The following is a 140,675-nucleotide window of genomic DNA, read 5'->3' on the forward strand; positions in this document are numbered from 1 at the left end:
CAGTTTGTATTAAAAACACACAAACCCCATGAAGTAAAATATGCATATTTTTATCAGTCTCTTTCAAATAAGCAGGACACATGCGTCAAGGATTTAGAAGGCATTAAAATGTTTTTAGGAGGGGAAAAGACAAGGCTGCCTTCTGTAGACTAAGTTTTAGCCTCAGCGGAGAAAACATCATTAACTTTAAAGAGCATTTAAATTTTCACACAATGTTTTAAACATTAATGATATACTGTATGTATGTCCTCTATATACTATTTTATGTACAACTTTTCCATCTTAGATCTCTTTAAATCCCTTATCAGACTCATAAACTGCATCAATCATACTCATATCCAGTGTAGATGTGTGAACTATCCATGTTTTTCAGTTAGAGGAACAGTCTTTTGCTTTGAGTCTCTTTAAAGGTTAAAATGGGAAAAATCCTCACTGGTGGGGGCTAAACAGCAGAAAGCCTTTCTAAAGTCATTATTGATTAAAGACAAATTCATTCCAGAACCTATTAAAGACTCTAGCATTGCTCTTGAATTGAGGCGGTTTTCATTACTGGTGAGTCTGCTGAAAACAACATGAAGCGTCAGGAGTGAGGTGGGGGGGGGGTCAGTGCAACACGCTGCCCCTCTTGTTTCTTATTTGTCGACAGTTTGGAGATTCAAGGTTTTTTCCTGACAGCAGCAGCGAGGGACAGGGCAGCTTGAAGCGGCCATGAAAACCACCCGTAGTGTGCATGTGCATGCAGGAAAGCGAGAGAGCGTGTGAGTGTCTGTTGTCTTTGATGATAATGAGGCAGACAGAAACAGGCTCTCAAGTGAGCTCTCAGTGCCACCTCAAACACGCTGCTGCCGCCGCCGCGTGTTCACGACGTTGACATGTGTGTGTGTGCGTGTGTGCTTATTCGCGTTGGGGTTGGTGTGTGCATTCGAGGCAGATAGCAGCTCAAACAATCCAGAGTCAATACTGTTTAAAAGAAATTAATCAAACGGGGAGGAAATGGAAACATTTTATTATTATTGTTCTAATTATTATTATTATTATTATTATTATTATTACTGTGTGATAACAAAATGTCATTTTGCTTCCTGGCTACAATCTACTGCGTTTTAGTGAGGGTTCAGGGGTGTCGCTTTGTGAAAAGTGGAGTTTTGGTTTAGTTGATGCTCCGATGGAATTGATGGACTGAGCGAAACATCTGATTTATTTGCAAAATAAATCGGGATGATTAGTGTTCCTGATGAGGAATTAAGGTATTATCACTTTTAGGCTTTGAAATACTGAGCTTTTGGAGTCAAGCTGAAACAATCAATCAGATTAATCTTGGTGAATTGATTATGACTTTAACTGAAGAATAGAGACCCTAAAAGAGGCAATTTGCTTCATCTATTGCATCTCACAGTATTTTTGTGGTCATTTTAGGAACTCATAAAACATAGATTGTGGATAATGGGACTCTTGATAAATTGTGTAAATCTCACTTAAGGTAGCAAATGCATGTGTGAATGAAGGCTTTATAAGTGTAAATACATTTCCCTATAGCTTTTTTCACATCTCGACATAGTGCAGCTACAAAGTTCAACATATTTTACTGAGATTTTATATTAGAAATCGACGCTGCATGTGGAAGCAGGGGCTCCGTGGCTTACGAGCAGAAAATGTGGTGGAAACATCACAGTGTCCTTCGTCAGCAACAGAAAAACGTAAGTTTTGGAATTGATGGAATGATTGAAAAGCCATCCAGAAAATGCATAAAACAAGCAACTGAATCTATTCCTAACATCTCTTTGCTCAGTTTAAATTGATCTGGTTGACTTTATCTGCGGGGCGATGAATCTACGAGTGCGGCCGAGGACATGGTGTGAAATTTGTTTTTTACCAAAATATATGCAGGGGCCTTCTGATCTCACTAAGACAGAAACTTATGAGCTTATATTAGAAAAGGTGAAACAAAATGCCCTGAAGTAATAAAGTATCTCAAGACAGACATATAAGATATACGATGTCGAAAGATTTTAATAAAAAAAAACAAAAAAAAACCGCAATCGAGATTCTCCATCATGTGAAAGCTGCAGGTTTTCCACAGCTCCCCCACCCCTTCCTCACTAATTAAACACAGTGCTGCTCTTTAGAGTGCACTTCATTTATATTACATTTACATATGCAAATTTTAATCACATCCACCTAATTACAGTATTTGCTGGTTCACCTGTCATTTAGAAGAGGCCAGGCGTTGCAGTGTGGGTGTGAGGGATGAGTGTTCCTGCCTGTCAAGCTGCCAATCTGTCTCTGTGATAGTGGAGGGGCTTATTGGTGCCTTCAGACCACTGGAGCTTCTCTCTCTCTGCGTCTCCGTCTGCAGGCCTTGGATCTGCAACAAGGGGGGCAGCGGTGGCCCCAAGGAAATTTGTAGTTTCGATTAAAAATATGTTTCTTCGGCGTATTTTGTTTGCAAACAAAAGCAACCCGAGTCGCGCCGTGCTCTGGAGGCTCGACACACTTGCACGAGAATTTCGTCTCACACTGCACCGATCTGGAGATACGACACAAATTATGCGCATGGATCCAGCTCTTCCTGTTGCATTTTATGTCTTCCAAGGTGTGGGCTCAGATTTAAAACAAATTATAAACAAACGGGCCAATTTGGGTAATTAAGAAGGGCTGTAAGCCAGCATGATGCTTGGTTTCTATTTCTGGATATCAAGTTGTAGTGAAGCAGCTAAATGCAGTCTGCTGGGCCCACTCCACATGATTACTATTTAAAGGAGACAGATACACAATGGGATGGGAGTGGTAGCATTAGGGAGCTCAATTAAAACCCATTTTACTGCAGTAGCTGCGTCCCTATTGGCTTTTATTACACCTACTTGACAAAAAAATATGTTTTACCTTTACAAGAAACTGACATTATCATCTCCTTTATGGGGCTGCATTTAATTAAATGTCTGAGCCTTGTTAGTTCAACAGCCTAACAGTCGCTTCACATTGTCTGAGGCAACAGCGGCTTATAGTACAAACTAGCTATTTACAATAACTCTAATTAAATCCAACTAGTAAATAGAGGTTTAATAAGGTTTTTAAAACGAGTTTTTTTTAACTCAGACAAAATCAAATTTATGCTGTTTTCAAATACACACAAACTACCAGATATTACTCAGCTAACATTTGTCAAAGGTAACTAGAGTTGGCTTCCAATTGTGTAATAAGTAAACAAACATAGCTAATTTGGTGTATCTGCACAAGAAAGAAAGCAGATAAAAGAATGAAAGCAAAAAAGGAAAAAGTAAGGTCATAAGGGAGGGATGGAAAGAGGGAGAAAGGACACATGGAAAAAATAAATCAGCTCACAGGTTTTAGACAACAGCGCAGAAGTACACATGTTCTTCCCTACTTTTATTTCCTTTCTCCACACTTATTGAATACTGACATCAGATTCCACACTTTTCATCACTTTTCCAGGCTGGAACACTGCTTATCTGTTAAAAAAAAATTATTATGCAAAAATGTAAGTTAAATCCTCTTGCGACAATCTTACACCAGGAACACAATACCTCAGGAAATAAACCACTCCAAACTCACCTTCTTTTTATAAAGCCTTTATTCAATATTGTTTTTTGTGTATTCAATAGGTTGGACACAAACTGTACAGTGCAGACAAACTGTTTGCATAATATGTAAAGTTAACTGTACATTTACAGACACACAAGGTAATCTCCTTTAAACGTTGACACCAGTCACTTTAGCTTTTGGCTGATAGCTGGTGGGGGTTTGCACAGGGAGGATAAGACACGCCACTGCTCTGACATTAGATGTTCTTCGAGCCGGCTTAATATTCAACGCACAGGCACCCTGTATCACAGAGGGAAAACTGGATATTATAGTATTTCATGCATTGCAAAAATGTGTCTAATTTATCCAAGTGTGTGCATCTTGTAGAAGCAAACCTAAAAGAAAACAGAATTCTGCTCAAGTGAGACAAGTGGATTTTTAAGAAATGTGTTGTATAATTTGCAAGAAATTTTTAAGTTGATTTTAATCCATCACAGTTAAAGGGACACAAAGAATGTCAAAGCTTCGTAATCATGCGCTTATTTTTAATAATTGTGACATTTTGAACCATCGGAGTAAAATTTAGGCATGCATTAGAGTACCTCCGGATTCCTCCTGTTGGTTTCTTTTATTGCGGTTGTGAATTTCCAGTCATGTTCGACAGTAAAACACCTATAATGTTCTCCGACTGTGCAAACTAGCAGCAAGATATGAGCCAAAAACACCCAAGTATCACTGGTGTTTCTTTTGATTTCATAAAATTACCACATGCATAAGCCCCGCCCACCCCCACAAACACCACCTCTGCTATCTTTCCTCTTTTCAAATCCATGCAACAAGTGGGAATCGTTCCAAATGGAAGGGAGGACGAGACAGAGGAGGAGGTGACGAAGGTGGGAGTAAAGATCTCCGGATGCTTGATTACACAACAAGCAGAGAGCGACGGCAAGCGCGGTTCCAGTGAACAGAAGATTGCTGGGGGAGTGGGATCAAAGGATAATTGAAAAGTAAAATAAGCTGAAGTTGTATCTGCTGCATGTGTTTCTATGAGAGTGAGGGATCTAAGTGCCCGGAGAGAATGGGATGAGAGAGCTGTCTTTAGATTCAGATGTAATAAGGCAGACTTTTGAAAAAGGACTAAAGAAGAAGAAGAAGAAGAAAAAAAAAAAAACCTGAGGGAGGCCAGCTACATCATAAGCGCTAACCATTACATGTTCCCGTGGCTCTAAAGTGCTCCTGCACTGCAGTGGTCAGGTCACAAAGGCATTTTTTTTTTTGTCTACCTCTTTCTTCTCGTGTCCATTTTGTGCCTCCTGACTTGCAGGCGAACTAAGATGGGTACATGCATGCTGCCACGAGAGCATGAGTGGGTACCTGTATGTGGAAATTAAAAGTCACCCTGGTTGCTGCGATTGCTCACTTCTAATTAAATCAGCTGCTCTCTTCCTGTGTGGAGCAGAGTCGCTCATAATTGTAGCCCTGGCACCTGGCTAACCACCAGCGGAAAGTAAATCTCTCAGGAGATGCTGACAGTAATTGCGCCAGTGGTTCTTTGAACTCTGATTAGCAGCATGGAAAAAGAAGAAAATATTGGAGAAGCGTCTTTGGTCAGTATCCAGGAAACCGGGCCTTTTTCTTCATTTTTCCCTTTTTTTCCTTCTGCCTTTAAACCGTATTAATTTGTGAGCGTATCCCCACAGATCTTCACAAACCACTTTGGCTTGATGGGAACCCTGGGGTTGCCCTAACAAGCAGAGCCGCTCTGACTGGAGACGTAAAGCTGCTTCGCTAAGCTGGCCAGCAGTAAAAAGGACAAGCTATCAGCTGCAAAAATAAAATCTCACCAAGTATTTTTGGTCCAGTTTCTAGTGCAAATATTCTGGTCCACTTGAAATAAGACAAAGCTAACTCACAAGTAGCTTTTCAGCAAGACATACACTGTGAACAACATAATAAGTTGAGTTTACACTTTTAGTGAGCATAACTTAAGTTAACTTAATAAATCTGAATATGTAGTATTTTCTTGAAGATAAAATCTCTCTATTTCTATCTGCTCAAACTTTGACAAAAAAAAAAACAAACTACTTTTTATGACAAATAAAAAAGTGGTTTAATTAATTGCTACTGCTCATGGGACATTGCATTTTGGGATAGCTTGTTGGCCAGTCAAATACTATACTTTTTTACATGGACTCAACTTAATCTATTTATCCAAGAGTTCATGCCACTTGTTTAAGACGAGCACAAACAACAAGTTGAAAAGAATTAAGTCATGTTTACTTTAAATCTTTCATTAAACAGAATGTTTTATTTTTGTTTTAAACCAATAATTCCCTAATGCTGATTAAAAACAGTACTAGTTCCAGTAGCAAATTATTTCCTGTCAGACTTTCCTCCCCCCCATGTTACATATGAAATAATCTGCAAGTAGAACTAGAAATTTTTTTTAATCAATGTTAAGGAATTATTGACTTAAAACAAGCACCTATATCTTGCTTAAAAGTTACTTGTAAGTTAGTTTTGTCTTATTTCAAGTGTACTAAGATGTTTGTGTTAGAAACTACAGCAAAAAATACTTGGTAAGATTTGAGGGTTTTGCGAGTGTCGCGTAATATTTGAGCAAAAACGGTCAAATCACCTCAAATCATGTCTGACAGATAAGGTTCTGCTTAAAGACAGAGAGCTGAGACAATACAAGACAAAAAAATAAATAGGAGTATACCGACTTGAAAATTATTTGTACCTCTGAAACTTTTTCACATTCTGTCACCACAAATTAGTTCATTTTTATAGTTTTTTTTTTGTTTGTTTTTTTGCAAAAACCCAATAAAGCTACGCTGAATGAACTCACTTTAACTGATAAAATGTTTTGAAATCTTTGCTTGACAAGATGTGAAAACGTTTAAGGGGTATAAATAGTTTTTCCAAGCCACTGTATGTGATTGTCAGGGATTGTTTTATCTTTTTTTTTGCCCCCAACAGTGACACAACAGTTAATAAATAAATGTCACATCCACATTTCTTTGACATGAGACGAGCACAGCACCAGACTTGTTCCTCATTAACATTATTCCATATAACATTAGACAGAACGAAGCTAAAGTCAAACTTTGAGGGTAGAGAAATTAAGGAGCCACAGCTGGATCTTACAGCTTGACCCAAGCTGGGTTAATGAGAGGCACTCGCTTTGCCATTTCTTTTCATTTTCCTCTCCTTTTTTATTGTCTTTACACATTAGCACTGGTTTATTTTTCCTTAATACCCCCATTTAAAGGCAAAAAGACAACACCTCGGTGACCATATCAGTCCCAATGATGGCTCATGTAATAAGATGTGCTGCTCGACCACATATTTGTGCATGAATGCGAGAAGCAGCTAATGAGTTCGGCGAAGGAGAGAAATTACGTGGTGTACGTGAGAACCGAATCTTTGAAATGTCAATTGGAAACACTGCGAGGTCTGTAGCACCCGGCTATGTCCGACTAGGATAAACAACATCCGTGCGCGCCGCTTCACCTGCTGAACAGATGCAGACCTGTTGCCAAGGCTTGAGACGCCGCTGCTCGTTTGATGTGCGAATGAATCACAGCAGCCTTGATTTCTGCAGGGAGGCTGCTTTGTCACGTTGCCGCTTTGTAGTTGTGGCAACGTCGACGAAGGTCATTAATCTTCCGCAAACAGGACAGTGTTTCAATCATCTGATTAAAATGCAAAAGGGGTTATTTTGGTCCAAAATTGGGATTCAAAGTGAGAAGGGATACACAGTGTCTGTTTTAATTGCTTTAATAAGCAGATCCTGAATGCATTAATATGCGCCTGCCATTAATCTCAAAGTGGGATCACAGTATGACAGTATCTCCTCCTGGGATATCTGGAGGAGGAAGCGACTGGCGTCTAGTCTTGCGGTCAAAGAAATATGAGGAAACAGAAAAGTCCCAGAACAAACTGGTTTTCACAGTGAGAGGGTGGCTTTAGGATTTTTTGTCACAAACTCAAGTGTTACTTTGGGGATTTCAGGACAATTCATTAATTACTGGTGTCAGTGAGAAAGGGCCGGTTTCAAAAAAATTAAGGTAAACGATTCAAAGTCCTTTTAGAGCAGTGGTTCTTAACCTGGGTTCGATCGAACCCCAGGGGTTCGATGAGTCGGTCTCAGGGGTTCGGCAGGGCCTCTGCCGCGGAGGTAAAGACACACTTGTGTAAAGTGGTGATGACGCCCCGCTTTGCCATCACTTGCTGCAGAGGATCACGTTACATTGCTTAGCCAATCAACGCTGCGGAGGAGCACTGATTGAAGGAGTTCCACTCAGCATGGATTTGAACTTGTGTCTTTAATTACTTCAGCAAAGCTCACAGTTTTTACCAAATTCTATAGTCTAAATCTGCTCCTTAGTCGCATCTTTTCGGGGTTGCTACTGGTGTGGGGGTGGTTACACAGCTAATATAATTACATTACTAAATCAGAATACCACAAACTATTTTGTGAGTAGGGAGGGGGGGGTTAGAATAAGAAGGGTCCGGTGAATGTGCATATGTAACTGGGGGGTTCGGTACCTCAAAAAAGGTTAAGAACCACTGTTTTAGAGAGATGCCAGAGAAAGTGCAAGAATTATCAGAGTTTTTTTTCCAGCTTTATGAAAAAACTGAAAGAAGGCTTCTACACTTTTACTTCACTTACATTTTATTCCCTTAAAAATATCTATATTATTATGATAACTGGCTGTTAGGAAGGACTTAATGTCTCATAGATAGTTATTTTTAGGAATTATGAGGCATTGCTGGATCACAAAATAAATGAACCTCCATTTATTTATGACCAGTTCTGGTCACCAGGCACGTTCTCAGTGCGTCTCAAGTGAAATTCACTGCAGTTCTGCATCATTGCAGCAATACAAATACTTGTTATAAATACACATAAGACTATGTTTTACACTTCAAATTTACTTGTGAATCCTGATATGGCGGTATTTTGAGTCAAAAAAAAGCCACCACTAGATCTCACATTGGCCTATGCCTATGTAACGGTAATCAGTAAATACATTTAAGTCACTTTTAAGTTTGAGTTTTCATCAATAAATGTGCAGGCTGATTTATAACCAATTTGTAATGGAGGCAGAAAGATTAGAGTTGGAGAAAAACCTTGGATTGTACATTCATGCGAGGCCTAAAACTACATGCGGGAACTGATCTGCTTTTCTTTAAGCCACTGTGGATCAAAATTATACATATGACGAAAAAGAAGTACTAATAAACTGTTTCAATTGGTCGAGTTCAGAAATAAATCATTTTTGTCTGCTTTTACAGTTGTGTGGATCGGTGTCGGCCAGACTGCAGCCGAAAAAGGCACCTACTGTTTTAAGTGTTAGGAGGAGTTATCAGTAATTGAGGAAAGGAGGGTTGCAGTAATTCAGGAACAGACATAATTATTTGACATCAAAGCAAGTGAAACATGAAAAATGGAGTTGAGTAAAACTGAGTAAATGGGCAAGAGTTTGCGCTGTTGAAGCCCCTCATTTTGGCAGAGAATTCGGAAATTCAGATGTATTTTTTAATGTGGCACTTCTGCTCCATGTCTTTTTTTTTTTTTTTTTGCTTTTCAAAATAAAATATAAATAGTGTAATCAAACTACTTCAACCGCATCAGAAACACTAAGTCCTCAGTCTTGTAGACGGAGTTTGTCTCCAACCTTCTTGAAAGAATTCAACTTAAAACGAAATGAGGGAAAATCCAAAAAAAGTGTCTTGTGCTCCACAGCTGTTTTCTTTTTCATTCACAGTCTCATATAAAGGCTGTAGGTCAGCTCGTCCCTTCACCATTTCCTACCATGTTTCACACGTGACAACCAACATTTTTACCATGCTTTACACATTTTGCATCTCGTCTTCTGGGCATTTTGGTGAGATAATATTTGTAAGAATGGGAAAACCATTTTTTAAGCAAGATTTTTTTTTCTGCTATAAATATGATAGGAAAAATCTGAAAAGGCTTTTGACTTAAGAACCTCTAATTTAAAAGATGAATATGGGGACATAGCTGAAGAATAATTTTTTTTTTCTTCAAATTTTCTTAATTTTAAATGAGGTTATAATTGTAAATAGCAAACTAAATGTGAGGATTAAAGCAGGTCAAAATGATTCATAACATGACAACTATTTTGATACGGAAAGAGGTCGGTATGAAACGGAGGTACAAAATGGCAAAGGGGCGACAGAACAAACAAGCCAAAACAATCTGAAAACTGCACTAAAAGCAGAACATAAGCTCAGTTTTAAGAGTCCACAAGCGAAAACTGAATCAGCAGTAACAGTCTGAGAACGTCTTATAAATGCTACTTTATGGGTATCAGCTGATAACACTTTAGGACCTTTAAATTCATTTCAACGTCATATAGTTAAACTCTAAAAATCCTGGACTATCAACCTGGATTATAGTGGTCCCAGTAACACAGGCTCTTTCCACGTTCAAATACCCTGTTTCTTCTTTTGTTTTCAAGTACTTGGGAAGGCAACGAGTAAAGGAAAAAGTCTACAAAAGTCCTCCTGGCCGAGGACACCGTTTGATCATATTAATCTAAATCTGCTACCCTATGTAAACACAGACTGCTACCAAGGTGCTGCAGCACCTGCAAACTTCGGATACACACCTTGCTGCTACAAATTGGGAATTTGTTATAAATCATCTTCACATGAAGACTCGTTTTGTCTTCTCTGAACTAGTTTCGTGTCTTCTCGATGAGACGTGTAGTGAGGGAGACGGCGAATGGCGAGTTTACCGTAGGAAACGCGTCGTTTCCTGATGTGTTTTGATGTAGTTTAAGTACAGAACATCGTGTTCCAAATCCTAAGTGATTGATGACTAAGCTTTCCCCTGAATCATCACTGTTTGGTATTTAAAACGGTCTTTCTCCTGTGTTTGCTGATGCTTTTAATGTATTTAAAGATCGAATCCAAGCGGTCGATTTGGAGTGGAGCGGAGTTTGTGTGGATGTGTGTCTGCAGCCTGGAGCAAGCAAGCAACAGAAAACTTTCAGCAGAGGAAAGCAGGAGCCTTAATAAATGAATGAGTAAATAAATAAATAAGTGAACACGGACTTTTTTTTTTTTGATGTCCTTTAACTGAGAACGTACGCCACTGTCCCAGTTCACCCAGTTCAGCAGCCTTCTTAACAGGAGCGCCGTCCCCCTGGCGCTGCCCCACACCAGTGTCCAGTTGGCTGAGGTGAGGCAGGACGTCCAGCCCCTGTCACTGTCCAGTCAGAGCTTATAGCTGTTTTGTTACCTTTTCTTGCATTTTTTCATTTTTTTATCTGTTTTTTTCGAGAGCGCAGCAGCAGGGCAAGTCTGTGGTGCTTCCTGGCGTCCAGTCAGTCGGCCAGCCAGGCAGGCAGGGAGGCTAAAAATGAGAGGTGGGGTTATGTCTCCTCCTTACTGGGTTTGCTGACTGGTTTGCCGCCATTCATGACCACGGGCTCACAGGTTGTGCTTTTAGAAGGCGGGCCCCCTGCGAGTTTAGGCACCGCCTCTCCTACATCGTGCAATGACGGCTCACGGTACATCGCAACTATAAAAGACAGGAAGAAGAAGGAAAAGTTTGATTTAGGACATAAGAAAACGAGCAAAAACAAACACAAGTTGATTTCTTTTACCTTCTATGGGCTTAGGCAGGAAGTGTGCAGCTGGTTTAGTCTTCTTCACCCTGTTGCCTTTCATGATCTGTCCCTCTTTGTTGAGGCCCAGAAACCACGCCCGGCCCGACTCCTTCTGTCTGTACAGCATGGAGCTGTAGATCACGTAGTAGTTCTCAAACACTGACTCTTTAAACTTGCATTCAGGTGTAAACAGTTCCTGAGGAGACAGAGATCGGATTATTTAATTGCTTTTCCTATAAGACTTCATTCTCCTATTATGTGAACTTTATTGTCATATGACTTTATTTTCATATTACTATGACTGTATTCTTGTAACATTATGACTATTTTAGCAAAAAAAAATTAGCCTAATCATATTTTTGAGAATTAAACGGATTTTTGTTCATGGTATTCATATGGACAAAAAGCACCACCTTGTTTTTTCCTTCAACATCTACAAACCAGACGAATAAAAAACAAAAAAACCAGCAAGCAGACTGATTCCTGTGACACAGAGCTCAAAACAGCTCATCCTACCCACCCACATCTGTTCGGCTGCTAGGTGTCAAAACTCTCTTCCGTGGAGCGTGTTTCAGTGCTGGGACATGGTGTTATTCTAACTAGGGGAAAAAATCCTGTCTGCCAGTGCTACCGACTGTCCCTGCAGCCCCGAGCAGGCTGTCTGAGATAGCATCGTCTTCCTTTGAGAAGGTCAGAGATGAAGCAGCTGTGAGTATCTGGATCTCAGATTTTCAGAATGCAGATCAGCACGAGTTTGTTTCTCAACGTAGTCCGTATCAAAAATATACTGTTGCCTATTTTTTTAATTTCTAGATCAGCAGAAGAAAGGTAAAAAAAGTAATTTTGGTACCAAAATTATTTTTGTAATGCATGTCCTTCTTTTGCATCTCTGTTTTGGGATATCGCTTACTTCTTCATACTTCTGCAAATACTTTCAAATTTCTAGTTATGAGTAAAACAAGCTTTTTTGGTCGAAGTAGCAAAATACATAGTAATCACAACAATATCAGCTTAATTTTCTCAAAATAGTGAGCAAACTAAACCTTTTCAGAAACAAAAAACAAAGGAAAGAAAGAAAAGAATAGGTACGAGTTACAGACTGAGCCATACAAACTAAATAAAGGTGGAAATTGTATGGCGAAAACACATATGAAACACTTTGACGATTGAAGGAGTTACAGGAGCTAACTTTTACAAGTGTTTAATTTGGTTACATTGCTTAATTATGTATTTCAGGATGAAACTCAATCACACTGATCTCTATGCTAAACTTCATTTAACCCTGGCAAATTTATTGACATTAAGGTTTTTGGTTTGTTTTGTCAAAATATCTTAAGCAACACTTTGATTTGATTTAGAATTTGTAGTAATTATTTAATGCTGCGACAAAAGAACTAACACGACGAGACGGCTCCTGCCAACCCAAACAATCACTCCCGCGGTCCCAGACTGGGAAGTGTTCGTCTCTGCGCCGTCTCTTATTGGTTCCTGTAGGCCTCTTGCCAGATCCACAGATGCATTGTCATTCAGCTCAGGTCTGTCGGTCCGAGTCTCATAGCAACATGAGGAAGAGAGGCGACACTGTAGCTGTGGCAACCAACCAGCGCCGAGAGGGAGGGGTCAGCGGGTGTGCGTCTACGGGGAGGCCTCCGAGATAAACACAAACGCAAAAACACTCGCATTGGTAATCTAACAGAGCAATAATGTGCCACATCTCATGCTCTACCACATCCACTCACGCTAACAGAGGAGTGACACGGTTATTAAAGGTATAGGCGGCTCCAGGCGGATCAGACATACACTTGTGGCTCTGGGGAATGAGCGGAGGGGTATGAAATGTGACTAAACCACTGCTTGGCAGCAAAACACAAGACAGGTGATAATGAATGAATAAAACCTCAATTTCTTTTCCCCCCCGTCATGAAAACAAATGATTTTGATTCATATCAACAGAGCGGTTGCTCCCTGAACTGCTTGCTATTTTTCATTCGCAGATTGAATAACCTAATTATAAATGTATTTAGTCCTGACCTGCAACCCCGGATTCATTATTCATTTGCTTAAGAAGAATGGTCTTTGCTGGTGGGCACGAAGCAGTGCCAGAAACTTATTAATGCTGGTCAGTTAGGTCATGCATCATTTAACAGCGCTTTTAGAATAAAAGAAATGTGATGTCGGAGGCAGTGACAACTCCTCCAAAGTGTACTCGGAAAAAAGGATAAGTGAACTGTAAGAATGAGCCGGGATGAAAACCTCCCGGCGTTACAGGTGAGTCATTCTCACAGAAGCGCCTGCCCGAATGCGTTTCTGTCGTCGTTTCTAAATAGCTATGTTCACAAGCTGCCCACAGAAAAGAGACAGGCAGAAATGAATGAAAGAAATGGAGGGCGGGTGCGTGTGTGTGGAGGGAGAAGGAGGTGGGGAAAGGGTGGAAATTGGGACATGAAGGAGAGGGGGAGAGAGAATAAATCACCAAGTGAGGAGGACGACGCCTCCTGATTGGAAAAACAGCAGGGGATTCTCTCCCTCCCTCCCTGCCTGCCTGCTCTTATCTTTGTATTTCTCTCATTACTCTTTTTTTTTTCTCTACAGCAATGCGGTGCGCACACGCGTGGACGTCATTATCTTTTGAATTGCAGTCTCTAACATGCATGCACACCAGCCATGATCACCAAGGAGATCCCATTAGCATGTTAGATAACGCGCCAAAACCCTCTAAATAAAGGCAGACGGCGCTTCGTCCCTCGTCAATTAAGGGCCTAAAAATAACGAATTCATACACAAGAAGGAAAAAGCAATCTCAAGTTTTGGCACAGTTCATGGAGGTACTAATAACACAACTTCATTTTAGCGTGTATAGTTAAACCACAATGTTTTATATCTATGAATATGTTACATAAAGATGCAAAATTGGACAGGTAATCAATATTCTAGGATGTCTTTATGCATATTTCAGATTTATGCAGTGAAGACATAAAGAGAATCAACAAGTCCAAAGTTCCTTCATGTATTCCAAGCAATGAACTCCAGACTTTCCCAAACGTAAGGACTGAGAACTCTAGGAAGTTAAGTATTTATATTTTAAAATTAATTTGTTAATGAAAGTAGTAAATGGGCCCTGATTTCCTTAATTTTGGGTGATTGGATGATACTTACATACAAAACCAATCTTTTCCACAGAAACTTTTCACACAGACAAACAAAAAAATAATCTGTATCGGCCAAATTTGGAATCAGCCGGTGAAGCTTTTTAAAAATCGATGATCGACTAGAAAACTGCAATCGGTGCAGCCCTAAATCAAATTATGGCAGATATTGATGAAGAGAAAATTCAAAACTAGGAAGAAAGTAAATACAGAAAGGAAAACTATCAAGGATGAAAGAAAAGAAAGGAAGACAGTTGAAGGACAGAAAGAAGAAATGACAACTACGTCAATGAGATATGAAATAAAGTCGAGAAACTTCGAGCTGCGACAAAACCCCCCAAAAAGAATCTCCAGACGACGTAGGAAGCCTGTAATTCTCACCATAAAATGACATTGACTGCTTTGTAAATGGCATCTGTGTGCAAACATCTATTTGAGAATTATTGACCAGTGCGGAGAAATTTGGTTTGACTTCAGGTGAAAAATGTTGTTTATTTTCTTCCAGGGTCAGAATTCACACAAGGGAGATTGCTGAGCAAACACCTGTTTTTCACCAACGTTTGAGTTTTTTTTAAAAGCCTCAGTATCAAAGCTAATTTAGTTCAAAATGCATTTATACCTCCTGTTCTGTGGTGCTGTTTGTGTAATGATACTTTATGCAACTGAGCCCATGAAAGGACGTATGTTCGTCTGTGTGCGTCTGTTTGTATGCACTGTTCAGCAAGTGGGTGTGTTTGTTTCCAACACCAGTTATTATCACAGCACTAATTACCCAGGGGGATTCTGGGTAAAAAAAAATCATTCTCCAGAACAGAATCCCAGAGAGAAAAGTGGAAGTAGAGGACTGGAGAGAAGAGAGTTTGCTCAAGAAAAGAAGAGGAGTAAAGAGTTCTTAAGAAAGGAATGACTTATTCTGATCTGCACTGATTCAGCTACTCTAATGAAGATCTGGCTCTTATTTTGGGTCAGCAGCAATGCAGCTAGCATCACAGGTGCCTCTTAAGAACCTGTTTAAAACTAGCCGGCATTCAGAGGGATCCGAGGTAAACTACAGTATCAGTGGACAAACTGAGGCGGAAATGCTGAGGCTGCAAGTGAGCAAAGCTGTAACTGAAACTATGGAAAACTGCAAGGTGTAAAAAAAAATATTTCCCTGGCAACAAATTAAAAGTTGAGATGGTTTTTAGTTCATTCCGTACCAAAATTAAGCGTTTTCCCGACAACCTGTGGGGATAAAAATACAAATTTTCAAACCAAAAGTAAAAATAGTTGGGTAAAAGTTATCACTGGACTTCCATACATCAATAAATTTCCATGACAATTTCAGGTTGGTCAGTTCTTTCCTCAGTTTAACCTAGAATAAAATGAAGAAAATGCTCCTGTTTCATCCCATTTGTTCTATGAAGTATTAGCCTTCACGACATCGTCCTGCAGATTCAAAAGAGTTCAAAGTAAAGTTGAGAAAAATCAAAGCCAAAGCCATTGGTCCCACTAAAAACTGACTTCTTATTAAGCGGTAGCACAGACCACTCTTGTGCAATAATGTCCTTTAACTCTGTAATGCTCAAGTATTGTGTACGCATGGTATTCTAACAATTTGCAACTTGTGAAAGGGTTTGAAATACAAGGAGAGAGCACAGGACAAGCCTGGCAGATTTAGGAAATAAGACCTCAACTGGGAAGAAACTACCAAATGACTGCAAAGTCATTTATTGCAACCTGAAAGAGGAGAAACTCTCTTTCAGGCTGTGCACAGGAATGGACTGTAAGGTTGCAAACCGAGAAATAACTCCACTTGTCCAGAAGAAATGCCAAAGAACAGGTTGGGATTCTTCAGGAGATGTATTGAAAACCACAGCAAACAACTGGAGGCTGTTATTCAGCAAAAAGACACATTAATATCTAACACAATCAAAGGAGTCAATCAGTTTGATCTGGTAGTTTTTGTGGAATAATTTCATTTTTGAATGCAGAATAAAATAATGTAAACAAGGATATCTATGAAAAATTTGAAAAGAAAAATAAATAAATCTGGTCTTTCGGTAGTTGACCTGCTGATTACCAATCAGAGTAAATTCAAATACCTAATTGATTGATTAATTTTTTAATTAATCAGCTAAATTCATTTTTCAATATTTTTTTTTTACAATTTATATCCTTTTATATTGTGTTCAGATTCAAGGCTGATGTCATTTTTATGCCTTTTAAATTACGTTTTACTAGGGAAGATAAATCTCTGGTATCTCAAATGACAAAAAATTAAATTTTTTCCCCTTTCTCTGTCCAATACCAGCTGGGAACAAGCTGCTTATTCATTTCAATTTAGACTTCTTTCCAACAGACACAGCGATCGGGACAACATATCTCAAGGAAAAGGGATTTTTTAGGTTATTTTTATCCAGGTATTATTGGGCCAGTTTTCATTTCATTAAATTATACACAAAATCTTACCATTTTGTTAGTGTTTATGTCCATAATTTATTGTAAAATACCAGAAATTAGTTGATATGCATCAGTTAAGTACATGGCAATGAAATAATGTGTCTACAGGTATAACCTGGATGTACATGTGAACAAAATGACAACCAACTCTGCATCCCCATGTACTAAATAAAAATAAATAGCATGCTCAGAAATGTCCAAAATGAAAATATTGCATTATTTATGATTCCAAAAACTGAACATCAGGTACTTTAATAATCTATTTCCTCTATGTAAATTATTTTTTAAGTTTGAAGGGGGTGGGAGGTTTGCAATAAAGAAATTATTTAATTTATTTAACTATAGAAAATTACTGAATGATACATCCAGATGATACATAGTTACTATAGTAATAGTAATAACCTCTATTTGAACTTGTTTTTTTTGTAAAATTGTCTTGTTTCAAGGAGAATCTCCACAGGTTTTTAATTCTTTGAACTTGTGAAGAAGATTTTCAAGTCAATCAAAAAAGCTGCTATTCCACCAAATAAAAGCAGGCTAAAAGCAAGGTGTAATTATATATTAACATGGTCATATTTTCAAGGTTCACTTGTAACTGCGACGTCTGTCCTGCTGTACTTCCATGTTGCAATTTATTGAGTGGCATCCTTGAAGAGCCTCAACAGTTTCCAAGTAACTCATTTATTCTCTAGTTACTAGAAAATATACGTGTTTGTCACGACTCGCATGTTCTACCATCTATTCTCTGTGCCACTTCTCCCTCCTTTCATCTGCTCGGATGTAGACGGGTCTCGATCTGTCTGAGCGCCGCACGGTTCTGTGTTATGAATGGAGATGCACACCTACGTACACAGACATGCGACTGACACACACCGCTTGATTTGTACAGAGCACACACCTCCGTGTTTGCCGAAAACATCCTGTTCTGAGGAAACATGCGGCGGTCCAGACAGATTGGAGCTGTGTGAAGAAATGAAATGACAGGACTACAGTGTTCAAAAGGGTGTAAGGCCTCTATCTGTGCCACAGCACTGAAACAAAACCCTGCATACTAGAGAAAACTTGTGAGATGAACCCTGGACTCTAAAGACAACCCATCAAAATCCCTCTCAATAATACTAATACTACCAACTCAATGCTGTTCCTAATCTGACTAAAAATACAGTTATGCATAAAAGTTAGTCAAGGTGAATATTGACTGTATGGGTAACTAAAGGTACCTTAGTAAATCACAGTAACATACAAACGTAACCAGAATCAAATATAGCATCAGGATTATTCAATTTGAACTGAAAGGTTAATTTCTGGAGTTTTATTTACAGTTTGCCTCTAAACACTAATTATTCACAACCATTAATGGTGACCGAGTTGGCTTTTAGTAGAGAAAAATTGTTTATTTTCTCTAAGATGCAGGCTACAAAATTATTTGAAATGAATCAGATTTGAGTAAAATTCATGTTAAAATTCATGTAAAAAGAAAACAGCTCTTAACAGAGTCAAGGTCTTGAGTGTAAGATGGCTTTTCACAAAAGGTGACTTTGTGTCCTTCAGCAACAAAGAAGAAGAAGAAGCTGAGCTGGTCATACTTAAAGAGCAGCAACATGAAGATGAAGTGGATTCATTTAAATAGCCTCCCTATCCAGGACCTAATGTAGGAATCCATTTCCATTTCTAATGCTGGCGTGTAGGTGGTCAGCAAAACTTCTGTTTTAAATAAACATAAGGGTAACAGCAGTAATTGAACCTCAGTAATTATGCAGACAGTTCACAACACACATGTATAATTTGCATAGTGTAGGCTACAAAACAAATTTAACACAATATGTGTGAAAATAAAACAATTTTATTGACGTCTCTTTTAAAAAACATCTTTAATTCACTTGCATGTGTGGGAGTTGATATGCTTTCTGAATATATATTGATTCATAGAAATTATCAGAAAAATTCAATAAATTCTTTATTTTAGAGATATTTTGATGAGACATTTATCACAAATTTATTTATCTTTTTCATTACAATTACAACTTATTGAGAATTATATTAGCTACATTTCCATTCTAGTCTGTCTTTCTATGTGACTCAAACTGATTTACATTCAAGGTTTGCACAATTTTTAATAAATGTATGTAATATTATTAGAATATTAATTAAAATGTGACCACATTTTTTTGTCTAAACTTATTCATTAGAATTTTTTATTCGTTAGAATTTAGTTAGCTTTATTGTGTTTTCTATACAACGTTCAGGTATACTACTGTGCTCTACTGATTTTATTTGCATATTTATTACATCCTACATGAATGAATACTTCAGGGTCATTAACACACTGATTCTTAAGGATAAAGATTGGCTAAATGTACAAATATAAGCTAAGGCATCTGAATTTACTCTATTAATATTGATCTTCTCTCGTAACTTTCTCCAACTCTGGATGTGAACGAAGCAGCAGTAGGTGCATGACCAACAGGGGTGTGTTGCAAGAGATGCGCACCAACTTTGTTAAACTCAATTTCCTCTTTCACCTTTCTTCTCACATGCTCCCACCTAACACCTAGGGACACACAGTCGTCTCCTTTCGTCTCATTCACACACGATCCCAGACTCATCAGCACTTCTTTTCCCCCCACTTTCCCCAGCATGCTTCATAATTATCACATAGCAGCTCATTGCACACAGCGCCATCTGTTACTCTGACGCATGCGCACCCCAACGCAGCAACAAGGCGGTGCCAGATGCCGTGGATTTTGAGTTAATAAAACCTAGCATGCGTGGCCAAATCTGCAGCAACTGTTTTAAATAAAGGGGATAAGGAATTAGCCCTAAAGGAGTATTAATCTATTATCACGAAGCAACATTCTCATGCAAAAACATTATATGAATATAAATACTCTGCGTTTAAGCTGGAAAAGATTTGACTTCTTTTTATGCCAAAATGAGAAATCATCTGTAGCCCAAAACATATTTTACATTATTCTGTGGCTCTGAGGATGATGCTAAAATGTATTTATGAAAAGGTTGGATGGGGCTGAATTAACTGGAAAGTGGGGATGTGAATCACAGCTGCACAATACATTGTGAAAAGATCTCCATCGCAATATCGCTGTTTATCCCAAAAAGACCGTTTGGAGTGCAAGAACTGTTGGAGAATATATTCCAAGTGTTATGAACTTGCATTTTTAATGCTAAAGTATTATTCAGCCAGCTGGACAGAGTCCCTTACACTGGACTGCATGCTTGTTGCAGAAAAATAAATTTTTGTTTAAAGTGTCTTGTAAAGTTGTCCTGCTGGGTACCTTCTGCTGCTGCAACAATTTTCAGATCTATTTCCGAAAAATTCAGGGAACAATGCATTCGTTTACCTTCACTTCACAATTCAAATGTATTGAGGTTTAAGGATGCAACGTGAAAAAACGTTGAGAAAGCTTCAAGAGGAATGAATGCTTTATCAAGGCACTGAATACGTCCGTCCCATTGTATCTTATTTTTATGCCTACATTGTGTACCTGTCCGTGGGATTAGTTGCTTTTGCTCATGTTTCTCTCCTTTAAATTCAGACGAAATGGATAAAATGAATGATCACTGAAAGCATAAAACACGAATCAGCTGCTGGGACATGAAGCAGAAAGAAAATGTGCTGACTTCTGCTAGCCGACACCCTGCTTTGTAATATTTTTCCTTCCAGTTGGAAAATGTTGTGCCCTATCCCGAACATTTTACAGAAAAGACCACTGACAAGTGATCCTTGTTTCTCTGAAGTTAAAGGCACTGCGGCCTGATCCATATCGACATCCTGTCACCTCCACCATACCTCGATCGGGCGAAGGAAAAACTAACCCCATTTGTGTCCAGTAAACAAGCAGTTCACTTCATATGAAGTATAAAAAGTCAACAGCAGAGCTGCAGTGTGGAGGCGCCCTTGTAACGTTTAATGAGCATCTCTCCAGCCCGGCCACGCCATCCTTACCTGCCAGGACCAACGGAGCAACCAATTAAACATAAAGCCGCGCTGACATCAGGATGAATTAGACCTGCCGTTGATGATTTATACATTCGTTATCATGGAGCTGCCAGGACACCAGTCCTCAAGCTGGAACGCGATCAAACGTTCTCACTTTTCCTCTCCGTGTGCAGCTTTGGAGGGGACTTCTGCTGTGTGCGAATGGAGGGACTCCCCCTCTTCAATTATTTACAGGAAGCCCTCATGCATCTGTGACTTTCAGCGACAGGCTGAGAAAGCCCAGCAGAGCGGCGCAGAGCGCCGTTAGTCCTCTTCCCAATTACTATTTTCTCTTCCTCTCATCCCTTTACAAACAATGTTTCCTCCTCTCAATCCTTCCTGGTTCTTTTCCAACTCCCTCATCTGTTTACACGTTTTTCTTTTCCTCTTTCAAATCTTTTCTAAAGCAGTTTTTACCCTGCTTTTTCTTTTCCTTTCTCATATCTGCTCCCTCTTCGTACCTTTGTTCCTCTCAGCTGTCACGTTCGTTTCCCTCATTTGACCTCTTCCCCTCCTGCCCGCTTCTATTCCCCCGTCCCCTCAATCACCTATCCTCTCATCTCATCACCTCTTGTCCCCTCTTGTCATCTTCCCCCCAAAAAAGAAAAGAAGGGGGAGGAAGGAGGGATGAAGCAGGAAGTAAGGGACATCGGTGGATGAGTGTGAACTCCTTCTGAAGAGTCAGCATGGAAATAATTCATATTCTGCTCCATCTTACCCACATCGCAGCTCCTGTACCTCACCTTCCCTCTGTTCTTCGCTGCTCTGCTTGCTCTTCACCTCCTCCTCCTCCATTTCTCTGTCAAACCTCGTCTTTCATACTGTTCTCCCCGTCTCCTCAGAGTAATTTTGCTTTTGATTTTACCATTTTCACATCTGCTGGTCTTTGCCGCAATGCTTCTGGCAAGGACACCGAAACACATCACTGTCAAATTCACTCAAACTGAAGGAATATTTGTCATTTAGGCAGATTGACAGCCTTAGTGATATTTTTTGTTGTTGCCGTTTTCCTAATTATTAACGTCAAATGAGGTCTTGACTGTTCTTTGCTACATTTAGTGGCACCACACAGCAAATTCAAAAGTGTTAGATTTCCAGTGCAAGTGTTGTATGTTAAAAATACAGAGGTAATTCAACAACATGATTGTTAGTGAGTGTTAGTTTCCCTAACACTAAAGAGTTCCAAAGAGTAAAACAAAAAGCAATCCAGTCCAGTGTTGATTTCTAAATTAACACCAACAGTAACTCAATCCGCTGCTGATTTAGAAATCAACATCAGACAGTTCCTCCCACAATTGTAACATATTTGTGACATCGCTTCAGGGAAGGAGCTACGGGTGGGGGGAGTTGCAGCAGGGGGGACCTAGAGGGGGCCCACATGGGAGGCAGAGCATGCCTTTAGAGATCCATTTTTTTTTTATCACATCTGAACTGTAAAGAAGAGCCCTCTCCTGATGAAAACTGTATACAATACCCCAGTAGATTATATAGTAGGGTGCCCCATTGTTGACTCATGGTTGCTAAAAACATTTCCAGACTGACTGATTTTAGTGACATAGTGGATGTAAATTATTGAATAAAATGTTGTGCTACATGACTGGTTTTATTTTCACTCTTATAGTTAACTTTATGACACACAAAACTACAAATGAATTGTCCTTATTGTCTCCAGGTGCATTCTGGGTAAAGCTTGTCACCAGTGGTGGGAAGTAACAAAGTACAAGTACTTCGTTGCTGTACTTAAGTACAATTTTCGTGTATCTGTACTTTACTTAAGTAGATTTAATAATGGGTACTTTCTACTTTTACTCCACTACATTTTACAGTAAGTTATCTGTACTTTCTACTTCACTACATTTCTACAAAAGTGTTGCGTTACTCGTTACATCCAAGTCGCATTGCTCTTTATTTCCGTTAAAATGTGAAGTTCAGGGACTTAAGGTGGCGCCGTAAAATCCAAGCAATAAGGGACTTACGTGTCTGTTGTCACCCATCGCCTCTACCTTTACTCGCACGTGGCTCTGAGACATGTGCAGTGGTTTCCTCTGAGCAGGAGGTGATGTCTGTCTAATCATCAGTAATATAATAGCGCTACATAAATTGATATGGCGACATGTAAAATCAGCAGCGCTTCGCTTTCACAGACGGTGGGACTTCGTCCAACTTTTAGCGTCACTTGGAAGGAAAGCTTAAAGAAAGGTCAGCTCCGTAGACCTGATGCTAGCAAAGCTAGCTGTACAGACACACATGTTGCATCTGCGATGAAAAAAAGTTTGTCACTCATGCACTGAATTATTGTGTGGAGGTGTTGACTGAGGTGTCGCATATATGGGACAACGCTGTGACCAAAGTGCAATATAGTGATATGACATTCAGGAACAATCCGATGCTTCTGGACGGACGGATATTTACTGATTAAATTTATTTTAGCTCTAAGTATTTAATATCTAGTTTTTTTATGGGAATGTGGATCTTTCAGATCAATTTGAGAAGTAATTTTGATAGGTAAAAGTTAATTTTTTGTGTCACGTAGACCGCGGGGTGCTGGTCTTGACTTGGTCTTGGGTTGGTGGTCTTGACTACAACACTGCTACTGGCTCCTTGGTTGCCTGTCCTCTCCCATCCACCTTCTTTCCATCCCCTTTCTGTTGGATTTCTTTAAAAATAGTTTCTTTAAAAAAGTGAAGTTCATGTCATGTTAGGACAGGAGACGAGATGTTTCCATCCCTGAATTATGATGCATAGAATCACATATCTAAGTCTAAACTATGTTACAGAGTAAACTCAATAAAAACATGCTTCATGTGGCATTGTTCATTAAAATGGCACATTTCTAATGTATTAAAATTAAATACGATCGGTACCCTTAATGATATTAGCAATTAGGTAATCCATTCAGCAAGTACTTTTACTTTTAATACTTAAGTATTTTTAAAAGCCAGTACTTTTTTACTTTTACTTAAGTACAAATGTTAATGTGGTAGTTTTACTTTTACTTTGGTACATTTTTGTCTGTGTATTTGTACTTTTACTTAAATAAATTTTTTGAGTACTTTCTCCACCACTGCTTGTCACCAATGTCATCATCAGTCACTTCATAGACATAATATAAAACTAGACCCTGCATTGGCTGCTCCGGCGCAGGAAATACGGCGGCCATCTTGGAGCGGTATACCCTCCTACTTTGCTCAATCAAAACAGCATAAGATGGCTGAGCACTGAGGGATATTGTTGTTCGGATCTATGGATTATTGATGTGAGGGCTCCACAGACAACATTTCACAAGTAAGATGGACATATTATTGTGTATATATTGTGATTAGAATATTACTTTACTGTATTTATGTCCACCGGCAAGATACCAGCTAATATTAGCTACAGTGCTTGGTGTAATACGGGTTCAGCCCCGCTATGAAGGCTAACTGAGATTCCGTAAATCTAAAAAAAATTATTTTTCTCGAACATTGACTTGGATTATCTGACACAAGAGCCTATGTTAGAAATGAAACAATATAACACATATTATCAAACTTATGTGTTATAACATTCACCAGCAAAGTTTACACAGGTGGTAAATTTATAAGTAATTCTTTCACTAGTAAGATACATCCCAAATCTTCCGTTTTGAAAGTTTCCTAAAGACACGATGTGAGGAAGAAGTGGGAGATATCTTTAAAGAGAGACGGATTCACTGCAGCATGGATGAATCACACATAGGATCTCAGCTGCTGAATCACTCTGAAGCTAGAACTCGTCGGCTGGAAACCAAAAAAATAAAAATTACATACAGACAGACAGACTCAGTATTAATCATTATTTATTTGTGTTTGTATAGTTATATAAATATGTATTGATATTACTAAATAATTTATTAAATTATGAACGGCTGTGTGCTTTTTATTATGCTCATCATATATCAATATCAGAATATTCCATTCCTATTCTATTGTTATAGCCACTAAGCATATTTAAATATGCTGAACTATAATACAATTGTTTATAAATGTAGCTTTGATAGATGTTTGAATATGGTTTCTAGTAACAAAAAAGCGGGTTATGATACGTCATTGTTCCTGCTAAACACATAAGCTGAGCTCCAAGATGGCCGCCCTAAATCTCGTCAGCGACAATAGGCGAGAGCGGTCCATGAGGCGTCTATCCTTATATTATGTCTATGAGTCACTTGGCAACAAATGTCAAACTAGCTAGAGCATTTCTACGGATTACGTTAACATGTTTTGAATTTGTGTCGTTTCATCATTAGTGACCAGTAGACTGATGTTTCTGTTCTTCTCTTGGTTTGTTGTACTTCATGTCAGATGGACTTCAAAATAACATAGTCGGTCTTTCTGGTGATGAAACTTGTTAGCTCCGCTGTTGCGGACATGCTGTGATGACTTACAGCATGTCCATGTTGTAAAGTTAAATTATTATGAGCTTTATTATTTGGGCCTGGTCATTAGCCCCGCCCCCTGGCAGACGCCGTCTTGTTCCGCTACTGTAGCAGTTCTCAACGTGGGCAGTACCGCCCCCCAGGGGGCGTTCAGAGGACGGTAGAGGGCGCTGGCGGAAAATTTTACAAAAGGCGGGCGCTGGGATTCCTTTGGGGGGCATTTGGTCGAAGGTAAACTTTACACCTTATATTTATGTGCATATGTTTTGGCAGTTCTGTGATCATGTCAAAGCAGCAACTTATATTAAAAAGTGTTTTATTTCCGTTTGAAAGCTGCACACTACCATGGAAGGAGAACAGAAAATCGCTCTTATAAACATGTAATTACTAAAATCACGATACCCTGACTTTGTGTCCCTCTGAAAAATGAACCCATTTAAATAAAGAAATCCCTCCATGGGTGATACCTCGATAGAGAGCGTTCATTTTATAGCGTTAACACCAGTGCTGGCTATGCTGGACCGTTGGCTTGATCTGTCCCATAGGTGTCAGACTCCAGTCCTGGAGGGCCACTGTCCTGCAACATTTAGATGTGCCGCTGCTGCACCACACCTGAATACAATAATTAGGTGATTAGCAGGACTCTGGAGAACATACAAAATGAGGAGGCAATTGAGCCATTTGACTCTGGTATTTTGTACCTGTGGCATATCTAAAAATTGCCAAAATGTTTTTTCTTTGTTAGTGTGTCATGTTGGTGACTGAAGCCTGTTATGATGACTTCAACACATTTCTTCAGACAGGTTGGCACGACTTTTAATGCTGTCCAAAAATTTTTCTATAAGCTGACTAATTTCTTTAGTAATTATTTCTGACTTTTTATGCTTTATCTTGTAAACCTGGTGGGCAGAGTAATTTGAATGAAGATCATGGTGACACACACAAGTGAGTCTGATTAGTTTTGCTCATAATTCTTTTTAAAATATGTATTTATTATCCTAATATTTCTGCTATATTTCCTGTTTTTCCTTCCAGGCAGGAAGTCTTCCTCCTTCATGTTGGTGAAAACAAGAGCAGCACCAAAGACACTTCACCATCAGTGATCACAAAACCATCCATGGCTGCTTCCAATGAACTTTCAAAGCACACTTCACCTTCAGTGCAAAGTACTATGAATGTATGACCTTTGTTGTATATTGCTGTCAGTGCTGTTTGATGTTTTGAAATAAAAGTAGATTATATTCTGCAAATGGTGCTGGTGCTTTTGTAGATTCAAGTGGCTTCTAATGTCTTTTAAAATGAATTTGGGGATTATTGATGGCCAATAGTTTCTGAAAAAAAAGGTTTTAATTGCTCTAGTGGCTTTTATTTGGTAGTAAATTGACAAAATGTGGGTAATGAGAGAAGGGGAAGACTGGGAAGCGAACCCACAACAGCCGCATTGAAAACTAGAGCCTCCATATGTGGGTTGTGCTTAACACCTGTGCCACCACAGCACACCCTGCCAGTAGTATTTCAAAACTCAGATTTCTATGTTAATATATACTTTACACTTCTGTGTGACATTAACACGTTCATAGTGTTAACTTTTGACAAAATACACTAGTGTTGAGTAAGTCAACACTGTTTAATTTCAACTACTGAGTGTTGATTCAACTATATCACAAATGACACTTTCAAAAGTGTAATTTCTACACCATCCAGAGTGGACCAATATAGACACTTTCAAAATGTTGAATTTAACGCTGTATTAGTTGACTGAACACTTCCAAATTTGCTGTGCAGGGATGCCACTAAATGTGGAAGGTGCTGCATATACATTTGGAATAATGTAATTTTAACTGCTTACATTTTTTCAGATATTTGGATACAACATCTTGTAAACTAATCAATTTGTTACAACCTTTGTAAACCCTTATTTGGTGAACTAAATAAGTTCTAGTTTTCGTTTGAATTCAAAAAACAAGAATATAAAACACTTTCTGACATTCAATAAGCCACATCTCTCCTTTGGAAGCTCAGGTAATTTCCAAATGTCGTCTCCCACCTCTGATCACAGCTTAAGTCAACAGATGCATCATCTTCAAGCCCCACTGGCCAACAACTCACCCTGGTGGATAAAGCTGGGCCGATATTTCCGTTTGTGTCTAATTAAAGTCCCCGAGGGGACCGCAGCGCATCTAAAACCAAGAGGAACCAAACGCGGTTCTCGGCAGAGCTGAAGACAGCAGCTGTGATGGCGGACGGTGTCCGTTAGCAGCCTCTGATAAACCTGTCTGAGCGCGTGTCGCCGGTGCACTCACCGAGGAGTAAAGGTGACCCTCTCCGTTCATGGCGATGTAGAGACCCGTCTTGACTGATTGGATGGCCACGACTCTCAGACCCACAGGAATTAGGTTGAACAGAGCTGAGGACAAAAAACACAAGAGGAATTAAAATGGAAACTTGTTTTCTAGATGCATTAATGAATGTTGTTGCATTTTATATAGTGCTGTCGATCGATTAAAAAATTTAATCAGATTAATCACACTCTCGCACTGTGATTAATTAATATAGTTAACTTTGTAACCTTGAAATGTAAAAATGCACGTTTTCATTTAAGAAAATGTTTTACCGTCTCAAACCAAACATTTCAGTTTTCCATGATTTCATATTCAGGGTGAAGTCATTTTGTTTCAAATGTAATTTAGAAACTTTAAATTGGTTGTGCTTCGGTGGAAGACTACCTTGGTTTTACCCAGTAGTCCATTGTGGTATTTTTTTTTTTTTAAGAATTGCTTTGGTGCTACAGGCCTTTATTTGGCAGCAATCAGACAGGAAGCGGACAGAGAAAACGATGGTGAGAGACTTGCGGCTAAGGAACCGAGGACAGGAGTCGAACTTGTATTGAGGTCTATATCCATATCCTCTGCATAGGGCATTCATTCTAATCACGGTGTTTTTTAAACTAAAACTTTTTGTCGAGCACATCAGTCTGACTCTCCTCACTCGTCTTTTCACTCGCATTTCCCAGTCTGTATTGTTCAGCACAGTACAAGACCGTGTAATGCCCTGCTTTGAAGATACCCTCTGCGGTAGAGAGACTTTAAGGTCAAAATAGAATAGGTAATGCTATTAATCTGCATTATGCAATATTAACACATTAAACTTTTTAGATTAATCGCATGCAGCCCTAATTTTAAAAGAACAGGAAAAAAAATCTGACGGTTTAAGACTTCACTAAACAATCTCAACTAAAACGGGACTGAGGTTTTCTGATTGGTAGAAAGCATCCAATCATGAAAACATTCAGTTTTCAACAAAAAATGACTTTTTAAACTTGACAATAGAAACAAATGTGCGTCCCAGGAGATGAAAAAGTCAGGACTAGTTGTACCGCCATTAGTTAAAATTATTTCTCTTTTCTTTTATGTCTAGCCCATTTTAAGTCCAGTTCTGGGTGGATTTAATGGTCTGTGTTGGGTCATTGTCATGTTTCAGGGTGCAGGTCTGTTGATCAGAGGTGGGAGACGACATTTATTCTTTATTTATTTATTTTTAACATTTTAACCCTCTGATATCCAGTAAAACTCATGTTGGATTCTGATGAGCTGGAATAAAAACATAACCACACCAAAACCAAACATTCTGTACTTTTTTTTCCACAGAATTTTTGTTTTATGCTTCCATGCTCATCTCACATGAAAGTTAAACTCATGCAGTCTTTTTCAAGATGTGCAGGCATGTATGTTCGTATCAAGAAAGAAAGAGTCTGTTATGCATCTAGCAATGACATTTTAGGGGTTTTGGACTCTTCATATAGCCTGTTCAAGTCTTCTTTCAGGGTGAAATTGATTGAACAGCCACAGGTGGCCATGTTGGAAGTTGTTTTCAGCACTTTAAGTCCCTCATCAGACCCCTAAGCTGCTTTAATCTCCTCTCTGAAGGCCTCGGAGAGCTCTCTGGGTCTGTTCGCTCTCACTTCAACAGTTGGAAGAACCAAACTAAATATCTCAGGTTAAAACTGAGCAATCTTACTTTCAAATGTGGTGTACTAATGTTCTCCATGTTTCTGTTAGGATTTGCTACTTAAGAGGGAAGAAATGTGTGGCTTTCTAATTTTTTCCACATGAAAAAAGTATACAGTTTTACTATATTTTACTTCAAATTATTTATTTTTTTAGTTGTATTTCTTATTTATAATACCTTAATGCCTTGGGATTGTCAGAAGTGACCCTATTTTTCTGTCCCACATGATACTTTGACAAAGCTAATTTAGACTTTATGACATTTTAATATCACTCACAATTCATGTAATTTAGAAAGAGGCTCAGTAGCTCATAACCCCTGCAGGTCAAGTCTAAAGAGCAGCACTCTGTGATGGTACAGGAACAGACAGATCTTTGAACTGCAACCATAATGTCTTGAATTATCTTGTGTCAGTACAAAAACTTCATCTTTTTTTTTTAACCCTCTTGACAATCGCAGAAGTAATTCTCATAAAAAATCTAGAAGAGGTCATGAGTTGTTGAGTGATTTTCATGGTTCAAAAGAAGAAAATCATAGAATCTTTCTTTTTAAATAGAGATGTTTGAAGCGTTACAGCAGCAGCTTTGAAAATAAAAAAGAGAAACTCATGTAAGAGAAACCAACTGGTAAGAATGTTTAAACTCTCAAGTTTTTTTTTATCATTGAAAGCATCGTGGTAAGCTACTAGGTCACCCTAAGAGCAATAGCCATTAGTGTGGAACTTGTAAATGTGTGAAAAAGACTCAAAGTGTGAAAATATTAATATAAAGCTGTTAAAAACAAAGTCAGGGGGAGAATGCAATAAGGTATCTTAGATAAAACTATGTTGAACTCAACACCAGTAGTTTGTTCAAGATGCAACTTAAAGAGAGTCACAGTTTAGAAGACAACAGGAAGGCTACTCTGGTATAAAAGAAAGGTTGAACTGTTTCTATGTTTGAGCTTTCAACCTCTGTGATAGAACATGCTGGATTCAGAAACGCTGGTAAACTTTTGAAAGAGTCTATGCAAAATGCATACAGAGACACAGTAATGCTAATTGCTCTAATTACTAAAATGAGATGCAAGAGACGGTTTAAAACTTGGATAAGTGCATCTCGTCATTCACGGAGGCGGTTTCTTCATCTGTTCCTGGTCAGTTTTAGCATCTGAGTGCAGTATTTCAGTGCATTGATGGAGCATCGTCCCACATGAAAACCATTGTCTTCTTCAAAGATTTTTCCACTTCCACTGGGTTTGGAAGTTGATTTATAGTCCATCTTGAGTCTGAAAAGGTCCAACTTGCTCATCTTTAATAACATCAGCACATACCAGTAAGCCTTACTGATGTCTCAGTCAAAGTGGAGCTGGGTGTCCAGACACACTTATATCATCAGTCTGTAACACCTTTAAAAAAAAAATCTGTTTTCAGGTATTTCTTGGTCCAGTTTTGACGTTTCATCTCATGATTCTTGTTCAGTAATGGCCGGGTTTCAGTCTTCCTCGTCTTGGCAACGTCTCTGAGCTCTGAACATCTTGTTCTTCTGGGCTCTCCAGGGAGGTTGCGGCTCCTATTTTTTTCCATCAATACATTTCTTGCATCCCTGTTGACTATTTTTCAATAAAATGCTCGACAGTTCTGTGCGCACGGCAGAACAATTTGACACAAGAGGGCAAAATCCCTTTGAAAAAAGTTGGTTAAAATTTTTTTTTTTTTTTTTTTTCAACCATTCCCTCTACAGAGTACAAGCTGCCTGGAAATTATGCACAACACATTTCACCTGATGAGCTTAAATCCAATAAGGATTCACATTTCCACAGATTGGAGTTGGAAAATATGATCAAAATGTTCACTTGCCAAGTAACTGCACTCACAGTGTACTTCAGCTTATGTGGAAACCCTTATATCCTCTCTAAAAATGAGACTGCACATCAGATGAGGTGCTAAAATTAGGGTAAAATGTCGCGGGACATTTTCAAATAAAATTGTGGGGACAGTTTAACTCTTCTGCTTTGTTTGCACACAGCGATCCAGAGAGGGATGCTTAGCGACGAGGTCTTTCTTTATCCTCCACCGCATTTCTTGTACATTGTGTACTTTGTTCAAAAGAGGTATTCATTTTCAGAGATTTTCCACATCATTCTGACTAGATGAGGTGCTGAGACCCCTTTTAGTAGAAAAGCTTTGAGACACAACATTAAAACTGACATTAAAACGCTGTAATTTAGCTGTCTGTTCATCTGACAGACTGAAAGAAGAGAAACGTTCAGCTTTTAAGACACACACAAAAAATATAAAACGATGACGGGCAACTGGAGGGAGCAATTTTTATTGTAAAGTGCCAAAACAACAGGATCTTTCTTCTGTTCTAGTCGACTGCTGTTAGCTGCTGTAAGCAGCTTTTAGTGCCGAAATCTTCTTATTTTGCTGAAATTTTTGGAAAAATAAAGAAGCACAATTGATATATAATTTATAGAAACTAAATACAAGCTTCTCTTCATCATTTCTTTACAAGTCAAGTCTCCAACAACTGAAATAAACATTTCCTAACTCTGCATTGCTGTATGTTAGGAATCAAACCCTTTCTGTTTGTTCTTTGGCCTAAATTACCGCATGAATATTAAATAATTATCTTCCTATCTTTTTTATTAAAGGGCATGTTTTAACACTTAATGCACTACACAAAAAACTAAATAGCTAAATATTATTTTTGACATTTTCAAATGTAATATTTACCCAATTAGAAATATGCATCTATGCATAATTGAGTAAAAAGAGAGTAAAAGCTGGTAATGTTGAATTTTATAAATTGGAGGGTTTTCTTCTCTTCACTTTGAGCTGGAGAATTTTTTATAATATTTGGAAATCATAAAGCTGCATTTAAGACACTTAAAAATATATATATTAATTAATCTATGGCTTTCTGCACATTTTCCATCAGCTGTGCCAATACATTTTGGTTAATTTCATGCAAAAAACCAAGACTATAAAATATCCAAATTAGACACAGTGACTGTGAAAACAGAGAATGTGTTTGTTTTTCTTTGCAATCAAGAAATGATTACTACTGCTGCTCTCAGTCAAGGTTCTAAGAATTTAACGGCATCCGTTTTCAATGTTCGGACAAGATGGAAGAAAAATGATGGATTATTATTTTTTGCATCTTGTGAAGACTCCAGCAACAACAGTACTAAAAAAACAACTTCACAAAACACAATAAAAAAAAATGTTTAAGATGATTACTCATATTTTGCTGGGATTTAAAGTTAAAAAAAATTAAGTTGTCCTATTTGGATACAAAAAAAATAGGGAAATTCTGGGAATTATGTTTGATTTAGACCCTTCATAAAAAGAAAAATGTACAAACTGGTGAGTATAACTGATAAAGCTGCAGAGAGTCGACAGAATATAAACAGACGGACTGAAGATTTTGGCCTGATAGCAACACCAACATGGGGATGACTCCTTGGACCTGTGAGATTTCTGTTCAGAGCGAGATTTTCTCTAAGCTTCAGTAAGTTGTCCTGAAAATACTCCAAAAGCTGACTTTGTAAATTATCCATCAATAACTCCTGTCTGACGGCTGTAAGTAGAAAAAATGCTACGGAAACAATTCCTTGAGCAACCACTTTAAAGCAACTCCATAATAAATTCAAACTTGGGGAAAAAAAAAACTCATTGCAGCTTTTGGTTTGATCATTCACCCTGAAAATAAAACAATGACTCAAACCAATCACTAAAAACCCAAAGTTCATAAAATTTGTTCCCAAGACCTGAACTGAATTTGATTACCGTATTTTCCACACTATAAGGCGCACCGGATTATAAGGCGCACCTTCAATGAATGACCTATTTTAAAACTTTTTTCATATATAAGGTGCACCACATTATAAGGCGCATAGAATAGACGGTACAGTTAGGGTTGCCACCCGTCCCTTTGTTCCGTACTCTACAAATGTGGATGTATAAAAATAAAGAAGTGGTCCCTCAGTACTTCATATAGTAGGCTGCCCCAGTCATTGTTTCACTCACGGTGTTGGTGTTGCGATATTGTGCCCAACTGCTTTCTGGGTAACACAGACCAACCGACACCCTGCTGCCGCAGTCTCTGTCTCTCTTCCCCCAACCCACCAGGCTTTAAATGTATAGGGGCTGGTCCCTGGCTAACCCTAGTCTGAGCACCCCGGATTAATATCTAAAGCCACTTTGTTGACATAAAGAATGTCAACAAAACAGTCTGACTCAGGTCGGCGAGGAGAGCCTTCCGCGACTGGGCCGGGGCGTGGCTGGACAATGGTCACCCTTCTCCGTTCGCGCACAGCGTGTTCGTGGAGAATGTGGTGCTAAATGACCTGCAGACCACCTGATTATCAGGTCAGTAGGTAGATAGGTCAGTCAAACTTTATTAACAAACTGACAACTATTCCAGCATGCACCGTGCGCTTCTTCTTCTACAGGCGAAAATGAAGTCGGCGGCTGCTTACCGTAGTTGCTAGACCTGTTGTGGCTCAATATTGGTCCATATATAAGGCGGACCGGATTATAAGACGCACTGTCGGCTTTTGAGGAAATTGAAGGTTTTTAGGTGCGCCTTATAGTGCGGAAAATACGGTATGTTGGAACAAAAAGTCCAACAAGCTCATCTTTTAGAGCTAAACTTGCCAAAAGGTAAAAAGATTGATTGATTGCTTTTTTTTTTTATCATCTTCTACAAATGCGTGTTTGTCTTGTGCACTAACAGGAGTTGGTGCTGTCATCTTTGGTCCCGTCCAGACTTCCATCCTGGCCCATCTGGAGATAGAAGCCTTGCCTGCAGAACAACCTGGTCACTATGCCCTTCAGCTGCGGTTCTACATGCAGAGAAACACAAACGAGACAACAGATACCGTTATTCACACTTCAAAAAGAGTTTGAACCAACTTCAAGCGGGACTTGGACTCTAATGCACAATGTCATCCTGGAAGCACCATGGAGGGCACCTTTGTGATAAAACACCTTTTTAAAGCAGCACAATGTGACCACATGCAACCTCCTGCATCCTGAGGGATTTCCTTTGGAAAGTCTAGTCAAGCACATCCAATCCATTACAGGATTCCTGGACTAATCCGTCCTTCGTGGTCATTGTTCCACTTGAATAACATTGATAAATTATTTCTGAAGCTTTGATGCTAAAGTGCAGCCTCGCAGCAGTTTTGAACATACCCAGTAGGCTTTGTGATTGTACAGTGTATTGATCTACAGGCGCAGGTATCTGTTCCTTTATCACAGGGTGTGAACGTGTGCAAAAAAAAAAAGAAGAAAAATGAGAAATGGGACAACCTGAAATTCTTAATCCCTCTTTCCTCAATGTAAGAAAGGCTTTTCAGTGTTGAAGGAAGAATTGGTGAGATTAAAAAAGTGCGACGTGACTGAAATGTGTGTCTGTGGGCTAATTAAATTAAGTGGAACAGTAAAGCATTGGGGTTTTACCTCATCTGCACTTAAATTATAGTCAGATTTATATCAGGAGAAAGTGGTTAACAGTGTAGAAACCCTGAAAACAACAAAAAGTGAGACTCAAACAATTTTTAAAGGAAAAAAAGGAGAGGAAACTCCGGCTGCCAGAGTCAGGGTAAAGGGCACCTTGAATGTATCTCGGAGAAATAATCAACTGTTGAGACGCTCTCAGAATCAGGATGGATGAGAAATGACACATTTCACATTTTAGGAGATCCCAAAATCGTGAAATCCAGATTTATAATGATAGTCGGTAAAAAGAAAGTGCAGTCTCTCATTTGTAAGCTTCTGATTCGATTTTTTTTTTTTAATCAGCAGGTTTTAGATCTTAGTCTGATTTACTGTAATCTGAGTCATCCTGATCTGAGTCACTGATCTTTTACTGTCTGGCATGTAAAGAAATAAGCAAAACAAAACAACACCAAACGGAAAAGACGTAAACCGGTCACCTAATATGGCCGCTCGCCCAGATGCATGTGACCACGCCCACGGTCTCCTCGTGAACCTCACCATTAGTGACTCTGCAGTTATAATAATGAGAGTGGGAATCCCCTTTGAGTGTGCGAGAGACACAAGGTGAATCATTGACGGTACACCCTCTAATGCACAGAGACAGAAAAGAGCTGCGATTGACCCAGTTTTTTTTTTTTTTTTTTTTTTCAGGAGGGGCGCGAGCCGAGCGTGAGGGGTGTTTTCCGTCTTTGAGGGATCCATCTTGTGCAGCAGCAGGAGGAGAGAGAAGCAGTGATGCTCAAAACCAGCACTTCCACTGCAATTCCCAGCGCGCTGCTTGGTGTGGAGCGTGGTGAAGTCAATAAAAAAAATATGATCCGGCCAAGAAGAATAGTCGATTCATCCAGTAAATGCACATTAAAAATCTTCATCTTTTTTTTTACCTGTTTTTATTTAGAAATTATGCCAAATCATTGATATGTACATCTCACTACCAAGAAAGAAGAACTAAAGCAATGAAGCAAGGACAGACAGAGGGAAAGAAAGAGAAAGAAGAGGGTCAGAAGGATGCAAGAGGGAGAATGAAGAAGGACAAAACAGAAGGACACAATGGAGGGAGAAAGGAAAGGTGCATGAAACCACAAAAACACACGGGAAAAAGAATGGATGAAAGGATGGAAAAAGGAAGGGCAAAGGAACAAAGAAAAGAATAAGAAAGACTGAAGAAAAAGAAAGACAAGGACAGGACAGAGGAAAGAGAAAAAAAGAGAGGGAAGGACACAAGAAAAAGGAAGGAATAGACCAGAAATGATACATGGAAGAAAGGAATGCTCAGAGAAATGATAAAAGGAAGGATCATCACAGGGAATAAGACAAGGAAGGACAACAAGAAGGAAGGAAATGACGTAAGAAAGAAGGAAAAGCACAAGGGGAGAAAGGTTAGAACAAAGGAATGATATGAGGAAGGAGAAAAGACGGACACAAAGAAGGACAAAACATTTAGATAGATGGAAATCTTACAAAAATATCAATTGTGTTTAAACGCCACATTTAAAAACAAAAAAAGTTTACCAAAGTGTTTCAAAGCATAAAAATATCAGCCAAATAAAATAAACTAAATGGCTAGGATAAAAACAAAATTAATGACATGATCAAACTAAAAGTTTGAACTCAAGCAAAGACGGTAAATTTTTAGGCCGGATTTATCAAATGGTTGCAGAACGAATATTAAGAGTTAGATTCCCTCTGTTCTTCAGTCGCAGTGCGCTTCTGGAGTTATACGGTTCAAGCAATTTAGTTAAATCAATTTTTAACTTTCAAGGCAAGTCCAAGGAATAAAAGAAATAAATGAAATCAACAAGAAGATGGACAGGCAGCCAGTGCAAATCAGCAGACATGATTATGCCTTCTGATATCTGTTAGGACATTTGCTGCAGCAAAACCAATGATGGCTTTCGGGGTCTTTTTTTTTCACAAAATAATTTGCTTTAGCAAACTGATGTAAATGAGTAAAGCTGCTCTCAAAAGCTGTCACTTGCCTACTACTAATAATACTTTTCTAAAACATATTTTCATACTTTTCCAGATGTGGAAAATGCAGAAATCCAGTTACATTCTCTCCCAAACTGTAAAATTCACTATTGTCTTGTTACATAATGCATCATTAATAACATTATTAGGAGGAATCATAGAGGATATTTCTGTTTCAGAGACACATCTAGCTCACCCTCTGGCTCTGTTCAGATCCCTGGGTTTTGTGATAAAGATTAGTAGAAACATGTTTCAGGCTTGTTGTTGTGACTCAGCCAACAGAAATCTTCAAGGCTACAGTTTCTATAATAATAATTTAAAAATAGAGGTTTTCTTAAAATTGGTTTGACGTCTTAGCTCTTGGCTCACAGTGTAGTGGCCTCTCTCCGCTGAATATTAAACGTAATACATGGCAACAATTTTTTTTCTCTCAGTGTCAAGCTGGAAAGCAAATAAAACTCACAAATAAACCTGAAATTGTTGTGAATCCATTTATGCAGACGATGACTAAAACACCAGTGGAAGATGAAGTAATGTCTAATGGTCTTGTTTTGAGGTTTTATTATTTACTACAAATAAAAATGTATTAGATCCTAGCTGGTGCTGGCTTTAGTTGCAAACAGAGTGGCAACTTAAATTGAAAATTTAGCTGGTAGCTTAAGATACCAACTTGATTAAGCTGAACTCTGTGGTAACTTAAAATATTTTGTTTTATAACCAAATCTTGACTCTCCAAATGTTCCTCCCTCACCTGTCTGCTGTGCTCCTTGAGCTTCATTAAGTAGCTCTTGCTCGCTAATGTTCTCTAACAAATCTCAGAGGCCTTCGCAGAGCCGCTGGATTTATACTGAGATTAAATTACACGCAGGTTGAACCATTATCCACTTTTTCTTCCACTTCACAACTAAGCAGTGTTTGCTTTTGGTCCATCACAAAGGAGACGAAATTCAAAAACGCTTCAGCTACTTAGATGTTTTTCCAATGCTCTTTTCGGGAGTCCGCAATGGTGTGTGTAATGAAAACACAAATGTTGCACGCAGTCCTCGCATTAAATAAGAAAGCAACAACTTAGAGCAGCAGCTTTAAAAGCTTATTGACCTTATGCACTCCTAATTACAGTGGGACAATGATGAAAGGTAATGAAAACCCCCGATACACACATCTAATTTAGTTTTGATTGCACCTCTTCTCTGTTTTCCAGTGGTCAATTTTTTATCTCCTCATTTCAAGGCTAATGAAGCTACCTAGGAGGTCTCATTAACACTTTCAGAGATATATTTGACTTGCCGCAGCTGTTCTGCCCAGCAGATGACAACCTGGGCTGCAGTTTTCACAGCTCAGTGTTCCTGGCAGACCTTCCGCTTCCACATACAGGATTTTAAAAAAATAATCTGACATTAATATTCAGACTGATTCTTTGTTCTTTACTCTCAAGATGTTATGAAATGAATGCTATAAAATAGTTAAAAAGAAGATTTTTAATGCAATTTGAATTCATGTTTATTGGTTATGTTCCTTTTTTTGGGAAAATAAACATAGATACAGTGGTGGGCACTCTTCTGCTAATAGCAAAGCTGATTTTTCAATTAATGTTTTCCCATTTTGCTAACTTTGAAAACATTTAGCGCACTTAGCACTTTGTATTTACGAAAAAACCTACAGTATTCCAGATTACTTTTGTTTTCAACAATTGTTCTTTTAAAAATATTTTTCTGCCCTGGTAGGCTTCTTTCATCCAGCTTAGTTCCAGTGTGTAGCAAGAGGTGGGAGAGGGGCAGCGATGCTTTACTCTGTGTTACATTCAACTGGAAAAAAACTGGCCGATATGAAAAACTAAAAATGAATTTTACTTGCAGGAAAGGACTTTTTTGTTGTTGTTTTGAAAATGATCCCTTTCCAAAAACTCAATACACCTTAATACCAGCAAATGGCATCAAGGTATATTGAATACCAGGAGTTAAATCCTGCTGGATTTATTGTAAGATATGAATTCATTTGTGCACATTTATGCTGCCACATTTTTTATGTTTTATATGTTTTCCCTCATTTTGTTAGATCAGTTTAGCAGGATAACACATACGTATGAAAATGAGTTAACAATCTCAAGTAGCGTAAACGTGGGTCTTTACACACATGCATCCATTCATCCACCTGCTTGTCCGTTTGATCAGAGTCAGACTTCCTGAGTAACCAAGGTGAGATTCCCACTCTTCCCAGTATTTCCCGTGTCCCTTTTTTTGTTACTAGGGAAATTCCCATCCTCATGTTGCCATGGGAACAGTCTCGTGATTCCAGACTGTTCCAGAGAAAGGGTATTCCCCCATCCACACGCTCACACACTTACAAACACACACACGCACACGGATTTGCTCCCACGTTGCCCGTCTTTTGGAGACAATGTGATCTGATTGAATCAGTCAGCCAATCAAGGCTGCCACGCGGATTTGACATATTGCGTTGTCTGTTAATTCGTCAACACGCGGCGCTAAACGGCGTACAGAGTGGTGCCTCATACGAGCGAGGCATTAAAGATCGCGGCGCACACGGCATCTTGACAAACGAAAAAGCACCCAAGTGAGGAATTCATGTGCAGCACCCATTTTATCCTCATTTACCTCGGCTCGATAAGTGATTACAGACACACACTGAGATGTAAACGGCAGATCTGGAATGATGAACCTGAACTAATGCCAAGAAAAGATAATGATCGAATTCCTTGCAGGTCTGCAAACAATCTTTATGCTTTTGTATGTTGTTCCAGATTCTGAGACTTCGGTAGGAAAAACACCAATGTCATTTATTGATTATGCTTATTGAGCAATTGCATCAAATTCGAGGCAAGGGAACGCCCTGTCCAGACAGCCTGTCACAGACCTGACTCTCCCTGGGTTACATTAATCACCAGCAACGTCTTTCATGTGAAACAATTTGGTTTGGCTCTCCAGTCAAGGCATTTTTATTTCAAGCGATTTTCTTTTCTTCCACCTTGAGTCAAGTTTCCGTTGCAGCATGAAACCGGAGAGGAAGAGCTGCCTTTTAACTTGGCCTTTGACTCGTGTTCTTCCAGAGAAATGCGCAGGTGATCGGGGTCAGGGAGACATGGGCGCCCCTTTACATGTCCTGACTAAATACCAGGTCAGGCTTCAGCAAGCTGGACAGTTTGCTGGTTCAGAAAAACATTTCCGTCTCCATCAAATACTTCTGAGGCCATTTTTGTGTGTTTTTTTTCCTCCTTCAAATTTTCCTCTTTATTTCAACGCAGATACTTTTCCATACTTTTCATCTCTGAAGAAGCAAGTTCTTGTTTCAGCGCATTACCAATTCCGCCTTCACAGTCTCCACAGATTTTATACAATCACGGCTATGTGCAAAAAGCTGCAGAACCAGACGAACTGTTAACCTCAAGACTCCTCGTTAAACACAAACATGGATTGGATTTATTGCAGCAAAATCTGTTTTTAAATGCTCTTTCCACTAAAAGAACGAGCATAAAATTACTCATAAAATACTTGGCAGGAGTATTAAAACTAAATTATTTAGTTTGAATGCAGCAACAATCCTGTATGTGTGTTACACAGTAGATTACAAATTTGGAACTAACAGTGAAGTGAAATCTTAAAAGCGTGGCATGCATTCATTTTCAATCCCCTTTTCTATGATATTCTTAAGAAAATCCAACGCAATGTTTTGCAAGCATTCTTGAAAGAAGTCCTGCTTGATGTTGCAGGTGACACAAATATGCAAATAAGGGGTCTGGTCTAGATTGATAGGCATGCACGCGACACGGTGGGGGTGGTATCATGCTGTGGTGGTGTATTTTTTGTCCCCACAACAGGGATTGAAACACTGGTTAAAGTTGATGGGGGTGGAAAAAAATGCAAAAAAGTATGAGACTGGGGCAGACGTTCATCACAGATCTAAAATAGGATGGTTAGAGTTATAGCATTTAGCCCAGTCAAAGTCCAGACTCAAATCCAATTTAGAACATGTGGAAGGACTCCATTCAATCTGAGTTAGCTTGAGTCATTTTGCAAGGAAGAATGAGTGAAAAATCTCAGAAGACTTGCAGCTGTAACTGCAGCAGAAAACGTCTCTTCAAAGCAACTGACTCGGGGTTGAGAAAGGCACACTTTACCTTTCAGACTTCTGTTGGATAGAATTTTGAAAACCGCCGATTATTTCCCTTCCACTTCACAATTACGCACTTCATTGTGCTGCTGAATCACCTAAAATCCCCATAATATAATGAAGTTCGTGATTGCAAAGTGAGAAAAAAAAATCCAGGGAGGAAGAATACTTTGACAAAACGACACAGATTTGTGTTTTTCTGTTGCCCAACTCAAACACGATATGAGAGCATTTGTGTTCGTAAACCTGTAGCTATTTCACAAAGCAAACAACGAGGCAGTTCATCACCTCAGGCTGTCGGAAACAATCATTTCCACATTGTTAACATTGTCCACATTTAATTGATAAGGGAAATTAACAATTATTTGCCACGTCTAAACAAATCTCTTCTTTTCCTCTTCTGCAAATAGGTCTATAATTTAAAGCAGCAAACGAGCACCGGATGTGTTTGTAGCGCTGGAATTTCATTAAAAAAATTATAATTATTGAGAGAGGAAAGAAAAGCAGAAGACCCTGCCCAGTGGAGAAAAGAGGACACGGTCTGGGGAAGCTGCTAGAAAGGTCATTTGGCGCCTCCTTCCTCTTACCAGAGCATCATCTCTTTGATGTCACGCACTTTCATCAATGAAACTAAATGTAAAACATAATTTTCTATCAGAAAATCTTTTCTACAGACTGTGAATCCCTGTCTGACGTGGTTATATAGCTGATAGATTTCACCTCCCGAAGGTGTGACTCAGCCAAAAGAAATTTCTTAAAGCTGAAAATTAGATTTTTGATTGAGGTTTCGATTATGCTTTTATGCAGCCCCAACGGCGCAGAGATCAAGTTTGTTAGCAGCTTTTGTTTCAGCTAAAATCTCACACAAAATTATATAAAAAAATAAATAAAATAAGTGAATTGACTAAACTGAACTAATCGATATTAGTCCAAAATCTTTAGACGGCGGACAGGGATGTTGCCGATTTTTCTCATGCACACACAGCAATGAGATTATTTGTATATATGTGGTTCTTGTGACTGAAAACAGGAGCAATGGAGAGCTTGAAGCAGAAGAAGCAAAAAGAGGTGGAGAGTCATATGAAGCTGGAAAAGGAGGATGGAAAGATCTGAGGAGGAAAAGATGGAGGGACAGAAAGACCTCAGGTCGAAAGAGGATTAGAGCAGAGCAAGAGGAGGAGAAAAAGAAAGGGGGCATGAGGAGGAAAGGGAAGAAAATTTGAGAGAAAAATAGGACATGAAGCTGGGAGGAGGCCAGAAGATAAAGAGAAAGGAAAACTAAGCAGGTAGGACACAAATTCCCTTTGTTTACTGTACTGAACCAGTAAGAACCAACCCATACCAACACAAATCCTTCCTCTTCCCTCCCGTGCCGTACACCATCACCTGCTGGTTTCCAACACAATCAGTTGATTAGAACAGCACTCATCTCCCCGACGCTTCCCATAGCACACAATCACAACATTCTCATTAAGCTGCATTCATTCCTGTGGCATATGCAATCATTCCTCATTCCTGACGGGGGCTGGATCCAGACTGTGATTGGAAAACGATCAGCGGCAGTTCTGGATACAAGAGCCGAGCTTGAAAAGGGTTCATTCGTCTTCACGTGTATTTGAAAGAATCTCTATTTAGTGTATATATAGATAAATATACTGTCAATTTTCATCAAATAAATATATTGCAAATAAACTCTGGGTACAACAAGTGCTTGTGTCGCCCCCTATGTGATGCTGCCCAAAGCGGTGAGCCATTCCACCCAAAACTATCACCATGGAGGGAAGTCTGGGATTTGAATGGAGCACATTTTTGACATTTTTCTTTTCATCACAAGATGGAAAGACAACAGTTCACGCAGGGTTAGTTGGTAAAAGGAGAAATGAGGCAATTTGTTGAGGCTGAATCTTTAAATTATGAGTTTTAGAGTGTGAGGCACACAGACACTCAAGAGGGGGGTTGAGACCAGACAGACTAATCTGTGGCTTCAATAATGGATGTACCTGCAAACTAGTGAACCATAGGCCACTACAACACATGACTGCGTGCGTGTGCGTGTGTGTGTGTGTGTGTGTGTGTGTGTGTGTGTATGTCAGAGTGTGTTTGTGCACAAGCCATTTGGGCGTGAATGGAAACTAGATTTGTGCGTGTGCGTGCGTTTTCACACCTTGCCTCCTTAGCCTCCTCTTCTTCAGCCCGAATATCCGGACTTTGGAGAAGATGTCGACCAGGTTGCCGTTGCACAGCCCCTGCTTCTTACCGGGGCTTTTCCGCCGCCGGTGAGCGGTCGGTCGGTGGGCGTGTTGCTCCCTGGCCTGCCGCTTTTGGCGGATCAAACCGCTGGCGATGGCAGCTGCCATGTCTCCGCCGAAACAGACGACAGGAAAGCGACGCCGTCTCCGTCCGCCGTTCCGGTCTGTTCAGTGTCCACCGGAGGGGACGGAGCGCAGACAAAATTCAGACACGGACCCCCCCTCCCACCCCACCCCCCCAAAGTCTCCGCTTTACCGCCTATAACAGCCCCATACTTCAGTTCCAGCACGGTAAAGTCCAGAATAGGTCACAGCATCTTGTCTGCTGACTATCCTTCAGGCCATAGGTTTGAGGAGCGCGGCGGGGTACCTGTCCGTCACGTCTCACCGGTCTGTCTGTTAGTCAACAGCTGTCACTGAGCGGCTTCTTCAGCGCTAAATTCCCGGAGCGTGTGTGTCAGTTCGTGTTCCCATAGTCAACAGGCGAGCCGAGTAAAAAGACGGAAGAAAAATCAGGTTCAAAAAGCCCGAGAAAGCAGTTATGTCCTCTTCTGTGAGCAGGTCTGTTTGTATTCCGCTGACTGAAGAGAGAGGCGCGCGCGCTGGAACCGCGAACCGCTCCAGCTGCGTGGAGTGAGACAGACTCACCGGAAACAGCAAATCCGGTTTTTCAAAGTAAAACGTAATCGTCTCTTTCCGACTCAATTTTTAAAACTTAAATGATCATTTCCGAAAAATAATTAAACTATTCCACACATTTGTTTTGGCAATTGGATTAGCTCATGATAAATCAGTAATAAAATAAATAAAAGATAAGTGAAAACATTACTTTTATTTTAAATTTTTATGTTTAAAGGGGCAGTATTATGTATTTTCAAGGCACAAAGGGCCATTTTATAGCCTAATTACCTGCCTTCGGTTGTAAAAATGCTGTTTATATCAGATATGACTTAAAAGAAATTTGACTTCATAATTTAAAACAAGGACATAGACAGATTTTATTGACATTCAGTTGTACATTTTATGTACATATTGAACAAAATTTTGTTGAAAATTCTGCCTTGAAATTGGGCCTCTCTATCTCTTTAACACTTTTGCTCTTTCTGAAACTCCACCATCAGAAAGTCATCACATCGCTCCTCTGTTAACCCCTTAACAACACTTTTATCTTTGTCTGAAGGAGCTGAGTGGTGGAGTCGACCGGTGCTCTGTGAGACGGAAGCTCAGAAGCTTGAAAACTCCAGCTCCGAGGAGGATCTGAGCCTTGAAGGCAGGGCTAGGTCCACCCAGGCGTTTTGCATAGCTGACATTGACATTGAAATGAAAGAATTTCTCAAACATGCATGAACAAGTCTGGAGCAAACTTCCAGCAAACTGCAAAGATGCAGAAACACTGAATTCCTTTAAGTCAAGGCTAAAAACCCACCAACTTAAAGCTGCCTTTGGTTAGTAGAAAGTCTAGCACTGCTGAACATATTGGATGTGTACCAGCTTGATGGCTTGATACACTCCTGATCAAAATCTTAAGACCAGTTAAAAAACTGCAAGAATTTGCATTTTGCACTATTGGATCTTAAGAAGGTTCTAAGTAGAGCTTCACAATGTTAAAAGAAGAAATCAGCGTAAGAGACAAAAACTTTTGAGCGAGGAATTAATTGAAAACTGCATTTACACTCAAACATGATTTTTTTCAGCTGATCAAAGTTCAAGACCATAGCTTAAAAAAAAACCGAAAACCCCTCAAAACAGAAATCAAAGTGTCAAAAAAAAGGACTCAGTAATGAGTAGCTCCACCATTCTTGTTTATGACTTCAAACAATCGTTTAGGCATGCTTGATGCCAGTGTTTCCAGGAGGCTAGTGGGAACGTTGCTCCAAGTGTTGAAGATGGCTTCACGAAGGGCATCCACTGTCTGGAACTGATGTCCATTTTTGTAAACTTCCCTTGCCATCCATCCCCAAATGTTCTCAATTGGGTTTAGATCCGGGGAACATGCAGGATGGTCCAAAAGAGTGATGTTGTTCTCTTGGAAGAACTCCTTTGTCAGGCGGGCATTGTGAACTGCAGCATTGTCCTGTTGAAAAACCCAATCATTACCACACAGACGAGGGCCCTCAGTCATGAGGGATGCCCGCTGCAACATCTCCACATAGCCCGCTGCTGTTTGACGCCCCTGCACAACCTGAAGCTCCATTGTTCCGGAAAACGCACCCCAAATCATCAGGCGCCCCCACCACTGTGCCGTGTAGAAAACATCTCAGGTGGGATCTCCTTGTCATGCCAATAACGTTGGAAGCCATCAAGACCATCAAGGTTAAATTTTTTCTCATCAGAGAAGACAACTTTCTTCCACCTTTCAATGTGTCTGCTGACACATTGCACCCTTGCAAAGTCCAAACGGGCAATTTTGTGGCGTTGAAGAAGACGTGGCTTTTGAAGACGTGTTTTGTTTCTGAAGCCCTTCTCTCGCAGATGCCATCTGATGGTTATTGGGTTGCAATCAGCACCAGTAATGGCCTTAATTTGGGTAGAGGATCGTCCCGTGTCTTGACGGACAGCCAATCGGATCCTGCGGCTCAAAGCTGGTGAAATTTTTTTGGGTCTACCACTTGACTTTTTTGTTCCATAACCCTCAGGATCATTTAAAAAATGCAAAATGACTGTCTTACTGCATCCAACCTCAGCAGCGATGGCACGTTGTGAGAGGCCTTGCTTATGCAGCTCAACAATCCTACCATGTTCAAAGTCAGTGAGCTTTGTTGCTTTTTCCATCAGGAGGTCTTGACAGTGTAAAGACTTGACAGAAAATGACATGGAATCCAGATTTTTGCACAGCTTTTGGCTTTTAAAGACTATGGGCTTAAACTTTTGATCAGCTGAAAAAATCATGTTTGAGTGTAAATGCAGTTTTCAGAAAATTCCCTGCTCAAAAGTTCTTGTCTCTTGCACTGATTTTTTCCTTTAACATTGTGAAGCACTACTTAGAACCTTCTTAAGATCCGATAGTGCAAAATGCAAATTCGTGCAATTTTTTGACTGGAGGAATACCAGGGCCTCAGAGAGGAACTGGCTGGAAAAGGCCTGGAGGGTGAAGACCACAGTGGTGCCTGTGGTCATCGGGGCCCTCGGGGCAGTCACCCACAAACTACAGCAGTGGCTAAAACAGATCCCAGGAACAACATCAGACATCTCAGTCCAGAAATGTGCAGTTCTAGGCACAGCCAAGATACTGCACAGAACCCTCAAGCTCCCAGGATCTCTGGTAGAGGACCCGAGCTCAGAGGATGAAAGAGACCACCCGCAGACGGTGAGAAGGAAATTTATATAAAAAAAAAAAACATTTTTTTTAATTTTTATATATATATATATATATATATATATATATATATACATACATATAAAAAAAAAAATTCCCTTCTCACCCTCCGCGGGTGGTCTGTTTCATCCTCTGAGCTCGGGTCCTCTACCAGAGGCCTGGGAGCTTGAGGGTTCTGCGCAGTATCTTGGCTGTGCCTAGAACTGCACATTTCTGGACTGAGATGTCTGATGTTGTTCCTGGGATCTGTTTGAGCCACTGCTCCAGTTTGGGGGTGACTGCCCCGAGGGCCCCGATGACCACAGGCACCACTGTGGTCTTCACCTTCCAGGTCTTTTCCAGTTCCTCCCTGAGGCCCTGGTATTTCTCCAATTTCTCATGCTCCTTTTTCCTGATGTTGTAGTCACTTGGTATTGCTACATCCACCACAACGGCTTTCCTCTGTTCTTTATCCACCACCACAATGTCCGGTTGGTTCGCCATTACCATCTTGTCTGTCTGGATCTGGAAGTCCCACAGGATCTTAGCTCGGTCAAAGTGGTGGAGTATATATATATATATATATATATATATATATATATATATACATATACCACAGAGGACACTGAATATAAGATTCAGTGTCCTCTGTCATTGCCCTCCACGCATCTTTGGGTATACAAAATTTTATTTTGAAGGGGATGAGCGGATGTCCCACTGACAGCGGCTCTGGTAGTTTGACGTTTGAGTCCACGAGCGCTGTCTGGGGCTACACAGCTGCTGTAGCCGCGAGCCAAGCGCGCAGTGACACATGCGCTCTGAACAACAACCTGGTTGTCCTCACTGAGGTCCGGTGAGGTGTTCGTTGTTTGTCTGGTGGCAAGATGCGACCAGAGGGAGGAGGAGACGGAGGAGCAGGTGCAGGAGAAATGAGCCTTCTGAACGGAAACCTGACAGAGGCGTTTATCTCAGGAGAAGATTTCATACAGCCTGATTAAACCAGGTAAAATACAGACAAAAATATGGTTGATTGAGAAGGCAGATTGATTATATTTTTATGTAAAATTTAGAACTGAGTTTCTGAGGGAAATTGTAATGTTACAAATTATCAAGAAAAAATTATTTTGTTGGTTTGGGTGTATCAAGCACGTTTTTGATGAGGCAATAACATTATAACATGATATTTAGCTAAAAAATAAATAAATAAATAAATGGTAAATTTTACATATTATCCCATCTTTAAACAGACTTTCCTTCAGAGTCCTTTTAAAGCTTATGCACCTTTCTACTACCACGTTTTCCTTCCACAAAATTTTCCATTAAAATGTTTGGAAATAACTCTCCAGCCAGCCAGCTTCATTGACTATGACTAACTTTAGCTGCATGTATAGACTGTAATATAACATTTCCGTCTCAAAAATCCCTTTAGCAATGTTAAATTTTTTCTGGAAAGCTGAATTTTGTGTTGTCATTAACTGCAAGCCAGAATCATAAACATAAACAAAAATAAATGGAAAGTTAGTTTGTAATAAATCTAAAAGGGTTTCACTTTCTGAATTAAAATACTGAAATAATTTTGGGTACACTCTTAATGACTGAGATGCACTATGCTTTTTGTTGCCATTTAGAATATGAAAATTAATGGGAAACAACCAAATAAAAAGCAACCCAATGAGCCTCAGATTGATGTGAACACAAACAGCCACAAAGGGATCATAAAGCCTCCTACATGAAACACATTGACCGTAATGGGCCAAAAAATAACCTCTGCTTCACGTGCATAAAGGTACGGTGCGAACACTGAAACCTGCCCGGCTCATTATCTCTCTCCCCACACATTCCCAACTGTCTGTATTCAGCTCAGGAACGACTGTCTGAATAAACGGTTTAAAAATGCAAGAGGTGGGCTCGATTGATGGGCTGATTAGCTGCAGCACAGCCTGGCATGTCTGCTTTTATCTTTCAGGTGCAGGTTTCCAGCCGGAAGATTAACTACTATGGCTGACATTTCCTGCATATATACACATATAAAAGCATGTCAGAGCCAGTAACAGGAGTTGATTTGGCAATAAAAAGTATAATTATTGAAATATACCCCACTGAAAATACATTTAGGTTTTTTATACGCATGCTGGAGCAAATGCAGACAGGTAGGGCATATTTATGATAGGCAATGCTTAAGAAAAGTGCCAGGTCCCAAAATAAAATGCAGGCAAGGATAAACATTACCCTTATATATTACAACAACAACAAAAAATAACCTGAAAATAATGATAAAAAGTAATAAGATTTAGTCATAAATAAAATATTAGAAATTGCCAGAAGGATTTGAGCTCTTTTCAGCACCATGGACAGCATCTCTACATCAAAATAATAGCCACTAGGTGGCAGCAGAGCATCTCGGAGGAAATTAACCGCAATTAGTTGATGACTCCATTTGATACTACAATATATTAACAGTCTCAAATAATCAACTGTGACGTAGTTCTATGTGGAGTTAGTATGGGATATGTACTTTAAGAGGGTTTAAGTAACTCAAAAATAAACCTAAATGCTGAAAATCGGATGAAACATTCTAACGACTTTAATTGTTTTTCTGTGTTTTTTTAAACCAATTTGTTTTCAAATGTATTGCAGAAAAATCCAGAATCTTCCACAAGAGTCCAGACTTTCTGTCTACATCACCTGGTGCTGCAGCCATATGAAAATTTAAACCTGTTTTTGTTTATTTTCGGGTTTTTTGCTTGTCTGTCTGACTGACAAAAATATGCATAGAGGTATGAATGTGCTCTGTTTATGTATGTGTGCAAGGAGGAGATGTGTACACCCACTTCTATCCAGGTCAGTCCAGGCAAAGGAGTTATGAATAAATCAGAGCCACATTTACATTAAAATTCAGCCACAAGGTTGCTTTTTATGCCATCCCAGAAAGGCAAGGTGCAGCGATTAGACCTCAAAAAGGAAAATTCGTCTCCCTCCTCTCTGCACCTGCTTTTTCCTCAAAGAAATGTGTCTGCCCGTCCCAGTTTTTATTTTCCTTCTAGAAGCATGGTCAGAAAGAAAACTGACAAAGTTGCGAATCCTACAAACTGACGCCTGCAAAACGCCAAAAAGAAGAAATGCTGTGCATCAGTGGTTGCATTAACAGCCAACATGACTACATAATTATGTTTCACTACATTTGAGGAGCATCTTCACGCATGAGTTTCTTGTCGCTCCATATAGAAGCAACAGCACCCTCTAGAGATCCAAAACGGCAACAGCAATATTTAATCATCGTTTCCCCTCCCTCTTCACTGTCCTCCCATCATTCACATGAAAAAGACAATAAAATCAGACGTAATAACTCTGGCCCTATATTGATTATAATTTATATCATAACTAAATAAATAACTTATATATTTGACATGTTTGGCAAAAATAAAACGGAGAAATGTGCCATTTCTGGTTGCCGAAGTGCTAAACTATTAATACAAATTTAGCAGCTCTATTTTTAAATTTTGGCAGCTGTTGGAATCAGATTTTTCAACAGTAATTTAAGTTATGAAAATTATTTGATGTTTTATTCTGTAACATTCTGAAAAAATATACATACTTTTTTTTTAATCTAAATTATTTCAGAACCCAAAGCAATATACTTTTTGAGAACAATATCGATTTAGAGCAGAAAGATTAACTATACCATTTGCAGTAAAAATTTAAAAACTGCATATTGTACGTATACTATATATTAAAAATATAGAAAAATACATTTCAAAATAGTGGTAAAAGTGCTTTACATTAACACACACGACATAACTGAACTGAATATTCCACAAAACCACTTCATTTTCTTATTTATTACCATATTACTTTACTGTGCCAAGACTCACAGTAAAGTAGCGAACAATGTGAAAGCAACTTAAACAAAACACAATTTCTAATTATAAATGATAATTAATATTGATATCTTGTTAGTACTTTTAACTAACTCAAAAAATAAAGTTTTGATCATAAGAACACAAGAAAAAATGTCTGAAATCAAACGTCTTGCAGTTGTTGACAGCAAATTGCATCGGAATTCACATTTCTAAGTCAATTGGAAAGCACTGATGTGTAAAACAAGCAATGATTATTATTCAACATAGTTCTTTTACATCTCCCTATATAAAGTCACTGTTTGAAAATGTGGGAGATGAATATAATATATATCAACACTAATTCTGTTCTAATTCTAAGTGTAAGAAGGTAAATGGAGCTAATTACAATCAATGTCAAGAACTGCCTTGTCAAATTAAATTAATTAAAGTTCATAAGTTTGAGTTCTAAATCATCTTAAATTAAGTAAAAGATTTAGTATCTGTAAAAAAAAATCTATTATTGTGTGAGAAAAAAGTACTTCTGACTTCAAAACACAATTCATGTGTCAGAACCTCTAATTATCTTTTTATTTTTTTAAAAGCAGTAGCATTGTTTGGGTTAAATCACTCATGATGAAGAAACGGTGCAGTTATAGAGAAGAGTCAGAAGGGGGCAGCTGGCTGTGTCTGTGGCACTAAAGTAAATCATCAGGTTTCTCTCAAATTCTTAGAGCTGAAAAATATTAGCACCCATTTAGTTCTGTCGTGATTTTTGAAATTTTGCAAAATGAAATAATACCCATCCTTACTAACATTAAAATACATTTTTGTGGATTCTTGTTTGAAGTGTTTATGAAATGCTTAAACATCTGTTTGGAATTACTGACACAGTTACATACAGAAAGCCAGAAATAACAGAGAGAGGCTAGCTAAGGTGATGCAAGATAAATGAAATTACTCCAGAGAAAGAGAGAGATCACAAACAGAAAACATAAAGTAACCAGAAATACCAATAAACAGGAATGCACTGAAAAAAAACTCAACAAGATGACTCGAATGGAGTCGAGTCGAAAGTGTACTGAACAAATTGGAAGCACAAAATGTGACTTGAGACACTAAGAGCACATTAAAAATAAATCTAAAAAAGCATTACAACATTTTTAAAAAGTCCATTTTAATCCATCCATGATGTCTGTTTAAAACTGCAATTTCTAGCGTGTTTTGTCCCATTCAGACAAAGAAAGACGTTGCTTTTAATTAATGCTTCTCGGTTTTAATTGCCTCTGCAAAATAAAAACTTATGAACTCCTTCTCTAGGTGGCACACTTTTTCTTTACCTGGTGAGCTATGATGGGGACTGATCTCTTCAGCCCTGCTGCGATCAAACGCGTCAGTTAAAAGTTCAACCTGTGTCATGTTGCTTGGACCTGCACAGGTGAAGCGAGAAGACTCGTTTACCGAGGTGGAGGAGAAGTAGAGATGGGCGGGAGGGAGATGACAGATGTGGGTGGGTGTTCCCCCAGACGGGAGTGTGAGGATAGCCGCTCGGAAAAGCGAGCCGGATGAGTCATAATTCACTCACACGGGGCGCTTGTGCTGCCGCCTGCACGGGGAAGACCGCTGTTACCCTGGCAACGAGCAATTAGTGACGCAGGTGGGTCTCCAAAAGGAAGGAGCAAAACACCTGCTGAATGCTGAGAGGACGGCGCGCACGCAGACACGCACATCTGGTTTCAGTTACATAAATCCTCGCCGTTTGAAGCTTCACCTGGTTGTGGGCTCGCCTCTGATCTTATCACACACACGCACACACACACGATCATACAGTTACTGTAAAACACAAACACCTGCTTCTAAAGCATCCTATCTTCCATCTTTTCTTGCCAGTTAGTCCCTCACTGTCCTGTTTTTTTCTTTCTTTCATCTCCTTGTTCGTCATCTATCTTTGCAACATCACCGACTCAGCAGGGAGGAGCAGAGAGGGAATGGAGGGACTAAATTATTCATTCTCACTCCCCTACGCACACTTTTCGTCCAGCGCTGTCTGATTCCTCCCTCGTCTTGAATATTCCTTCCCCCGTTTCATGCTTTTTGTACCAACTACTACCAGTTGTTCTCCCAAGTAAGGTTCACTGTCACAAATCTGTCTGATTTGGGGGAATTGAAGCTAATCGGGCCTGTCAAGTAGAGCCAACCCCAGGAAACCCTGCTGTGAAAACACGTGGAGTTTCTAACAATTTAAATCAAATTCGATATATTTGATTTAAAGAGGCATCGTTTGCTTGAGACCACGTCACTCGTACAGGTGAAACCAGAACTCTACTGTTCATACACCTTTTGTTCCTCATTGCCGGATGTTAAATCAGATCAAACAGTAACCAAACTTCTTTCTGTTTACTAAATGCCACTAAAATGAGAGAAAGAACGCTTCAGAGTTTGGTAAAATGTTTTGGGTTTCCTTCTGTGTTTTTCTGCAGTAACTTGTTTTTTCAAGTTGCACCAAAGCTGCTTTCAACAAAAATCTGCTCCTGTGTCTCATTTTCCGAGTACTGGCTGGCTACTCGTTGTCGCTTTGGAGCTAAAATAGCGGCTACATTTCGATGCAAATACATTCGGTGTCGCGTTTAGATTTGTCACGTTTTTCTCGTTCCCCGTTTTCCCCGCTGAGATAAGAGCTCACACACAGCTGGAATAGCAGAAGATAACCGAAGCAATCAGCAGCGATTTCCAGCACAAAACAAGAGAACATGGAAAGTTCTGCATCAGAGCGGCTCGATAATTGCTCCACATCCATCCCAAGACGTCAGAACCACAGCAGGGAGCATGAAGACGCCAGTAAGATAACGAGACCAGAGGGAGAACTCCCTGAAGTGTCATTTTGAATAAAGAAGGTGGTGAGAGTCGAGGCTAAAGAAAAATAAACATACAGATGTTCTAAGTTTTCAGTCAATAACTTTGACACTCGCTGTTTTAGTCATGATATATATCTTATGATAATAGGTGAAGATCAGAATGTAAATGGTAAATGCTGAAACATTGTCAGTCTAATGTCAGAAGAAAACTTGATCCATTTACTCATCTATTCAAGGTTTTCTGTGGACTGTGAATGCAAATAATCTAAAATATTTGAAAGGAAACACAGATTGGGAAGCTGAAATACCGAGGCACAATGCTACTTTACACACTACTGACCGCCATTTGTAAAACAGCCAATCCAGGAGCGGCCTTCCTTTTTCCTTGGCCCTGATTGACTATTCCCTCAAGAGCGACCATAACGATTGTAGATGCTAAGATGCCTTCTACTGTGTGTATTAGGAGGTCTGACGATTGAGCAAAACCTTCCTTAAGTTGGAGAAAACTTCCTCGCAGAGTCTGAAAAGTGTGTTGGTTTCTTGAGGATTGTCACTGCCACCCCGATCTGTCACACTGCAGCTGTTGCCCCAAGCCTCCATGTGATACTGAAGACGTGTGTCAACCAATAAAAGCAAACAGTCTGGGACGGTCTCTGCTTTCACTTCCTGTGGGAAGCAAATTTTATTCCTTCTTCAGACCAACCAACAGTCCTTCTGCAAAGACTCTCCAAGCTCTCCAAAATATAGCGAATTAAAATTTTCCTCCCTAATAATAAGGGTATATTAAAAAATGATGCTTCTGGCTATAATCTGTCATTTTGAAAACAAAATTTTACCTTCTAAAAATAGGAAGTATCACCAAATACCACTGGCAAAAAAACGCCTGCATACACAATCCCTAAATTATCTAACATTGTTGAAATCCAAGTACTTCTTTTTTGATGCGTTGTGCAGCAAAATGCACACATGGAGAGAAATGATTAGATTTGAGTTGGTACACTGACATTTTTAATAATAAATAAGATGGCCTTAGGGCAACAACAGCAAAAGAGCATCAGGATAAACATTAGACATTTTGGATGTTCAAGTTGGATCTAACAGAGGTCCAATTGCACTATTACACCCCAAAGCAATATAAACCGGCCTATGAGTCGCACAATATCAGCTCCTTCATTCTTTCTCTTTCAACCAAACTCATCACATCCACACCCCACTTCTGTTCACTGCAACAACATCCAATTTGATCCTGCATTAATGTAAAAATGCCCTTTTTCCACAAGAGCTGGAAACTGTTAGGCCCACATATGTACAAAGCAAAACATATTTATCAAATATCCACAGATTTCCTGCCAAGACCTCTGATCAAGTTGTCAAGTTGCTTTGGGTAAATATGGGCAGCAGTCCCAAGTATAAAATAACATCTCAGTTTTCATAACCCCTGACATTTTGTCTTTTTAAAACTAAATCAATCTACTTTGCGCAGCAGCTTCTTTGCACAACTCAGTCAGACTGAATGTAGAGCATGTGTGTTCTAAGACTGAAATGATTAATCAATTTAATAGTGATTGATTGTTGAAGTAATCATCAACTCATTTAGTAAATGATTAATCGCTAACTGAAGTACACAATTTCAGAAAAAAGGCAATTTGGTGAAATTGCCTCAGAGCTGTCGCTGAAAAACACATTTAAAATATATTAAATCTGATTTAGTCAAAACTCATCAAGTGGCATAGTTTTAGCTTCACCTGGTTCAGATTTACTAAAGGAATGCTGTGGTATTGCTGTTTGTGCAACTAAATGTTTCTTTTCTTATTTAAAAAAGGAACTGGATTATTTGTTGATTTGCGTCTTTTTATATATTTCGAATATTGAACAAAAAAGGCTTAAGTGGTTAAATGAAAAATCTATATCCATCTTCTATCTTCTATCCAATTAATTAATTAAATGTCTGAATAACTGAGGTATTAATCAATTACTAAAATAATTGTTAGTTGCAGCCCTAGTGGGATCAGTTTTCAACTCTTTTCACAGATTTTCAATAAACTTTGGAAGATGAAGTTTTAGCAGTTTTTCTCTTCCAGGACTGTCCTGTGTTCACTTCCATTTCTTCGGTAAGTGCCCTCCTCTGGTCTGAACAATTCAGGCCAAACTAGGTTTTTTTCCTTGCACGGCTCCAAGATGTTTATGTCACCGTGACATTCTGGTCCCGCTGTAATGACTCAAAACTAGGGTAGGTTGTTGTTTTAAGGCGGATGTGTCCTTGCGAGCGATGCTGTCATGGAGGGCGAACCGCAACTACAGCAGAGCCATAAACACAGCAGAGAAGGAAGCAAAACCATCATCTGTTCTCAAAGATGAGCTTGAAACAGAAGCTGTTTGAAGAAATCATTTCTACCATACCTTACACCGTTCAATACGCCGCCTGAATCTCGTTTAAAAGCAGAAAAAATAAACAATTAAAAACTAGTTTTTTTAAATTATGCTCTCTAGTAGAAAATCCTGAAAGAGAAAGTCTGGCCATCGGGTTTTTAACTTAAAGTCTAGTGCAGTTGGGTTAATCAAAGCACAGCAGCAAATCCACCTCTCACTGATTAAAAGCAATAAGGAAAAAAAGGTTCTTCAATATTTAATTGATATCCAGGTGCTGCAACTTGCACAGGAGAAAATAAAGTTTACATCAAGTCACCAGTCCTCAGTTTTTCTGGGATTTATTTTATTTTATTTTTTAAATTGATTTTTAAGCACAAATAGGTTTATTGTGCATTAAAATACATGCCATTTTTTCTCCATTAAGTCTAAAAAACATTTTTTTCTCATAAGCTTCAAAGTTAGAGATAATGATTTTAAAACAACACAACCGTTTATATTTTGACAATGTTGCACCAGTTCTGGCCTGAGGTCAATAAAGTTTTATATGGATACCCTTGCTGCCTCTTGTGGCAAAACTAAGTACTGCAACAACAAATAATGAACAAAAGTTTGGAGGGTTTTTTCTTGATCTAATTTTAATTAATTTTTACTGAAACTTCAAGGTAGGAAAAAAAAACATCTTGTATGACTATAAAAAGCTTTGTTTATCCTTAAAAAAAACTTTAAATGTCATGAACAAAATGATGTTTTGGTCAAACTGTCAAAACGTTTAGAGCTTCACAAAGAATTATATATATTTTTTTATCATCTGGAAAACCATTTCACATTGTTTGTTAAAAAACTTTAACACCAGCTGTCAAGTCACAACGTCTGAATAATTATGTAACAAGCCAAAATCAGGTGGTAAATCTTAGACTAGGACACAACAGGTTTGCTTCACCCCATCCTCTGTTAGTGACGTTTAGGTTCAAATTCAAGCTTCTTTTATGACTTATATGTCTTTCTGAGCCCGTCAGTAACATTAAATCCGCTTTATTCACAGCACTACATCAAAAGAACAGCTTTTTATAGACATATGTGCCCCCAAGTGTATACCTCTGAGCACACTAATCCCTCTGACAATAAGAAGATGGTGCATTAAGGGAACCCATTCAGCCCGTAAAGCCTAAACAGGACCGCATCTAATCCCAACTGCACAACAATGCAGATCGGAAACTGACTCTTTAAGGTACAACAAGATTTAAGAGCAAATGTTAAAAAAATAAAAATAAAAGCAGCTTGTCAAAGCTAATCGCAGTACAAAACAGTGCTCTAAAAGGATCAGGCAAAATAACCAAATGAGAATGTAGCAGCAATAAAGTGTGAAAGATTTATTCTCTTTTTGCCTTCTTGTCACACTTAAATGTTTCAGATCAGCAAACTGATGTGACTACCAGACACAGATAAAGTGATATTATATATATATATATATATATATATATATATATATATATATATATATATATATATATATATATCTGATCACTACTCTATTGTTTCTGGTCTCTGTTTGTTCTCTTACTTCTTCTGTTCCTCACCATTTTGTACGTTTCTGATGAAGGAGGTACAAAAAACTTAAGAGTGGCAAAAATGAAGAAATCTGTAAATGTTTGTTTTCTGAGGACTTTAAATATAAACCCTCACATCTGTCCTAGAGACCTCGTAAGAATTGACCAAAACCGTTTTTACTGCTAACTTAGCAGCACACGTTTGTACTGGTGGACTATTTACTAATTAGATGACATCTGAAGGAAGTTAGTTGAATTTCAACAGATGACTTCATCCGAATGCACTCACACATACACACAGTTATATAACAATCTCCAGACAGATGCTGCACAGAGAGACGCCAGACTTATCAAATACTACAAGTGGCATTTGATGTAGCGTGTCAGAGTGCTACGTTCACTATCACTCCACATTTACAAAGTGTGGAAGAAGTAAAGTTTGACAATGATGTTGACTGTGGCACATTTGAAGAACTTTTTTTCTGCAAAATTAAATGAAAATGCTGAGAAAAGTTAACAAGTCAGTCAGTTAGACTGAATAATTATCAGTAGATTGTTAATATTGATAGATAAATAAATCAGCAACATAAGTTCTTAGAAGAATTTGACATTGTCCCAATACTGATTCAGAAAGTCTTGAGACATCTCAATGCAAACAATGTATTTTAATTATCATGATTTGAAAGTGTTTTAACACTGCTGTTAAGAATGATTTTTTTAACTAGTCAAAAAATATTACGAGTTAAGCCAGATAGGAAGTGACGGATTTTCTTAGATCGCAGATTATCACTTTGACAGCATTTTGTTTTGATTTCAGTAAAATCATATGCATTTCAGACAAACTTTAGTCGAAAAGTAACACTCTGAGTACCTTATTTAAATTCTACGATCAAGATACTGTATATTTATATTGCAAACATAAACTTTAACTAAATTCAGTGATTTAAAACAATGCCTTTTACAAAGCAAAACTGAAGCGCTTTAAATTTGCAACGTAAAGCCAAACCTTTGGCTGTGATTTTTACTTAAATGGTAATATTACTGAAAAACATTACATTTAAATGAAAACCTAAAATATTTATGATATGCTCTCAGAGTAAATGTCCCTTACCTGCCTCAGCTTTACCCAGAGCGCTTTTAATTCGCCTCTCTGCTACCTTCAGAATAGACTCAAAGTCCATGGCGCACATTAAAATGCACCTGAAAACGCCCGCTTAGATCACTTCCTGGGTGAAAAAAAAGAAACATCCACTTCTTAAATTCTCTGAACTCCCCCCTCAAAAGTGAAGCCATACAGTAACACGCACTGAGAGTCCCACAGATAGGGCGATTGTGTCACTGAGGCTGTCATCGGGCAAAAGGTTACCAAAGACAAGGTAGGGATAAAGTCAGCTTAAGTGTGTGTGTGATAGAGGAGGAACAAAGGGAGGAAGTGGAGAGCAGAGATATGAAAAATAGTTCCCACTGTTAAAGGTTTCTCCTTTTAGTTGCGCTTTAATGTTAAAGATTATTAAACATGTTTCGGAACCAGAAAGAAACAGCCTGGATTTTCATAAACAGCAAGTTTGCATCATTGTCCTTCTGCGGGTCCGACGTCCATTTTGCGCTTAAGTTTACAAAATGATGACCGGGCAGAAATTATAGACAAATTGTTCATAACCTGAAGCAGCAAAGCAGTCCCAGACCACCACACTGCCAGCACCATGTTTGACTTTATGCTGAATACAGCAGAACAAATTTGACACTTGTCATTCAAGATGTTCTGTAGCAACGTTTCAATTGACCGTACAATTTCTTTAAGTAGAAAGTTTTTGCGTTGGGAGGAGATTTCTTGTTTCGGCTGTGTCGGAAAAAGAAAATATCAATTTCTGATCTCTTCATTCTCTCCGATTAAACAGTTTCAAAACAAACCGAGTTGCCGTCAAGAGTCTCGCTGCTTCTTATCATTCAGCCTGTGAAACCCCTTCTCAGTGAAGCCTTTGATGCCCTGCTGCTTTCTAAGTGCCCTTGGAAATGTAACACTCAGCACTCAGCCTCTGATGGCAGATACCTGCAGCTAGAGCTGTCCAAACACACGCATGCCTGCACACAAACACCCGTCCATTCCCCCCCCTTCGCCCCCGGTTCTCCTCTTTGCTCTTTGCTTCACTGCGTCAGTCTGAAAATTCCAGCGTTCCCGCTACGCGACGCAGCTACAGTTGGATCAACGCTACTTTTGTTTGACATGGAAATATTCCTGTCATCTATGTGCTGTGTTATTATAACAGAAATGTATGCATTTTGTGTGGGGGGGGGGGTTCTGTTTCCAGCTTCTTAAAATTAAAGACTTATTTTAAGTCTTTAATTTCAGCTAATTTATCCATGTAGTTCTGTTAAGCTCAGTTAGTTTGGGTGACGTGTTTCTGCAAACAATCTTCCAGTCTACCAATTAGAAATAGGTCTGGACTTTGACTAGGCCATTTCTAGGTCTTTTTGGGTTCAACCATCAACAAATTACATTCAAAGTGCAGTTTGCCTGGTTTTGCAGTACTCAGTGAGGCTTGGATGTTAAGGATCAGGCTTGGATGTTAGTCATAAGTTAAGGATGACTTAACTTATGATTTAATAAAGAGAGAAAATGCGTTATGACACATAAAGCCAAGAAAATTTGTCTATCAAAGTCTAGCTCTCAGTTACAAAAATGTGAGAGAGCAGCGTAAAATGTTAATAAAGTTAAAGGCAATCGTACAAAAGTCATTTAGCCTGAGAACAAAAAAGAAATAATCCTAGGCAAGTCGGAACTGTGTAACCATTGACGAGTTACGTGACGTTTTATTTTAATGCAACACAATTTTCTGCTCCAGAAGTCTGAATCCTGACAGTAACATGAGTAGGAGCTACAGCAAAACTTACTGCTGTAGGTAAGTGCTTCCACTTGTTTTACAATCTGCCTGCGTGACATCTAACATACCAGACTGGCATCAAACAAAATATAGTAATAATAATGATAATATATTTTAAATAAAAATATAAAGGTGAAGCACTTTTACCCCTGTAAACCCCACAGAAACCTGTCCAGAACAAAGAATAATTCTGTTATTAGTGCAGAAATGTCTTCATATCTACAATGGAATAAAAAAGTATAAAAAGAAACATTTGTCACACATTTGTCAAAAAACATCTAGATGATCCTCAAGACTTTCCTCAGACCTGGAACCTGAAAACCCTGGATTGTGATCCAGCCTATCCAGCAATGAGTCATTGGTACTTTGGACCACAGCATTACAGTGATCCAAAGCAGAGGTTTTGAAATGGCCTAGTCAAAGTCTGGACTTAAATCCTGTGGAATTCAGCCCGCTCAAGATAAAAAAATTTTAAAAAAAACTCTAATGTGGCTGGATTACAATGATTCTGCTAAGAAAAGAAAACCAAACTCCCACTAAAGTGATGTAAAAACACTCCTGTTTCTTTCTTAAGCAGCTATTAGGTTTAGGGGAAACACCTTTTAACGTAACTCCATGCAGATTTGAGAATTTTGTTACCATGAGGTTTTACCCCCTTCTAGTTGCACCAGTTTGAACAACTGGTGGGTTATTTAATTGTACTACAAGAAATACTACCAGGATGCCATCTTTGCGAGAAGAACTTGTTTTCAGGCCTGATTATATAAAAGATGACGTATGATGACGCAGATTTTCTTGCCGAGTTTGACATGCAGGACATGATGAGTCCAGGCAAAAACAGACCAGTCCAGCAAAGTCATCTTTGTGCAGACTCAGTGTGTTTGGACAACAAAACCCATGAACTAATGAGGGCCCACACACACACACACCCCCACCCCCCACACATCTAAACCAAAACCCCCAACGGGTGACTTCAGAGGGCAAGACGTCATGGGGATTCTGTCCGCTCATCATATCCGAACGACGTAACGGCACGCAAACGACAGTCCAGAAGGACAAATTTAAGCTTGGAGGAAAACAACAAAGCTTTCCCTCTGGTCACTCAGTGACTCGACTCTGAACGTTGTTGAAGCCAGAAACATAAGCTACCAAATGCAGTCCATTTGTGACTGAGAGACTTTTGCTTCCAAAAACAGCAAGACCCTGCTGCTGTACTACAGGCTTGAATAAAACATAAAGCATGAAGCCTTAACAGCAACTCTCCGAAGAAGATGGGCAGATGAATGGGAGCCCACGCCTGCATGTGCTATAAAAGGTCTGGGGAACAATCTTGTGCCTTATTGCTTCCGACAATGAATGCGATGGGTTCATCTGCAGGAAACAGGAGTTGGACTCATGGAAATACTCCACTGCAATAACACTGAAGAGAAGAATCCAGGAAGATGCTGAGTTTTGTAAAAAAAAAATAAATAAAATAGACACGTGCATTAAGTTTAAACACACACCAACAAGCAGCCAGATGGTTTTCATAGTTTGTCTTTAATTAAAAGCAGAAAGCCAGCAGCTGAGCTGAGGAAGCTGCTGGAAGATTATGAGCCGAGCGGCAGGATGCTGCTGGGATAACTTGTGCTTCTCTGAGACACGGCACTTTTTATGGGTTTCGTGCGCGAGTTTGCGTACGTGGGCGGGCGAGATAACATTTTCATCGGCTAATTGCAGAACATGGCAAAACAATGCATGCAAGAAGCCAAGTTTCTGAGCTCCCGCTGCCTCTCTTTCCAGCTATTCCCACAAAACCGTGGCTGCATCGAAGGCAAAAAAAACGAGATTTAACTAGAAAACATTCAATTAAATGGTTAGTCCTACTTTTAATGGGAAAAAAAAATCTGGGTGTAAAATGTGAATCTAATTGAAAAGCAATCAGTAAAATCTGCCAGAGATGTTTGTTAAAAAGCAATCATCATAACTTTGCTCATGCACCACAATCAAAATGTTTTTTAACGCAACACTGTTTTTGAAAAATACTCCTACCGAAGCGGTGCAGTGAAAAGTTTCTGCTTGTGCATCACATGGCATCTTCTGTTTTTTGGGGGGGTTTTCCCCTCATAGACGCTGCAAGTCTGGCTTCAAGGAGCTTCATCAAATGAGCAAAGAGGAAGTAATGAGAAGAAATTCAGCCAAAACCCAGAGGGGAAAAAAACATCCACTCATGTAGTGTCTTTTTTTTTGTTGTTGTTCTTCTTCTTCTTTTAATTACAGGCTGCTGGGTTTGGAAGGAGGACAAAAACAGTTTTGAAGAGCCATTTTCAGACTTTACCACAGATTCTCAAGTAGATTTAGGTCTCAACTTTGGAGACACTTTGATCTAACCTGACAAAATGTCTGCAGCCAAATGTATGAAACAGTCTAAAACTCAGACAAGGGTAAAGCAACACTCCAGGCAGCAAACTAAAGAAGTTCATGGAGATTTTAAAGGCTGCTGTCCGTGGTGCTGAATCGTTCTGAACTCTCCAAACTCTGAAAGGACAGCGCTCTGTAATCACTCATCCAAGAGATATGGCTGTTTGCCATTAAAGGACAAAGAGAAGACACATCACCACTAACGGCTGATCTCATCATTACCGAGCGGAAACACTGGTTGCATTTTTATTCTCTGCTCACGGCGGTGTGGTGTCACACATCCCTGGAGCTCTCGCATCACTTCAGAGAGCACTGGATTAGTTTGTAGCAGAGTTTGCTGAACTCTACAAAATTTCCACTTTATGTCATTTTAGAGATCAAATAAATAAATAAATAAATAAATAAATAAATAAATCATCTTTTGGTCTCTTATGTTGTCCTCTAAATACTCCATGGCAGGACACACCAGCCATCTTTCTAAAACATCAATATGTCAATACTGTGAGCAGTTCCCACTGTCAGTCCATCACACAGAGCAGATAGTGGAAAGTCTGCTGCTTTGCTCTCTTGTGAGCATGATCTGTGAGTTTCAGGAGATTAACATGACAGGCATAATATGCTTGATGTGATAAGCGTTTAATTTAAGTGATTGAAAAGTTGAAATTTGGAGTTTGCAACATTTACAACTGAAAATACAGGAGGGAAAAAAAGTTTCTCTGCTTTATTTCTGCTCCATGAATGTGGTCTGTTTGATCCTGAAGGTTTACATCTATATACTAGTGTTGCTAATTAATTTGCATCATCAGCCCTCCCCTTCTCAGAGCTCTCACTCGCTGCCCATGCTACTGCAGAGAAAGCCCTGTCCCACATGCACAGGTCAACTCCATCATAAACACTTTTACAGTCACTTTGTCGTGTCACAGGTACACACGTGCAAACAAACTCACCAGTTGGGTTCTTGGGTTTCTTGAGGCTCTTGCCACAAAGACACTGCAGCATATGCGATCCTTTGCTGAAAATGTTGTTCCAAATAAACCGCATGGATTTGGCCGAGACGGGGGAGGAGGAAGAGGAGGAGGAGGAAGAAGAAAAAGAGAAGGAAGAGGAGAGGCGCTCCGGATGCGGCAGCCTAAAATTCACCCACCGCATGGGGGCTGATACTCCCCCCTGTTTGCATGCCAGCAGAACCGGCCAGCTGTCGGGCTCAGTTCGGCGGTGCGGCGCGCCCCCGATCTGCACCATAGACAAAAGTAAGAGCAGGAAGCCCAGCTCTTCGCCCGGATTCTCGCCCGCTTTCCCCGCAAGCTCGGAGACCACCAGCCGCACGTATTCCGCGTCGACGTCGCCCCCGTGCGGCTGGAAAAGCGCAACCGCTGCGGCGGATGTCTCCTCGATCCCCGTCCCCTGCTGCCCCAGCGGCCGGTGGTCCTCAGCTGCGGAGGAAGGGTTGCTACTGCTACTGCTACTGCTGCTGCTGCTGCTGCTGCTGCCGCGCGACCGCCGCGGCGCGAAAAGCCCCAGAGCGCTCCTCTTCAGATGGCGTCGTCTGCCGCGCGGCGCGGGGAGAGGAGCGGCGGCGACGGTCAGGCATGCGGCGGCGCTAGCGTGAAGTCGGCTGTACGCGGCAGCTGTCTGCTTCTGCATAAAAAACCATTGCATATTAGTGGGGATCGCAGGGGGTCGATGCGTCCGTCCGTGCGGGAGGAGGGGAGGAAAGGGAGGCGGGGTGCGGAGAACCTGCCGGGTGTCCGTCAGCAACTCGGTGGCATCACTCCGTCCGTGCGGCAGGAAAGTGCTGCAGCAGGGGGGGCTCCTTTCCAAACACACACACACGCGCGCGCGCACATACACACTCCAACACGCTGAGCGCACACGCTGTATGAAAAATCAGCGGTGCTCCTGCAGGTGAATCACTGCAGGGAATCTCTCACACTATCCCACCTTGTGTTTTCCCTCTTTTTAAGAAAAAAAAAAACCTTATGAATATTTGATCCGCGTTTCTCAATAATCCATAAACTCCAATGCGCCAAGATGCTGCTGCTGTTGCTGTCTGTCTCTCTCCTCTCCGCCTCCTCCTGCTGCTCTTCCTCACCTTGGTAATAAAAAAGAAGCTGCGGGAGTCTGGCTGTGGAGCCTTCAGCAGTCCAGAAACTGGATGTGGGGAAGACGCGGGAGCCCGGCGGTGTCTCGGTCCAGTCACGGGGCATCAGAGTCCTCTCCAGCCGCGCTGAGGGGACCGACGCGACAAGGTGCACCGACTATCGATACCCAGCCAGCAAACTAAGTAAGTGGAAGCGGTTACAACAAACATTTGTTCCGGTTTGCGGCATCAAAATAAGACATGGCACCATCGATCCACGCATGTTCGCGCAGTGGTTTGGTTTGCAGAAGAGAGAAAAAAAACGGCAAGAAGGAAGTAATTGTTGAAAGAAAGCCAAAACACGTCTGCTTTGAGCAAATCTTGTAGGAGAGGTGGACACAAAAAAAACTAACTCCTAATTATCTTAAACACACCACTATGGTGAAACAAGGTGATGGCCCCATCATGCTGTGGGGGGAACTTGGTCAAAGTTGATGATGCAAAATGCAGGAAAATCCTGGAAGAAAACCTGTTACAGGTTACAGAAGACTTGAGGTTGGGGGCAGATATGCATCTTCCAGTTTAGCCAACTCTACAAGGCAAGGATATGTGCTAAAATGGCCTAGTAAAAACATAGACCTAACCCCAACTGATAAACTGAACGAGCATTGTTGTTCTCTCATTATTGGACAAATCAGCTGATGGAGCAAACGGTGGTTCTATACGGTGTTGAATCCAGAATATGAATGAAAAAAATATATTTTATGCATTTTTCTGTAAAACTACAGAAATTACAGTAAAAATATATGTTTTCCTTCCAGTTTATAACAATGCCGTGCTTGTTCATCTATTGAATAAAACCCAGTGAAATATGTTGGACTTTGGAGATTTGGCCTGATAGAATGGGGAAAGTTTCAGCAGCATGAATACTAATTTACTACCTTGAATTTATTTAAATGTTAAGCTAATATTCAAAGCTACTTTGCTGCATGATTAAAAAAACTGAATGCCTAATAATGCAGAAAATACGTTTTCTTTTTTTTTTTCTTTTTTACCAGTCTGTCACACTTTCTTGTCTTAGTGCAAATCAGAGCAAACAACTCAAGCTCTCTGTCATAACTTTTATTTTGAAGGAAGCAGCTACCTCCGGCTTTCTAGTGCAGTTTGCTGCAGCCCAACTGGGGTGGAGGAAGTTTCCAGTTAGTGAAGACACGTGGTTCCCCACACCGTCAATATGTGACTGACAACCAGAGAGAGAGAGAGAGAGAGGAGGCATGCGGCGCAGAGGCATTACTCATCCAGAGGGAAAACCGTTTTTTCTTCTTTGCTGCTCCGCCTTTTGAGCTGCAGAAGCTCCAAAACTACACTCCATATCCAAACGCAGTGTATGTTGTTGGCAACCTGTTGCACGACTCGCATGCAACATTAAGATGTTCAAGCTCCGATAGATTAGAGTGCCTCATCAAATCAGTGTTTTGTTTTGTTCCGGTTTGCTTGAACAAGCAGGATGGGGTTTTTTATTATCAAGTAAAAACACAGGCTTGTGCCGTGTTCAGCGCTGCAGTTTTTTTTTTGTTTTTTGTTTTGTTTGGGGGGGAGGGGGTAGGGAGGGGGTTTCGGTGTGCTGCAGTGAATGTTCACTCAGAGCCAAAGCTGGCATTGTCCACAGTGCTGAATCCACACATGCTGCTGCAGCAGGCAACCACAGACTGAGAATAGGCTGTTAACCTTTTTGTTTGCCAGAGAGGCAGAAAATGTAAAAACAACATTTACTCTCTAGTTGGTTTCCTTTGTTGAATTAGGTTGACGCCTAGACGACTAAACACTAAACGGCTACAATGTAAAGGTTTAGATCAAAGCATAAGCATATGTTAGAATGGCTTAGTCAAAGTAAAGACCTACAGTTAAGTCCAATGTTGTTTATGGACAGACAGAGAAACGGAAGAATCCATCAGGAAACAATGAAAAACTAAGAGCTTAAATACTGAGGCAGGGGTGGAAAATGGCAAAGGAAACCAGATGAGCTAACCACAGGAGATGTTATAGAGCAGTGCCAGAAAAACAGTGTGGAGACCGAGGGAAGGAGACTAGCACAAAACAAGATGAACTAAGACTGAAAAGGGTCTATAAACAAAAGAAGGCCTGAAACTATTGTAAGAGAATAAAACAAAATGCACAGAATACGAGAATTATCTAATATGGCAACACCTCTCCAACAATAATAAACAGAGAAATAAACTGAGTCAAGACCTATTACGCGTAAATAAAGTAGGAAAAGATCAAAACTCAAACAACCAAGGATCGTAACGCTAAGCTCCACAAGCTAACTCTTTACTCGTTATTATGATGTCACCATTCTGGCAAGATCTGCAGCGGAGATGGAACCAAAAAGAAACAGTAAGTCATGCATGCATGTGTGCACGGTGAAAAACTTACGTCAGAGTCCAACTTTAGAAGAAACTAGAACCACTGGAAGGTTCATGTGTTTTATTGCACAGACAAGAACAATCTCCTTTAAAAATCTGAACAAAGGTAAGTAAATCTAAATAAAAATGCAACACCTAAGTCATTCTATCAAAGAAACAGGATTGAAATAAATTCAGGGAGTGTTTTTTATTCACAGTGATCATACTAACCAGTAATATTTAACCTAACTGCTGTGAACAATCTGACTGCCAAGTATATCTGTGTCCGATCTGGGCAGGAAATCAGCATATTTTAAAACTGAGCTAGCTGAAATTACTACCTGAAGATAAAACAAAGAACTTCCGAGAATAAAGTTGCTTACAGCCCCTGCAGCTGAGTCACAAATTTATAGAATATTTGAGTCATAAAGAAAAGGTGTTTTTTAATCCTCCAAAGTAACCACACTTACCCCTGAGTGGCAGATTTGTGGAATGAGAGCCTCTGTGGGAGATGTGGCTTTACACAGAGCAGTTGACATATTGATCTGTTGGCTCAGATAGAAAATTAAAACTCAGGCTTCTTCCAGGCCAGGGCATATCAGATGACTGCAGGGCACAGCTTAGTGCAACACTAGTAGGTTACTGCTTAGGGCTTCACATTTTGTAGCTTACATATTTTGTTCAAACTTAAAAACTTTTGGAATAGGCTCTTCATCTTCCCACTTTTTCTATTAATGCCAAAGATCATCAACAGGATCTGCTGATTATTACATTCAACACTTAATCTGATGGCGTAGAAAGATACATGAATATCGATAAAACCTGCAACGATCACGTGTTGCACCTCTCCGTTCCCTGTGGCTTTCGAGAAGCAAATAATCTAAATCTATGTGAACGTACGCCATCTGCTGTCCATGTAAGGTAACTACAAGTCCATGACGCGGTGATGAGTTTTTCAACCTCCACCTTACACAAATCTAAAAAAATATTACGACAGTCTTATAAGAAATACTTATATTATTTGACTTGTTTTTATCGTCAAATAATTTTTGTGTACATGAAAATACACAAATGAGTTAATGTATGGAAGCGCTCCACCCACACATAAAGCCCTTAATAATCAAGACTCATTGTACATCAGAGCTCTGATTGGTCCATATGTTTCTGACGAGGGAGAGAAAAAGGCAAGGAGTAACACCAAGAGACACTTGGCATATATGGGGCTCGAAGCCTTACCACTACTGGTTGACATTGGCATCTGCACTTTGGCGCATGAGGTGGAAACAGGTGTGTGGAAACACCTGCGACGGACTAGAACTGCTACTCCCTGACGCCCTCATCAGTTGGATCACACGGACTGCATAAAAGGACTTGAAACCCAACACATAAACTGTATTGAACTGAATAACGTTTTTTAAAATTCTGATTTTTTTTTCTTTTTACTTCTTTTATTACTTTGGATTAAAGCAAATGCAATTCTAGCTGTGCTAAAAATAATTAACCTTTAGTCTAATTGAATGTAAATATGCATCCAATTTGTCTTTTTGTTTTTTTTTTGTTTGCTTGTTTTTGTAACAGCGATTAAGCTGTTGACCGGAAGGGGCAGCATTGTATTACCATGGCTACTAAATCGAAGCTGCAGTCACACAAAGAAGAAACCCGCCAATAAAACGATCCAGAAGAAGACAAAGAAGACGGGCAGTTTATCCTAGGCAACTGTCTTTATTTACTACACCCGGTAAGCAATTTTACTCCGTGAATTTTGTAGGAGTTTTGTAAATAGTATAGAAATGTTTTTTTTTTATGTTTATGTAGGTAGGGCAGAAACAACGTTGCTCTATTATTTCCTGTCTAAAGGTTTGTCGTTGTAAGGAGATGCTTTAGGAAAGAAGAGCTCGATGAAAATGCTTAACTTACTAAGCTAATCATGCGTAATTTACCTTCACCTTGACGTGGTGCCTCACACGAGTGACTAAAATATATAAAGGTATTTTTGCTTTTTGGTTAAAAAGAGAGTACTTGAGAGAAATGACGCAGTTGTATATAGCTGATAAGTTTTTGTCTAACAGCCAAACAACTTAAAAATTCAGCAATTCAAGAGTTCCCTGCTTACCTAGTAGTACAACATGTTTCTCGTGGCTTTCAAGAGTCCAGTTGACAAAGTATGACACTATCTTTGTTTAGTTCAATAGTTTTTGAAGGAAGAGGAGCTGGATTAGTTACTCAGCAGTTGAAGGATTAAGCATTATAATGAATGCTATCCATAACTATAAAATCACAGTCAAAACCAGGATGGCTGATCTAAAGGACAAACGTTGTTTCTTCAAAGCAACTTTTGATAAATGATGCTCTGGTTTTTGACACTATAATAAAAACGATGTATAAAAGTATTTTCTTTGTTTTAACCATCTCTTCATTTCTGTCTGCAGGAATGTTTCTCCACCTTTTAACTTCCTCCCTTCCCCTAAAAACTCCCACCATTTTCCTGAACTCTTTCATTACTGACTTTTCCTTATCATCGCTGCGAGGGAGTTTAAATTAGCAGCAGCCATGGTAGATGTCAGTAAATGGCCCCTGTTCTCGCTGCTGAGCATCGAGGAGCGAGCCACGGTCCGTCAGGCCTGTGTCTTTGGGACATCAGCGAACGAAGCCATCTACGTCACTCAAGAAAATGATGTGAGCACAAACCGTTTTAAGTCACACACACAAGGTATTCACGTCTTGAACTTTCTCCACACCTTACCACAAACTTCAATGTATTCTATTGTGATTTTTAGGACATGGACCAGGTGTCTGTGTTTTTATAAAAGGCTGGCCATTGTTAAAAAGAAGTCCTGTTTGTCGTTTGCGAACAAAACCAGCATGTGGTAGAAGGTGCTCTGTTTACAGGAGACCAAATGAGGCTTTGTGCTTGCATGCAAAATGCTACGTGGGGCAGAAAATGAACACTGCACATATCCCTAAACATGGTGGTGGCAGCTGCAGGTATACTTCCTCTTCAACAGGGATAATCCTGAAGGAAAATCTTTCCGAATTGCCAGTAGGTGTGGAGGAAGCTACTTGAAGTTGCAGTGTTGCATATAAATGAGGCTATTATGTGAAATGCACAAATTTTCTTTAATTTTTATTTTTAATTTTTATTTTTAGGTGTATGTATTTGGTCTAAACTGCAGTGGCTGCCTTGGGACAGGTGACAGTGTGAGCACCATTGTGCCAAAGAAACTGGACTTCCTGCAGGGAAAGAAGATCGTCAGCCTCAGCTACGGCAGTGGACCTCATGTCCTGTTGGCTTCAGAAGGCAGGTTATTACACTCATTTAGTCTGTACACAGGAAGTCTGTGTTTTGCTCCTTTAGTGGTTGTAAAATGCTAAAGTCTCCTAATTTAAGTTTAAATCTTATGACATGTGACTTTTAGAATCTGTGTTATTCTGGGGAATAACGTCAACATGTGAAATGTCTCAGTAGTTTAATCATATGCATAACAACTTGAAGATTAATTTTCAATTGTTTTTTTTTTTTTTCTCCTATCAAAACTGGAATTTTTCCTTTACTGTTCTGTAAATACTGCAGTTGTCTCTGTTGTTTGTGTAAATTTTTTTAACTACTTTTTACACCCTCCTAACTTTCCATGAATGTGCATGGATACAGCACTCCCTCACAGCCTCAGCACATCAAGCAGAAGGGCGTTAGCTTGAAGATAAGCTTGTGAAGAGATATTTGATCATGGTTTTTAGTTTGGTGTGGCTTGAAGGCAAACATGCTTGGGATTTAATCACCCATAACAAACAAGTCATAACACTTTAAACTAGCTTGCAGCTAATTAAACTCACTTTAGTTTTCATGCTGTTTGTGTTTGTAACTTCTAAAATCAGAGTAAAGGATGTGTATCTGTTGCCGTCTCTCAGATGGACAGCTGTTTGCCTGGGGTCACAACGGTTACAGTCAGCTGGGAAACGGCACAACCAACCCGGGATTTTCAGCCGTGGCGATCACGGTGAACCTACAGAACAAGAAAGTGATGGAGGTGGCATGCGGCTCGCATCATTCTCTGGCTCTCACTCACGATGGAGAGGTAGGAGTTACTTTTATTATCACCTTGCCTGTTATTGGTAATGTACAACATGTATCAAGAGACTAAAAACAGGAGATTGCCTCATTCAAAAATGAAGGGCAGGGCAATGATAGTTGGATTATATTAATATTTAGTCACCATGACGCCCAAAACGGTACATTATGCATATGTTTTTTTTGAGTCTCTAACATTACCACCTTCTCCCCAGGTGTTTGCATGGGGTTACAACAACTGTGGCCAGGTGGGTTCAGGCTCCACAGCCAACCAGCCGTACCCAAGGAAAGTCTGCAGCAGCCTGCAGGGCAAGACTACAGTGAGCATCACATGTGGACAAGCATCCTCCATGGCTCTAGTTGACAACGGAGAGGTGATGATGCTGTGTTTAATTTTTGTCTAATCCTTCTAAGAGCCTGGACTTGATGCATCGTTTTTTTACTTTTAGATTTACGGTTGGGGCTACAATGGAAACGGGCAGCTAGGAACTGGGAACAATGGTAATCAGCTTTCTCCTTGTCGCCTTACTACGCTTCAAGGGTTGTGCATTCAACAAGTAAGAACTTTCTAACTTGCTGTGTAGCTTTAAAGTAATCATGGTTTACAACTGTCTAACTGCGTTGGTTGAATGCCAAATTCAACTCCAACAGCTCTTTACCTACTGTCCAGATTGTTTCAGGATACGGACACTGCTTGGCCCTAACAGATGAAGGACTACTGTTTGCCTGGGGAGCAAATACTTATGGTCAACTAGGAACTGGCAATAAGAACAACCATCTCAGTCCTGTACAAATCATGGCTGACAAAGAGAGGTAAAGTGGAAGGGAACGCATTTTAAACTAAAGGTTCTTTTTCCTTTTGGGATTTAGCCTCCCTGCTTCCTCTCTTTGTTTCAACCCTCTCTACTTCAACTACCACAGGAAGCTAGAAGCAGTAGGCACTTGGCAAAATGATCATTTTCCTTTTCATACACAATGGCTTCAGGGCAGATGAACATCATGTGTTTCTGTGCTGTGTATAAATAAATATGTAATCCTGTAGGGTTGTAGAGATCGCAGCATGCCACTCGACACACACTTCAGCAGTCAGGACTTCAAGCGGCCAGGTACACATTGATTTTTATCTTTGCAATATTTATATATGGACAGAATTGTTCAGGAAACTTTTTTTTTTTTTCACATTTCTTGTTAAAATGATTTGTTTAAAACTACAAACATCTACCTCAGAGGTTTTGACAGGGAAAATGTCAAAAAGTATAAAATTGTAAAGCTTTTCAAAGTCAAGCTAACCAGAATGAAACTGAAAGTTAGTCAGATCTAGATAAGTAATTCAGTCTAGTACTTATTAAAGTTTAACAATGAAACAAGATAAATCTTACAGGTAATCATTCAAGTTTATAGCAAGTCAAACTAAGAAATTTTCCCAATCAAGCCAGTCAGTCAAATTTGGAACCCATCAGAATTGAGCTATAAATAAATCCAGTCCAAATCAAGTTCGCAGCTAAACAGATCAACCTAACAGTGAAAGCAAGTGTAAATGCCTGCTTTGAAAAACTAAAGTACAGATCAGGTTCAAACCACCCTTAATTGGTCAACAAAAAAAATCTAAATAAATGAAGGATGATCACTTCAGACGTGGCCACAGCACTGCAAATAACTTACTTTACAGCATGCATCATTGGCTCTTCCTTGCCTATATCTCCAAATGGTTGTATATTAAAATGCTAATTCAAATACCTGTTTTCCCAGGTGTACATGTGGGGTCAGTGTCGAGGCCAGTTGATCTCATGTCCTCGCCTCACCCACCTCAGCAGCACGGATGATGTGTTCGCCTGCTTCGCTACGCCCCCAGTGACGTGGCGCCTCGTATCTATGGGTAAAATAAAACGATGTGGACAAACTCGCTCACAGCGCCCTCCACAACTTTTCCCCACCCCTGGTAAAGATGCGCAAGAAAACATGAACTAAATCAGTCTTTTACAGTGGTAACGTATTCTCATACTGAAAATTTGAGGGGGAAAAATCCATGTTTTCTTCATTTACAAACCCACAATTATTCGCACCCCTACTGTTAACTGGAAATTAATAAGGGTGGAAGAAATCTAATGAATAAATTGTCAGTGTGAGAATTTGCCATTGCCATCAAAGATGTATTCATTTTAAGGTTTCTTACTCGTCTTTATCAGGTATGAAAATAATTAGTGTACTGTATTCACTAAGTATGCAATAAAATGAACGCCATTGAACTGGCTCATTATTTCAGAATATGATGACTTCAAGACGATTTCCGAGGCTCTCAGGGAAGAGTTTGACTGTCCAGACACCTCCGACCTTAAGTTCAGCGTTGACGGAAAATATATTTATGTTCACAAAGCTGTCCTGAAGATCAGGTTCGTTTATTTCTGTCTGGGAATGAAACTGAATTTGAACGTTTGAGCTTCTCTGTTGTCTAATTGGGCAGAGCGCCGTTAGAAGAAGGGCCAAACAACGGATAAAAAAAACAAAAACCTAATCACAAACATTTGACTTTTATCCTTTCACAAGTACTCTACCTTCTCCTCAGCATAAATGAAGGTGTTTTGTGTGCTGTTAGGTGTGAGCATTTCCGCTTGATGTTTCGCTCCCAGTGGACAGAAGATCAGCAGGAGGTGATCGAGATCGGCCAGTTCTCGTATTCCGTCTACAGATCTTTCCTGCAGTTTCTCTACACAGACGCTGTCGATCTGCCACCTGAGGACGCCATTGGTAAGACGAAACCCACATTTTCCAAATATGTCCGATAATCTTTGCTTTAGGTCGACGCATTTTGTGACGTTTGTATCTTTGGTTCAGGCTTGTTGGATCTGGCTACGTCTTACTGTGAAAACCACCTGAAACGTCTGTGTCAGCAGATAATCAAGAGGGGAATTACTGTAGAAAACGCCTTCACCTTGCTGTCTGCAGCCATTCGATATGACGCAGAGGTAATGGTATTTGGAGAATTGCTCCCCATTGTAAACACTTTGTACTCTTAATACCATATCTGATCGAATCTAATGTTTAACATGTGACCAAAATTGATCATCTAAAGTATATTTTAACATGACCAGAAAATTAATGTACCGCTTTTCCCACCTTCGCAGATGCAGTGTCTTCCAAAAAATGTTCATGCCTTTAAAGATTTTTACATTTTGTCACGCAAAATAGTCGTTTCTACACATGCAATGCTGGTGGAGACGAGATTTGCAAATGTAATTGTATTAAAAGGTTTTCCTGCAAAGTATTGACTCGGAGGGGCTGAAAAAATTTGTTAAACCACTTCCTAAGTATGTGCTACTCTGTTATGACATTCCAATAAAATAAGTTGGTGGTGAAAAAGCTGAAGCATTATGAAAACTTGCATTTCTCCAATTAGTGTGCACTTAAACAGATGCATGAGTAATATCATCCTAAACATTTCTTCTAATTTGCTCTGATTCATTTCACTTTACTGTTCTGTACCACTCTTGGATCTAATCATAATTGTTTTATTTTGTTTTCCAGGACCTTGAAGAATTTTGCTTTAAGTTTTGTGTAAATCACATGACTCGGGTGACTCAGACCACAGCTTTCTGGGAAGTAGACGGAGTCATGCTCAAAGAGTTTATCAGCCGAGCCAGCCGCTGTGGAGCCTTCAAAAACTGAGCGTTGCTCTTGCTTTCTCACTCTTTAAACGCAGGTGTGCTGCAGGTTCAGCATGCCATATTGAACTGACGGTAGTTACCTACGGATTTTAAATCAGCACTTTGGCCAATTCCTGTGGAGTCATTCTGAATGTTCACAAACATGCTGCATGTGCTCTTTAATGCAGTTTTCTTAACCAGTTCTTACATTCCACTGTATTTAACTGCACAATGCACATGAGGAACCGAAAGGCAGGAACGACTGGCTGGTAGCACTGTTCTGCAGCTCATCTTTGTGCTGCATTCAAAGCTCCAGGTTAAGCCACATTTGAAGTTTTAAATTGTATCATCTGTTCAAGTCATTTAGATTAGTGCAGGTCATTTGGTTGATTGTTACCGTTTAAGATATTTTAAGTTCAAAACGACTGTTTTTGGACTTTGCTCTGTAGCACCTAATCTCGCCTGCATTATAAAGTCAAACTTGCTTTTTGAAGAGATTTGAGCGTTTACTTTCAAGGACGTTGCACTAGAGTCTTTGCTAAGGTTGTGCGCTGTTACAATGTTCTAAGCTTTCTTGTTTCTCTGCTAATGTATATGTTTTGAAATTGATTTAAATCAATATTTGACATAACTTAATACATATGTTTGGTTACTTTATTCATAAAGTAATAAAGACTGAATAGGAGTCCTGCTGCCTGGGTGTGCTTGATAAAAATAAATGTTATTGACCAAATTAGTCTGCAGGAGGACAAAGGAAGATCTGTTTCAGTTTCATTTTCTCAACAACCTGGAATTTGATCTTGGGTCTTAGTTTGTGTTCTGTTTAGGGACTGTTTCATATCTAATAAAGCAGGTCAATGGGCAGTTAATGATAAGGTTGAGGTTTACAGTTTTTATTTTTTCTATAAATATGGAAATTGAAACTGAAGATGTGATTTTCCTTAACATGTATTTTTATATATATATTTTTGTTTTTCTTAAGCTCATATCTGCAAACTTAAACACACAAGTCTAAAATCCTTGAGTTGATTTGCTGTTAAATACTTGCAATGATTTTTGCTTTTTTATATTTAGTTTTAAGATGCTCTTTGTCTGAATAAATAAAGACCTTGAAATAAGCAATGCTGGAGTTTTTGACTTGTACACTTTTTGTGACATGGGCCAAAAAATGGTTGAGCTAAAATTCCAGAATAATTTTTTCTTCCAGCTCAATAATAAACTGACCATGTCATATTAAATATGTAAATTGTTACATATTAGTAGGGATTTGTAAATCCAAAACTTAAACAAAATTTTGCAAAATGTATTAAGAAAAGACAGCTACTTTAGTGTTCCTTATATTTTCCATTGTGGGAAGATGGTAATTTTTTGTTATAATTTGGCACAAAAAAAGCCTCCATTTGCGTCAACAACCATTGTAAATTGTGTCATTCTCCAACTGAAAATCGGGCCGCAAAAAATATCCAGGGGCTCGAAATGGCCCCCAGACCACACTTGTACCAAGGGAGGTACACTCTCACAATTGTACATTACTTCTTTTTTTTTTAAGGGCCAACTTCTTGTCATAATAAAAACATGACATTTTAATCTGTATTTTTGTAAATCACAAATGTCAGGATAAATGTGACGGTTACAAAAAATGGCCACACCCTTGAACTAATGTTACTGAATCACCTTTTAATTCAGCTCCAATATTTGATCTGTATCCAATACCAATCCACTCTAAGGTTATCGGTTTCTTTGAAAAAATTTATTCTAAATAAGAATTTCTTGGAATTGCTAACATCAATTGGAATGGGTGTATGATTGGATTGAACAGAGTTGACTTTTGAGTTGTAGAAAATAAAGTTAAAAGCCACTCACAATATGGCGGAACTGCTCACGTGGGACTCGGTCAGCCTAAGGAGGAACATCCAGGAAGTTTGCGGAAGTAGACCAGATTAGTCAAGTTAGGAAAAATTAACCGCAAAGTGCCCCTAATCGTCGCACAAAAATAAGATGTTGATTTTTGCGTTGGTGGGTTATTTAAACTGGAATTACGTTTTCTAGGCAAATGTAACTTTAATCTAACTTTTGATGTTTCTACTCCACTGTGAAAATTGGAGAAAAGTTTTAAATATAACTACGGTTGTTAGCGGTAACAGTTGCTAATTACAGCTCTTATTGTGAAAGAAGCAACCAGAATCGGTGCTAGTCCGCCTTGTAAGCTTTAAACAGGGTCAATGTTTGTACCCTAAGTAGTCTTCCTCTTGTCGCATCTGCGATTGAAACGAAATCTATCTACTGCTCCCTGGTTTACTTTCTGAATGGACGGTACATGGAACCGAACCGAACAGGTCCAGACCGGGCCGTGCCGAGAAACGAAAGACAGCAGCACCCAGACTGATAGCAAGATACAAGGTGAGCTGGATGGAAGAAGCTTCATGTTTCAGCAGCATAGGTTTCTGTCTTATGCCATGTAACAGCCGGTTTCCTACAGATACAGCAGTGACACTTAAAGGCAACCACAGCTTTTAAATGGTTGCTTTTGAAAGGTATGGTTTTAAAAGCATAGGTTGGTTAAAAACAACCATAGCTTTTAAGTGTCCTTCACTGTAATATAGCAATATAACTTTGCTTATGTAACGCTTTAATAATATTACAGTGTAGTGTTTTTTTTACAGAGTAATACTTCCAAATTAGCTGATTTTTGTGTATATAGTCCTTACCAGGATAATATTCTCATTCTATATTGCAGAAAATCCAAATATTTACTAACAGAATATATACAAATGCTATAATGACATACCTACTGTGATAAGTTATATCTTAATAATATATTAGTTGTAACAGATTATTAGTGTGAATGCTGTGTTCAGCTTGCTCTTCTAATGCTGGCTACATCTTTTGGTATTCATAATATTTATACTATACGTTTTTATATAATATTCAGCTTTTTATAGGTTTTTCATCCCCACTGAAATGAATGGAGAAACAGGAATATCTTCCTCCTGTGGCAGAATTGAGAATTAAATATAAAATGTAATTTGTGTTTTACAGATGATGTTTCATCTCCTGTCTAGCTAGGTACAATGAATCACCCAGTTTCTGGGCTGTCAGGGAGGAAACAAGACAGAGGCCATTTAAAAAAAAAAAACTTTTAACACCTGGAAATGACTTCTTATATTTCTGCAAGTCTTCAGCAGTTGACTTCAAATGCTTTTGCCACTTTCAGTGAAAGCATTCAGCATTCACACTTTGCATTTTCACAGGAAATGCAACATTTCTAGTTTTAATTGTCTTTTGGCTATGTCTCAGTCAGCTTTGCACATTTTACCAGCAGAGTTAAAGCATTACAGTGATAACTCATCCCAGTATTGTTTTTATAAATGTATGGTGTCGTCACCAAGGTCACGACCCCAGGTTGTCAAAGGTGAACATGTTTACCTTGTTGAGCTTGTGGATGGAGGTATTCCCTCGGGATCAACCTGAGGACAGTGAACGCAGTCAGGTCAGTGTAAAAGCTGCACAAAGGCAGATTCTATGAACATTGATGTGCACACACCAGAGCGATAGGGACATTTTTAATGCCTGTTCTCCATTTCAGATCCGTGGGACTGGTTTGGTGGTGGTGCATCAAGGGAAAATCTTGGGACTCCACTGTTCTGGAGTCGACCTTCACGCAGCACAAGCAGCCATCATTCAGCACGGTGCAAAACTGGCCGGCTGTCAGCTCTACTTCTCCAGGAGACCTTGTGCCACTTGCCTTAAGATGATCATAAATGGTGAAAAAAAAGTTGAGACTGATTAATATAGACTAACATTTTCTCAAAATTTAACAGTTTATTATATTCCCATACATTGTAATAATGGATTCAAATATATACTGTCTAGTTGGACGTATTCAGTCGCTCATGATGAGTAAAATATACATATACAAATCCAGGGAAGTGCAGCTGACTTTACTACAGTTCCCTCTCATTAGCAAGTATCAAAAACATGCGATTATTTTCCTTCATATTCAATTCTGAAATAATTTATTCATCCCAAAGGGAAATTAAATGTCATCCAAGTATCTTCATAGAGTCGCTGTGGACTGGAAGGAACTCCAGTAGCAGACAGGCTTGCAGCAATTTAAAGAGGCTTCTGACTGAAGACAGCCCAATGACACCCTAACAGCTCAATACACAGAGCAGAGACTACTCCACAGTAACATATTCTGGATGACATCATCAATTATAAATGTCTACAAAAATAAATTCTAGAGCAAGCAAGCACAGAATAATCAAAATCTAACATAAATGTATCAATGTACCAATTAATGGTTGCAATTTGGGAAGATATAGCAACACAACAAATAAATAAATGCTGCAGCTTATGAAGAGATGTAGTCAATCAGACCCAGGACTTTTCTCTTTGGGAAAGAAAAACTAAAGTAGAAAAAAAAACTTAAGTAGATAAAGATAACGGTAGGAGTAGATGTGTCGATAGTTTCTTTCAGGAAACAAAGCAACAGAAAACACATCACTATGTCAGAAGAACTTTCCATTAAAGAGAAAACAAAGGCGAGCACACTGCAACAATAACTACGGGAGTGGTTTAGACACAGTCAATCAGAAGAATGCTTTCTGCGGAAAGGAAAACTAAGGAAGTGTATAGTTAAGGGCAGCAATAATTGCAGATGCTGCATTTTAATGGGCTTTCCGTTTCATTTATCTGCCATAGATGTAGTTCTCTTTTCATTTTTGTCTAATTTCAAACCAATACCCAGATGAAAACTCAACATATTTGTTACATTAAATAACATAGATACGTGAGAGCAATAAAAATAGCAATTAACAATTTTCATTTATCCTACAATCATCATCTCAAGATGTTACTTTATTGTGTCAGGATTTGAAGATTGTCGTCTTGGTAGTTTAATCTACATCAACGTTATCTATGCTGGCTTTTATTAGGGGTTGTTGTACACCGGCAACACACTGAACTTTGGAATTGTCTCAGCGCTTTTTCTCTCCCTCAGCTGGAGTCAGTCAGATCTCCTTTTGGCCCGGGGATCCGGAGATCAGCATGCTGACCCAAACAAGCGCCAGCAGCACGTCGCTCTCTGTGACAGAAGACGTTGTCCTGGATGCAGTTGCAGTAGAGAAGCTGAAGTCCAACAGCCGTCCTCACATCTGCGTGCTACTTCAGCCGCTGGCGCCTGGTCTGCTGCAGTTTGTTGAGGAGACGTCCAGGGAGAGCGATTTCATGAAGAGGATGGCCGAGGATGACCCAGGAATGAACGAACAGGACCTGTTCAACAGGTAAACTCACCATACTGCACATACGTATGTATATATGTATGTGCAGTACATATATATATATATATATATATATTGTATGTATATACAATGTAGATTCTGCACAGTTCAACTAGTTGCCAAACTTTGGACAGGATTAGTGCAAAAGATACCAGTCAGAAAAGAATTACAAAAATTCTCCACACTATTTATTTACTATAAGATATTGAAGACTGTGAATAATAATTGAAGTAAACGATCCTGCCAAAATTAGCATGAAATATAGAAACAAAATAATTTTTTCTTTCATTTTTATTTCTATATTTACTGGCATTTTCGTCCATAAAGATTTGCTTCCTAAAAACACGAAACATCCAGACTTGCCTACAATCTTCCAAAACCTCAGTAGAATGTTTTTCAGTCTGATGAAAGTGATCTTAAAGATTTGCGCATTACTTCAAAAAATATTCTATTACTTTTATTTTAACACATTCCAACAACCTGACATTTGTCAAGGATGCATTAACAATTAAAAACTGGTGAGTATACCAATAAAGAGTTTTACTTTCATTTTAGCAGCTATTTTTCTTTTTTTGTTCTTATTGTTTCTGATAATTTAAATGTAAAGATTGTGAAGTGATGCTTGTTTTTCTTGAGTGGTTATCAGACACCACCAGGCGTCCAAATGAACGTCCCATCTAAAGGACAAGGACACTAAAATAATCACAGGCTGGACTCCGTTTCATTTACACAAAATTTTATGTTTTTGTGTTTAAAACACTAAATTTGTTTTCAGACAACGTCTAAGACACTTCAGAGAATTTTCCAGACAGTTCTTGGTTGGAACATCTCAGCAGCACAAGGAGATTTTGATCCAAATGGGCCTGGAGAACCTCTGTGTGGAGCCCTACTTCTCCAACCTGAGGAACAACATGGCGGCGCTGGTGGAGGTTCTGGCTGCTGTGGCTGCAGCGCTCCCTCAAAACCAATATGGTTTCTACAGGTTGGGAACTTATTTTATTTTCATCAAAAACTAGGTTCTTAAATAGTTGCTTTTTTTTCTTATTGATAATAGTTTTTGTGATTCAGGGAAAACTGTGGAACTACGCCTCCTCATCCAGGGGCCGTGTCTCAGGAGGTGGCTCGCCACTGCATCATCCAGGCCAGGCTACTGGCATACAGGACAGGTTGGTTTGACGCCGCTAAAGAAAACAACAACTCAGACCACAGAGGGATTTAGAGCAGATCATCCTAATATATATATATATATATATATATATATATATATATCAGTGTAGTATTAACAACTTAACTTAGAATATAACTATAGAGGAGGGGTGCTAAACTTTTAATCACATGGGCCAAAACAGTCAAAATTATCGACAAAAAAAAGCATATTTTTAAAAATTAAAATCGCCAAAAATGTGATTTTATTTTAGAGACGCAACAACTATTTTAATTAAGCAACTAAAGTAATCAGTTTTTTTTTTTTTTTAGGAACAGGATTGTTGATACAAATTCCCTTAATAAATGAGAGGCTTTCAGGCAACTTGTGTATTATTTTGGGCTTGACTAAAGAAAACTGAAAAAAATATTTTGTCTATTCTCAGCAATAAAAACCGGATTTAGGTCAGTCTTCATTTGACTGTATTTAGCCAATTTTTAATACATTAATAAAAATTATATTTGGGTGCACCAAGGTATACTTTTCATGAGTAGATGTGGTCATATCATGAAAATAGAAGGAAATCAGAAAGCTTGGAAAAATTACGATCACTTTGTGTTCCATCCAACATTTTTCTAAGTAGATTTTAATACAAAAGTCAGTTTATTGAATTCATTCTCATTTGGCCTCTCAAAATCAGTCCGCAAATGATCCACATGCTCCCTTTTAAACACCCGCAGTTTAGAGATCACGTGCTAACCTAGTTATCACTGGTATTGTTGACAATGTAATAAGAATTAGACTGGTTTAACAGGATGCTTGATTTGAGTTAAAGCTCTATTGCATTTCAGTATGAGTGTTTACTGCTAACAGCAAGTTGCCAGGTCATCTCTTTGATTTTTAATGCTCAATTAGCTAAATGGTTGGAAAATAAGACCTTGGTCATTATTGATGAGCAAGAGTTCTTAAAATAAAGAAACTTTATTACACAGATAATAGAATTTTACTCTGAGCAATTTACACAATTTCATTTTCTGTCATTTATTGTACAAACAAGAGATGAAGTGTTATGAAATAAGTTCTTACTAAATTGCTGTGTCCAACAGGGCCCCCTGCTGATTGGACATGGTACAGCTTTCTTCTTGGATTTCCATAAGCTTGAAGCCATAATGATCTAAAGCAACAATATTTGTGTGACAAATCTGTATTTGTTATATATGTTCAACTTTTTTATTTACGCACTGACGTAAACAAACATTTCCATTAAATTCTGCTTCATTACCCTCTAGTATTTTAAACACACAAATTGATTGAAGTCTTTTGGTGATAAGATATTTATGCAAGCTTGCAGGATGTATTTCTAAAACAACATGATTAGGACATGGTTATGCTACAGTGTTGATGTCTGACTGGTCTATTTTTCACCACTTTTTTTTTTCTTTTTGTTGTTTTTTTTTTTGCCATTGTCATTCCAGAGGATCCAAAAGTGGGAGTGGGTGCCGTTATCTGGGCAAGAGGGCGGTCGGTAAGAACTCCGCAATTTTTTGTATTTCAACATAAAGCTTTAGTCTCTACAATAAAACTTTACCACTCTTTTGTGTGATGGGAACTCTAAATTGGAATTAATTATTATTTGTTTTTTTGTTCAGTTTTTACAGTTCATAGTGCAATGGTACAAAGCAGATAATTCAAGTGTCCTGACTAATTCTTGAGTGACTGCCATGTCGTTTTCCAGCAGGTGGCACCCTTTTACTTAATTTCAATCTGTCTGTAAACCAGTTCCTAAAAGTAAGGGATACTCCAATCACAAATGTAAAAACAATATATATCTTGACCTCCCTCATCCCAGGCTGGCTGTCGAGGAACAGGCTGCCTGGATTTGGTGGGTTGCGGGTACAACGCCTACCCTGCAGGCTCCGAGTACGCAGAGTACCCCCAAATGGACTGTACACAGGAGGACCGTCAGAGACGCAAATACAGATATATCATCCACGCAGAACAGAACGCCCTCACCTTCAGGTCAGCTCGTTTAACAACACCTTCCTGTCAAGTCTGATTTGTCTCTCTTGACTGATGGATGTCTCCTCCGTCTTTGTGTTTTCAGGACGCGAGACGTCAAACCAGAGGAGCTAACCATGATGTTTCTGACCAAATGTCCATGTGACGAGTGTATCCCTTTGATAAGAGGGGCCGGAATCACACACCTCTACACCTCGGACCAGGACAGGGACAAAGACAAGGGGGACATTTCCTACCTGAGATTTAGCACCCTGGAGGACATCAGCAAGTTTGTTGTAAGTTAGCATCAGAGAGAATTAATATTTATTTTTCCAACACAAGCATGATTGACAGCACTAAGGCCAGCCCGCCTCCTGTTTCAGATTGGTTGTTTCTGACTGAGTGGTGTATTTGTGCAGATAGTGTTATGGTCTGGCTCTTAAACCATAACAAATGAAAGGGAAGCAATGCATGGAATAACTTAAAAAGGAATTTATTTAACAAAAGTCATAACTGGTTGGGAAAGAAAGGGACAAAGGGAGAGAGTGGCAGGGAGACGGAAAGAAAAGAGCTGATCAGTCAGAGGAAGTGGTGAGTCTTAAGGTGGATCTGGAGACACTGGCCAGCTGCCTCCACTTCCAATCAGCACCAATTAAAGACATGGATGTTAGAGACCCAGAGGAAAAGGCCTTGGGCCGTAACACCCCCCCTCTTCAAGACAGGGTCCCCACTGGAACCCTGGGCAACCTGTGCATTAACATCTGGAAATAGAGAAAAACAAAATTAAGTGCACTAATATCTCAGACCAGCTGAAATGAAACAAAACTTAGATTCTCTCCGATCCCATCCATACACAACAACTGGTACCTTGAAGTGACTATTAGACAGGTAGGAGAGAAGAAAAGAAAAAATGTTACTGTCTTGGTGCTCTTGACAAGGCATCCGCGATGACATTATCCTTCCCCTTGATATGATAAATATCTAAGGAAAAAGACTGCAGAAACAATGACCATCTCACCAGCCTTTGATTTGGGCAGCAAAAAGAATTTAAGAAGGTCAAAGGATTATGATCCGTAAATACAGTCAGAGGCCCTGAACCCACATAGGAACACAAACCTGACACACAAGTGACCTACCACAGGTTCACAGCCAAATCAAAATGGATTCACCCAGTTACCACTCGCAAAAGCAATAACCAGTAATCCAACCAGATCTGAACTGGTGTTACCCAACACAAAAGATCACAGCAACAAGTGGTCCACTACCACAAAACGTTGCTCCACAAAGTCAGGTAACAAAGCAAGTGACCAACAAATTATGGAGAGCGACACCCACAACACGATGACCCTTAGCATGGTCCAGCACCATACTCAAAGTTACTGCCGTCTCACAGCCAGCAACACCAAAAGGGCATCAACCAAAAGCGAGTCAACATCTCCACAAAACCAAACAGTCACATCACTGCTTGAAAAATGTCAGGGTCTGATTTTTCATTTTCATCAGGACCACTGCTGATCAAAGGTACTGAAACAACAACTGGAGACTCTGGTTGATCAGGCCAGACTTTCCCTCCAGCTATATTGTTCCCCAGTATAACTGTAACACCCATCACAGGCAGCGCTGGTCTTACACCCATTCTTACTTCTCCTTCAAACAACTCTGAATGGAGCACAAGTTTATGTACTGGAACACAAAACACAGACAGGCCCATACCCAACACAGGTATAGATAATCCAGTGTCAGACTCATCTGAAAAAGGTAAAACGGATGCCAAAATGAATGAATCGTATGCACCAGTATCTCTTAAGATTGTAACTGGCATCTTAACGTCACTCCCAACCAAAGAAACATGTCCCTCCAACAGAAATGGTTTGTAAGAACTCAAGTCAGGTTTCCCAGAAGATGACACTTCAGCCATTTTGTGAGGAACATTCACAGAAACTGATGCAGCAAACGCTGCTGGTTTAACCTGAGTTCCATTTTAATTTCTGGATTTCAGCAAAGCACAGTCTTTTTTCCAATGACCTTTTCTGTGACAATAATTACAAATTTTGTCCAGATCATGGTTACTGCGATCCAAAAAAGAACCTCCAGAATGTGTGCTCTCTGCGTGCTCTCCACTTGCATCTTTATGTGTCAAGACAAAATCATCAGCCAAAACTGCAGCTTCTGACACAGTTTTAACCTTCTGTTCATTAATGTACACTGCAATATTATGAGAAACAGAGTTTTTAAATTGTTCCAAAACCATTAAATTACAGAGATCACCAAGTGTCTTAACATCAGAGGAAGTGCACCATCGGTTGAAATGAATTTCCAAATCTCTTGCAAACTCCACATAAGTTTTGTCACCTTTTTTCCAGTTTCTAAACTTTTGTCTATATGCTTCAGGGACTAATTCATATGCTTTCAATATTGCAGCTTTAACCTTGGCATAATCTTGGCCATCATTCAAGCTCAACATAGAAAACGCTTCCTGAGCACGACCAATCAAAACACACTGAAGCAAAATTATGCGGTCTGAATCAGACCAATCTCTTGTGTCTGCAACCCTTTCAAACAAAGTGAAAAAAGTATCAACATCCTTTTCACTGAACTTAGGCACCAAACGCAAGTCATTTAATACATCAGAGGGTTTGCATTTTGAGTCCCCAACACAAGATTCCGCAGACAATTTGCCATCTTTCACCAGATTTAATTTCTCACTTTCCAAATTTATTCTTGCCAATTCAATTTCCTGTCTAATTTTTTCCAAAGCAAGAGCCTTATCCAAATCTGCCTGCTGTCGTAACCTCTCTAAAGCCAACTCCTTTTCTTTCTCCAGTTGCATTCTCAACCTTAACATCTTTTTGTTGTTCAAAATCCAAAACGTCAGACTTTACAACCTGAGCACCCAAATCGTCAGGTCTGGAAGGTGACGACAAAACACCCATCTCAATTAAATTCTCCTTTAAAATTGCTTTAACATTGTCTTTCAACCTTTTATCACCGACACTTATTTTATAGTGTTCAGCAATTTTTACTAGTTGTTCTCTAGAACACTGCTCCAAAAATCCTGCCGATGGAGATTTATTAAAGTCTTCCACAGACATGACTTAAAGTCTTAATCACAAAACAGTGTTTCAAACTTTTAATTGCTGACAATCTGTGCAACACAAACCAATCAACCCAAACCTCCCCTCTAACTGCCTATCAGAAACTTTCTAGCTCAACCCTAGTCTTCAGAGATCAGGGACGGTGGGTATTTATGCACTTAATACCAATAGAGTGGAAAAGGCGACCAAAAAATTGGCAACCCCCCCCAACACCATGGCCGTGCCCCCGAGACAACTGCTCCAACCATATGATCCCACACTACTGTTTTTGAGCACATGAATCCCAAAGGGGAGACACGCTGAGGCCTACAGGGGAATCAGTTCAGATGAGACATAATGAATTGCACAAATCAGTCAACAATTAAGACTTACCAATGAGCTCATCAGAAAGGACAAAATCAGGTAACTTACACCAAACCAGAGAAGAGAGAAAAAAAAAATAAAAAATCATTTTCCCAAAACTAAACTCAAGATTTCCACACTAGCTTCCCAGTTAAATTAACAAACAATGTTTACCACTTAACTAACTCAACAAAACTAACATAAATTTGAACGAGCCCCCAATTTGTTATGGTCTGGCTCTTAAACCATAACAAATGAAAGGGAAGCAATGCATGGAATAACTTAAAAAGGAATTTATTTAACAAAAGTCATAACTGGTTGGGAAAGAAAGGGACAAAGGGAGAGAGTGGCAGGGAGACGGAAAGAAAAGAGCTGATCAGTCAGAGGAAGTGGTGAGTCTTAAGGTGGATCTGGAGACACTGGCCAGCTGCCTCCACTTCCAATCAGCACCAATTAAAGACATGGATGTTAGAGACCCAGAGGAAAAGGCCTTGGGCCGTAACAATAGCGCAAGGAGATTTTTCACAGATTATCTGTCTCACACTGTACTGTCACAACATGTACAAAAAATATTTTTCATACTGTCGCTTTAAGGAGTAAAGTAAGACATGTCTATTTTCTCGCAGTGGCAAAGGAGCCCTTCTATTCCTCCTGAACCGTCTTCTCATGTCGCAAGTAAGTTACAGCTCTGTCCTCGTGCTTTTTCACTTCAACTGTGTTTTATGTTTTTACGTGAAACACTGTGACCTCGTTGTTTCTCTAGATGGTTGTATTCGGAAGCACAGCCGGCAGACTGAGCAGGAGTACGGAAATAAGAAGCTGTGCACCGAGAACACCAAGAGTTTGCCTTCTGGCAGCTGAACGTTAGTCAGTAAAGGACAGACTAGCCTGTTCATGAGCTCAACGCCACAGACGTTATACAAGGGGTGAATAATTTGCTGATGGTAAAATGTGCACCACTACAAAAAGTATTTCCTCCTTTACAGATTTCATGTTTTTTGCTTTTTTTGTCACACTTCGATGTTTCAGATTATATCAAGCAAAGATAACGTCTACCACCACCACGTTTATTTCTCGTCAGCCCACAAAATATTTTCTCCAAATGTCAAATATTTTTACTTATTTACTTAGATTATTATTGTCCAACGTTAAATGCTTCAGTTAAAAATTTTCAGTTTGTCAAGAAAACAAAAACAAAAGAAACCTGTAAGGGGGCAGATGTACGAACAATTTAACAATTTATTTGAACATCTGGGACAATGTAGTAACCTCAGCAACAAGAAGAGTTAGAGAGTCATATGTGTAAGTAGTAACAAAGTGAAATTGTTTTATATTTCCACATGAGAGGACTAAGTGGTTGAGAGTGAGACTTGTTGACAGAGACTTGACGAAAATTTAAAGGAATGCAAATTGCGCTATTTCAAGATGTTTTTATTTGACAGTTTACTACAGAATATCTAAACATTAAGTTTATTTTCCGTTTTAATCCCTTGCTATGTGTATTTTTGTCTGTGGTTCAGACAAAGAAGCTCAGTGTTGCCCGGGTAAACAGATGTGACTTTCAAAGTTTGAAGACACCTGTGACCAGGTTTTGGATCTGAAAAGATAAAAAAGCTTTGTGAAACCAAAATGCTACTTTGATATGTAAAGAAAAAATTGTAAAGATAAGGATTTCATTGTGATTTCTTTGAACCTTTTTGCCTTTTAGTTTACAGCTTGTAAAATTATGTCTCAGTACAAAAAAGTTAAATTTGTTCAAAATGTAAAACTCATTCTGTTGGTTAAAGATTTCAAGCATTTATCTCTTTTTATCTCCCTTTCTTTATTTTGATAACTGTGGTTTACGGTTAATGAAAACCCAAAATTCACTTTCTCCCAAAATTAGTCCTCAGGTTTAATCCCCGACCCCTGATTGTCTTCCACTTCTCTTTCTGCTCACCTTCCTGTTACACAGGTAATGAAAATAAAGAATTTTTTTTATTTCTATTTATGCAGTAAGCTTACCACAATTATCTTTTCTGATAAGCCACAAGTCATTGTTGTGCATTCTATAACATTTAAAATAAATTGTTAAATTATTTGAAATGTGTAATTTGAATTTTAGGTTTTCTTCAGCTGTAACTCACAAACAGTGACGGTTTCTGGTACAGGCGACATATCAGAAGGAGGCAGACCTAGCAGGCTCGGTCCACTTCTGATCACTAATAAAAGAAATAAATGCTTAAAATATTTCAATTTGTGTAGAGTTACTCTCAAAAGTCTACACACCCTTGTTGAAACTTTTCCCGAGTTGGGCTTTTGCGACATAAAAAAACAAGAAAGTGATATCCAACTTTCTTCAAATACTGTGCTCTAAAGATGCAACAAACAAGTACTTTGTCACAACATTTTTGATTCCGTTAGAGCGTAAAATATATTAGGTATGAGCGTGTCCACATTGAACATCTTCCACAGCCCACTTCAGCCGCTGAAGTGGGTTGTGGAAGATGTTTATGAAGTCTTTCTTTTGTTGAGCTGGATGTATGCTTCGACTTACTCTGATTCTGAAAAAATAAATTCCTTCTTCATATTTGACTCTTGAGGTTTTTTATTGGTTGACTTATCAGCGCCGATTACTTTAACTTTGGGGAATTGGTGATTGGCCGATATGTGAAGCCAATCTTATCCATCAATTTTATCTACTTGAACAAAGGTATAAAAGTTAGCCACTGTCCTCTTCTGCTCTGCAGAGAGGTTTGAATGATTGACCGGCCCACCAGGTCATGTCTGCACGTTTGCAGTTAACAGTAGTGACCATACTGTTGCCAACTCAGCAACTTTCTTGCTACATTTGGCGATATTTCAGACAAAAAAATTGGTATCGGCCAAAATCAAGATCGGTAATCAGCCAGAAAACTGCAACCAGTGCACGCCAACTTAAGATGGAATACATACACACATATGACATTCTTTGATTAAATTAATTTCTTAGTTGTAATTACAATAGTTAAAAACTTAATTTATATCAGAAGTCTTTCTCGCCTGAGAATATGGGCTTAGTCTGAGCCTTCAAACAATTTTAATTGCAGAAGACGTTTTACATAACTTATAAGTTGATGTAAAAGTAATCTTTGTTTTACATAAATTATCATGCTCAGCAACAAAATAATATCGCCAATTACAGCTTAGAGTAGCTCATTTGATATGCAGTAGCCATGTAGCCTGATGTAAGAACATTTTTAGCTAGACAATGTCAAACATTAAGAAGTTAATTGTTATTAAATGTTATCAAACACGCCGCTTTGAACCCCAGTAATATACAGAGCCAACAATGAGAACTAACTCATTTAAAGTTAAAGCTCGGTTTAACTTTAAAGACTGCTGTGCAGTCTTTAAGTTGCTGTGCAGTCTTTAAAGTTTGTAGCAAACTTTAATGCTACAAACACTGTAGCATTAAAGTTTGGTTGTTGAGCTGGACCGGTCAAGGTCGCTATCAAGCTAAGTTTCTATTAGCAGCTCCGCAAATCTTTCTGATAAACATTACATTACCAAGACACATTCAAACATACCTTTATGTTGGCTTTTTCTATTCTTCATTTCTTTACTCTCTGCCTGAAGGATTTAGTCCTTTTTTGCGACAAAAAAAAATGGCCAGAAGATAAGTCCTAGTCTAGAACAGTGGTGCCCAATGTCGGTCCTCAAGGTCCTGCGTGTTTTAGTTCTCCCTGGTTTAGCACACCTGAATCAAATGATGGCTCATTAGAAGACCAAAGAAGAACATTGACAGACTGAGGAGGTTGTTACTACCACCAGGGAGAGAACTAAAACATGCAGAAGATGAGTTTTGCCAACTTTGAAAATTAAAATCTTAATTATTCTTATTATTGCTAATATTAAAATATTAATCTTATTATACAATATCATTACTTATATATTTACATATTATATACTATAAGTATATAGTATTATATAATATCATTACTAATATATATATTACATAGTTACATTTATCATATGTGTTATATATATGTAAATATATGTCACCTCTGGTTTGTTGTTCAGAACAAATGTTTACAATACTTAATATTTTGTATCTAAAATAAGAATATAACGTTAGTAACAGATGACTATGTTGTCATTAGTAAACATGTTATATATTTTTTTGTTTTTTACATGTTTCTACATGAAGCTGCTTCGCCAATATCCTGGTATTCTCTAAATGCGTTTCACTGTCTAGAAACAATGATTTTAGTTACAATCCATCCGACTGTGATCCAACCATTTGTCCATCCGTCTATTCCAGACAACATGGCCATGGCTTGTCAAGCAGAGTTGTTGGTTTGCTCCTGGGAAAGTCACTCATATCCAGGTAGCCTACCCTACCTTTAAGTGCATCGGTGTATGAACATGTGCGTTTTTGAGTGCGACGGGGTGAATAAAGCGCTAGTGACTGTCGATAAGCATTTTCCTGTGGCTTTTACAGTCAAAACTACAAAAGCTTAATATTATATGAGACAATGTTCCTGCATGGTTCTAATTCACTGCAAAGGTATACATGTTTCTTTAATGGAGCCAAAATAAGATTTGTGTTTGGACTTGGACCCCGTTTTTCTGGATAAATTGCTCCTGTCAACAACAGAACCCCAACTATGAAATATTGCCCTGAGGCAAAAAAAAACAAAACAAAAAAACAGTTTTAGCATATTAATGAAAATATTTTTCTTAAAATGATCTTCAATGTTTTTTTACATACTCACAGACATGAAAATATTTTTATTTAGAGCTGCCCAAAATGTAAACATGAAGAAAACTGATCTTCAACTGACAAGTAGGAGGCATACGCAACTCTGCTTCACAAAAGGACCGCTCCTCTTCCAAGTAAAAGGTCACATAAACTTCAATACCTCCTTATTTTGGGCAAAAATGTGCCTGGTTATACTTTAAATCATGCCCCCCAAAAACTAAAGGAAGCAACATGAGGTCCAGATGTGTGGTTTGCAACGCCATGCAATAGAGGGTTAAATAAGTAATATTTTTTATTTATTCAACATAAAGAGATTAACAATAAATTTTAAACAATGTAATCTCATCTCTTCCGCTCAAAAATGCACAATATGTCTATAAACAATTCTGGAGTATTATCCACCTTATTCCTGGGAGGCTTTTTTGGGGGGGTGACTGTTGTGCTGTACGTAGCTGTACTCCAAGTTTAGATTGTGGCTGCCAGTGATGTACTGACGTTGCGCCACAACAAACTGCAAACATCGAGACTATTATGAACAGCGCAATAACCGTGAAAACAGCACCGAATGAACGTGCCCGTCAAGTTGCGCAACTAAACGCCATTATAATCACTAATATTAAGATAAGCATCACAAATCTGTGCAGCGGGACATCTGAGTTGTGGAGCCGAAGGAGTGCAGCGCGATGTGCTGTGACAGCAAACGCAGGGCCGTAACGCAGAACCTGGAGGCCGAGGCAGGGAGGGGGGGAAACTCTATAATCCTACTTAGATTTTAGTGGAGAATAGTGGAACACACAAAAACATGCATAAATTACTAAAGTTTCTTTTGTACTGTTGTAACCATTAAACAATCTCCCCTTCAGTTCAACCTTATAATTGGAGATATACTGAGTCAGTGAAGTAGCTAGTGCGGGTTATTTGTAGCCATTTCTTCATGTCGCTATTCCTCCCCGCAATATCTATAGGTAGCGGTAAAACAACATTACCATATTTTAGCTGTATTAGCACATATTTTGTAGCCTAAAACCTCTGACAAAAGCCGGTTAGCGAGTTGCAACATGTAAACAAATGGCGGTTCCGGTTTGCGGCAGAAGTCGCGACCATAAATCAGGCAAAGCCTCATGGAGGCTAGGAATAAGGTGGATAAAGAAGTACTGAAATATTCCGTTTTCCAACGAAATAACGTCATTGCCACTTTGGCACAAGCACAAACGTTCAGAGGATGAAAACAGTAGACTCCGAGCAAAACTCATATGACCCAGCTTTCCGCCAGCATTTAAACGCACTAATTTGAGGCTGTCTGAAGCGTGAAATGAGTCTCAAAAATCCTTGTGCAGTCGTAACCGGATCTGTGCGTAAATGCAGTTTTGTCTGTGTGCATCAGGCGACTCGTAGGCATAGGTTTGAATTCGTATTTATCATATTTGTGAGGTTGTAGTTAAAAAATTTGTGCGTAGAAATTTTACGTTTGTAGAAATTGTAATAGCGTGTGTGTACTTTTATATTCGTAATTTCGTCATATTTGTGTATGCATTTGACCACATATTTACAAGTACCCAGAGTTATGCACAAATTTTCTTTTTACGGTTTTAAAATCATGTTTCACAGATACAAATCTCCAAAGTTTCTCGATTTCGTCCGGCACCAATTCACTTGAACACATTTTGTCTCAAATTTTTGTCTCTTTTTTTTTTTTACCTTAAACACGTGGAAGGCCTCAAGATGCTTACATGGATTACAAATCCAGTGTTACACACGCAAAGGTATTTTGAGACTATTTTCACTCCACACTCTGCTAACATCTTCCATCTTCCCTTAAGAATCTCTTTGTCAGGGAAAAAAAAAAAAACATCCTTCAAGATTTTGGCGATTTGCAGCAACTTCACATGATTGCACATTTCACCTTTAAGAAGCGGCGGAAGGAGAAAGCGTTTTTGGCCCAAGTCGTCCCCCCACCCCTGCTGGTTCGTTTAACAAAGCAAATCAGATGCTTTCAACACATTGAGCTACATGCTACACATGAAAACAATAAGATTTTCTAAATAAAAAAAATAAATTTACAAAAGTTAGATCATTGATTATGAGCTACTTTTACCAACAAACAGAAATAATTTTTTTAAATAGTACAACCATTATTGTTAATGTGTTTTTTTTTTCTATTTTCTATGCCTTCCTATTAATAAAAAGCTGGGTGGGATCGGGGGGGCTCTTCTAGGAGGCAGGTTTTTTCAGATCTCTGATCTGTTTGATAAGGTACGTCTTCTCGTCGTTGAACTGCTCGTCGTCTGTGCGGTCCTTCTGGAAGTTGCTTAAGAAGTCAATTAATTTGGTCTGGTTCTTCAGCAGGATGTCGGCGATGGGCTGCGTCTTGTTGGGGTTCGCTACAAACACCTGGACAGAGACGGGATCAATAACAAGTTTCAGCTTTCTTATAACTAACTGCCTAAAACCAAAAGAACAGCATGGAGTAAAAACTGTGAATAAAAACAGCCACCAGTTTAGCAGAATCTTAAGATATTTAAAACAAAAAAAATTAACCAATAATTATCAACACTTATATCGCGATACATTTTTCAGCCATATCGTTCGGCCCCAATTCACTTGAACACATTTTGTCTCAGATTTTTGTCTCTTTCTTTTTTTTTTTTTTACCTTAAACACGTGGAAGGCCTCAAACTGAATGTTGGAACTCTTGTCTCTGAGCAGATTCATCATTAGCTTGAGGTTTTCAGGCTTGCTGATGTAGTATGTCATCACCGTGAAGTTGTGTCTGTCCAGTAACAGCTCGCCCAGAAGCTGCAGGAAGCATAGTTTCAAAAGATTTCATGTTCTGACAGGCTGTCTGAGTACTCGCTTAATAAAAACATCGGGCAGCGTCCGAGTCAGACCTTAAGCGACTGCCGCTTTGTGACGTAGTTCTCTGAGTGCAGCAGCTTCTCATAGTTAGCAAACACCTGCAATCAAATGTAAAGAACATAATAGTTTAGTTTGTTAAGAGTTTGCGATCTGGTCTGAGATGTACGAAAGATTTCAGGGCTGAGACCTCCAGAGCAGAAACTTTATCTAGAGCTGTATGCATTCATTCACTTAAAAACTAGAGGCAGCCAAAGTGCTGCACAGGTCAATCAGAAAATACAAAGTTGACAAATAAACAATAAAATCCCCAAGGAAGCCAATTTGAAAAAACTGAGTCTTTAAGAGAGATTTGAATTCCTTTCATCACAAAATAACGTCTAGGTGATGTTATCTATGTTTACTAATCTAGCTCTGGAAGGGTGTTTTTAACTTCGATGACTCACAGCATCGTAGTTCTTTTCGAGGAATTCAGCCACGACCACTTTGTGTCTTGTAAGGAGATCCTGTGGATATAAAGACACAATAAAAATATTACTGATCAAAGAAATGAAGAGTTTTAGCCTCTATTATTTCCTTCCTTGTAGCACTCATTTTTCTCAAAGGTTTTACCTTTGAGAAAAAGGTAAAACCTTATATTTGTAATTATATATATATATAAGGTAAAACCTTATATTCGTAGTTTCTTCATATTTGTGTATGCATTTGACCACATATTTACAAGTACCCAGAGTTATGCACAAATTTTCTTTTTACGGTTTACAAATCATGTTTCACAGATACGAATCTCCAAAGTTACACACAAATGTGTGTAACTTTAAAATATCAGAAAATAAGCAGAAATTTTACCAAGATGCAGAAAGGTTGTTGAATTTTAAGTGTTCTTTTTTGGCCTGGTAAGAATTAATGGAAATAGCTGGAATGTTTTATTCATCAGGAACCCTTAAAGACAACCATATCAATAAAAGCCGACATCATTCAAAGTTACCTTAAAGGTGGCAAAGGCGTCAGAAGCGATGTCAAATGTGGACATTTCCACGTAGCTGAAGAAGCTGTGAAAATGTTCGGAATAGAGAACTATCCTGGCGAGTGGCTCGTAGCGAATGCATTCCCGCAGCATGATGCCGCAGTTCAGCGCTATCTGCGGGGTTTCGTATCTGGAAATACACAGAGGCAGCGTTGCGTCAGCTTGTGGGATTTGCAGAGCCAATGCCGTAACAAAAAAAAACGTCCGACTCACCCTTTCAGCAGGATGAAGAGGACCTCTTGGTGGGAGCACAAGTATTCGACGGTGGGGCTCCTCGCTCCGATCTGCCTCCTCAAGATGTTGTTAAAGATCTGACAAACGTCCTTCTTCCCCTGAAAACACACAAAAATGAAACAGACACACTGAATTCTGGAGTTTTGTCCTCCTCGTTCGTCGCCACGTGGATTCGCAACCTCGGTTTCTGCTCACCTCAAACTCTATATACTGCAGGTTTTCTACCAGCGCAATCAGCAAGCCGTTGTTGTACAGCTCCTGCGCGAGCTGGGCCACGGTCTCAGTGTGCGGCTCCTTGTCGTTGCTGCCGTACAGAATCTCCTTCATCGACACCAAGCATTTTGAAACCTCCTCAGATGCCTGGAGAATGGAGGAGGCGAGCAGAAGGAAGAAAAAAAAAGCAACTCGATTAGGAGGAATGCAGCGCTACCGTGCGTAGGAGACTGAACGGTCCTGGTAGTGAAGTGTCAGGAGGTGACATGTTCATATCTTTAATTTCACAGAGCGTTGTGACCAATTAGCCTCTGGACATCCTGGAAGCTAGAGAAACTCATCTTGTGGAGTCTGGGTTTTCCTACCTTGTCTGTCTTCTTGTCATGTTTGACCAGGATGGCCAGGTTTTCCTTTAGGGTCTTGATAATGTCTGTGGGACTCTTGTGGGATTTACCAAACAGCGGCATGACGGACACCCGTTAACGCCTCGAGACCTGCAAAACACAACAGATTTTAGTCTGTGATACATGGCAGGGACAGGCTACTAATAATTATATTAAATATTTTTAATTAATAAAATAAACATTTTATAGCCTTCTTTTAGTGTACGTTTGATCATTTGTAGCAAAAGATGCCCCTGCAGCTAAAATATACCTCTGACATCAACGTGTGAAAAGTTCAGCCCTGTTTAAAATGCACTGTATATTTAACATTAATACCATATTTGGAGGCTACAGTCCTTCAACTCTGAACCCTGGGTCGTCTCTTTTTGTCCTTCCTGTAAAGCTAATCATAAATAAAGGCAACTAGCAACACACAAAAAAGACATGAGGTAAAATTAGAAATAAAAAAGAAACTGCAAGGCCAGTGTGACTTTGTTGGTTTGCATTTCTGCACCACGTCATTGTTCTGCAAGTAATGAGTCAGGTCCGAAACACTTCAGACATCCCAGATATGCAAAGACTGTGAGCTTACAAAGTGGATGCAAAGCAACAAAACTGGACTGACGGTAGCCAAGTCAGACAACTTTGATGTGCCTGAGTTGTGATAAAACCCTGCAGAAAATGTAAGATTCAAAACCATCTGCCAGCTAACAAAAACGAGTCTACCTTGACAACAGCGTTTCCTTTTTTTCCCCCATTTAAATACAGCCCTGGAAGGAAAAACACATTCATCTGATGTCAAGCAGACATGCCGTGGTTTTCCATCATTGCACAACTCATCGCTCAGGTTGTATTTTGCCCTGGAACACCCAGAATGTCAAGGAGTGTTTGGCATCCGCCTGTCCCACTAGGTGGAGGCCGGCTAAGAACGGCGCTGAAGCCACTCTGTTGGCATGGAAACGCATAAGATAACGACATGCACTTCAGCATAAAGAAGGAGCAGTTTGGGAAACAGCTCGGGACGACGGGAACTTGTGACTGCTAATCCTCATCTGGGAATGTGAGAGGGCATTACGCTCCCTTCATTCAGATATTTCAGTTCCCAAAGATTCATTTTCTTTTTTCAAATATTTAAGAGATAATTGAAATTCAGTAAAACAAGTAAAACTGGGCAGATACTAGCAACCAATATTTGTTTCCATCTTGCTGCCATTAGCTTTTCAGAAGTTAATGTGATAATTGTCATCTAACAGCGATGCAGCACAGGACTGTGTGTTTTTAACTCAAGCAGAGTAGCAATTTAATCATTGTAGCCTTTTTTTTTTAAAGAGTGTTGAAATATAATGTTGGAAAAAATGTTTTTTTTTAGCTGTTATTTAACTCAGTAAGCAGATTTTAAAGTGAAAAACTCCTGATTACTTGTTTTGGTTGGTTTTATTTTATTACGATCTTTCCATTTTGATTAAAGTATAACAGCGCTGTGAGGAAGTATCTTAAACAGAGTACAGACCCCTTAATGCTTCTTTAGCTAATCATGCTGGGTCCTTTTCTCCAGCGTTTCCTGGTAGGTTTTGTTGTTACCCAGTAATTATTAAGAATAAGGTCCAAAGGGCTAGCTTTAATTACCTGATCACAAGGCTTTGGGCCATTGAAAGCTTCAGCAGCTGGTTAGTGTTCATTCCTGCCTCTGAAAACTGACTAAATGTGATGTAATGAGATTAATCTGATGTCTGCTGGGGTTGAAAGCACACAGCTATCAGCTCAGTTTGAATAAAAGCTAACCAGAGAGCTTCTGCATTAACCCAAATACCTAATTTATAAGCCACAATCTTGATGGAGATAAACAGAACACAGCTAAAGTTTGGGAAGCAGTGACAGAGACAAATGCTTAAATAAAGCCCGAAATTTATCCCAGTGTACTGGTTAGCCATGATTAAAACAGCTGAACTGGCTGTGAACTTGTCAAACATACCAAACACCACATTTCACCTCCGGATTACAACTTCCAGTGAATCAACCTGCGCTTGCCGGATGACTAATCGCTGACGTAGCGATCCAGCAAGGCGAAGATCAGGAAGCGCTGAGCAGTCACATGCTGGAGATGCCATTCAGGAGGAAAAGGAACTACGAGACGGAGCTTTACCTAAACCTGACAAGGTTAGGTAAAGCCATTAACCTAAATATTAAATTAAAAAACACTTAAATGTTAGGTTGTTCTGGAATTAAAAAGGCATTTCAAACCAAAAACTGGGCTTAAAGGTGTTAAAAGATGTCAAAAGCTGCAAATTTGTTCAAAATGTGTGCCAAAAAAAGCAACAACAAAAAAACTCAAGAAAAACGCTCCTATGTGGTTGATAGATTTTGGTAAATACTGTAAATGCTATAAGAGCCCTCTGATAGACAATAATTTCAGTCTCTGGAAACTCATTATTTGCAAGGAAATTGGCGATTTTGAGGTAAACAGGTAGGAATGTTTCCTTCCTGGACAAATGCGCAGCTGACAGGTTCAGCTGATGTCGGATAATGGTGCAACGGGGCCTGAGTTTGTGAAAACACACAAATAAACTGACTTGACCATTTTATTGCGGTGATACGTCAACAAATTCAGCTAAATTCGATTAAAAATATTTAATCGTAATTCATAACATCCAAGTGTTAAAGAATCTTTGAGGATAGTAGTGCAGTGGGCAGAAAGGATCTCCAGTAGCAGTCAGTTTTGCAATAAGTCAGAAGAGGCCTCTGACTGAAGACTGTTGCTGTATGATAGTCTTATGACTGTCACGACATGGCAGCTCAATTTCTGGACAACAGAGGTGATATTTCACAGCAACATGTCCCAGATGACACAATCTATCATTATAATTGTGATAATGAAAAAGGAAGTAAAGAGCTGATATAATCCAAAATTTCAGGAGTATTATTATAACTATACGTTTGTCCCAGACTAGTATAATGCAGCTCTAATTTGTATTCAGCCAACTTAACTCCAGTATTTCTAAGAAAATTAAATTGCAACCAGCTACCTTAATTAGTGTATATTCAATCTCAATTTAAATACAGCTGTTCTACTAACAATGTACTATGTCTGGAGAACCATCTTCCTGGCTTCAATGTATCGATGTGCTAGATTGGCCTAGTCAAAGCTGAAGATAGTTAGCTAGTTTAGGATAACTACTTCAAAGATAACCCTCACACTCACAAAATGACCAACATCCAGTTTAAAAGCAGAAAAAATAAAAACACATTTTTTTTTAGTTTTGAACAGTTTTTGTTTTGAAAATTCACACCGGAAGAGGGGTAGTATTCCTTTAAGACTTGCTTGACGATGATTGTCCAAAGTAACATACGAGATAAGGAGGCAGGGAAGAGAGGAGGGGGGGGGGACAAAAACAAAATACACGCACGGCATTTACAGTGAAGTTAAAGAGACCATAAACGACGGGGTTTGGCGGAGTAATCTAGTAATAAGGTGGAGGGAAGTGATAAGCGCATAAGGCCGCATTAACAGACCCAGACAATGTGGTTTACCACGGCTACACCCCTCTCGCCTCCAGCCAAACTCCCTTCTTGTCTGACAGATTTCCAAAGCTAACCACAGCTGTAGACATCACTGCAGGAACAACCGCACGACGGGGGAGGGGACGAGAAAGGCCTCCCATATGTATCACCATTAAACACATTTTAACCCCTTTCGTGAAGTTATGAACATTGTCAAGGGCAGTGATATGAAGCCATAAGGGTAACTGGAAGCTACTGCTTTCGGCAACATTAGCTAGAAATTATACTCACAGCGAGAAGATGTTTGGTGCCTTTTATATGTCCTGACCGCTCCAGTCCCGGTTCACAGCGCAGCCGAGCCTGAAAGTAAAGACTCTGTGTTCACACCAGGGCTGTTTGTTGACCGCTAAAAGTCTGCTAAAAATGTCTGCGATACAATTTAAAACGTGAGGGATCCGTAAAGAAGGGAGTGCAGAATTCCATCTGGTCGCGCTCCAGTATTCTGAAAAGGTAGCATGAATAAAATAGACTAATTCCGGTACTGATTTTCAAAATAAAATCACAAAGGATAATTCACGCTAAAAAGATGGGTTTCAAAAATAACTTTAATGCTAATATCTACAAAAATATATTTTTTATTAATGTCCTATGCACTCTTCTATTCTGGTTTTTATTTTTTTTAATCAGAGATAGTTTTTATTTATAGCGTTTAAAATACCCCACTTCCTGTAGTAGGTAGTTAAGTTTGTCATTACTAACTTGACGAATCTGTATCTTTCCAGCTGCGGCCAAATCTCATTCACATTCTCTCACCTGATACCTTCCTCTGCACCTTCTTCACAGCTTTTCCCTGATGTACGCATTTAAATTAGTAGTAGCGCAAAAGGTAAAATTGCTAAACATATCTGTTATATAGTTTGTAGACTTCTGTAGAAAATATTTAGAAAAATCTGCAAAATCTTTTATTTAGTATTTCAATCTAACTGGGATGTAACCCATCTGTATGGAGCGCCAAAGGAGCCAAAACACAAGCCTTTTTTTTTTTTTGTCTGACTACTTTGGTCAAAATGAATAACTTTGACAGAGTAATAATGCAAATAATTACTTTGCAGAATAAGAATGCATAATATTGTGAAAATGTCATACATGAAATTAAAGAATAAATTTTAAAAAACTAGCTTTCGGTACAATTCAACTCCTGTAATAAACAGTCAAGACCACATCAAATTTTGGTATCAAAATAATTAAAATTAATACTGCAGTCATATAAATAAGAAATCCAGTTGAGGAAACAATCTCAGACTTTATTAAAGCTGCTTTAATTGTACATAGAAGTCAGAATACATATTTACAAATATACATATGTCTCATAACACTTTTATTTCACCATCATACACAGTAGATATACCATCAGAAAATAAAGACAGTGGTTGCCGCAATGTGCTGCATAAAACAGAAAAGTAAAAAATATATAACCCCTTTCTCAAATGTGTTTTTTTTTTCCAGCCTCGGATTAAAAAGTAAAAATGATTCATTTAACTTTATGGTGTGACCATGATCAAACTCCGACAAGTTTAGTGCCCGTGTCAGGTTTTTTTTTTTTTTTCTTTAAAGAGGGCAGAAAATAAACTCTCATAATGTACGAACAGGTAAAAAATATATATATATTTAGATTCAAAATGGGGAGCTGTGAGGAACATGCCACAAAGACTGAAACGCTGAGACAGAGATTCTTCTTTACAGTGTACGTGCTTTTGAGGAGAACGGCATGAGGTATAGAGGTGACGTCGACAGAACAGGTACATTTACCGACACAAAAGGCCAGCCAGTCACACACACAGTTTGAAAACGAAAAGGTCTGCAGCATAGTTTCTTCCTTTCCCTTTACTAACAGAGGCGTCAGGCCCAGTGTGGGCAATAAACGGGTGGAGCTGAGCTTAGTTCAATAGCATTCCTGTTCATAAAAATAAAGGAAGAGAGTACTTTACAGCGCCTTGTGGATACAGTAGAAACCCGGGGGTATATAAAACCATGTTTGCTCTCAAAGAGCGAATGTGATTCTGTGTTTGTAACAGCACAAGTTCCTCATTTTGTGAAAATCCTACAAAAAAAAAAAACAAACACTTTTTTTATCATTCCCCAATGGGATCAGATACACTAAATGGGTGCGTACAAACATGTTGAGCAGGTCTGGCTTTCTTTAAAAAGAAAAAAAAGAAAAATAGTGGCGAGTGTCACATGCCTGAATGGGGCTGGTAGCAAAGGCCGAGCACAAAGCTTTCTTTTGTGTGGAGAAACAAACATAAATGCAGTTGATTGAGATTTGCGACGTTGTTTGGTCATTTCAGCGCGCGTCAGCAGGGGTGGTGCTGCCACAGTGTTGCTGGAAATTGATTTATGTAGCCACTGAGTCAACCGGCGCCTGCCCCTTTAACAGCTCTACGGACTGGCAAGCAGGAATGTGCACACAAAGACAGATAGCCCCCATGCGCAGGTATGCAGTCACACCTGCCGGACCGAGCAACCACTACATTTTCCTGAGATAAACGGAGAGGAAAAAAAAAAGAAAGAAAGAAATCCAGATGTCCAAGCTGCCAGTATTTATAAGTGGAGAAATACAGGATGTGGATCTTTCACCTTCTAAGACATCAATACCTTTGCTTATTCTGTGAAAATATGGAAGGGATACAGCATTTTTGTGCCAACCAAACACACACAACGGCCTCTTTCAACTCCCACGAACAACAACAGGAGGAGCTCAGTTTTGCTCCAAGACGCGGCCGCCGGCATGTTTCTGGTTGCAGCCACCCGCCACTTTTCACAGTGTACGATCAATGCCCGACACCGAAGCCGTCGCGATACGTGAAATGCCTGTTCGATAGCATCTGTGCGAAGCTCCGAAGAAGAATCTGTCGCTGAGCTGCAAAGTTTGACTCCAGTGTTGTTGCATTTAGTGCAGATATTCTTTAAAATGTCTCTTTTGATGCTACATTATAGCGCTATGGCTCTGAACGCATGTCCAGTAAGTTAAGTTTTCCAAGTCTTTTGGGATTTTTAAAGCAGACCCGACAGGAGACGATGAGTCCACATGGTACGACTGCAAAAATTAGAAGTTTAAGGTGCAAGGAAACTTTAAAGTGTGCCATTGAAAAAAAAGAAAAGAAAAACACTGATTCTGTTCTCCTGTCAGAGTCAGCTGCAGAATTTACGACGAGAGTAGAAAAATAACTTAAGGGTTGAGGGACGGGGATGGGATCTTCGGTCAGGGTTTGATGTCGGAGAAGCTGGTGTAGGTCTCGCTGCAGCTGGAAGAGGTGCTTAGGTTCCCAGAGACGCTGCCATCTGCAGGACAAAATGCGCAATCAGTTTCCGCTCGCAGTCGCAACACAGAGCAAAGAGACTGACGAGAAACGGCAACCGACCGGAGCTGCTGAGCGACTGAGACGATTTGGACTCTGAGATGAGGCTGAGGAGGTTCGCGGCTGCCACCCAGCCCTCCTTACCGCTGCGGAGGTTCTTCACAAACCTGCAGAGGAGGAAGCATACTTGAAAATAGTCTTCACAATAATGTATCACTTTTGTTGTGTCACATGGAATCCCAGTGAAATCTGTTAAGTTTGATCCAAAGAAGAGAAATTGTCAAAACTCTCAAACGGAGCAAATACTTTTTTTGCAGCAGTGAAACCCTCAAATTAAGAAAATGTCTTTCGATGGTGGAAGGAAAGTTTTTACCATTGTCCGTCCTCTCCCTCTCTGATTAGCTGGACCATGTCTCCACTTTTGACAGACAGCTCTTGAGGACCCGCCTTCTCGCAGTCTGCTACCACGCTGTACTTTCCTGGAGCCTTCAGAGTTTAAAAAAACAACAACAAAAAACCAGAAAAAACATATTTAATGAGATAATTACAGTGAAAAAAAGGATTAGGGAATTCCAGAGATTTCAAGCTTACCAGCTTTTTCACCACTTCATCCTCGATGTCAGAGGTCATGGGGTCCTCTCCGCTGGAGAAGCCGTCGTTCTCCTCCGAGGCGTCCGCTGACAGAGACGGCTTGTTCCAGCCTGACGTTAAAAAAAGACAACAAAGGATTCAGTCAAATCAAATTAAAGACACGAAGAAGAAAAATGTTGATTTGACGCACTCAGATCGTGACATCAGATTGCAACCAGGGAGACCAATTTCTTTCTCCAAATTGTTTTTGCTATTTTCTCCGCTTTTTGTTCAACAAAAGCATTAAAAAGTCCATATCCGAGCGATCTCCACAGAAAACAAAAGTTTAATCTAAATGTTGAATTTTAGAAAAAACATCCACGTTTGTGATTGCAAACTGAAAGTCACAGTCAAATTAGGAGAAAGTGTCAAACTAAGACAAGTCAGTCCACCAATTCAGAGAGAGTAAAACTGGGAAACATGAAGGATTTCTTCTGTTCAAAGATCTGGTTGTTGAAAAGGTGTTGAAGTTGCACAAAACCACCCAAAGTGGAAAGAAGAATAAACTGATTTATGGTGAAGCAGGCATGTCAAATCAACCATTTGACCTCAATTAACTGTTTCTCTGGTCTGAATGCGGGAGAAAATGACTCTGAAATGCTGCCGACTTCACCACAAGAAGCACCGAAACAGCAAAACCAGCCACAGTGTGACCGAGCCGCCAACCTTCAAGCGGCGGTGTTACCTTGCCGCTTGCTCTGTAACAGGTTAGAGGTACTCATCCATTTGACTCTGCTCAGAGTGCTGCGTGAAGCCGGCTCTGAAAGGGGGGAAGAAACTACCAGCGAGTCAATGACAGGAGAGGAAACGGTGTTACGCTTTAAACTGGAGGATTCGGGAGCATTTTGCTTCCAAGTTGGTTAAAAGAAAGAGTTAGTGAAGCATCTAGAGAGATGTTTAAGTCGGAAAAGAGACTTTGAGGGATGACGATCTGCAGATCAGTGTGAAAATGTTGTTCTTGATATAAAACCTCCAGGTTTATGAGGCCTTTTAGGGAGCTTGTTCAGGAATAAGCAAATTTGTGGCATAATTCTGGAGGCTTAAAATGGTACCTTGTTTTTACAGTACCTACTATAGAAAATTCCTTTAGCTTTTTACATTAAAAAACAAGAATTTTATCTTTCATTTAAGGATTAATATAGTCTCTCTCATTAAATTTTGACATAAAATGGTCTCTCGCCACACATATTAAACAAATTAAATGTGAAATGAGAGTATTTCCACGGGACGCTGGTGAAATCTATAATCAACGCGAGTACCAAACTACCCAAGCAACAGACGTGACAAGAATGTACCTTTGAACCCAAACGGCGAGGGGTCGCTCTTGACCGAGTGGCGTTTGGAGGAAAGCTCAGGACTCAGAGCTGAGCCTGGGCAGGCAGGCAGGGAGCAGAGGGAGAAACGAGCAGCGTGTCGAGACGGGGGAAGCAAAAGCAAAAGTCAGGTTTTATTTGGGAAAAAATGGGAAAGAGGAGAGAAAAGGTACAAAAGCGCAAAAAAAAAAGCAAAAGGATTGTTTCACTTTCGACCACCAGGTGGCGGGATACCTCCACCGTCGGTTTTTATAGCTCTGGAAACTCATGAGGTTGTTGTTTCTTAATGTTACCTTTGGGGCTCTTGAGGTTGCTGAAACCCTGCAAAGTAAAACGCTTTTTAGCCACTGAGGACCGGTCAGCGGTCGGGCTGGTCACAGCTTCATCTGGAGGCGATGGGTGGGAATGGGAGAGAGGATAGAGCAAATAGAGCCGTGGAGATGAAGATGACGGAGAGAAATAGAGTCCAGATTACGGAGAGTTATCATAGCAGCCTTCAGCAGAGACAGGGGACGATTTTAAAAAGCCCTGCAGCCGCGATTGAGTTTGTTGTTTTCACGAGGCGTGGCGACAAATTTACCTTTATGTTTTGGCGAGGGACACGAGTTCCCCTCTGAGGTCGGGTTTGGCTCCACCTTCTTCTCGTCCTGCTTCCTCTGGTTCTTCTGAGCGCTGCTGCGGAACGGGCTGCAGGAGACAAATGGGCGGCTTCACACACGGCTACAAAATTCGGATTTCTCCTGTTTTGCCAACACGTTTTTAGATTGTAAGTTACATTTTAACACCTGAGAAAGATAACCTGGGCAAATACTAAAAGCAACTTTTTCGCCTACGTGGGAAAGGTAAGAAATTATTTAATAAAACTCAAGATCTTTCAAAGTAATCTGTAACCCCACCTGAGGGAGACAGAGGAGTTATTGCTGGTGGGATTCGGAGAGTCCGAGCTCTTCTGCTGGGTGGCGTCTGAAACACACGACAGTTTGCTACAGAGACGAGCCGCAGGCGCGTTGCAGGAAACGGAGAGCGCAAAGCAAACCGGCCTACCTCTGCAGGCTTTGAGCTGCTGAGTCAGAACCTTGCGGATCTCGTTCACCCAGGCCGTTTTAATCTCTGCAGTCGGAGCCTGGAAGAAGAAGCAAACCAGAATATTCCTCTGTTTGTTCTGCAGATTTACAGGCGGGTCTGCAGAGGCAGCTGATTTGTTTTTTGTTTTTTTTGTGTGTGTTTTTTTTTGTGTGTTACCTGCACTATGAAGACCTCTTCTCTGGAATTGGACCAAATCTCAAACTTCTTGTTGTCACCTTTAGCATTCTCTGTGATGCCCACCGCACTCATCTGCACATAAACCCCCCCATAGACAGACACGTTAAGCTGCAACAAGGACACGACGGCGATGAGAGAACGACGTGAGGCTTACGCTAAGCGAGTGCTTGAAGCTGTACGAGGGCGCTTTCTCGTAGCCTTCCCCGTTCTCCTCCCTCTTTTTGCAGAAGAGCAGAGCTTTCTCGTGCAGGAACAGGTGCCTCTGCATGGGCTTGAACCTGGCCAGGTCCTTGACCTTCGCGTGACCTTTTTTGTGCTCCGTCCAGACGCTGAAGGAGCCCTGCATCAGCAGACGGCCCAGATCCGACAGGTTGCCCTGGGAGAAGAAAAGGCGGCAGCGTTTTTATTGAAAAGGTGTCTTTATTCATTTTTATCTGTCTTAATTAACGTTTAATTATTCTATTTTGTGCTTCAGATATTTATCTTTATCTGAGAAAGTGTTGTTACCGTTTTTATTACTAATCTTTTTTTTTCTAAGGCATTGAAATTGGCATTGTGATGCTGTGATTGTATGTTTTGTCAAATTCGCTTCTTTGGGAACCATTGGAGTTAAATGACTTGTGATTTAAAAAAATGAAATAAATAACCGAGTGAACGTCATGCAAACCTCGTATCCTGTGATGGCGATGAGATGCATTGAGTCGTTGACGGCTTTCAGGATTCCCAAGATGGAGGAGAGCGCCTCCTGCAGGTCGTCGGCACCGTCACAGCCCTTACTGTACTTCAACAACTCCTGAAGGAAAACAACGGGCGGTGAGTCATACTGCTCAATGTTTGTTTTATTAAAAATTGATAACGGGGTTGCTCACTTTTAGCAGTAGCTGGTACTTTGTGATTCTCTGGACGGGTTTGAGGAGGTAGGAGTCCAAACCGAGTTTGTGTTCCAGCTTCTTCTGGCACTCCTAAAACCACAAAAACGAAAGTCAACGGAAACACTCAGGGCTGCATTTCTCCCGGAAGAGACGTGAGGAGGAAGCCGTCAAACCTGGAAGAAGGCACAGTCTGAGCATTGTCTCCACAAGCTCTCCGAGCGAGGTTTGTTCTGGCAGTAGGCCTCGTAGATCTGCAAGTCTTTCATCTGGAGGGGAGCGGCAACAGAACGTGCAGTTCTTTGGTAAAGCAAATGTTTGTTTGTTGTGGGTAATTACGGAAAAAAAGAAAGAAAAAGAGAGAAAAAAATCATACCCGTTCTAAAAAGCAGCGGCCTACAAGTTCTGGGCAGTCCGTGTACGCTTCCAGATCCTTCAGGAACGTCCTGGGGAGAAAAACGAAACACTCCGATTAGTGGGAAGAAAAAAAACCCAAAAACAATGTTGATTTAAGTTCCAACAGATAGAAAAAGCACACTGATAACTGTACCTTTTATGAAACTGATAAATTTCCGGCATGTTCCCAAACAGGATGTCCTTCTTGCTCTGCAGGGTGCTGGGGATTAGGTGAGCCATGATGGGGTTGTCCATCTCTGCTGCGTAACCCTGAGCAGAACATCAGCGAATCAATGCCACGATCCGGCGCCCAGCACCGGGCTGCGGGCAAAACGCAGCGCTCACCTCCAGAACGCACAGGAGCTCCTCAACATACGCCCTCTCCGTCTCAAGCAGCTCGTTCATCACGTGCCTGGAAGCCGAGGAAATGAAACAAACAAAGGATTCAGACGGATCCGAATTAGCCTCAGCTGTCAGTTATTAGATTACAGTTCTGAGGACGACTTACCGACGAAGTACTGCCAGGTTTTCCTCTTCTTCTGAAAGGGAAGCGTGTCTTGTGCCGCCATTGTGTACGGGAGACTCGCCCTAAATATTTACAGAAGAAGAAACCTCCGTAAACGCAGCGCTTCATACATATTTTATTGGCATTTTAACAATTACAGTTTTTTTTTTTACCTTTTTGCAGAGCGCACTATCTGCTGAGTACCTCCTCTCTTTTCTCTCTGGATCTGGAAAGCAGATTCGTTTTCACATTTTAACCACTTCATTCACATGACGTTTAGCTGCATCCATTCATTCCCTGGAGACTCACTGGGAGAGGAGAGCGGAGACTTGACCTCCGGTCTCGGTGCCACTGGCTGTACTGGTCTGGTTTGCTTGGCGGCGAGTTTCTTCAGGCTAACTCGTCTCTTCTCAAACATCTCCTGAACGGAGCTCTGCTTCTGGAAAACCTTATCCATGTGGTCCTGATCGAGGAAGAGTCCAACTTCAACACTGCTGCATGTCATGTTTTCATAAAACTCCCAGAGGGAAATCTCATCCTCTCACCCTGAGTTGAGGATTAAGCACGGCCTCGTACTGACAGCAGATGGCGCCGCGGTCCGAGATGGTGTGCAGAGCCGCCGTATCCAGGTAGCGCTCCAGCTCCTGCAGAGCCGCCTCGGCTCCGTCCTGAGACTGACAGCGGTCCACCGGCTGGTTAGCCAACAGCAGGATCCCATCCTCGCACCACTCTGATGCCTGCAAGAAAAACGTTTTCAGCGCTTTGTCCAGATTTCCTTATTCCTGACGTTGTTCCGGTAGCGGTACCTTCTCCAGGGCGTGGTGCAGCTCCCGGGCCCTGAGCAGGAGGCCCTTCTTGCTCCGCAGAGTGGAGCCGATCACCTCGCACACTCCTCTCAGCTCGCTGCACTTGGGCCGGATGCTGTCCTCGGCGTAGTGAGAGTTTTCTATCAGTCTCTCCCCCTCGCTGGCCAGAGACAAGGCGAGGTCCATCAGCTCCTGATAAAACAAAACACAAACAAATGGTGTGTCGATAAAACACTAGATGGAACAGTGTGTGTATCACTGACTGATAATGGACCCATCATTTTAATGCCAATAAATCTGCCTGTAGTCGTTTATTTTGACTGAAATGTTGCCAATCCTTTCTCTTCCGTTACTCAGTTGTGCACCACTTTGTTTTCCGTCAATTACATAAAATCCTACTGAACCACGTTGAAGTTTGCAGTTGTAACGTGGCGACAAAATCCACAAATAATCATGTTGTGTGAATTCTTCTGCAAGGACGTGCAGTGCCCTCCTCTAAACACTGAATTAAAATGCTCTAATTTATTTTTCTTGTACTGGGGATCTTACACAAGCCTTCTCCTCGTGGCTGCTGAGCTCTCGCAGGACGTGCTCTGCGTGGGCGGGGCTTATGCTGACTTCGGAGAAACCCGACAGGCGCTCGAACATCACGTCAAGCTGGGGACGCACCTAAGGAAACAAGAAGGCGCTTCGTTTACTTAAAAGTTTGCTTCCCACTGGTGCGAGCGGGGCACAAAGGGCGACTAACTTCACGGAAGTGCTTCTCGAAGTGGCGGAGCTGCAGACACTGCTCCAGCTTGGTGCGGTGACGCTCCCAGAAGTCATCAAACGCCGTTTCTGTTTCGTCCAACTGACCCATGAGTCTGAAGCGGGGTTTATGAAATAAAGAAGCAGACTTGTTGAGGAGCAATTTCTTTGTTTGTTTGTAGAAAAAGCGAATTATCAGTTTTTTGGATGCGTCCATCCCATTTATGCACCTCTGAACAGTCGCCAAGTTCTCCATTTCATCTTGTGTCATGCTGTAATCAGGGTCCGTCTGTAGAGGCTCGTTGATGCAAGCCAGCAGACGCCCGCCTTGAGACAGCGCCACCTTCAGGTCCTCCTAGGAATTGGAAAGATACTTTTTAGCAAACAAACTAAATAACCAATATTTTTTTAAACTTTCTTATTTTAGCCTTGTTAAGTAAATGGGTTCACCCTGATTCTACTTTCAAGTAAAACTTAATAAATATTCTTGGTGATATGAAAGCAAAAAAAAAAAACACAAAAGTTTAGAAGACTTCACATCACTTAGGATAACTAGATACTTTTATATTAAACAGAAACTGCTTGCCGTAGATTTATGTAAATATAATCCTGTTTCAAATATTTATGAAAGAGGAAAGGGGACTGCCAACCTTCATTGTGTCTTTCTGCAGTGTGTGCTTGTGCAGCAGGTCCAAGGTGGCCTCTGCATCATTGGGTAACTCCGTCTCTGCGAGCTCGGTGCCAAACGCCTGCAGCGTCTGTGCCACGGTCTTCACCATGAGGGCGAACGCCTCGATGGCCTGCGTAGAAATACAGGCGTTCCTTTAAAAAAAAACCTGTACCGGAGCCATGAATGTGCAGAAAACGCATCGGCATACGGTGCGGTGTGAGATCCAGCTGTCGTGGCAGTACTGCTGCGTGCCTCCCAGCTCTGTGGTCAGTTGCCCCGGGTCGATGTAGGCATGGAGCTCGGTCACTGTACTCAGCATCACCACCTGATAAAGACACGCAATCAGAGGAGATTCCAAGAAGGGGAGAAAAAAACGCATCTGAAGTCATTTTTTTTTATCTGGTTTTTCTGAGCCGCCCTTTCTAATGTCACCCTGGGCAACCGCCCGTGTGGTTACATCTAAAACCATCACTGTACACACTTAATAATCAGAGACGATAAATAAAACTAAGTGATCGAACATTCGCTGGTCATGTTGGCACCTTCATTTTGAAGTCATCCCTGTTGAACTTGAACAGGAAGTCCGAGAGAATCCGCTGGAACAGAGCAGTGGGACGCAACACCAGAACCAAGTGCAAGTTCCCTGGAAATGAACCCTGAGCGGGAGGGAAAAAAGGAACAAAAACATGTTTATTAGCCAGACTCTGTATGTTAAGAGAAGTTTTAATTTGTCAGATGTTTCCAATTTGGATTTTCTCCTAAGGTTTTCGATTTAAACCGTAGCTTTTCTAATCTTGTAAATCGGGTAATCCTTTGTTTTTAGTTCCCAATTAAATTTCTATGAATGAATGAATCACATTTTGTTTTTGTGGACACAGCTCCACAGAGAAAAGACACATAGGGCATTTGTGTTAAAGAAAATAATCAATACGTAATAAAGAATTCACAGCTGAATATTTTATTATTTATAATAAATAATAAAATATATAATATTATTATTTCATATTAAAATTTAATTAGAAATCTTCCAAGTTCTTGTTGGTGTGATGGTATAACTATGACATGAAAATTTTAAAAAATAGCAAAGAGAATAGAACATGCCACTAAAGTTAAGCAGATGTGTTCAGAAAATGGCTTGAAGCATTTTTATCTATAGTAGTCAGTTTGTGTTCACTTTTTGTCCCACTTTGTTTCTTTCTATTTCATAATGCTTTTGTCAAATTTTACTGTATAATATATTTGCACTTGAACCTAGGCCAAAGATTTTGTATTTTTGCAGTGTATTTATGTATTTAACATCAGGCTGCACAATATCATGATATGATGGCATTAACCTACATTTTTCTGATTTTTCCTCTTTATTTTCCTTCCTCAGGAGTTGCATTTCTGCATTCAGTTCTGCAACTGAACCGTAGCTTTTCTCTGACCGGTTCAAAAAATGCAGTGGAACCATTCGACAGACAGGGCAGAACCCAAGAGGCCACTCAGCTCAAAGACTTTATTGGATGTGGCTTCCTCTGAAACCCCTGAGTGAATTGCTCCTCCCTGTTAGATGGGATAAATCAATGCAGGCTGACATGTTACACACACAAACACAGGCGCGCACACACACACACGGCTGGAGGCGAGTTTAGGAAGACGCGTGACTAGATCATGATGCCATATAAAAGAAGAAGAAGAAAAAAGGAATTCCCACAGCTAATCTAGGAGAAATGATATTGTGAAAAACCTTTTTAAAAAAAAGCACAAAAAAAAAGCACAAAAAAAAAAGCTTTAATTTGTTTTTCCATTAATTAAAGGCTGGAAAATGTGACCCCTGATGTGCTGCTTTTCTTCAAACAGAAACACATTTTTCTTTTTAAAAAGTTCATATTTTTAACAAAAAGCCCTCTCGTTTCTAGAAGCAGCTCCACTCCTCCGCTAGCAGAAAACACGGTGAGCAACATATGTGTATCTGGAAGCCATTAAATTCAATCAACCCTGAGAGGTCCTGGTTTAATTTGTAGCCCTGCATTAACATGACAATGCGGCGAGCTGCTCGGTGCATCCCCCTGACACGCCGACACAGATATATGCTAATGCGCACACGCCTCTCCGGACCTGGGCTCTCGCGGATGAAAAGCACACATTAATAAATGATACGGATCAGGATGCTGACCGAGTTGATTTATATTCAGCCGGTGAGGAAGGACGGGCGGACAGGGAGGAACCTCTCCTGGCATGTCCTCTAATGACATCCACATGGTCCCGCTGGGAGTCCGGGCCGCCTGGATATTACACCTCCTCCCTCTGTTTTGGTGTCTAAAATGTGGAAAATGTTCTTTCCATTAGAAAGAAGGGACTTAGCTTCAATCCATACATCAAAAGCTATATTACACCTGCTTTTTTCCAGCTGATATTACATGTTGCAACATATTCGCCGTTTGTGTTTGCGCCCGCTGACAGAGCCATCTGCCATTCAGCCTGCAGCAACGCTCCTGCTCGGTTCAGTGGCTGCGGACGCATTACTCTGACTCCCAAAGGTGGGCTGCAACAAAGACAAAATGGTCCCTTTATGCAGCTTTATCCTGTTAGATTGTACTGGTGCCTCTGAAATAAAGCAAACGTTGTACATGGGGGTTTTGAAGGAACAAGTTGTAGAAGGAGAAGGATAAAAAGCAAAAACTGGCAGCCTGCATGATCCCCATATATGATTATTTAATAATAATAATTTGACACTGATGTGTTCAAAGCTGTAGCATCTTCTTATTTGTAAAACTTACGCGGATTACATTTGAAATAGTTATTGTTCGCGCTGGAGTTCTCATAAAATTACGACTTCCTCCTTCAAATATTATGACTTTATTCTCATAATTTAAAAAATGAAAAATGTGCCTTTCCCTAATACTGTTCCAAACAGAAGCTGTAAAACACGCTTCTCGAGCAAGATGGTCGCTCTGCAACACTGAAACATGGAGAACCCAAGGACTGTGACAGTAAAAAGAAAAAAAATCCAGATTTTCCCAAAATTTAATCTCTTAACATTTTTAAAATTCTAAATTTGAAGGACATTTTTTTGCAACAACTCAAATTTGCACGGTTGTGTTTAAATACTGGCTTAAACGTCTGCATCACAGCACAAAAACCGACATCCATAAGCAAAAATAAAAATGTTTATTGTTACTCCATCTACCAAATTCACATTAAAACTGTTGTTTATAAGGTTCAAACAATCAAAACACAAATTTTTGCTAAAAAACACAATGAAAAAGTCACACTGTATTTAATTAATTCCATCTTGTTGAAACAGAAAATTGCAAACCTTGACAAAGAGCACGTTTCACAAAGAGCGAGGAAGACAACCTTCACCTTTCAGTAAGAGTGAGCTTCATTGGTCAGGCGTGTCCAACAAAGGACGAACAGAGACTCAGCAAGGAGACGTTGTCCTCCCACCACCTGCCGTCAAAGCCTTCGGGTTATAATACAATTTCTGTCCACTGTGAATTTCTTGCTCTGCTTCATACATTAAAAATGAAGCGACTTCCACGTCTTTGAATAACAGATAAATGTAGATTTACACTAAATATATCAGATTTGTTGAAATTAAGCGTCTCATTCTCGTCTCCCCCCCGGTTCAACTTGAATGGCTTTTTTTTTCTTTTTCATTTCAGAATAAAACAAACAAGCCATTAGAAAAACAGAATCGGGACAGAATGAAGTGATTAACAATTAGGGAAAAAAAGAGAGATAAGAAGGAGGGATGAGGGGAGGAAGAGAGACCCTGCAGAGCAGCTTCTGCTTCCCTGCTGATAAACTCACCAACCACTCGAAACAATGTTATCGCACCGAAAGACATAAATCATCGCGGCTTCATCGCTGCAATCATCTCCACCTTTTGTTAGTTTTGTTTAACGAGAAGAGATTGATTAAAAATGGCAAGGAAAAAGGAAAAGGGGAAAAACCTACGAAATATGTTAAAGGAAACCTGCAAAAACACTTTAGTCCTTTAGTTTTACAGAAATATGAAAGACTGAACATGTTCAGAGCGCCTCTGCGAGGTGGATTTTGGTTGGAGGATGAAAAATCTCTTTCCGTTCCAGCCTGTGCTTCACCAGACGCTTTGTACGCCAGCGGGGAGAGCTCAATATTGATCTCCTGTTTGCCTCTTTAATAAATCATACTGCCGCTAATCAGGTAGTGACATTTGGTCAGGCTGCTCTGAAGGATATGATTATTAATTGTAGGATTTTATGATTTGCACTTCAGATCGGGCAGTGTTGTGTTGCTTTTTCAAATCTTAGCCTACTTCATGTGGTCAAAATGTGCCTACACTGCAAAAACACCAAATCTTACTAAGTTTATTTGGTCTAGTTTCTGGTCCAAATATCTTCGTACACTTGCAAGTAAATTAAAACGCTTGTTTTAAGTAAAAAAAAAAAAAAAAAAAAAGTATGAAAAATTACCAGATAAACACACAAACGAAACCAATCAGCAGACTGTGATTATGGTTCATTTTTACTGCCATGTTTGCATCTCAAGTGCTCAGATGTTTCTCTACAAGTGGAAGGAGTCTCATAACGGCTTATAGCCACTATGGGAATAGTTTCGCTCAAACAGAGCGATTAGGCTGGATGGTAATTAGTATCCTATTAGCATACATTTGCATAGATTTGCACAGACTGGTTGCAGACAGAGCGAGCATCCAGACAGCAGATGTGTAAGGTAAGGTGAAGCTTTTGTCCTCAAGCTGCTGGAGCTGCTTAGTAACATCCACACATGGTACAGGTGAAAAAAAAAAAAAAGTTATCAAAGTTATTTTTTCAAATAGCATGGGGTTCTTCCTAATGAAAATCAAAATAATGTAAGCAATTACAGTGTGACAATATTTTTTATTGTGTTAAACAGACAAATAAGTAGCTCAAATTATTTAAAAACAAAACAAAACAAAAAATGTGTCATGTTCATGTACACCAGAACAGGAGATTAGCTGTCTTAGAAGTGTTTATCTGATCTGTACAATAGTTTTTACAGTGTAATTGGGGATCTGGTGTGTACAAAAGGTGGAAACAGATCTGGGCAATCTCAATTTTATATAGTATTAAAAAGAATCTGGACCCAGTAAAGTTTTATTACACCGTCCCCTATCAGTACACAAAACCTTTTTTTTTTTTCTTTTACAGCGTAAACAAGGATGTAGAAGTCTGTGCAAAAGGTTTTTATAGCGCATAGAACAATTGAGCTATATAAAAGATTTTATTGCAATGCAAAAAAGGATGTGGTATAGGCAACCATTTTTTTACAGTGTATTTTATCTTTTTTTATCTACAGTAATAAAGATTTGGTCAATATAACTTTTTACAGTTTAAACAAGTTTTCAGGCCTTGGAGTCTCTTTGGGACTTTAAACATGTGCTTAGTTATTTTAGTTATTGTTAACCTTTACAATCTAAAGAGAACCTTTTACCCCCACCACATGTTTAAAGTCTCTTTGGGACTTTAAACATGTGCTTAGTTATTTTAGTTATTGTTAACCTTTACAATCTAAAGAGAACCTTTTACCCCCACCACATATAAAGAAAAATAATATCCCTTTAACAAAGAATTAATACATCAATATTTATGGAAAGTTTCTTCAAAGAAATATACTTGGAAAACCTACTAAAATCATCAATTTTGTTACTTTGTAAAACATTGAACATTTAAAAATGGTTCAATCCCTCTTCTGCTTATTCTAGATAAGGTGAGGATCATCTAGAAACAGGCTAAAAGGACACAGACAAAAAGATGTCAAAGGATTCGTCTAATGAGGAAAAAATTTGATGTGTGAATAACATCCGTTTCTGTTCCAACAGGAGACCGTCTCACATGTTGTGAGACGCTCCACCTCCCACTCCAGAATAATACGCTATTTTTAACTTCCCACCTCATTTCAACATCCAGGAAGACGCAGAGAGCTTCCACATGCCCTCACAACAACGCAGCTCATGAATAAGTAGCAGCACTGAAAACAATCTTAAAAAACATCTATTATTCTCAGTGGTGACACACTAAATTATACCCACAGACAGCTGACAGACCGCAGATCGGCGTGAAAACAAGCATTAAATCATGTAAAACCCAACGGCCAAACCAAAGCAGCCATTTGCGGTTTTACCAATGCACTTTCTCCATCAGTCACAAGCGTACAAACAAGACGGGACGGGGGTCTTACTGCAATGCGAAGCAGGGTGGCTCTGACGGCGGCCCATCGGTCCAGCCGTCTGTCGATGATCAGGATGAAGCCCTCTCCAGACGCTGCGACGCTGCAGGAGAGAGGCACCGTTATCGCAGGGGGAAAAGACACTTTGCCGCATTCGTGTGGCGGCTAGATAAGAAGAGGGTGTGCGGTGTTGAAGCGCTATATGGGACCAACGAGGGGGGCTAGGAGGTTAATTTGGATGCTGCATGCAGGACGTCTTCCGGTTTTGCAGATTCATGTTGCATTCATAGTAAGAATAGTTGTGTTGGGTGATGCTGACCACATTGGGGCTGCATTCACTGTGAGGTCATGACTTTTCAAGATGCACCAAACATGTTGGAACTGGATGATTTTCTTTTGGTTGACTCTGATTGGAGAGCAGAAGGGCATCAAAGTGAAAATTCCTACTATTTTTGGTCTAGAAACGTATCACACAGCATGCACTTTGCAGCACTTTTAGCGTTTTGATGCATGAATGATATTCTCTTTCATTTGATTGGCAGTTGATTTCAAACTTGCCACCTTTAATTTTAAGTAATGAGTCTGCAGCACGTCGTATCGCCGGACAGGGCATTTTTTCTCTTTTTTATACATTCTAATCCTTAAAATAAAAACACTTCAAAAATTGACCTGATCGGTGCAATAACTTTCAGCGGAACTCATCAATTTCCTCCCCATTTGAAGGCTCACGTAATGTAAATTCAGGAGAACTAGTTTAATTAGCTCACACCTGATTTCCGTTTCTTTTTTAGTGTTATCTTTTTATACATTTAGACTTAAACACATTCAGAGAATCGAGCTGGGTCCCAATGAAGGTCAGAGCCTCGCTACCAGCTGCCCGGCTGCCTGCAGTCATCATTTCTCACCGGCTGCGATTATGAGCAACCATTCTGATTACCATGGCAACCTTTTGGCACCGCATTAATGCGCTGTTGAGAGAGGAGGGAGAAAATCTGGCCATTCATTCCACAGGCAGAGCCATATGTAGCAGCCTCATTAAGCTAATGCTCCTAAGTGTGTGTGCGTGTGTGTGTGTGTGACAATGCCACATTTTTTGTGAAAGGTCTTGTTGAACAACATGACATGCACCCTGACACCTCCGAACACACACACACACACACTCAACGACGGTGAACAGAGTGTTCTGCCAACATGCTAACGCTGCAGAGCCGAACTCTCCGGCTGTCAGATGATGTACCGAGTTGAATGCTGCTGCAGCAAAATCCTCAATCCATCTCTGCTGGTAAAAACATCCAAATCCAAAGAGAAAAGGGGATGTGGAAAATCCAAATATTTCAGGGTGAAACGAAAGAGATCCTCAATATTCCATGATGATCATCCAATCGTCCTTAAATCTTGCTTATCCTGAGCTCATCCAGTTTTTTTGTTGGGTTTTTTTTTTTTTGTTTTGCCGTCTGTAGACGGAGAGGGGTGACCGTTCCCATCCTTGCAGAGCATCTCCCTCCTCCTCCTCCTCCTCCTCCTTTCTGCTCCTCCATCGGCTGCCTCAAAGCCCCTTCGGCCAATCACGGCCGAGCTCCGCAGCCTCTCATCCAATCGGAGCTCAGAGTGTGAGAGCAGAGAGAGGGAAGGGACTCAAGAGGGTGTTTGCGGTGGATGTTATATATGAAAGGTAATCAGGCATAGACAAAAAAAATGGATGTAGAGGAGTCATGTTGATAAACAGATGAATTATGTGTGAGAGAGGAAGATAGCATAAAGAGGAGAGTAAAGGGTTGATTCAAAAATAACAAAAGAGAACTTAAAGCAAATCCCAAATCATTCTTTAATTATATTTTATTGTAAAAAAAATAGTAAAAAAGTTCAAAAAAAAGTTTAATATTTCAAGATCAATTCCTTATTCTCTTTAAAATAATTCATTTCAGTCTTGTTACCCCTTTTCCTTGCGTTTAGTGTTGCAGCGCCATCTGTAGGCTCCACACAGTATTATTATACAAGCAGCTGCACTAACCTGGGGACGCTTGTGAGGTAGTGGAGCACGTTCTGCAGATCCTCCTCCGGCAGCTCACCGAACGCCGGGAACTCTGGGAGGAAGATGACGGGGTGGCCGTTGATCCCGCGACCCCCTGGAGACACAGAGGTCACGGAAGAGTCAATATTGACTTCTTAAACCCTCTTTAAGTCCTGGGTATAATGAGATTTAACAGGGTTATCTGTGAAAGATTTGTTTCTAGATAAACAAATAAACAGATGGCAAAAATGTATCAAAAAGCAATGAATTTCTTCACATTATAGTCACTGAGCTTAATGAACTCCACTGGGATTTCAACAACAGGCGCATCATTGAAGTAGATAGAAAATGATGCATTGCTCTCAAAATCTTTTTAGATAAAAATTTTAAAATGTAGGCTTGTTGTTTTTTTGTTTTTGTTTTCGGACCCCCTTACTTAGATGCACCAATATATCTCAATGTTTAATCCACAGACCAGGCCTTTCCTTTCCTTTCCCTAGAGACTCAGATTACACAGCGCATCATCACCACAGTAAATTATTCACCAGGCAGTTGCGATCATCATGGCAACCTAAAACAGCCCCCCAACAAATACACACTCCCGAAGTGTGTATTTGTGTGTAATTTAATGTTTGGTGTGGACTGTGAAGCTGCGTGTCTCTTATCTGGGTCGACTTGTCATCAGAAACAGAGAAGAATTAAACTTTTCCTCTGCAGAGACGCCTAGAAGACAGCAGCAGAGCTTTTTCGTCCTTGTTTTCTTTTTTTACTTCACACACCATTTCTCACAATGGAAAAATGTTTAGTAAGACACAAAAGTATTTTATCTTTTTAGAGCCTCGTCTGTTCAGAGAGTGTTTTACTGAAAAGCCGTCTTTGCTGCACCCAAATCAGTTTTTATTAAATTTATTAAACGTGGCTAAATATAGCAGGCATTTTGAGAGAAAGTGACCTAAATCCTGTTTTTATAACTGAAAATAAATTCCTTCAATGAAGCCCAAAAGACATTAAAAACTAGAAGCATTAGGTGTCAAAAAATCCTTTTTAGGTTTTGGATCTATGATGAAAGACATTCCTTTCCTACAAAAAAGCCTCAATGAATAAATGTGCTCAAATTGAAGGTAGGATTTTCCACAAACTTTTTGGGATGTTTTATGATTCTGCGGTGGGAGTGAATCAAACCAACCTGGCAGGATGGCGAACTGCTTATGGAGTTCGGAGCCAATCTGAGCTGCTAACAGAGGACCATCTTCCTTCTTCAGGATGTCATCTGAATGAAAAACAAATGAGCAAAAACAGAAGACAAATCAACATGCAGCAATAGATATCAGGACGTTTTAAACAGATATTCATTCATTTATAGTTAGACACACTGAAACCCCTTTCTTTTTGGTGTTATGGAAGGAAATACACCTTTTGTTTAATGAAAAAAGGTGAAAGTGAGGTGGGAAGAGGATGACACAAACAGCATTTGCATTTCCTCTCTTCCCTGGTCAAGTTGGATTACAGTAATCTCATTTAGCCCGCTCAGACATATAGAGCCAGAGGGAAAAAAAAAAAAAACCTCCTCTTTCCATTTCCCCCATGTGTTTGACCCAGCAGTGCCAACTGTCTGCGATCACGTGCGCGGCCGTGAATGAAAGCTGAGAGCGTCTCTGAGGGTGTGTGTGCATGTAGGCGAAGGCTGGCGCTGACATGGAGCGGGGAGGTTTGCAGGCACAATGGTGTAGCTGGCAGTGAGCGACGCTAATTACAGACCAAGTACAAACCAAACAAACTGCTCACGGTCTCAATTGCCCCACAGAGCCGACTGTAAGGCAGTTTACAGTCAGGTTTACATCACAACGCTTCACACCCTGTAAGCCAGACAAACTGAGGTTGATGTTTCTGCATCCTGGTTCTGTGTTTCGATGCGGGAGCCTGCTGCAGGCAGGCAGGGAGGGAGGAGGTCCAAATGTCTGTTTTTTAGCTGCAGCAGGAGATTAACACATAAATGAACTTTTTTTTTATTAACCAACTCATTTGCACGTTCTTACACAATATTCATATTGAAATTTTGCCCTTACTGAACCGAGTTTCTGCTTTTAAATGTTTTGTATTCTTCGTGAGAGTGTTTGCGGTTTCCGCCTGCCTCTTCGCTGCTGCTGCTCTGAGATTTCTCAGTCTGAAGCTGTTTGGAACAAGACTGGCATCCCACCACCGGACGTGAACAGCTGGTGGAGAGGGAGCTGAATACAGCTGCACGTCGTAGTATTTTTCCGATTATCACTAAAAAAATCTAGAAAATCTCTGTTGTAGTATTAGCATTTGACTTTTTTTAATATCTTATCTTGAAAATATAAATGTCTGGTCCATATGATGAGGAAACCAGTCAGATTAAAAGCTTGTGTCTGGAGTAATGCTACATATCCATGCGTGTCAGCACACTCTGACTAGACAGTGACTCATTCTACACGCTCTAAGTCTATTATGCAGTCCAAACTTTACTCTGACTCAGGAAGAGAAACTAAGGTTGACAACTTTGGTGTCAATACACCCCCAAAAAATCCTTGACGTGTTTAGATTTCAAATCATTTTTTGAATTGTTTCAGACAGAAAAGGCAAAGAGGAGATGCTCTGAAAAGGGGAAAACCAACACAGAAAAAAGAGGGAGTTAAGGAGAAAGTCCAGAGGCAGGTGGATGCTTTAAGCAGATTAGAATGGCGGTTTAATGGAGCTTAATGAAGCTGTGACAAGACGCTGGCTTAAGCAGAAACAGCTTCTCCAACATGGAAATCAAAGGGTAAATAGAAAGGAAAAGGATGGGTGTCTTTTCTTTTTTTAGATTTTTTTTAGTCGTACTTGTGAAGTGGAGTAAGAAGGGAAAGGTGGTGAATGATTGCTCCAACACTTTATGTTCAGTATCAGAGGACATTTGATACAGATGAGGCAGCCAGTGGGAGAAAGTGAACTGACACACGAGTGTGTTTCAGTGTGTTGTTTTGAGCTTTCAGTAGCAGCTGTCAGATCCGACCAGGACTCCAACTCTGGACCACAGCCTGACACGTAGCATTAGACTTTGACTTCAGATATATTTCTATTCGTGTGTGTGTGACTGTGTGTGTGTGTACTTGTAAAGCTGTTCTATTTAGGCCCTTCTCTGGTATATTCACTAATTTTCTCTTTCACTAACTAATACAGTCCTTCTCTATTGTCTGCAGATTTCATAAGATTTAATTTATGATGTTTTTTTTAGTAATCTATTAATAACAATCTTAGAGATCTGGTGGGTTTCTTTTTCATAAGATAAAGATAATTATTGGAAAGAATCTAGAAGCTTATGTTAAAACTGCTTGAGATAAGCTTCTAGAGAATAATAACTACCAAATTATATAAAACATTTTTTTACTAAAATATTTGAACTATTTATGTGTAAAAGTATCTTTTTTTATTGTTTTCATTGTCAAAAAAAAAATCTGAACTTATGCTTTTACAAAATATTTTGCTGAATTAGCATTATTTAGTGATAACTAAGCTGTCAAATAATCTTACTAATTAATATCAGTATTTCCCTACATGGGGAAGGGAATATATATATATATATATATATATATATATATTATTTTATTTTATTTTATTTTTTGTTTTTTTTTACACCAGCTTGGTCTGGGTAACAACAACATGCTATATAAATGCAAGGAAACCGATTTGATTAAGTTGAACCAATCTGGACAGCACACACACACACACACACACACACACACACACACACACACACACACACACACGCACACACACACACACACACACGCACACACACACACACACACACACACACACACTCCTCCTGTGGTACAGCGGTAAACGGTGCAAATCTATTAGACATTCAGGCGTCAGGCAGCTTTTCAGGGCTGCTGCAACCCAAAAACGCTGCTTTGTCCTTCGTGGCCTGAATGAAATTAAACTACGGGTTGCAAGTGAACCCTTTTACCCACCAAACAACACACACACACATATACAGACACAGAGCAGAAGTGGGCCAATGCTGCCAAACACAAATAGTGATTATGGAGGGGTTAGAAAGAATTTCTCCCCCCAGCATCCTTGTTCCCTTCCCCCAGGCTCTGACACCCCTCCCACACTTCATTCATCCTTTTTCTCAGCCTCTCTGAGCGACGAATCCAACAACTTTCATATTAAAACAGAAAACCGCACATGTAGGCAACAGTTTACAATTTAGATTCAGCGAGAGAAAAAGAGAGAGACGTTTCTGCACTACCTCAGCATCTCCAGCTGAGTTTATCGGTGGATTCAGCGAAGAGGTGGTGGGAATATTTAATGGAGAGAGGGTTAAGGTGATCGTGTCTCAATGAGATGAGATGGAGGACAGGGTTTCTCTGAAGGCGTTTACATATTTAATGCCTGGAGGCAGCTGATACGTTGGATGTGACCCGTCTGTAGCGACAGGCCCAGGAGAAGCACAACACTTTCCAACAACTGGACCATTTCTTCCACCATTTACCACCTGCACTGGAAAATGTTGGCAAACTTGACGGCAATTGGAAGAAAAGTCATTAATAATGCTTCGACTAGACTTTCGTGGCATGCTGAACAGATTTTCTGAAATCAATATATATATATTTTTTGGTAATATTCTAATTTTCTGAGATGAACAGCGACTTTCTGCAGCTGGTTTTAACCTAGAAGTTCTCAAACTCTGAACTTCAGGCATGTTTTGCTGTGTTTCTGGCAGGTGACAACTGCTGCATGAAAAACAAGAGCGAGCAACATCTGTTTCAGCTTCTCCACAAGTGTGAGATGCTTCCAGTCAAGCGCTTAATTGCAGGTTTTGTTGCAACCCTGAACTCACAACTCACTGTGTGTGAATTTGCTTTATTTTGTCATCTAAATTTGTGAAGCAAATCTAACTTTTATACTGGAATGTAGAGGTGGAAGGAAGGAAACTTTTCAGCTGAATCCTGTAAAGACAGATTGGTATTATCCCCATTATTCACAGACAGCCTCCTCCTTTGTGCAGAAGTCATGTTTCTACAGGTTTTTCACTGCTGAACACACACACACACCGGCGGTTCAAAGACAGCAGCAAGCTGCTCTGCTCTTGTTGACGGCCGGCTGTGCTGGTGGCCGGTCAAAGTTCAAAGCCGCAGGAAGCCGGGAAGCCATACGATGTTCGCTCAAACACACGGACATGCAAGACCCCTGGCTGGGAGTTATGCTCACAAAAACAACTTAGACATGCAGCAGGAACTGGCCTTAGAAATGTTATAAGTATTTATTTTATACAAATGAGTACAAAAGTCAGCCTGCTGGCATCAAATGGCAACTGAAATGTGGCCAGCTGGTTGTTTCAACAAAAAAAAAAGAGAGAGAGAGAAACGACAATCCTCCTGCTCGTCTGCATGTATGTTTGCACGTGTGTGTGTGTGAGGAAATCCGAGCTCTATTATCTGGCATTACAGTCTGGGTTTACCAAAGCTCCATCTGTCCCCGCTGTGTGCTATCTGAAACACACGGGCCAGCGGCTGACATGCACTCACACACCGGGGCCAAACAACAACTGGGTCACAGGGCCAGGAGCGGCCTGCTATGCACCCATCCATCCCCGCACCCAAAGCTCGAATTAGTGTGGCTTAAGACGGGTTGTAAGCAGTCAAACGTTAGATTATTACTGATGTTCACAGGATTCCAGCCGGGCTCAGCCTGGCTCCTCTTCACGCCCTGAAGCGGGGCACTCTCAGAGCAGTTTCACATTTTAGTTCTGCAGGAGTTCGACTGCTAACGTTTGTACGGCCGAGAAGAACAACATTGACGCGCTCCCTGCCGCGAACAAGAACAATGGCTTCGGGCTTGCTCATCTCGGGCGCCGAGCCCTGATCTACTGAATAGTCGGTGGCATCATCATCTCGGCCGAAACAACGCACTAACTGTCCCTCTGTCTACAGTCTGCGCTGCCGTCACATCACAACAGACACACAAGCCCTGCACCAGCTCATCCAAACCACTTCCAAGAACTGCCAATTGGTGGGCTTGATTTACAGTGCAGAGGTGAATAATCTGCACCGAGTAATTAAAGCAGCTTCTGCTTTATGACGGATGGCTCATTAGTCTTGTCAGTTGTGCTGTGGGATCAGTCAACTTGTTGTTGCATGCTAATGAGTGCTTGCTAAACAAAGCAAACTCCATTCTGATCTCGTTAGCTGCATACATGAAGCTTCATTCTGGGCCTGGATTGCATTTTAAAATGAAAACGTCTCAACGAGAGGCTCAGAAGAGCCTTATTAGTGATGGAATCGGGAGCAGAGCTATCGGATTTAATTTTGGATCATTTTTATTTCATGCATTAGATGCTTACATTGTCTCAGTTTGCATTAATTACAAAAAAAAAAATAATAATTAGAGCAGCATTGCTGGTCAACATTCTCACGACGTTTGCCCTCAAATACCACATTCATTCACTCAAAACTAAAATCCTGGTTTGATTAATCTGATTTATTGTATCAGAATGGAAACAATAAATCACAAGTTTTATTCGCGCAAGCAGATTTTAAAGCCACCAAATACCTCATGTGAACTCCCTCCACCCAGAAGCCACAAACTTCGGTACAAGGCATTATAAAACTCCACCTGCCCTCCAGGCTAAAAAAGCACAACGCCAGCTTGTGATCCCACATGATTATTTATGGCTCAAAGGAATTCCCAAATCGCTGGACTACAAAGCGTACATATGCTTGCAGTTCTGTGGGTTTAAGTCTACATCCACTCCTTTCCTCTTTCTCTGCCATTACAGTAATAGCTCCGCTGAGAGCAAAGCCAGCAAATATGACAGCAGCCCTTTTTTAGCTGCCTCCGGCCATAGCTACCAGTCATTAGACTGCACAGAACAAAGACCGTGAAACCTTAGAAAGGGAGCTGGGGGAGGATAAAAAAAATGGAAATGACATACAAAGAGGGTAAGAGGTAGAGAAAGGCAGGGAGAAAGCAGCTAATCCTACTGGGCTGTGTTTTTACTTGCCGTGGAGGAAAAGGAATCACTTATTCCACTGACACTGCTGTTCCTTATGCAGCTGAGTGTTACACCTTAAGATACTCTTAATATTTGAAAATTGTGGGAATATGAGGGGAAATCTGTTAAAAACGCAAACAATTTTCCCACCTTTCTACTGTTTAAACATTGTTTCATTGTATTCATGTGGCTGAACTCAATATTTTCTAATGCAAACACACAGCAACCCATACAAATATTAGGATTAGTGTAAAAACCCTTGAAATAGGTTCATTTTTATTATTACAGTACCGTAATTTCACAACTAATTTGAGAAAAGTCCAGCCTATAACTCAGATTTGTTTCATGTAACTCAGGTATTTATTTTGCATGCTTTTTTTCTTGGAATGTCTAGACGTTTAATTAGTGATACGTATCTGTGACCTCCTGTTTCACTAAAGGCATAAAAGCAATGTAAAGGTAAGAGGACGATTTCTCTTAGCCAGATTAGAAAATGGGAAACACCAGAGAACATCGAACCACTCTAGCAAAGCAGATGTGTTTTAATCTTCAAATCTCTGGAGATTGATGCGAGGCACCCACACAATTGGAGCCATTTTTACAGTTTAAAATAACCAAAACTGTATCAAACGAGGGTGGATGAGGACTGAAGTTTATCTTTATTCCTTTAAAATATGTTTATTAATAACCTATGTTTCACTTCCTTGCCAAAATCTGAAATCTGAAACACGAAAAATTCAGTTCTGACCAGAATTGGTGTCAGGAAGGCAAATACTGATTGATTTGGCTTCCTGACATTAGGAAGCCAAATCCTGATGTCAGGAATTGGTTCTTTTATTTTTTTAATGTTTTCTGGTGATAAAATGTGACACTTACCCTTTAAGGGGAGCCTAGCTAATTAGGTCGCAGATGACTGCTGCTCTTTTTTTGTCTGGGCTTAATCCTGGTTAGTGATCTGAACCAAAAAAATAAAATATAATCAAATATATAGCCCATCATCTTACGAATGACTAGGAGTAAAATGAACCGATTCTGATTAGGTGAATGTTAAGAGACATCCAGCTTTAACTGGATTTGATTTGTTTTAACATGATACACGTGTCTCCTCATTAATAAATCAATTTATTTGATTAGTTGTGCCTCTGCTCCCTCCCTCGGGGATCATGAAAGATTCATTCAGCTTTTCTTTTGGTTTCATTGATTCGCTCCGTTTCAAATCTTGTGCTGCGCTGCCGAATCCGACACAAAATGCAAATTTAACGTCAAATTAGTTCTCCTGAGCTACTTGAGACGCGGCTGCACAGTGTAGACAAAAGGGAAAGGTTGACACTTTGTTGTTTTAGTGTGTGAGCCGGGTTTAGGTCAGCTCAGGAGTCGACTAACATGCCTATAAAAGAGCGCCAAGAGAAGCTTGACGAAATCTCCATGGAATATTGTTTTATTCTCACCAGAGCAAATAAAAAGAGCAGAATAAAACAACACAAAGTCACACAGTGAGAACAGAAGAGAGAGGAAAGAAAAGGGGGGGGAGATGTTGACAGTCTAAGGCTTTGACCCCAACTGACAGGAGGAAACACTATTAATGGGCTGAATGTGATTAACATGCTGTCAGCGTGCTGCTCAGAGTACTGTACGGAGGACAGAGCGGGCTCACATGACCCCGCACTTTGCTTCGACAACACGCGACCCGAGGACACGATGCACCGTCCACCTCAGATCTGATTATGTAAGCTTCCGATGTTGCCTTCGGCCGGAAAAGCACCTTTGTGCAACGAGACGAAAATCAATTTTGGAAAAAGACGCCAGGTCAGGAAAACGAACTCAGAAATGGTTCTGAGTGGCACTGTTAAAACACCAGCAGGTTGTGAAACAGAAGGACTCTAGACGAGCTGCAGAGGGCCACAGTTCAGGTGGGAGAAGCTCAAATCAGTTGGGCACTTCAGAAATTTGGACCTTGTTTGTCACAAGTCAGAGTTCATGAGACGTTTGAGCTAAATACAGGACTGTCCTGACAGAAAACCTGCTAAAAGTTGCAAAAGACTCGCAAAAGACTGGAGGTTTGCAGCCTTAAGCAGTCAGAGTAAGAGTGGCCCAGTCAAAGTCCCCACCAAAATAAGCAAAAACATCAAACTCCCGATGTGCAGCTTTGACAGAAATGTTCTCCAAAACTTTGTAGAACAAAAACTTGTTCTGGAAAGTATTGGCTCAGGATGCATCAAACACTTTTCGAATTTGGATTTGTAAAAACTAAATTAAAACCCAAATTAATTTCTTCTACTTATCGTATATCCTGGTTTGAGTTTCACATAAAATTCTGTGAAAAAACCATTGAATTTTGTGATTGTAGCAACACAAAAGGAGAAGAAATGCAAAGCTTTGCAAGACAATTGTAACCGGATGCTTCAGGATGTCGATTTCAAAATGTATGCTGGTTAACACCTTATATTGAAACAAGACGAAGTCATAATATTCGATGGACAACCATAGAGACTGCACATGATGACAAGGCAGCACCACCCCATTAAAATAGTTTACTTTCTTGTTCATTTGCACTTTTCACACCAACTTGAAAAGCTCATGAAACAAAAACTTCAGCCCCTATAGTCTGGTAATGTACATATAAAGCCAAACTCAGTAATTTAGAACAGAATCTGAGGCATTACCTACTTTAAAGTTTATTCCAATTTCAAAACAAATACAGGAAATTTTAAAGGAAAGATTTGAAAGTTGAATTTGTTTAGACTCATAATAAAGTCGACATGACATATTTGTGCATTTTTATTTTTGAAAAATACATTATTTCTCTGTCTGAACTGAATGCTAAGATGCAGAAAAATCACCTTCTAAATTTCCACCGTCTCATTAGTCATCATAAAACCTGTTTTAACACAACACAGACTCGTCCGCCAGCTGTCAGAGGAAACAGACACCAGAACTCTACCTGTTATCATCTTCAGCTGCAGCCACAGCCTGGTGATTTCATGGCACAGTTGAGATACTCTGTTTAGAGCCATTGTTCTGCAGCCACATGCATGCCCTCTCACGCACACACACGCACGCACGCACACTGAGCTAAAAGAGACTCAAAAACATCCAAAGTTTCTGTCATAGAACATCCCGGTGGAAGTTAAGGCCGTCCATTCCGCAGCAGCCGAGGATTTCAGCCTCTTCCTGAGCTGTCACCGAACAGCGGAGCTCTGCGCAATCCCCCTTCCACACACAGATCTCTCACATGCACACGCACGCACACGCACACACACAAACACAAACACACTCCCACAGTGTGTGCCAGCAAGGGGAGGAGGAGATTCAAACGGTCCGCCCCTGGTTTCACATAACACACTTTTTCCACAGGGAGACCAGACACAGCATGGAAATCTGCAGAAATATAAATTATGCTTCAGTTTCCTGCTTCGATTTAGGAGTAAACAGTAAATGCGATAATGATTAGTGTTTGTAATGAATGTCGAAGTACGTGATCTGGCTTTATTGTGGCTCAATGGTATGAAGTGCTGAAGATTATGACCCCCCAAAAAAATCTAACAAAAATTGTAAAGCGCAAAAAGAAAGTCTTCCTCTGTCTTTTCAAATCTTAATCGTGTTTTTTCTCCTCCATTCAGCGGGACAAACTTTCCCACAAACAAACAATGCCAGTGATGACAGCAGGGGGACCCAGCCTGCCACACACTGGTGGCTGCATGAACGGCCAATTCAGAGCTTCAGTTTCAAAGATGCAGCCCTGCAGAGACAAAACGCATTTTTCAAATGTTTGTTTCCTCAACACCAAGCCAGTTTTCACGCAAAGCTCCACTGCCCCTCTGAATGACGGCACATGGCGTGCAAATACAAAAAAAACTAATAATCTGCTTATTGAAGCAGATCTATCTTTGTGTAAATTAGGATTAGAAAAAAGATATATATTTTTTGTAACTGGTAAAAAAAAACAAAAAACAAGAGAAATCTTCAGATTCTGCCGACTGACACAAAGAGGTTAATCCATCTTTACACGACCTGAACACAAACGTTGCCTTCAAGTTCTGTCTAAGATTCTCAAACTGTGCCGGTATAATAGAAAACAATTGGCATCATTAAGTCCGGACAAGTCATGAGGTTCATGAGGTCAGTCATGCATATTTTGGCAAGAGGAAAACCGTAAAAAGTCCCGATCCCAGTTTGTCGCCAGTCATGTAGAGGACGGCGCTGACATGTGGATGAGAGCTGACTGGTCAGATGAGATCAAAACCTCCCATCTTCACCAGCATCCTGTGTGAACACAGTTATCTCTACTGAAAAACACGGCGGTGGCAACAACAGACGTTGGAGATGCTTTTCATGCTAAAATATAAATTCAAAGCTGTGTTTGCATTTAATAAGTACTTCCTAAAAATTAAACGGGCTTATTTGTAGTTGTTTGCAATTAAAATCACTCATTTCGTGTTGCTAATTTAGAAATATTTACAAGAAATTTTGCAATGTTGGCTGAGGAAGCAGTGTAGTGAAGTAAGACATACTGCCACCTGCAGGTGGGAGTTAGCATCGCTTAAACCCAATGTTTTTGAACATTTTTGTGGAAAATTTGTTATAAACTCTCAACTATGCATTAGTACAAAAAGGTGCAGGGATCTATTGATCTGGGGGACTAAATTATGCAACATGGTAGCATATAACTGTTTTGATTTGAGTGATAAAATAATATTAAAGCGCACAACTGATTTATTTATGTGTCACACTATAGTTGAGGGCCACACAACGACCTCTGATGGGCTGGATTTCGCCCCGGGCCTCCAGTTTGACACATGTGCTTAAGATGTTCAAAGTATCCACCAAAAAACACTTTCTGCTCCAATTATTGCAAAAGGCTTTCTGAATTTATATTGTTGAAAAACATCATCATAAGGCCTTTATGCTCCATTTCATAATTATGCGCAACATTGTGTTGCTTTTGCAGACGTCTGTACAATGGGACAGGCCACACTGTTTATACCAGGTCTTCACATTCCCCTCACAACGTTAGACACACGTCAGAGTCATCTTATTACCGTGCACAGAGCTTGTATTCATCTGATGATTATGTCCCTGATCAGGCATATTAAGTCCACATCACAAATAGATTTCTTATATTGAAACCAAGTAGAACCAGTCTAATTCGATTAGAACAAAAACAGCGTATGTTTTTTAATCATCTCAACTTGTTTGCATTGGTTCCGTATGAATTTTAGCAATCCGTCTGGGCGAAAATAGTAAAAATGAGATTAGGCACAAAGAGATGAAAGACAATGCCAACGAGAATTGGCGTTTGACTTGGCCTAAATGCCTAAATGAATCTCATGTTGAGAATCCGATTATCGCTAAATGAGATTCAGGGGCTTTTTTACATTTCTTAAACACGCCAAAAGCTTGTGTACACTGCAGGCCGTTCAGGGTGTGTACTCTCATCGTGAGACTTAGGTGATGGAGTAAGTTGGCCATGGGATAAAGGCAACAAATGCTTTTAAAAAAGCATTTCTGTTACCTTTAAAAGCATTTTTGCCTCACAGATTTCTTCTTTTTTTTCGCCAGGTAACAGGGCATCCTGATGTTCTCAAATGTTCAAATGACACTCCAATATTTCAGCTGTATAAACTAATTCAATAAGAGTAGCACAAGAGAAAATTTGCACCCGAGTCTGTTATGTGGGATGTGAAGGAGACTGCTGCGGAAAGCTATTTATTGTTAGAACGGACGTGATGCAGACTGCAGGCAGAGCAGCTTCCAGGTGAAGTTTTAGTTTAAGAAATCTTCTGTTTTTAAAGAAGAGACGCTGCTGAACTCTTCCGTTTTGCGATCAAACACTACCGGCCTGTTGCAGTGTAAACAGGAAGACACCAATTCAGAAATGACTCACACAGGCTTGAAACTGAGTTAAATAAAGTAGGAAACACAGACAATGCTGCAGAGGTTGGAACAACACACTTGTCAATACCTGGTTGCTTTTAAAAAAAAAAAAATTCTGGATTTAGCACTGTAAGTCTTTTAAAACCACTTACACGACTAAACTCTCTCGTTATCTTTACATATCATAGTTTGCAGATGAAGAGATTCGGTAGCAGGAAGCAATTAGGTCAATTTTCTGTTTCCCTTTGACCAAACGTATAACTTCGCCTCCTTCAAAGTTCACATTAACGTGACAGAAAGCAGCCTGAACCCATCAACGCAGCCTCACTTCTGCTGCCACTGTGACAGCCGACTCCTGTATCCATAAAACACAGCACCCGAAGTATCAATATTTAGCCAACAGTTAATGTAATTCTATTTTTATTGTTTTATAATCCAGCGCCGTCTTTGAGGTCCAATATAACCGCGTTTAAAGCCCATTATCCTGCCTGCTGGGGTGGAACTTAATAAAGCAGATGACCAATATCCTCTTTTAACAACAAAAGGTGTTTGCTGCCGGCTGATCCCTTCAATTATATACTACTACAGCTGAAAAAAAATATACATCTTTATTCCTAATTTATGTATTTTTGGTTGATACGGCTTTGTTAAAATGCCAGGTTCTACGACAAAAGAAAATAAAGAGACCAGAACAAATATTTTTAAAGCATTTCCATGTAATGCGGCATGAATGCCATGCAATTTACATTTTAATTTCAATAACTGTTAGGGAGAAATGTACAAAACTTTGGAGGGAAGTAACTTTTGATTTAAGTTCAGCATTCTTCACCTGAAGTAAAGTCTCTGTTTTATCAGATCAAAAACAGAGACATACTGTAAAGAGAGCAATTATGAGAATAAGAAACTGGTTTTGTAAAATCATCAGATGACTAGAAAGAGGAAGAATTGCCACAAGAAATAACAGACAACTCAGGGAAATACCACAGGAAAACCAAAAAAAAAAAAAAGAAAAGAAAAACAGCTGACAATTATAAGTCAGGAGACTTCGGTTGTGGTGCCATAAGTTTGTTTTTCTAAACATAATCACCTCTGCATATTTTCCAAAAAGTTTTCTTAAAAATGTCTGCTGACCGTTGCCTAATCCATATATGCATTGTGATTTCTTAAACCTGAATGGGAAGGAAATTAAGTATTTCCAGAGTTTTGGGAACTTTTTAAAGTATTATATGACTCGACAGCTTTTATTTTGCTGTTTTAAAAAGGGAGCGGTGCTTAATAATCTTTTTTCTTTAGTGAACCATTGTTACCTTCAAGAAAAACATTTGCTGTCATCATTGCTTTTCATCAAAAAGGTATTTAAAGGCAAAGGCATTGCTGCTGGTACAACTGCATCCAAATCAACAATTTATTGAGTTGTCCAAAGAATTAAAAAAAAAAATCAAGGATCCGTTTTAGAAAAGAAAACTTCAGAAAGTTCACCAAATGGCAGAGCTTTTAAAGATGATTAGGGGTGAAGAGGTGATGTTGGGTTTATCAGAATTTTATTTTGCAGCCAGTCAGCTTCAAGGTTCAACATGTTGTCATGGATACGGACATGGTCTTCTACCAAGATCCAGATGAGACTTTCTGTCACCTCAAACCAGTCTGTCCATTTTCCTCTGACCAGTAATACCAGCAATACATTTTTATCCACACAACTGCTGTTCACTGGACATTTCCAACTTTTCAAACCGTTCTCTGTAAACCTGACAGGTGCTTGTTCATAAAACTCCCATCACATCAACTGTTTCTGAAACATACAGACCAGTTCATCTAGCACCATAACCTTTTTTTTTGTTCCTCTTACTGATACTCAGTTTGAACTTCAGCGGTTTTCAATGTTTCAATGTCAAAATTTTATATCTTCAGCACCCAGAACAATTTTAATGAGAAAAACATGATGTAGAGCTGAAACATAGCACCGTCTTTGTCTGTGACACACGAGTTGCAGCTAAAAATAAATCCCCATCATGTCTAAATACAGACCAAAGCTCCCAGAAATAGATCAGGTTAGCCATGTGGAAACACGCAAAGGTGTCAAGAACCAGAAACCATCAAGAAAATGCTTTGCTCTTCTCACAGAAGTCAAGAAGTTTGTTCAGTTGTGGACAAATATGTAATTTTTTATGTCACAAATATGTAATGCAAACACACACACACACCTCTTCAGTCGTCTTACGCAAAGATCTCCAGGAAACGACTACTTTTACTGTGCCACCTTCAGTAAATAAGGATGTTGGACACAAACATTGAAAGTGTTCGTATGTCTGGTTGTTTCGATTTAAACTCCTCCTCACAGCGCTTCCGTCAGGGCATTTTTCTGAAGGAGAGAGACGAAAAACAGCTGACCCGAACGCTTCGGATAAACCAAAGAGAAGCTCAAATATTTGCTCAGAGAGCAACTTTATATGGACTACAATGTGTCTGTAAACTTTAAAAGACAGCTGCTGTTGTTGGCTCATCTGAGATCATAAAACTGGAAAATAAGAGAGGACATCTTATTAAAATAAGACTCTTAATAATGCAAATTATTTGCAGGCTATTAGGAAATCCAGTCATTTCAGGCATAGTGAAACTAACAGAACGAACGACCAAAATCCCCCTTAATTGCTTCAGAGATTATCTGGAAAGAAAAAAAAAAAAAGGTAATCATGTGGCTTAGTAAAAACAAAGGATATTAAACATTTCCTGCAAAGTCGCCAATTTATTTTGGCTTAGATGTACCTTTTAGATTAGCTACAGCTATAAATTAGACACTTTAAAAAGACACTTTAATGTCTTTTTTTAAAGATGAAATCAAGTAAAATCTTAAGCGTTTAAATGACATCAAAAGTTCTTTACTCATCACTCATGTCTGTAAAACTTACTGTGCAGCAGCTGGCAGCAGTGCGTATATCTGTAAAAGCTCTTCATTTCCTCCACAGTAATGGAGACAAAGCTCTCCTTTCCACCGCCTTTCTTCAAATCCTTGCTCTCCACCTTCTCCCTCACCGTCTCCATCTCCTCAGGTGGAGGGACGGATGGACGTCGGCGAGCTTTTATTCTGCTCTCCTCATCCCGTTTGCAAACTCTCGCTTTCTGCTGCGCACCTGTCAAGACGCCCCGTGTGATCACGTCACTCCTGTTTTCTGCCACCCCACCCTTCGGCGACAACATGTCCTTTCAACCCGCGGTGTGTTTGAGCAGCGCCAGTTTGATGCAGATAAATGGAAATACCATCAGGTACAGTTTGCTAGGGATTATTACGGAGGTGGTGGCCTCCGCTAATAAGATGGGAAAGCTGCCATCTGCATATGCATGAAAAGTTGAGTGGAAGGAAAAAAATGTGGTAGAAAAAAAGCATCCATGAACTTGTGCTCAAATATTGTGATATGTAGGTCCATCACAATTAATTAAAAATATAAATTTAAAAAATTTGCAATAAATTCAAAAAGTGAAATGAGTAGTTTTATTACAAACAAGTGATATATAACGAGGAGTTTTTTATGTTAATTTTGATAAACAGATCTCAGCAAAACTTAAACTTGGCGTTCCTTCACAACCCTCTAAAGGCCTGTTGCAAACTCAGGTTTTCTTTCCACTAAACTTTCCACTAACATGCTTCAATATGCTAGGACTAACCAGAGTTTTCTCTGCACAAAGTGCTCCATCAGTCACTCACACATCTGCACACAACTGCACAGCTGGCTGAAAGAAGGTTTTTAAATCACCAGAATCCCAATCATGGCATTGAAAATATAGGAACTTATCGCTAAGTTAAGCTTGGTGTTTTTACTCAAGGTTACAATATCTGTGTTTGAGCTCAACGCTTTGGCATCTTGTCTCAAGTATATTCATCATCAGAGAAGTTAAAGATCTTGTAGGGAGCCTCATCAGCAGCCATGTTACACATTACAAAACAGTAGTGAATGGAAAACAGGGGACAAATTGGATGAAACTGCATATTTAAATGCTTCTAGAAGAAAAGTAACCCTTAAAATTGACATCCCAAATCATTGAAGGTATCATAGTCCAACCAGGAGCCTGGCTCTCGGCAAATATTTGAGCTGGCTCTTAAAATTGCATTACAAAAAAGTCACAAATTCATGGAAGAGTTTTCCAAATTTCTTTACTTTTTCACCGGTTTTGGCTGAACAGCTTCATGCAGCACATAAATCATCTACAAACTCATTTGCTACACCTAAACAGAGCTTTTTTCCAACCCTGTTCAGACAAAGCACGCTCAGTCGCCAGTCCACGCAGACAGAAAATGCAACACTCACCTTGCGTGTTTGTCTGTGTGGATTTATGAGCCTTTGTCATTTCTGCAGTCTGACGGCTGCGGCAGAGCCAGGCGCACATGGCGAAGGTAAAAGGTCGACTTCACCTGCCAGCCAGCTGACTTGTGAACGCACGTCTACGCCGGCGAAATACCGACTGGTGGGGTGAGATCTCCAATTAGCCGCTCGCAGAGGTCATATCAGCTAATCAGTAACAAGGCTCAAACCAAAAGTCCACTAGTGCCCCTCCTGGTCTGCCGAGCGGAAAGAGTCGGACCTGATCTCTGTTTTGATAAAGACGCGGACACGTTCGTGCCGCAGAACCAGCGGGAGTTTAACACCGGGATTGTTCTTATACGTTTAAAAAAAATACAAGCAAAACACAACAGGGGAGTCCCGTATCTTCCCTGCTGTTAGGAAATCCTGTTCTGTCGTCTCGCCACTTTATTTAAAAAAAAAATCAGCTACAGGAAACTGATAAAGTTTCAAGAAGAATGGATAAAAAGCGGAGGTTTTCAGATGTAAAAGCTTCACAGTTACTTAGCGCGATGGACACTAACCTCTTCTCCAGGTCGGTGTGTGTCGGGTCAGGAGGCTGATCGACACACACACGTCACGCAGCAGCTGGAATAACTCTTGGCTCTCTTGAATCAACTCCAAAAGAGACATTTTTTTTAACCATACCGTATTTTTTAAATAAATATAACAATGTAAACTCAGTTCCTGCTGCTTTACATGTCCCCTTTCCCTCAGTTTGGCAGCGGTGTATGTGTCTAGTGAGTGTGTGGTTATTTATCTAACTTCATGAGTTTATCTCAGGAAAAGCAGGGTGGAGGGTGGGCAGGGACAAGAATCCCCCCAACAGCTAATTATACCATCGGAGCATGTGTGTGTGCGTGTCTCTAGACTACAAAAAAAAATAAAATTTCAAAATGGACACAAATCGTGCACGTTACGGCATTTACATTCACACCCCCGTTGCTCAGATACCCCTAAATAAAATCCATTGCAAGCAATATCTTATTACAGAAGTTGATCAATTAGGACATTTTAGAAAGTCAAACCTAAAATGTAAAAACTAAAACCATACTAGAAAACACATTCAACAACTTCAACTGCTTTCAAATGTTTTTTTTTGTTTTTGTTTTTTTTTATAAATCAGAATTAAAATAATCTTTTATAATGGAAAAAAAACCTACAAAAATTCCCATTTTAATAAATGTTAAATGAATTTCATTTTGTCTGGACAATTAGATGTACTCATCTATCCATTGCCAGTGATCAAAAAAAAAAAAAGATACTACATGTAGCTTTAAAAGTAATAAAATTGTTGAAAACGACATTAACACCCAGCTTTTCTGTGAAGAATGTCAGGACATGGAGTAACATAAAATATTCTTTTTAAATACTGATCAATAACCAGATTATTTTAGGCCACTGAATTTATTATTTCATAAAGAAAGTGTAATATTTTTGCTTTCTGAAACCATGTGGCAGTTTTGCCCTTCTCAATAAAATCTTAAATGAGTTCAATTCCCTCTCAGGACAGCTGCTGTTCGGAAACAAATGGTCAGAGCTAGAGCTGGGATTATTACTTTGTGATCTTAAATGACACAAAAGTGCATCTGAGAGGGCCTTCATTCTTAGGAATGAAATAAGTGAATAATAAAAAATATATAGGGGAAAAAAACATGCGATCATCTTCTCTCCTGTGATGCAGCGGAGTTTCGAAACGCCGCCTAACGTGTTTAAAGCCTAGACAGCTTTACGTGATCCTGTCAGCTACAGCAGATCTAATCATTCCCAACAATCTGAAGCTCATTTTTTAAATATAGCTTTTTCCGTCGCTGCCAATCTCCTGTGCCCCCCCGGCACTTCCAGGCACTGCTTCGAAGTTACGGCTACTAAATGAATGACATAAGAAATTACACTGGTGCCATCTGCAAAAGGTCTCCACCTCCTTTAGACGATTGCATTATCTCTGCCTTACCTAATTTATCATCACACAATCGCACTGACATTCCCACTTTGCGACTTCAAAGGCAACAGGAAAAGTCTGCTCATGCACTTTTCATTATCTGGTATCCTGCACAATTTGATTTATTAATGAGTGAAGCAGAACAGTCGGGAGTTAAGTTGTAACAAAAAGATGAATTGTTCCAAATTTTTTTCCCCCGCCGTGTTGAGAACGCAGTGTTCTCAAGACAGCCAGGAATTGATTTATCACATAACAGGATGTGAATATATTCATATGTGTTTCTGTCTCGCCCAAATATTATTAGTACTCTTATTTCTCATCCGACAAAGCAAAAGAGTTTTACGCACAACAAGCTGCAAGGGCAAAAACACAGATTTCCAAAAAACTAAATTGCTGCAACATTAACACATCCTGACCAAGCTGAAGCTAAATGATACGGAGTATGAGGGCCAAACTAACAGAAAATTACAAAATGAAATGAGAATATAGTCGTAATATCACGAGAAATTACACGAGAATCAAGTAATAAAATTTCAAGAAGTCATAATGTTACGAGAATAAAGTTTTAACATTACAAGAATAAAGTTGAAATAGTATTAAAAGGAAGTCGTAGGAGAACAAGAATAAACTACAACTTTATTCTCGTGATTTTATTTGCCTTTTTATTTTCTGAGCATGATGAGCCTAACACTTTGTCGTAAAATGATGTACAAGTCACAGAGAGAAAGAAATTTGGGAAGCGTAGAGAAAAATAAGAAAAATTATTAAGGGAAAGTCTCTGTTAAAGTCGTATTTATTGCAAGTGGGTTGATGTAAAGTCGCATATTTTGGCAAATCAGGCCATTTGAGCAGCTATGAAATGAAAATAGATCATTTCATTAGGAAGAGAGCCGAGGAAGACGTTTTTAACCCAGCTGTACTGTGATTCAACACATGCAACTATCTTTGCACTTTAAATGACTTTAATATACTTCCATAATTAGGTATTTGAGCAAAGAGAATAATTCAATAAACTTTGGAAAAAACTGTGACTTATCAAATTGTATAAAAAGTGAAACACTGATTATTTTCCATCCATTATTTTTTTTACATTTTGCTGATGATGTTTGAATTATCTGTCAATAGGCAAATTTTCCAAAGAAAAGTCTGTCCACTATTTAGTCACACTATAAAAAAAAGTGCCACAATTTCCTCCACTGCATTTGTTTTTCTTTAGAAAAGCAATTTATGAATTCAGACAGTTTTTCCGCCAGCTTGGTACCGCCACATTTTGTGACTAAAAGGTTTACTTTAGTATTCTTTTAGTGAGTGAACACGCTAAAAGCACACTAACTGAGAGAAACCAATATAATGAGAACATTCTGGACAAACGTTTTCACGGTCAGACATGATAAAGGTTAGGCATTTTTGGCTCCAATGACAAGAATTAATGTTCGGGAGAGTCAAACTGAGGATGTGAAGTGTAAGAATGACGTAGCAATTGTCAAGAAAGGCGGTGGCAGCATCGTACTGAGGGGTTGTTACATTGCCAGAGTTGCTGTTGCAAAATAATACAATAAATAAATAAATAAAAAATCAAACCAAAACTGTGCATCAATTTCCAGAAATTAGCACAATTTTGTTTTAGAATGACAAATCTTAAAAAGATCATTTTAAAAAGTCTGGCACATAATAAGTGTTGGCTACTGAGATTTATTTTCTAAATAAAGAAATAAAATGTGCAATACAATTAGGAATTAAATGTATTGCACTTAAAATAAACTTACAAGTTGAGGAAATTTTACCGCCATCTTTTTATGTTTATTTATTTATTTGTTTTGTGTGATTTTACGGGCTTTTATTGCATACATGATTCCGAAATGTCTCAAACCAGATTTAAGGCAAGAAGTGAAAATGTTGACAAAATCTGAAGACGTAAAGAGGAAAAAATGACAGAAAACAGAGGCTCTTCTTACCACCGACTGTTGACAACACCTCCACCGCCTCGTCCACCTCGTCCACCTCGTCCACCTCGTCCACTTCCTCCACCTCCTCCATCACAGATGCCTTTTGTCCCATATTAACTGGACTAAAAACAACAACAACAACAAAAAGCTCTCAGCAGACTTCTCTTCACATGCAAGTCGCAGCCTGTAGCAACGCAATAAACGAATGCAGCAAATGTATATTTATCAAACTGCGCAGAGCTAAAGTTCAGACGTGCGAGCGCCCTGCGAGGAGTACGGCTCAGGTGAAACTCCTCAGAAGGAATAACGAGAAGAGAAACAGACGGATGCTTATTTTGGTCAGCTGAATGAAGAGCGGGAGGGGAGGAGGAGAGGAAGGAAGGGACACTGAAGGCAGTTCTGCAATCGCATAACACATAATGACCTCCATGATTCTGCTCTTTCACCCGCTTTAACAACATTACAGCTGCTAATGTGATGAGCCTCTTCGATGTAGCTGAGGTTAGCTTTGCACTGTGTGATCATCTCAGGGTTTCGTTTAAAACAAAACTAAACTAAGAAAGTCGCCTATTTCTACTAAATTTGACTCATTTCTCATCATTTCTGTAAAAATTCCAAATATTGCTCAGTTCAGGTTTTTCCACTTTGAAAGTTTGGTGTTTTATCTCATGGATCCCCACCTGATTGATTCTGGTAAGAACAATCAACACAAATTCGTCCAATTCCCCGTCCAATCATCCCCACAGAGGGTCCTTTCATTGCCTTGACAATACAGCAGCATGCTCACAGTCATATGGACTAGGATCTTGTGACGTGGTGATATGCCAGTCTAAATACAGAACAAGGCGAGCGAGCTCCATGTGCAGCACAATGTGACGCTTCTGTTAGTCAAGTTTTTTTTTTTTTTTTCAGATGTGGCCAAAGAAAGGGGGGAGTCCAGAGGATACGGAAACAGAGGAATCAGCAGATTTTAAATGGGCGTAATTTCCAGAAAAAAAAAAAAAAAAAAAGGGAACAAACTCACTTTTGGTTTCAGTTTGGCACGGAGACGAATGTTTATCCGGAGACATTCTGGGTTCTGTCTCAGCGCGGCAGCTTCATGACCAGATGCAAGGAGAAAACGCACAACATTTGTGAAAAGAAAGGATAAAATTGACATGAAAAATACTGCGTGCAAGTTATTGGTGAATGAGTTGATCTAATCAATCATTTTCACAGGATGATGTATAGAAGTGAAAAGTTGAGGGTTGTTCAAAAGTTGAGTGGAAGAAAAAAAACAACATGGACAGTAGCACCCTTCCTGGATTTTTAAAGCAGAACCAATTCGACTGAGGCAGCGTGTGCGTTCCTTAACACCAACTTGGAAGAAGTGATGAAGAGTAGATTACATTTTAAAAAGAGAGCAAAGCTTTTTCTTGTAGAGTGAGGACTGAACGTTGCTAAAAAAAAAAACAAAAACAATTATTGGCAAAAACAAACAAACAAAAAATACAATGCTAAAAATATTACTCTGTGTAATTTATCTAATCGTGAAGTGAGTTTTCTGAATTATTGGTGATATAAGTTCAATTTTGATGCACTTCTAATTTGCATGTATGCATTTGCTTGTGTGTTTACCTGAATGTAACACCCTGAATGTAAGGCTGC

The 140,675-nt window shown here is 39.7% G+C and overlaps 5 protein-coding genes across 16 annotated transcripts; 2 read left to right on the top strand and 3 right to left on the bottom strand.

Annotated features, from left to right (window-relative positions):
• Positions 1-3,963: 3,963 nt before the first annotated feature.
• LOC103475326 (fibroblast growth factor 14-like) lies at positions 3,964-64,483 on the bottom strand. Of its 4 annotated transcripts, none has more exons than XM_081616420.1 (5): positions 64,292-64,483; positions 33,898-34,008; positions 27,474-27,577; positions 11,190-11,388; positions 3,964-11,104 (listed from the first exon to the last, which is right to left on the bottom strand). In XM_081616420.1, exons 1-5 carry the CDS (start codon positions 64,404-64,406, stop codon positions 10,956-10,958), a joined length of 678 nt encoding a protein of 225 aa, XP_081472546.1. In that variant the 5' UTR covers positions 64,407-64,483; the 3' UTR covers positions 3,964-10,955. The 4 variants fall into 4 exon arrangements, with proteins under 4 accessions (XP_081472546.1, XP_081472539.1, XP_081472544.1 ...); XM_081616413.1 differs by having other exon boundaries at positions 63,147-64,384; XM_081616418.1 differs by lacking the exon at positions 64,292-64,483 and adding an exon at positions 42,930-43,667.
• Positions 64,484-67,849: 3,366 nt separating this feature from the next.
• rcbtb1 (regulator of chromosome condensation (RCC1) and BTB (POZ) domain containing protein 1) lies at positions 67,850-75,513 on the top strand. Of its 4 annotated transcripts, XM_008426878.3 has the most exons (14): positions 67,855-68,076; positions 68,263-68,422; positions 69,114-69,360; positions 69,832-69,982; positions 70,591-70,757; positions 70,966-71,124; positions 71,200-71,307; positions 71,421-71,563; positions 71,793-71,856; positions 72,500-72,626; positions 73,014-73,140; positions 73,344-73,495; positions 73,583-73,713; positions 74,273-75,513. In XM_008426878.3, the coding sequence occupies exons 3-14, from the start codon at positions 69,235-69,237 to the stop codon at positions 74,411-74,413; spliced, it is 1,596 nt and encodes a 531-aa protein (XP_008425100.1). In that variant the 5' UTR covers positions 67,855-68,076; positions 68,263-68,422; positions 69,114-69,234; the 3' UTR covers positions 74,414-75,513. The 4 variants fall into 4 exon arrangements, with proteins under 4 accessions (XP_081472530.1, XP_008425100.1, XP_008425108.1 ...); XM_008426886.3 differs by lacking the exons at positions 67,855-68,076; positions 68,263-68,422 and adding an exon at positions 68,528-68,671; XM_008426895.3 differs by lacking the exons at positions 67,855-68,076; positions 68,263-68,422 and having other exon boundaries at positions 69,301-69,394; positions 69,832-69,986.
• A 745-nt stretch (positions 75,514-76,258) lies between these two features.
• Positions 76,259-88,573, top strand: cdadc1 (cytidine and dCMP deaminase domain containing 1). The gene is made up of 11 exons (XM_008426908.3): positions 76,259-76,791; positions 77,781-77,881; positions 77,978-78,155; positions 79,394-79,676; positions 80,449-80,655; positions 80,742-80,839; positions 82,293-82,342; positions 82,667-82,836; positions 82,922-83,111; positions 86,879-86,927; positions 87,016-88,573. Exons 1-11 carry the CDS (start codon positions 76,698-76,700, stop codon positions 87,111-87,113), a joined length of 1,518 nt encoding a protein of 505 aa, XP_008425130.2. The 5' UTR covers positions 76,259-76,697; the 3' UTR covers positions 87,114-88,573.
• A 2,676-nt stretch (positions 88,574-91,249) lies between these two features.
• On the bottom strand, positions 91,250-99,697 carry cab39l (calcium binding protein 39-like). The gene is made up of 9 exons (XM_008426922.3): positions 99,475-99,697; positions 95,668-95,796; positions 95,285-95,449; positions 95,069-95,187; positions 94,817-94,985; positions 94,275-94,334; positions 93,864-93,929; positions 93,628-93,771; positions 91,250-93,366 (listed from the first exon to the last, which is right to left on the bottom strand). The coding sequence occupies exons 2-9, from the start codon at positions 95,767-95,769 to the stop codon at positions 93,187-93,189; spliced, it is 1,005 nt and encodes a 334-aa protein (XP_008425144.1). The 5' UTR covers positions 95,770-95,796; positions 99,475-99,697; the 3' UTR covers positions 91,250-93,186.
• Positions 99,698-100,466: 769 nt separating this feature from the next.
• Positions 100,467-139,134, bottom strand: mcf2la (mcf.2 cell line derived transforming sequence-like a). 6 transcript variants are annotated; one of them, XM_008426939.3, is made up of 32 exons: positions 139,038-139,134; positions 119,116-119,199; positions 117,930-118,044; positions 115,931-116,021; positions 110,284-110,397; positions 109,950-110,066; positions 109,722-109,871; positions 109,302-109,426; positions 109,073-109,187; positions 108,874-108,993; positions 108,325-108,516; positions 108,064-108,255; positions 107,828-107,981; positions 107,692-107,744; positions 107,522-107,601; positions 107,359-107,425; positions 107,168-107,283; positions 106,994-107,063; positions 106,794-106,886; positions 106,618-106,710; positions 106,416-106,541; positions 105,903-106,124; positions 105,728-105,820; positions 105,530-105,608; positions 105,382-105,448; positions 105,066-105,172; positions 104,779-104,871; positions 104,468-104,542; positions 103,134-103,243; positions 102,916-103,028; positions 102,606-102,709; positions 100,467-102,525 (listed from the first exon to the last, which is right to left on the bottom strand). In XM_008426939.3, exons 1-32 carry the CDS (start codon positions 139,117-139,119, stop codon positions 102,446-102,448), a joined length of 3,492 nt encoding a protein of 1,163 aa, XP_008425161.3. In that variant the 5' UTR covers positions 139,120-139,134; the 3' UTR covers positions 100,467-102,445. The 6 variants fall into 6 exon arrangements, with proteins under 6 accessions (XP_008425161.3, XP_017158198.2, XP_008425185.3 ...); XM_017302709.2 differs by lacking the exon at positions 139,038-139,134 and adding an exon at positions 135,665-135,788; XM_008426963.3 differs by lacking the exon at positions 139,038-139,134 and adding an exon at positions 133,713-134,016.
• Positions 139,135-140,675: the final 1,541 nt, after the last annotated feature.

This window comes from Poecilia reticulata, chromosome 2, assembly GCF_904066995.2.
Source record: "Poecilia reticulata chromosome 2, P_reticulata-male-v2, whole genome shotgun sequence".
NCBI lineage: Eukaryota > Metazoa > Chordata > Actinopteri > Cyprinodontiformes > Poeciliidae > Poecilia > Poecilia reticulata.

What these genes read in the sequence shown, in the direction of transcription:
- LOC103475326 (XM_081616413.1), bottom strand. Translation starts at nt 63,858, where the DNA reads ATGCAATGGTTTTTTATGCAGAAGCAGACAGCTGCCGCGTACAGCCGA. An exon ending in AGGGTCACCTTTACTCCTCG is followed by an intron (nt 11,389 to 27,473) that starts GTGAGTGCACCG and finishes CTGTCTCCTCAG; the next exon opens with GAACTGTTTACACCTGAATG. An exon ending in CCTGCCTAAGCCCATAGAAG is followed by an intron (nt 11,105 to 11,189) that starts GTAAAAGAAATC and finishes TGTCTTTTATAG; the next exon opens with TTGCGATGTACCGTGAGCCG.
- rcbtb1 (XM_008426878.3), top strand. Translation starts at nt 69,235, where the DNA reads ATGGTAGATGTCAGTAAATGGCCCCTGTTCTCGCTGCTGAGCATCGAG. An exon ending in AAAGCTGTCCTGAAGATCAG is followed by an intron (nt 73,141 to 73,343) that starts GTTCGTTTATTT and finishes GTGTGCTGTTAG; the next exon opens with GTGTGAGCATTTCCGCTTGA. An exon ending in CCATTCGATATGACGCAGAG is followed by an intron (nt 73,714 to 74,272) that starts GTAATGGTATTT and finishes TTTGTTTTCCAG; the next exon opens with GACCTTGAAGAATTTTGCTT.
- cdadc1 (XM_008426908.3), top strand. Translation starts at nt 76,698, where the DNA reads ATGGACGGTACATGGAACCGAACCGAACAGGTCCAGACCGGGCCGTGC. An exon ending in GACTGATAGCAAGATACAAG is followed by an intron (nt 76,792 to 77,780) that starts GTGAGCTGGATG and finishes GTCGTCACCAAG; the next exon opens with GTCACGACCCCAGGTTGTCA. An exon ending in GCTACTGGCATACAGGACAG is followed by an intron (nt 80,840 to 82,292) that starts GTTGGTTTGACG and finishes TTGTCATTCCAG; the next exon opens with AGGATCCAAAAGTGGGAGTG.
- cab39l (XM_008426922.3), bottom strand. Translation starts at nt 95,769, where the DNA reads ATGCCGCTGTTTGGTAAATCCCACAAGAGTCCCACAGACATTATCAAG. An exon ending in ACGCCTTTGCCACCTTTAAG is followed by an intron (nt 94,335 to 94,816) that starts GTAACTTTGAAT and finishes TTATATCCACAG; the next exon opens with GATCTCCTTACAAGACACAA. An exon ending in CAAAGCGGCAGTCGCTTAAG is followed by an intron (nt 93,772 to 93,863) that starts GTCTGACTCGGA and finishes TGCTTCCTGCAG; the next exon opens with CTTCTGGGCGAGCTGTTACT.
- mcf2la (XM_008426963.3), bottom strand. Translation starts at nt 134,001, where the DNA reads ATGTTGTCGCCGAAGGGTGGGGTGGCAGAAAACAGGAGTGACGTGATC. An exon ending in AGCTCCTGTGCGTTCTGGAG is followed by an intron (nt 107,284 to 107,358) that starts GTGAGCGCTGCG and finishes TGTTCTGCTCAG; the next exon opens with GGTTACGCAGCAGAGATGGA. An exon ending in TCAGTCGCTCAGCAGCTCCG is followed by an intron (nt 102,526 to 102,605) that starts GTCGGTTGCCGT and finishes TTTGTCCTGCAG; the next exon opens with ATGGCAGCGTCTCTGGGAAC.